This window comes from Coregonus lavaretus (assembly GCF_964263955.1).
Source record: "Coregonus lavaretus genome assembly, chromosome: 6".
Classification (NCBI taxonomy): domain Eukaryota; kingdom Metazoa; phylum Chordata; class Actinopteri; order Salmoniformes; family Salmonidae; genus Coregonus; species Coregonus lavaretus.
This window is the reverse complement of record NC_139993.1, coordinates 6496330-6640508: the sequence shown is the minus strand read 5'-3', so window position 1 is coordinate 6640508 and position 144179 is coordinate 6496330. Positions and strand designations below refer to the sequence as shown.

Here is a 144179-nt window from a genome sequence, read left to right as displayed (position 1 = left end):
TCTGGGTACAAAAATTAGCTTGCTGATATTTGAAGTGCTTTACAGTGGGTGTACTGTTTGCTCTACATAGTCCTCACCAATTCAGCTACAGAGACCTTCCTCCATCTCTTCCATGTCTCTGCCTCACGCCTTCATGTGAATATGGAAATGTATCAGACTGTGTCTGTCTACACTATCTATCAAACTATTGCTATCATCTAATATATTTTGATACATTCAGGTTATTATTTGGCCTTGTGTACTGATGTGATAAACTCAAGTTAACTAAATGAAGTATAAAGTTTCGTACTTCGTATTTGAAAATAGTCTGAGAACACTGCACTTACTCCAGGAAGACTCTTTTCCCTGCCAGGAGCCAGGCCTTCATTGGTCTCAGAGGGAGGTCCAGTGGGAGCCTTCCCTGGGCTTTCAGCATACAGAATTGCCTCTTGAGCATTTTCTGCAATAGAGTCTTCAATTAGTGACTTAACCAGTTAGAATGTGGCAATCAAAGAGTGATATGAATTGGTTCATGGCAAAAACGAACTGCTCCTCCATGGAGAGTGATGAGGCCTTATTGATTATAAATGTTTGTTGGCCAAAACCCTGCAGAAAGAGTGAGGGTTACTGAGCACAGTACCCAACACCAGATGTCTACAGCAGTACATCTATCTTTTATTAATTCATGCTGGAAAAAGTTATCTAAATGGGAAGAATATACATTATACCTTACATAGAACAAGACCATGCAATATAAACAATGAAAATGCAGATGAGATTAATGAGATCTTAATTATGATGAGGAAGCAAGTCATCTTAGATTGTCGATAAATTGGTTGTATATCTAATAGATTCGATATGATCCAAGTAACGTTATTTTTCTCAAATGTCGAATGCGTGCAATATCGGTCATTCTCATTATGGGAAGACCTACTTACTGAGAACAATAAAAAATATTGATTGACTTGAATGAAGAATGCGCGTTTGCTATAGATATACTGTAGGTTGGTTGTGATTGTGAATAACTTAACCTCTGAGTGATACACATAGAATTAGGAATTAGAATGTATGTTATTGGGCATTGTGACGCGTATAGAATTATATTCTAGATTCGATTTCTATGGTGACGCGTTCCTTACTGCGGACAGAGTGCGTAATTTCTGAGCACATTTATTTGTCCTGTTGTATCATTTGCCCCGGGCAAATCCTATTTCTCTCTAATGAATACAGATCCTATAACATTTTTACGCGATGTCACGGGAAAAAAACGTATTTTATGATGGTTTATTGGCATTGAAAGAAAAATACATAAAACATGCAATACAGTATTCAAATGTGTCGGTTAATACATCTCTTCAAAGTTGAAGACAATAGGCAATTTAAAGGTGGCTATATGAAAGAAATTACAGAATCAATCAATACAATTTACACTATGCCTAGATATCAACAAAATAAAATAAAATAAAATTGTATTTGTCACATGCGCGGAATACAACAGGTATAGACATTAGAGTGAAATGCTTACTTACAAGCCCTTAATCAACAACGCAGTTTTAACAAAAAATAAGTGTTAAGTAAAAAATAATCATAAATAAAATAATGAAAGAGCAGCAGTAAAATAACAGTAGCGAGGCTAAATACAGGGGATACCTGTACAGAGTCAATGTGTTGGCACAGGTTAGTCGAGGTAATTGAGGTAATATGTACATTAAAGTGACTATGCATTGATAATAAACAGAGAGTAGCAGCAGCGTAAAAGACGGGGACAATGCAAATAGTTCAGGTAGCCATTTGATTAGCTGTTCAGGAGTCTTATGGCTAGTGGTAGAAGCTATTAAGAAGCCTTTTGGACCTAGACTTGGCACTCCGGTACCGCTTGCCATGCGGTAGCAGAGAGAGCAGTCTATGACTAGGGTGGCTGAAGTCTTTGACAATTTTTAGGGCCTTCCTCTGACACCGCCTGGTATAAAGGTCCTGGATGGCAGGAAGCTTGGCCCAAGTGATGTACTGGGCCGTACGCACTACCCTCTGTAGTGCCTTGCGGTCGGAGGCCGAGCAGTTGCCATATCAGGCAGTGATGCAACCAGTCAGGATGCTCTCGATGGTGCAGCTGTAGAACAAATCTTTTCAGTCTCCTGAGGGGGAATAGGCTTTGTTGTGCCCTCTTCACGACTGTCTTGGTGTGTTTGGACCATGATCGTTTCTTGGTGATGTGGACACTAAGGAACTTGAAGCTCTCAACCTGCTCCACTACAGCCCTGTCGATGAGAATGGGGGCGTGCTCGGTCCTCTAATTTTTCCTGTAGTCCACAATCATCTCCTTTGTCTTGACCACTTTGTCTTGACCATACGGCCAGGTCTCTGACCTCCACCCAATAGGCTGTCTCATCGTTGTCGGTGATCAGGCCTACCGCTGTTGTGTCGTCGGCAAACTTAATGATGGTGTTGGAGTCATGCCTGGCCATGCAGTCATGGGTGAACAGGGAGTACAGGAGGGGACTGTGCACGCACCCCTGAGGGGCCCCCATGTTGAGGATCAGCATGGCAGATGTGTTGTTACCTAACCTTACCACCTGGTGGTGGCCCGTCAGGAAATCCAGGATCCAGTTGTAGAGAGGTGTTTAGTCCCAGGGTCCTTAGCTTAGTGATGAGCTTTGAGGGCACTATGGTGTTGAACGCTGAGCTGTAGTCAATGAATAGCATTCTCACGTAGGTTTTCCTTTTGTCCAGGTGGGAAAGGGCAGTGTGGAGTGCAATAGAGATTGCAACATCTGTGAATCTCTTGGGTTGGTATGCAAATTAGAGTAGGTCTAGGGTTTCTGGGATAATGGTGTTGATGTGAGCCATGACCAGACATGACCTTCAGGCTCTGATCAGACCCTACACCCAAACTAGGTCACTACATTCATCCATCTCTGGCCTGCTAGCCCCCCTACCTCTACGGAAGCACAGTTCCCGCTCAGCCCAGTCAAAGCTATTCGCTGCTCTGGCACCCCAATGGTGGAACAAGCTCCCCCACGACACCAGGACAGCGGAGTCACTGACCACCTTCCGGAGACACTTGAAACCCTACCTCTTTAAGGACTACCTGTGATATGATGTTTTTATGGTATAATGATGTCATGCCATAGTGTTGTGAGGACAGAGGAAGAGTTAAGAGATGAGTGGTTTGGGGCCATGAAGTCTACATTCCATTATGTCAAGGTAGATTAGTGATGTTTAGGATAGCATGAGTGATGTTTAGTATACTGACTTGGGGTAAAAAGTGATGAACATCAAAGACAGGGAGTGCCCATGGAGACTTGTCAAATGTATGTGAAAGGAATGAGAACCAAAAGGCTATATAAGATAGAGGGTCTTCTTTGTCTAGTTAGTTCAACTGACGAAGGGCAAAGCCATGTCCGTTTGTTAGATGAACCCACGAGCTCGTGATTCAATAAATACTTGGTATGAAATCTCCACAGAATGTCTAAGAATATCCTTGCATCCTTGATTCTTTGATACCTGAGAAACTCATCATAACAGATTGGCGTCTAAGCGAACAGGATGCAGTTCACAGCTCAACTAACAGGTAAGCAGACTTTCATTTTTTGAATTCTGTCAAAATCTGCTTATCTGTGGTAAAGCTGAGCTGTAACGAACTGTAAAAAGCAATATTTTTAAATAGGGACGATGAGTGATGTAAAGGGATGTAAGGAGAAATATTAAATTACACAATGACATGATGCTATGATTCAAAACAAGGTGTGTTAACAGTAATTAGCATACATTGGTAAAGAGAGACTCTGATGTGTAGTATCATCATAGGAGTAAATTAGGTTATGAGACTCTGATGTGTAGTATCATCATGGGAGTAAATTAGGTTATGAGACTCTGATGTGTAGCATCATCATGGGAGTAAATTAGGTTATGAGACTCTGATATGTAGTATCGTCATGGGAGTAAATTAGGTTATGAGACTCTGATGTGTAGTATCATCATAGGAGTAAAATAGATGAAGCTCTGATGTTGTCAGTAGGTGCTGTAGGTGGGTGTGGTGCAGGAATCAGGCGCAGGACACAGAAAATAAGTCCAAAAGACTTTAGTGAAAAGCACACTCAAATAACGAGCCAAACGCCCGGAGGCGAGAAAGTCCGCACACAGGCGAAAACCAAAAGGCGCACAAACAAGTGCGTAAATAACCTCCTAAGACAGAGGAGGAAAAATACGAACAGCAAAAGGCAACAGTAGCGCACAAACACGACAGCGAAACAATCACACACAACACTAGACTAACACAACGAGAACTTATAGGACACTAATTAGTGCTAAACGAAAACAGGTGTACATAATACAGACAAAACCAAACGAACATAGAAACATTCAACGGTGGCAGCTAGTACCCCGGAGACGACGACCGCCGAAGCCTGCCCGAACAAGGAAGAGAGGCAGCCTCGGCCGAAACCGTGACAGTACCCCCCCCTTGACGCGCGGCTCCAGACGTGCGCCGACTCCGGCCTCGGGGACGACCAGGAGGACGCGGAGCAGGGCGCGTAGGGTGACTACGGTGGAATTCTGTCAGGAGTTCTGTCAGGAATTCTGTCGGCACCCAGCACCGTTCCTCCGGGCCGTACCCCTCCCACTCCACCAGATATTGGAGACCCCCCATCCGACGTCTCGAATCCAAGATGGACCGCACAGAGTACGCCGGTCTCCCCTCGATGTCCAATGGGGGCGGAGGAGTCTCCCTGACTTCATTTTCCTGGAGTGGGCCAGCTACCACCGGCCTGAGAAGAGACACATGGAACGAGGGGTTAATATTTTTATACTCAATAGGCAGTTGTAATCTGTAACACACCTCGTTCAATCTTCTCAGGACTTTAAATGGCCCCACAAACCGCCGACCCAGTTTCCGACAGGGCAGGCGGAGGGGCAGGTTTCGGGTATAGAGCCAGACTCGATCACCAGGTGCGTACACCGGCCCCTCACTGCGGTGGAGATCGGCGCTCGCCTTCTGACGACGGAGGGCCCGCTGCAGGTGGACGTGTGCAGCGTTCCACGTCTCCTCCGAGCGCCGCACCCACTCATCCACCGCAGGAGCCTCGATCTGGCTCTGCTGCCAAGGTGCCACAACCGGCTGGTAACCTAATACACATTGGAAAGGGGTTAGGTTAGTTGAGGAATGGCGTAGGGAATTCTGGGCCATTTCTGCCCAGGGCACGTACCGTGCCCACTCCTCCGGCCGGTCCTGGCAGTATGATCTAAGAAACCTACCCACATCCTGGTTCACACGTTCCTCCTGCCCATTACTCTCAGGATGGTAACCCGAGGTGAGGCTCACCGAGACCCCCAAACGCTCCATAAAAGCTCTCCAGACTCTGGAGGTGAATTGGGGACCTCGATCAGACACAATATCCTCGGGTACCCCGTAGTGCCGGAAAACATGGGTGAATAGAGCTTCGGCGGTCTGTAGGGCATTAGGAAGGCCCGGCATAGGGAGCAAACGACAGGCCTTAGAGAACCGGTCCACAACGACCAGTATAGTAGTATTCCCCTGCGAGGAGGGAAGGTCAGTGATGAAGTCCACCGAGAGGTGAGACCATGGTCGTTGTGGAACGGGCAGGGGTTGTAACTTACCCCTAGGCAGATGTCTAGGCGCCTTACACTGGGTGCACACCGAGCAGGAGGAGACATAAACCCTCACATCCCTCGCCAACGTTGGCCACCAGTACTTAGCACTAAGGCAGTGCACTGTCCGGCCTATACCCGGATGTCCAGAGGAGGGTGACGTGTGAGCCCAATAGATCAATCGATCCCGAACCTCGAGCGGGTCGTACGTCCGACCCTCTGGGCATTGAGGAGGACTAGGGTCGGTGCGCAACGCCCGCTCGATTTCAGCATCGACCTCCCACACTACCGGTGCAACCAGACAAGACTCCGGCAGTATGGGAGTGGGCTCCACGGACCTCTCCTCCGTGTCATACCGCCGAGACAGTGCGTCTGCCTTACCGTTCTGTGACCCAGGGATGTACGTGATCTTAAATACGAACCGGGCCAAAAACATGTTCCACCGCGCCTGGCGAGGGTTCAGTCTCCTAGCTGCCCGGATGTACTCCAGGTTACGGTGGTCAGTCAAAATGAGGAAAGGGTGTTGAGCCCCCTCAAGCCAGTGCCTCCACACCTTTAGGGCCTGCACCATGGCTAACAGCTCCCTGTCCCCTACGTCATAATTTCGCTCCGCCGGACTGAGCTTTTTGGAATAAAAATCGCAGGGGCGGAGTTTAGGTGGCTTGCCGGACCGTTGCGAAAGCACGGCTCCTATACCGGCCTCAGATGCGTCCACCTCTACCTGAAATGGTAAAGAGGGATCCGGATGCGCCAGCACCGGAGCCGAAGTAAACAGGTCCTTCAGCCTCCCAAAAGCCCTGTCCGCCTCGGCTGACCACTGCAAACGCACCGGACCCCCCTTCAAAAGAGACGTTATGGGAGCTGCCACCTGTCCAAAACCCCGGATAAACCTCCGGTAGTAATTCGAAATCCCAAAAACTGCTGCACCTCTTTCACAGTTGTTGGAGTTTGCCAATTACGCACGGCTGACACCCGGTCAACCTCCATCTTCACCCCTGACGCAGACAACTGATAACCCAAAAAGGAGATCGACTCCTGGAAAAACAGACACTTCTCTGCCTTGACATACAGGTCGTGCTCTAACAGCCTCCTCAACACTCGGCGCACCAGGGCCACATGCTTGACTCGGGTAGACGAGTACACGAGAATGTCATCTATGTACACGACCACCCCCTGCCCCTGCATGTCCCTGAATACAGTGGGGAAAAAAAGTATTTAGTCAGCCACCAATTGTGCAAGTTCTCCCACTTAAAAAGATGAGAGAGGCCTGTAATTTTCAACATAGGTACACGTCAACTATGACAGACAAATTGAGAAAAAAAAATCCAGAAAATCCCATTGTAGGATTTTTAATGAATTTATTTGCAAATTATGGTGGAAAATAAGTATTTGGTCACCTACAAACAAGCAAGATTTCTGGCTCTCACAGACCTGTAACTTCTTCTTTAAGAGGCTCCTCTGTCCTCCACTCGTTACCTGTATTAATGGCACCTGTTTGAACTTGTTATCAGTATAAAAGACACCTGTCCACAACCTCAAACAGTCACACTCCAAACTCCACAATGGCCAAGACCAAAGAGCTGTCAAAGGACACCAGAAACAAAATTGTAGACTTGCACCAGGCTGGGAAGACTGAATCTGCAATAGGTAAGCAGCTTGGTTTGAAGAAATCAACTGTGGGAGCAATTATTAGGAAATGGAAGACATACAAGACCACTGATAATCTCCCTCAATCTGGGGCTCCACGCAAGATCTCACCCCGTGGGGTCAAAATGATCACAAGAACGGTGAGCAAAAATCCCAGAACCACACGGGGGGACCTAGTGAATGACCTGCAGAGAGCTGGGACTAAAGTAACAAAGCCTACCATCAGTAACACACTACGCCGCCAGGGACTCAAATCCTGCAGTGCGAGACGTGTCCCCCTGCTTAAGCCAGTACATGTCCAGGCCCGTCTGAAGTGCATTTGGATGATCCAGAAGAGGATTGGGAGAAAGTCATATGGTCAGATGAAACCAAAATATAACTTTTTGGTAAAAACTCAACTCGTCATGTTTGGAGGACAAAGAATGCTGAGTTGCATCCAAAGAACACCATACCTACTGTGAAGCATGGGGGTGGAAACATCATGCTTTTGGGCTGTTTTTCTGCAAAGGGACCAGGACGACTGATCCGTGTAAAGGAAAGAATGAATGGGGCCATGTATCGTGAGATTTTGAGTGAATACCTCCTTCCATCAGCAAGGGCATTGAAGATGAAACGTGGCTGGGTCTTTCAGCATGACAATGATCCCAAACACACCGCCCGGGCAACGAAGGAGTGGCTTCGTAAGAAGCATTTCAAGGTCCTGGAGTGGCCTAGCCAGTCTCCAGATCTCAACCCCATAGAAAATCTTTGGAGGGAGTTGAAAGTCTGTGTTGCCCAGCGACAGCCCCAAAACATCACTGCTCTAGAGGAGATCTGCATGGAGGAATGGGCCAAAATACAAGCAACAGTGTGTGAAAACCTTGTGAAGACTTACAGAAAACGTTTGACCTGTGTCATTGCCAACAAAGGGTATATAACAAAGTATTGAGAAACTTTTGTTATTGACCAAATACTTATTTTCCACCATCGTTTGCCAATAAATTCATTAAAAATCCTACAAAGTGATTTTCTGGATTTTTTTTTCTCATTTTGTCTGTCATAGTTGACGTGTACCTATGATGAAAATTACAGGCCTCTCTCATCTTTTTAAGTGGGAGAACTTGCACAATTGGTGGCTGACTAAATACTTTTTTTCCCCACTGTATCTCATCCACGAATGATTGGAAAACTGAAGGAGCGTTCATCAACCCGTATGGCATGACAAGATACTCGTAATGCCCCGAGGTGGTACTAAATGCTGTCTTCCATTCATCGCCCTCCCTAATGCGCACCAAGTTGTAAGCGCTCCTGAGATCTAATTTAGTGAAAAAATGCGCCCCGTGCAATGACTCCGTCATGGTCGCAATCAGAGGAAGTGGATAACTGTACTTCACCGTGATCTGATTGAGACTACGGTAATCAATGCACGGGCGTAACCCTCCATCCTTTTTCTTCACAAAAAAGAAACTCGAGGACGCAGGGGAAGTGGAAGGCCGTATGTATCCTTGTCTCAGAGATTCGTCTATGTAAGTCTACATAGCTCTCTTCTCCTCTTGAGACAGAGGATACACATGGCTCCGTGGGAGCACAGCTCCTGCCTGGAGGTCTATCGCACAATCTCCCTGCCTATGGGGAGGCAACTGCGTCGCCCTCGACTTACTGAACACAATAGCCAAATCCTCATACTCAGGGGGAATGTGCAATGCGGGCATCTGGTTTGGACTCTCCACCGAGGTAGCCCCCACGGAAACGCCTAAACATCGACCCACACACTGGGCAGACCACTCCATCAGAGCCCTCTCCTGCCACGATATAGACGGGTTATGGATACTCAACCAGGGCATGCCCAGCACCACCGGATACGCAGGCGAGTCGATCAGAAACAGCTGGATAATCTCCTCATGACCCCCCTGCGCACACATCCTAAGTGGCGCCGTGACCTCCCTGATCAAGCCCGATCCCAACGGACGGCTATCGAGGGCATGAACGGGGAATGGGACGTCAACAGGAAGAAGGGGAATCCCTAATTCTAAACAAAATGTTCTATCCACAAAATTCCCAGCCGCGCCTGAATCTACCAGCGCCTTATGCTGGGAATGAGGTGCTACCTGTGGAAAACGCACAGGTATACAGAAGTGCGCAACAGAGAGCTCTGGGTAAGTGGGGCGCCTACTCACCCGGAATGACTCCCCAGTGCGGAGCCTGTCGTCTTCTCCCCTAGGAGACCCTCCCCAGCACCTAGCCGCGGTGTGTCCTCCACGGCCACAGATGGTGCAGGAGACGGCCCCCCTCGTACTCCGACCCCTCCTCTCTCTAGCGCCGGCGCCCCCAAGCTCCATAGGGCTCGGCTCGGAGGCGCTGGAGGATGAAATGGACGGACCCCCCTCGGAACGTCCGCGGGTAGCCAGCAGGGTGTCCAACCTTATGGACATGTCCACTAACTGATCGAAAGAGAGGCTGGTATCCCTGTAGGCCAGCTCCCGACGGACGTCCTCTCGTAGACTACAGCGGTAGTGATCGATGAGGGCCCGCTCATTCCACCCTGCATCCGCCGCTAGAGTACGAAATTCTAAGGCGAACTCCTTGGCGCTCCTCCTCCCCTGCCGGAGGTAGAACAGACGCTCCCCCGCCGCTTTCCCCTCAGGTGGATGGTCAAACACAGCCCTGACGCGGCGGGAGAACTCAGAGTAGGTGATGGTGGTGGCGTCTATTCTCCTCCACTCGGCGTTGGCCCATTCCAACGCCTTGCCGGTAAGACAGGAGATGAGGGCGGACACGCTCTCGTGTCCAGAGGGCGCCGGGTGCACGGTGGCCAGGTATAGCTCCACCTGTAGAAGGAAGCCCTGACACCCGGCCGCGGTCCCATCATAGGCCCTCGGGAGCGAGAGTCGAATTCCCCTGGGTTCCGGAGCTTGAATGGACTGACTGGCTGATGGTGATGGCTGGGGAGGTGGAGTTGGGGGTGTCCCTCTGGTCTCCCAGCGTTGCAGGGTGTTAATAACGTCTTGCAGGGCGTTCCCGATACGAAGGATCTGGTCATTCTGTTCCCGGACCCGATCCTCCAGAGACTCCTGTGCTGCGGCGGCTCCTGCTGATTCCATCCTTCTGGTGTGTGATTCTGTCAGTAGGTGCTGTAGGTGGGTGTGGTACAGGATTCAGGCACAGGACGCAGAAAATAAGTCCAAAAGACTTTAGTGAAAAGCACACTCAAATAACGAGCCAAACGCCCGGAGGCGAGAAAGTCCGCACATAGGCGAAAACCAAAAGGCGCACAAACAAGTGCGTAAATAACCTCCTAAGACAGAGGAGGAAAAATATGAATAGCAAAAGGCAACAGTAGCGCACAAACACGACAGCGAAACAATCACACACAACACTAGACTAACACAACGAGAACTTATAGGACACTAATTAGTGCTAAACGAAAACAGGTGTACATAATACAGACAAAACCAAACGAACATAGAAACATTCAACGGTGGCAGCTAGTACTCCGGAGACGACGACCGCCGAAGCCTGCCCGAACAAGGAAGAGAGGCAGCCTCGGCCGAAACCGTGACAGATGTGATGTGTCATCATAGGAGTAAAATAGATGAAGCTCTGATGTGTAGTATCATCATAGGAGTAAAATAGATGAAGCTCTGATGTGATGTGTCATCATAGGAGTAAAATAGATGAAGCTCTGATGTGTAGTATCATCATAGGAGTAAAATAGATTAAGCTCTGATGTGTTGTATCATCATAGGAGTAAAATAGATGAAGCTCTGATGTGATGTGTCATCATAGGAGTAAAATAGATGAAGCTCTGATGTGTAGTATCATCATAGGAGTAAAATAGATTAAGCTCTGATGTGTTGTATCATCATAGGAGTAAAATAGATGAAGCTCTGATGTGTTGTATCATCATGGAAGAATTCATGAAATAGAGAGATGTGTATTATCATTATGAAAAGCGATAAACGTCTTTGGTAGACGAACGTAGAAAGATGCGAGGTTCGAGTCCTCAGGGATAAACGTCTTTGGTAGACGAACGTAGGAAGATGCGGGGTTCGAGTCCTCAACATGACGAGATTATAAAATAGAATCCTTGCTATAGGTTCGAGGCCTTTGATGTGAAAGATTCATCATAAAGTTCATAAAATAGGTTTAAGGCCTTTGATGTGAAAGATTCATCATAAAGTTCATAAAATAGGTTTGAGGCCTTTGATGTGAAATAATCACCATAAAGTTAATAAAATAGGTTTGATGTGAAAGAATCATCATAAAGTGTTAGTCGGGAAGAGGTTCAAGGCCTCAACCGTGTTATACAAGCCCTGTCACAATAAGTACTGTGGATGAATTACGCAAAAGGGCTAGGAGATGGAGCCAATGACAGGTAACATATTGAATAATAGCTCCAAAAATGGCATTTAAAGACGAACTACATTTAAAAAAAAACATTATCAGAAGTGGATTTGATGCAAGTATTTAAATTACTAACACTGAAAGTTACTAACATTGCATGGGTGATAAAGAATATCCTCAGAAGAGTATTTATAAGGGGTAATTTGAATAAGGTTTTGATAGATTAAATGAGTGAGAATGGTGGAATATGTCTATAAATAAATTGGATCGTGATAAATGGATGATTTCAATATATGATGGTAAACTACAGCAAGTGTTTGGTGTTACTTGTAGCCTACTTAGAAAGGATAGTTGACTAGATCTCATTCATTCTGTAAATGGCGGAGTGATGGTTTCATTGCGTGGCTATGATTTTAGTTGATAAACTGAACCAAACATGATGTTACTATGGCAATTTAGGATGGTTAATGTTGTTAAGTTCGTTTTTAAACCCTATGATAGAGGTAAATGCAGAACGTTGTTTGAAAGTGTGTTTTATTAGGACTGGTAGTAAAAATTGAAGAATTTCCATTTTTGTCTGCGGGTATTAACCATTGGGGCTTGCTGAAACGTGAGAGCGCTGAAATGGACATTATGGGTTACGTTAGGTGTACAAGGATCGCGTATTTTGTAGGAAGTCATAGGCGGTTGAATATTATCGGCAGGAAATGGCTAACTAGTTAGCGGTGAGAGCTAGTGCGGTTTTCATTGGGTGACGTCACTTGCTCTATGAACTGGAAGTAGTTGCTTTGCAAGGGCCGCGGCTTTTGTGGAGCGACGGGTAACGGTGCTTCGAGGATGACTGTTGTCGATGTGTGCAGAGGGTCCCTGATTCGAATCCAGTAAGGGATAGAAAGCAAATCTTTTACATTGATGCTATTGACGTGAATTACTGGTTTCATTGATAACATTATAGGAAAGATGTTGTCCTACCAATCCATGTCAGATAGGATAACATATTAATAAAAATTGCATATCGGTGAATGGATGTTTTATTGGTTTTGACTATAACTTTAAATTAATTTCTCATCTGTTGAGGTACCGTTATGAGGAAAATTAGCGGTAGAGTATGATAGATATTGTAGAGGGTTTAAAAAGTAAGTAAGTTAATTGGGTGATGAGACAGGTTGACTTGATGTTGAATGGGATTGTTTAATAGAAGTAATTCTTTCTATTTAGGAGAATGAGAATATGTTATTAAGTAGTATTGCTTTGTGGAGACGATTTACTAATGAAGAACATGTCTAGATAGTTGAATAAGGAACGATATTTGATAATTGATCATTTTATTATGACATTATATAGTTTGTTTAAACAGCCGTGAGTTATGCAAATGGTTCATTACTTCAGATAACGATAATCTGTTTATGGTACGTTGAATGATGGGAGAAAGTTGTTGTTGTTGGCATAATGGATTAAGTAGACATCTTTTTATGGGTTTTGGATTATGAAACAATAGGTTTATATTTTAATAACATCAATGCAACAGTTTGCAATGATTAAATTACTAAAAAGGGGTTATAGGTTTATAGTGGAAGGTGTAATTAACTTAATAAAACGTGTTATTATCTAGTGTCTTCTAAGTGGGAGTTTTTTTTCCTGGATTGTTGGAAGTCTGCTATAATATTATGTTAGGGGTAAAGTAGGACACAACGTATCAAATTTTTTTTTTCGATGCTGGGGATAAGATATCTAGTCTTACTTAAGAGGAGTACTGCTAAATGGCATATTATATATTATTATATTATTATATATATTATATATTATATTATATATAATATTATATTATTATATTATATACATGATTGTATTGGATAATGTATGAAATTGGACATTTAGAGGGAAGTTAGGAACATTAAAAGGGGTAGCTGATATTTCTTATGTTGTTGATACAGTAAATTATAATGGTTTGTTTGATGTGGGATCACAAGGAGCAGATGTAGGGGTTCAATAATCATGGTGAGATTTAAAGAGGATATGATCTGAAGGGTGATCAATTCAACAGAATCATTGTAAACTCAGAGGAATTTTGAGTGGTTTTAATTTTGTGAAAATGTGCCGAGTGGCGCAGTGGTCTAAGGCACTGCATCGCAGTGCTAGCTGTGCCACTAGAGATCCTGGTTCGAATCCAGGCTCTGTCGTAGCCGGCCACGACCGGGAGACCCATTGGGCGGCGCACAATTGGCCTAGCGTCGTCCAGGGTAGGGGAGGGGAGGGAATGGCCGGCAGGGATGTAGAGCATGGCGTTTGCAACGCCAGGGTTGTGGGTTCAATTCCCACGGGGGGACAGTATAAAAAAAAAAAAGATAATGTAAATCGCTCTGGATACAGTGAGGAAAAAAAGTATTTGATCCCCTGCTGATTTTATACGTTTGCCCACTGACAAAGAAATGATCAGTCTATAATTTTAATGGTAGGTTTATTTGAACAGTGAGAGACAGAATAACAACAAAAAAATCCAGAAAAATGCATTTCAAAAATGTTATAAATTGATTTGCATTTTAATGAGGGAAATAAGTATTTGACCCCCTCTCAATCAGAAAGATTTCTGGCTCCCAGGTGTCTTTTATACAGGTAACGAGCTGGGATTAGGAGCACACTCTTAAAGGGAGTGCTCCTAATCTCAGTTTGTTACCTGTATAAAAGACACCTGTCCACAGAAGCAACTCTCCACCATGGCCAAGACCAAAGAGCTCTCCAAGGATGTCAGGGACAAGATTGTAGACCTACACAAGGCTGGAATGGGCTACAAGACCATCGCCAAGCAGCTTGGTGAGAAGGTGACAACAGATGGTGCGATTATTCGCAAATGGAAGAAACACAAAAGAACTGTCAATCTCCCTCGGCCTGGGGCTCCATGCAAGATCTCACCTTGTGGAGTTGCAATGATCATGAGAACGGTGAGGAATCAGCCCAGAACTACACGGGAGGATCTTGTCAATGATTTCAAGGCAGCTGGGACCATAGTCACCAAGAAAACAATTGGTAACACACTACGCCGTGAAGGACTGAAATCCTGCAGTGCCCGCAAGGTCCCCCTGCTCAAGAAAGCACATATACAGGCCCGTCTGAAGTTTGCCAATGAACATCTGAATGATTCAGATGAGAACTGGGTGAAAGTGTTGTGGTCAGATGAGACCAAAATCGAGCTGTTTGGCATCAACTCAACTCGCCGTGTTTGGAGGAAGAGGAATGCTGCCTATGACCCCAAGAACACCATCCCCACCGTCAAACATGGAGGTGGAAACATTATGCTTTGGGGGTGTTTTTCTGCTAAGGGGACAGGACAACTTCACAGCATCAAAGGGACTATGGACGGGGCCATGTACCGTCAAATCTTGGGTGAGAACCTCCTTCCCTCAGCCAGGGCATTGAAAATGGGTCGTGGATGGGTATTCCAGCATGACAATGACCCAAAACACACATCCAAGGCAACAAAGGAGTGGCTTGAGAAGAAGCACATTAAGGTCCTGGAGTGGCCTAGCCAGTCTCCAGACCTTATTCCCATAGAAAATCTGTGGAGGGAGCTGAAGGTTCGAGTTGCCAAACGTCAGCCTCGAAACCTTAATGACTTGGAGAAGATCTGCAAAGAGGAGTGGAACAAAATCCCTCCTGAGATGTGTGCAAACCTGGTGGCCAACTACAAGAAACGTCTGGCCTCTGTGATTGCCAACAAGGGTTTTGCCACCAAGTACTAAGTCATGTTTTGCAGAGGGGTCAAATACTTATTTCCGTCATTAAAATGCAAATCAATTTATAACATTTTTGACATGCGTTTTTCTGGATTGTTTTGTTGTTATTCTGTCTCTCACTGCTCAAATAAACCTACCATTAAAATTATAGACTGATCATGTTTTTGTCAGTGGGCAAATGTACAAAATCAGCAGGGGATCAAAAATGTTTTCTCCCTCACTGTAAGAGCGTCTACTAAATGACTAAAATGTAAACGTTATATAATCTTTTTATGGAGTAGTTATGAGTAGTGAGATTGATACAAATTATTATTGATGAGATAGGACTGTGGATGTATGTATCATGTTTTGTGTGTAATTACTATCTTTGGATTGTTGATTATATGTTAACAACATGTATACTTTCTATTCCAGGAGAAAGGGCATTTCTTTATCTCATTGGAATATTGCCCAGAGCTAGGGTGGAACTAGTTAGTAAAATTAAGTAGTCTTGTTTTTAGGTTGTAATAGGGAGCTACCAAATTAAATAAAGCCTGGCCATGTTTGTTTTATTTGTTTTCCAAATGGGTTTTTCAAATAAACACACAACTCACCTAGGATGATGTTATAAAAGGTTGTTATTTTTATTTAAGGGGATTTTCAACAGGTCAAAGGTGATACGTCTTAAAGGAGCACACACAATGACTTTTTATTTTTATTTTTGACTGAGTTTTGGGTATACATGATTTCATATGAGAATAAATGTCATGAGGATTTTATGTACACTTGGGGTACATAACATTTATTAGATGTTTTGAATGTTGGTAATGATTAGTATACTATCAATTCGTTGAATGATTTCAATGACCTCTGAACTCTGTTCTGACTTGCTGGTGTGATCTGATCATCCACACTAGTAATCCGAGAAACAAGGGCTGAGAAAATTAAGATAGTTCATTTTACTGAGTTGAGGGTAATTTATTATAACTGATTGTGGTTTATAATTTGATTTTAATATATATGATTTGGGCTAGATAATAACAAGGGAGAGAGAGAGCTATCCTGAATGAGGGATAACTGTTGATAGTTATGTATAATAATCTTGGATTACTTTACAGGATAGAAGTAAATTGAGGTATTATCAGAGGTTGTCTTTTTAATTTCATTTTTTTAGGGTTTAATTAACAATGTTGGTGTTTTGTTTTCGAAAGCATGAATCACGTTGTGACTCATGTGTTCAAAAAAGGGGGTAGTATTGATGGTATGAGGATTTATTGGTATATTTGCATATTGTATTAAGAATAAGAGCGGTAGAAAGTAATGTGTTATGGGTTAGATTAAATGTTTTAGGGGAAAATGTATTTGTGGTATAAGGCAGAATTTAGAGGAGGCCTTTCTATGACATTAGTGACTATAACAAGATGCAAGAATGTGCACTTCCTAATCTAAAAGGCTTATCAGGAAGGATAAGAAGAAAGGTTGAAGTAGCATGCTGTGTCTCAACTAACAATGTTATCCAGACTTTCTTTAGAAAAGGTGATGGCTTCTCTGACAGACCTACCGGGAGAATCTGGACATTTCTTGCAACTTGGAGACTATGTGGTGGTAAAGGATTAATGAAGTCATTGATGGACAACACCCAAGTGGGAAGGTTAGTAATAGGTGTTGATGGCTACCTTGATGGAGGGGCAAGTAAGAAAGAGAGATTCCTAGATCTATATGTAACATTGTAGGACTTTTCTAACACAAAGGAGGTATGGATAGAGGGGAGATTGAACAGGTATCATGTCAACCAATGATACAGAAGGCTACGATGAAATTGACGATTAGAGATGAGGATACTGTTGATGACAATTATCAGGTGATAGAGGACGACGTTTGAGGAATGACAATGATGAGATGTGGGTTATGGCTGAGTACCTGAGTGGAGGAACAGAGTTATATACCTCCAATAATTTCAAGATTTTTCAGATTTTTCAGGAATCAACTGACTGTCATTCCATTTGGTTATATGTATTTAAAGGGTTTATATAATGGAAATTGGGAAGTATATTAGGAATTGGTATTAGGAATAATTGTTAAAGCATAATAATTTGTCATATGGTGAATGTTTATAGGGATTTATTGGTTTAGAAATGAAATTAATTAAACTGTTGTGTTTTTGTCTTCTAGTGAGGTAAATACAGATGGTATCTTAATGCATAATAAGGGATAATTTGGCATAGAATGGTGTGAACCTATAAATAAGTAAAAGTAAGAAGACTGAAGTTATTTCTATTTTTGATATATTCATTTGCATATATTGTAACATCCATGTAATTTCCAAAGTGTCACGGATCTTTGTATTTGTGGGGATGATGTCATGATGGTCACAATTTATTTCTATGTATGTTTTTTTTGATTGCATGTCTCAGAAATAGGGGTTATTTTAAAAGGAGGGATAATGATCTATGTGTGATTTTTCCTTATATATATAAAAATGGGGTTTTGACTACATAGATTATTATCATGAATATATAGTAGTTAATTATGTGTTTATCTTTTACTCAGACTGAGTTTATAGAGGTTTGAGAGGTTTGATATCGCATAATGACTGAGAATTTAGCTCCTGTAATTCGCTCTGGATAAGAGCGTCTGCTAAATGACTAAAATGTAAATGTAAATGTAAATTTATACCTTTGTTGATTACATATATGGATAATCGAGTTGGATTCAGGTATGAATGGTGGAAGCAATCAATTCTCAGTTATCTAGCATAGTTTAGGATCTAGTCAGAGATGTGTGTACTACTGATGGGAGAATATTGTATTTTATATAAAGTTATATGTGCATTGTTGGGGTTAAGTCATGTAACTTACCATTAAAAAAAAAAAAAAAAAAAAGAGTGGATTGATATGATGTTTTTATGGTATAATGAGGTCATGCCATAGTGTTGTGAAGACAGAGGAATAGTTAAGAGATGAGTGGTTTGGGGCCATAAAGTCTACATTCCATTATGTCAAGGTAGATTAGTGATGTTTAGGATAGCATGAGTGATGTTTAGTATACTGACTTGGGGTAAAAAGTGATGAACATCAAAGACAGGGAGTGCCCATGGAGACTTGCCAAATGTATGTGAAAGGAATGAGAACCAAAAGGCAATATAAGATAGAGGGTCTTCTTTGTCTAGTTAGTTCAACTGACGAAGGGCAAAGCCATGTCCGTTTGTTAGATGAACCCACGAGATCGTGATTCAATAAATACTTGGTATGAAATCTCCACAGAATGTCTAAGAATATCCTTGCATCCTTGATTCTTTGATACCTGAGAAACTCATCATAACAGATTGGCGTCTAAACGAACAGGATGTTGTTCACAGCTCAACTAACAGGTAAGCAGACTTTCATTTTTTGAAATATGTCAAAATCTGCTTATCTGTGGTAAAGCTGAGCTGTAACGAACTGTAAAAAGCAATATTTTTAAATGGGGACAATGAGTGGTGTTGAATGATGTAAAGGGATGTAAGGAGAAATATTAAATTACACAATGACATGATGCTATGATTCAAAACAAGGTGTGTTAACAGTAATTAGCATAAATTGGTAAAGAGAGACTCTGATGTGTAGTATCATCATAGGAGTAAATTAGGTTATGAGACTCTGATGTGTAGTATCATCATGGGAGTAAATTAGGTTATGAGACTCTGATGTGTAGCATCATCATGGGAGTAAATTAGGTTATGAGACTCTGATATGTAGTATCATCATGGGAGTAAATTAGGTTATGAGACTCTGATGTGTAGTATCATCATAGGAGTAAAATGTTGTCAGTAGGTGCTGTAGTTGGGTGTGGTGCAGGAATCAGGCGCAGGACGCAGAAAATAAGTCCAAAAGACTTTAGTGAAAAGCACACTCAAATAACGAGCCAAACGCCCGGAGGCGAGAAAGTCCGCACACAGGCGAAAACCAAAAGGCGCACAAACAAATGCGTAAATAACCTCCTAAGACAGAGGAGGAAAAATACGAACAGCAAAAGGCAACAGTAGCGCACAAACACGACAGCGAAACAATCACACACAACACTAGACTAACACAACGAGAACTTATAGGACACTAATTAGTGCTAAACGAAAACAGGTGTACATAATACAGACAAAACCAAACGAACATAGAAACATTCAACTGTGGCAGCTAGTACTCCGGAGACGACGACCGCCGAAGCCTGCCCGAACAAGGAAGAGAGGCAGCCTCGGCCGAAACCGTGACAGTACCCCCCCCTTGACGCGCGGCTCCAGACGTGCGCCGACTCCTGCCTCGGGGACAACCAGGAGGACGCGGAGCAGGGCGCGTAGGGTGACTACGGTGGAATTCTGTCAGGAGAGACGGGTCCAAAATGTCTCTCCTCGGCACCCAGCACCGTTCCTCCGGGCCGTACCCCTCCCACTCCACCAGATATTGGAGACCCCCCATCCGACGTCTCGAATCCAAGATGGACCGCACGGAGTACGCCGGTGCCCCCTCGATGTCCAATGGGGGCGGAGGAGTCTCCCTGACTTCATTTTCCTGGAGTGTGCCAGCTACCACCGGCCTGAGAAGAGACACATGGAACGAGGGGTTAATATTTTTATACTCAATAGGCAGTTGTAATCTGTAGCACACCTCGTTCAATCTTCTCAGGACTTTAAATGGCCCCACAAACCGCCGACCCAGTTTCCGACAGTGCAGGCGGAGGGGCAGGTTTCGGGTAGAGAGCCAGACTCGATCACCAGGTGCGTACACCAGCCCCTCACTGCGGTGGAGATCGGCGCTCGCCTTCTGACGACGGAGGGCCCGCTGCAGGTGGACGTGTGCAGCGATCCACGTCTCCTCCGAGCGCCGCACCCACTCATCCACCGCAGGAGCCTCGATCTGGCTCTGCTGCCAAGGTGCCAGAACCGGCTAGTAACCTAATACACATTGGAAAGGGGTTAGGTTAGTTGAGGAATGGCGTAGGTAATTCTGGGCCATTTCTGCCCAGGGCACGTACCGTGCCCACTCCTCCGGCCGGTCCTGGCAGTATGATCTAAGAAACCTACCCACATCCTGGTTCACACGTTCCACCTGCCCATTACTCTCAGGATGGTAACCCGAGGTGAGGCTCACTGAGACCCCCAAACGCTCCATAAAAGCTCTCCAGACTCTGGAGGTGAATTGGGGACCTCGATCAGACACAATATCCTCGGGTACCCCGTAGTGCCGGAAAACATGGGTGAATAGAGCTTCGGCGGTCTGTAGGGCAGTAGGAAGGCCCGGCATAGGGAGCAAACGACAGGCCTTAGAGAACCGGTCCACAACGACCAGTATAGTAGTATTCCCCTGCGAGGAGGGAAGGTCAGTGATGAAGTCCACCGAGAGGTGAGACCATGGTCGTTGTGGAACGGGCAGGGGTTGTAACTTACCCCTAGGCAGATGTCTAGGCGCCTTACACTGGGCGCACACCGAGCAGGAGGAGACATAAACCCTCACATCCCTCGCCAACGTGGGCCACCAGTACTTAGCACTAAGGCAGTGCACTGTCCGGCCTATACCCGGATGTCCAGAGGAGGGTGACGTGTGAGCCCAATAGATCAATCGATCCCGAACCTCGAGCGGGACGTACGTCCAACCCTCTGGGCATTGAGGAGGACTAGGGTCGGTGCGCAACGCCCGCTCGATTTCAGCATCGACCTCCCACACTACCGTTGCAACCAGACAAGACTCCGGCAGTATGGGAGTGGGCTCCACGGACCTCTCCTCCGTGTCATACCGCCGAGACAGTGCGTCTGCCTTACCGTTCTGTGACCCGGGGATGTACGTGATCTTAAATACGAACCGGGCCAAAAACATGTTCCACCGCGCCTGGCGAGGGTTCAGTCTCCTAGCTGCCCGGATGTACTCCAGGTTACGGTGGTCAGTCAAAATGAGGAAAATGTGTTGAGCCCCCTCAAGCCAGTGCCTCCACACCTTTAGGGCCTGCACCACGGCTAACAGCTCCCTGTCCCCTACGTCATAATTTCGCTCCGGGGACTGAGCTTTTTGGAATAAAAAGTGCAGGGGCGGAGTTTAGGTAGCTTGCCGGACCGTTGCGAAAGCACGGCTCCTATACCGGCCTCAGATGCGTCCACCTCTACCTGAAATGGTAAAGAGGGATCCGGATGCGCCAGCGCCGGAGCCGAAGTAAACAGGTCCTTCAGCCTCCCAAAAGCCCTGTCCGCCTCGGCTGACCACTGCAAACGCACCGGACCCCCCTTCAAAAGAGACGTTATGGGAGCTGCCACCTGTCCAAAACCCCGGATAAACCTCCGGTAGTAATTCGAAATCACAAAAACTGCTGCACCTCTTTCACAGTTGTTGGAGTTTGCCAATTACGCATGGCTGACACCCGGTCAACCTCCATCTTCACCCCTGACGCAGACAACTGATAACCCAAAAAGGAGATCGACTCCTGGAAAAACAGACACTTCTCTGCCTTGACATACAGGTCGTGCTCTAACAGCCTCCTCAACACTCGGCGCACCAGGGCCACATGCTCGACTCGGGTAGACGAGTACACGAGAATGTCATCTATGTACACGACCACCCCCTGCCCCTGCATGTCCCTGAATATCTCATCCACGAATGATTGGAAAACTGAAGGAGCGTTCATCAACCCGTATGGCATGACAAGATACTCGTAATGCCCCGAGGTGGTACTAAATGCTGTCTTCCATTCATCGCCCTCCCTAATGCGCACCAAGTTGTAAGCGCTCCTGAGATCTAATTTAGTGAAAAAACGCGCCCCGTGCAATGACTCCGTCATGGTCGCAATCAGAGGAAGTGGATAACTGTACTTCACCGTGATCTGATTGAGACTACGGTAATCAATGCACGGGCGTAACCCTCCATCCTTTTTCTTCACAAAAAAGAAACTCGAGGACGCAGGGGAAGTGGAACGCCGTATGTATCCTTGTCTCAGAGATTCGTCTATGTAAGTCTCCATAGCTCTCTTCTCCTCTTGAGACAGAGGATACACATGGCTCCGTGGGAGCGCAGCTCCTGCCTGGAGGTCTATCGCACAATCTCCCTGCCTATGGGGAGGCAACTGCGTCGCCCTCGACTTACTGAACACAATAGCCAAATCCTCATACTCAGGGGGAATGTGCAATGCGGGCACCTGGTTTGGACTCTCCACCGAGGTAGCCCCCACGGAAACGCCTAAACATCGACCCACACACTGGGCAGACCACTCCATCAGAGCCCTCTCCTGCCACGATATAGACGGGTTATGGATACTCAACCAGGGCATGCCCAGCACCACCGGATACGCAGGCGAGTCGATCAGAAACAGCTGGATAATCTCCTCATGACCCCCCTGCGCACACATCCTAAGTGGCGCCGTGACCTCCCTGATCAAGCCCGATCCCAACGGACGGCTATCGAGGGCATGAACGGGGAATGGGACGTCAACAGGAAGAAGGGGAATCCCTAATTCTAAACAAAATGTTCTACCAACAAAATTCCCAGCCGCGCCTGAATCTACCAGCGCCTTATGCTGGGAATGAGGTGCTACCTGTGGAAAACGCACAGGTATACAGAAGTGCGCAACAGAGAGCTCTGGGTAAGTGGGGCGCCTACTCACCCGGAATGACTCCCCAGTGCGGAGCCTGTCGTCTTCTCCCCTAGGAGACCCTCCCCAGCACCTAGCCGCGGTGTGTCCTCCACGGCCACAGATGGTGCAGGAGACGGCCCCCCTCGTACTCCGACCCCTCCTCTCTCTAGCGCCAGCGCCCCCAAGCTCCATAGGGCTCGGCTCGGAGGCGCTGGAGGATGAAATGGACGGACCCCCCTCGGAACGTCCGCGGGTAGCCAGCAGGTTGTCCAACCTGATGGACATGTCCACTAACTGATCGAAAGAGAGGCTGGTATCCCTGCAGGCCAGCTCCAGACGGAAGTCCTCTCATAGACTACAGCGGTAGTGATCGATGAGGGCCCGCTCATTCCACCCTGCATCCACCGCTAGAGTACGAAATTCTAAGGCGAACTCCTGGGCGCTCCTCCTCCCCTGCCGGAGGTAGAACAGACACAAACACAGCCCTGAAGCGGCGGGAAAACTCAGAGTAGGTGATGGTGGTGGCGTCTATTCTCCTCCACTCGGCGTTGCCCCATTCCAACGCCTTGCCGGTAAGACAGGAGATGAGGGCGGACACGCTCTCGTGTCCAGAGGCCGCCGGGTGCACGGTGGCCAGGTATAGCTCCACCTGTAGAAGGAAGCCCTGACACCCGGCCGCGGTCCCATCATAGGCCCTCGGGAGCGAGAGTCGAATTCCCCTGGGTTCCGGAGCTTGAATGGACTGAATGGACTGACTGGCTGATGGTGATGGCTGGGGAGGTGGAGTTGGGGGTGTCCCTCTGGTCTCCCAGCGTTGCAGGGTGTTAATAACGTCTTGCAGGGCGTTCCCGATACGAAGGATCTGGTCATTCTGTTCCCGGACCCGATCCTCCAGAGACTCCTGTGCTGCGGCGGCTCCTGCTGATTCCATCCTTCTGGTGTGTGATTCTGTCACTAGGTGCTGTAGGTGGGTGTGGTGCAGGAATCAGGCGCAGGACGCAGAAAATAAGTCCAAAAGACTTTAGTGAAAAGCACACTCAAATAACGAGCCAAACGCCCGGAGGCGAGAAAGTCCGCACACAGGCGAAAACCAAAAGGCGCACAAACAAGTGCGTAAATAACCTCCTAAGACAGAGGAGGAAAAATACGAATAGCAAAAGGCAACAGTAGCGCACAAACACGACAGCGAAACAATCACACACAACACTAGACTAACACAACGAGAACTTATTAGTGCTAAACGAAAACAGGTGTACATAATACAGACAAAACCAAACGAACATAGAAGCATTCAACGGTGGCAGCTAGTACTCCGGAGACGACGACCGCCGAAGCCTGCCCGAACAAGGAAGAGAGGCAGCCTCGGCCGAAACCGTGACAGATGTGATGTGTCATCATAGGAGTAAAATAGATGAAGCTCTGATGTGTAGTATCATCATAGGAGTAAAATAGATGGAGCTCTGATGTGTTGTATCATCATAGGAGTAAAATAGATGAAGCTCTGATGTGTTGTATCATCATAGGAGTAAAATAGATGAAGCTCTGATGTGTTGTATCATCATAGGAGTAAAATAGATGAATCTCTGATGTGTTGTATCATCATAGGAGTAAAATAGATTAAGCTCTGATGTGTTGTATCATCATAGGAGTAAAATAGATGAAGCTCTGATGTGTTGTATCATCATGGAAGAATTCATGAAATAGAGAGATGTGTAGTATCATTATGAAAAGCGATAAACGTCTTTGGTAGACGAACGTAGAAAGATGCGAGGTTCGAGTCCTCAGGGATAAACGTCTTTGGTAGACGAACGAAGGAAGATGCGGGGTTCGAGTCCTCAACATGACGAGATTATAAAATAGAATCCTTGCTATAGGTTCGAGGCCTTTGATGTGAAAGATTCATCATAAAGTTCATAAAATAGGTTTAAGGCCTTTGATGTGAAAGATTCATCATAAAGTTCATAAAATAGGTTTGAGGCCTTTGATGTGAAATAATCACCATAAAGTTCATAAAATAGGTTTAAAGCCTTTGATGTGAAAGAATCATCATAAAGTGTTAGTCGGGAAGAGGTTCAAGGCCTCAACCGTGTTATACAAGCCCTGTCACAATAAGTACTGTGGATGAATTACGCAAAAGGGCTAGGAGATGGAGCCAATGACAGGTAACATATTGAATCATAGCACCAAAAATGACATTTAAAGGCGAACTACATAAAAAAAAACATTATCAGAAGTGGATTTGATGCAAGTATTTAAATTACTAACACTGAAAGTTACTAACATTGCATGGGTGATAAAGAATATCCTCAGAAGAGTATTTATAAGGGGTAATTTGAATAAGGTTTTGATAGATTAAATGAGTGAGAATGGTGGAATATGTCTATAAATAAATTGGATCGTGATAAATGGATGATTTCAATATATGATGGTAAACTACAGCAAGTGTTTGGTGTTACTTGTAGCCTACTTAGAAAGGATAGTTGACTAGATCTCATTCATTCTGTAAATGGCGGAGTGATGGTTTCATTGCGTGGCTATGATTTTAGTTGATAAACTGAACCAAACATGACGTTACTATGGCAATTTAGGATGGTTAATGTTGTTAAGTTCGTTTTTAAACCCTATGATAGAGGTAAATGCAGAACGTTGTTTGAAAGTGTGTTTTATTAGGACTGGTAGTAAAAATTGAAGAATCTCAATTTTTGTCTGCGGGTATTAACCATTGGGGCTTGCTGAAACGTGAGAGCGCTGAAATGGACATTATGGGTTACGTTAGGTGTACAAGGATCGCGTATTTTGTAGGAAGTCATAGGAGGTTGAATATTATCGGCAGGAAATGGCTAACTAGTTAGCGGTGAGAGCTAGTGCGGTTTTCATTGGGTGACGTCACTTGCTCTATGAACTGGAAGTAGTTGCTTTGCAAGGGCCGCGGCTTTTGTGGAGCGACGGGTAACGGTGCTTCGAGGATGACTGTTGTCGATGTGTGCAGAGGGTCCCTGATTCGAATCCAGTAAGGGATAGAAAGCAAATCTTTTACATTGATGCTATTGACGTGAATTACTGGTTTCATTGATAACATTACAGGAAAGATGTTGTCCTACCAATCCATGTCAGATAGGATAACATATTAATTAAAATTGCATATCGGTGAATGGATGTTTTATTGGTTTTGACTATAACTTTAAATTAATTTCTCATCTGTTGAGGTACCGTTATGAGGAAAATTAGCGGTAGAGTATGATAGATATTGTAGAGTGTTTAAAAAGTAAGTAAGTTAATTGGGTGATGAGACAGGTTGACTTGATGTTGAATGTGATTGTTTAATAGAAGTAATTCTTTCTATTTAGGAGAATGAGAATATGTTATTAAGTAGTATTGCTTTGTGGAGACGATTTACTAATGAAGAACATGTCTAGATAATTTGATAATTGATCATTTTATTATGACATTATATAGTTTGTTTAAACAGCCGTGAGTTATGCAAATGGTTCATTACTTCAGATAACGATAATCTGTTTATGGTACGTTGAATGATGGGAGATAGTTGTTGTTGTTGGCATAATGGATTAAGTAGACATCTTTTTATGGGTTTTGGATTATGAAACAATAGGTTTATATTTTAATAACATCAATGCAACAGTTTGCAATGATTCAATTGCTAAAAAGGGGTTATAGGTTTATAGTGGAAGGTGTAATTAACTTAATAAAACGTGTTATTATCTAGTGTCTTCTAAGTGGGAGTTTTCTTTCCTGGATTGTTGGAATTCTGCTATAATATTATGTTAGGGGTAAAGTAGGACACAACGTATCAATTTTTTTTTATCGATGCTGGGGATAAGATATCTAGTCTTACTTAAGAGGAGTACTGCTAAATGGCATATTATATATTATTATATTATTATATATATTATATATTATATTATATATTATATTATATTATTATATTATATACATGATTGTATTGGATAATGTATGAAATTGGACATTTAGAGGGAAGTTAGGAACATTAAAAGGGGTAGCTGATATTTCTTATGTTGTTGATACAGTAAATGATAATGGTTTGTTTGATGTGGGATCACAAGGAGCAGATGTAGGGGTTCAATAATCATGTTGAGATTTAAAGAGGATATGATCTGAAGGGTGATCAATTCAACAGAATCATTGTAAACTCAGAGGAATTTTGAGTGGTTTTAATTTTGTGAAAATGTGCCGAGTGGCGCAGTGGTCTAAGGCACTGCATCGCAGTGCTAGCTGTGCCACTAGAGATCCTGGTTCGAATCCAGGCTCTGTCGTAGCTGGCCACGACCGGGAGACCCATTGGGTGGCGCACAATTGGCCTAGCGTCGTCCAGGGTAGTGGAGGGAATGGCCGGCAGGGATGTAGAGCAAAGCGTTTGCAACGCCAGGGTTGTGGGTTCAATTCCCACGGGGGGACAGTATAAAAAAAAAAAAGATCGCTCTGGATACAGTGAGGAAAAAAAGTATTTGATCCCCTGCTGATTTTATAAGTTTGCCCACTGACAAAGAAATGATCAGTCTATAATTTTAATGGTAGGTTTATTTGAACAGTGAGAGACAGAATAACAACAAAAAAATCCAGAAAAATGCATTTCAAAAATGTTATAAATAGATTTTCATTTTAATGAGGGAAATAAGTATTTGACCCCCTCTCAATCAGAAAGATTTCTGGCTCCCAGGTGTCTTTTATACAGGTAACGAGCTGAGATTAGGAGCACACTCTTAAAGGGAGTGCTCCTAATCTCAGTTTGTTACCTGTATAAAAGACACCTGTCCACAGAAGCAACTCTCCACCATGGCCAAGACCAAAGAGCTCCCCAAGGATGTCAGGGACAAGATTGTAGACCTACACAAGGCTGGAATGGGCTACAAGACCATCGCCAAGCAGCTTGGTGAGAAGGTGACAACAGATGGTGCGATTATTTGCAAATTGAAGAAACACAAAAGAACTGTCAATCTCCCTCGGCCTGGGGCTCCATGCAAGATCTCACCTTGTGGAGTTGCAATGATCATGAGAACGTTGAGGAATCAGCCCAGAACTACACAGGAGGATCTTGTCAATGATCTCAAGGCAGCTGGGACCATAGTCACCAAGAAAACAATTGGTAACACACTACACCGTGAAGGACTGAAATCCTGCAGCGCCCGCAAGGTCCCCCTGCTCAAGAAAGCACATATACAGGGCCGTCTGAAGTTTGCCAATGAACATCTGAATGATTCAGAGGAGAACTGGGTGAAAGTGTTGTGGTCAGATGAGACCAAAATCGAGCTGATTGGCATCAACTCAACTCGCCGTGTTTGGAGGAGGAGGAATGCTGCCTATGACCCCAAGAACACCATCCCCACCGTCAAACATGGAGGTGGAAACATTATGCTTTGGGGGTGTTTTTCTGCTAAGGGGACAGGACAACTTCACAGCATCAAAGGGACTATGGACGGGGCCATGTACCGTCAAATCTTGGGTGAGAACCTCCTTCCCTCAGCCAGGGCATTGAAAATGGGTCGTGGATGGGTATTCCAGCATGACAATGACCCAAAACACACATCCAAGGCAACAAAGGAGTGGCTTGAGAAGAAGCACATTAAGGTCCTGGAGTGGCCTAGCCAGTCTCCAGACCTTATTCCCATAGAAAATCTGTGGAGGGAGCTGAAGGTTCGAGTTGCCAAACGTCAGCCTCGAAACCTTAATGACTTGGAGAAGATCTGCAAAGAGGAGTGGAACAAAATCCCTCCTGAGATGTGTGCAAACCTGGTGGCCAACTACAAGAAACGTCTGGCCTCTGTGATTGCCATCAAGGGTTTTGCCACCAAGTACTAAGTCATGTTTTGCAGAGGGGTCAAATACGTATTTCCGTCATTAAAATGCAAATCAATTTATAACATTTTTGACATGCGTTTTTCTGGATTGTTTTGTTGTTATTCTGTCTCTCACTGTTCAAATAAACCTACCATTAAAATTATAGACTGATCATGTTTTTGTCAGTGGGCAAATGTACAAAATCAGCAGGGGATCAAATTGTTTTTTCCCTCACTATAAGAGCGTCTGCTAAATGACTAAAATGTAAATGTTATATAATCTTTTTATGGAGTAGTTATGAGGAGTGAGATTGATACAAATGATTATTGATGAGATAGGACTGTGGATGTATGTATCATGTTTTGTGTGTAATTACTATCTTTGGATTGTTGATTATATGTTATCAACATGTATACTTTCTATTCCAGGAGAAAGGGCATTTCTTTATCTCATTGGAATATTGCCCAGAGCTAGGGTGGAACTAGTTAGTAAAATTAAGTAGTCTTGTTTTTAGGTTGTAATAGGGAGCTACCAAATTAAATAAAGCCTGGCCATGTTTGTTTTATTTGTTTTCCAAATGGGTTTTTCAAATAAACACACAACTCACCTAGGATGATGTTATAAAAGGTTGTTATTTTTATTTAAGGGGATTTTCAACAGGTCAAAGGTGATACGTCTTAAAGGAGCACACACAATGACTTTTTATTTTTATTTTTGACTGAGTTTTGGGTATACATGATTTCTTATGAGAATAAATATCATGAGGATTTTATGTACACTTGGGGTACATAACATTTATTAGATGTTTTGAATGTTGGTAATGATTAGTATACTATCAATTCGTTGAATGATTTCAATGACCTCTGAACTCTGTTCTGACTTGCTGGTGTGATCTGATCATCCACACTAGTAATCCGAGAAACAACGGCTGAGAAATTTAAGATAGTTCATTTTACTGAGTTGAGGGTAATTTATTATAACTGATTGTGGTTTGTAATTTGTGTCACGATCGTCAGGAACAGATGAGGACCAAGGCGCAGCGTTGCAGGCAAACATACTCTTTATTACGAGACACGATCAAAACAACAAATGATACGTGACAGTTCACGGTCTACCATAAACAGACTAGAAACAAAAACCCACAAACACAAAGGGAAAGACACAGTTTAAATATGGCTCCCAATCAGAGACAACCAGCACCAGCTGACACTCGTTGCCTCTGATTGGGAGTCACTCAGGCCAACATAGAAATACAAACTAGAACTCCCAACATAGCAATAGAATACATAGAACTACACACCCTGGCTCAACATAACAGTGTCCCCAGAGCCAGGGCGTGACAATTTGATTTTAATATATATGATTTGGGCTAGATAATAACAAGGGAGAGCGAGAGCTATCCTGAATGAGGGATAACTGTTGATAGTTATGTATACTAATCTTGGATTACTTTACGGGATAGAAGTAAATTGAGGTATTATCAAAGGTTGTCTTTTTTATTTCATTTTTTTAGGGTTTAATTAACAATGTTGGTGTTTTGTTTTCGAAAGCATGAATCACGTTGTGACTCATGTGTTCAAAAAAGGGGGTAGTATTGATGGTATGAGAATTTATTGGTATATTTGAATATTGTATTAAGAATATGAGCAGTAGAAAGTCATGTGTTATGGGTTAGATTAAATGTTTTAGGGGAAAATGTATTTGTGGTATAAGGCAGAATTTAGAGGAGGCCTTTCTATGACATTAGTGACTATAACAAGATGCAAGAATGTGCACTTCCTAATCTAAAAGGCTTATCAGGAAGGATAAGAAGAAAGGTTGAAGTAGCATGCTGTGTCTCAACTAACAATGTTATCCAGACTTTCTTTAGAAAAGGTGATGGCTTCTCTGACAGACCTACCGGGAGAATCTGGACATTTTTTGCAACTTGGAGACTATGTGGTGGTAAAGGATTAATGAAGTCATTGATGGACAACACCCAAGTGGGAAGGTTAGTAATAGGTGTTGATGGCTACCTTGATGGAGGGGCAAGTAAGAAAGAGAGATTCCTAGATCTATATGTAACATTGTAGGACTTTTCTAACACAAAGGAGGTATGGATAGAGGGGAGATTGAACAGGTATCATGTCAACCAATGATACAGAAGGCTATGATGAAATTGACGATTAGAGATGAGGATACTGTTGATGACAATTATCAGGTGATAGAGGACGACGTTTGAGGAATGACAATGATGAGATGTGGGTTATGGCTGAGTACCTGAGTGGAGGAACAGAGTTATATACCTCCAATAATTTCAAGATTTTTCAGATTTTTCAGGAATCAACTGACTGTCATTCCATTCGGTTATATGTATTTAAAGGGTTTATATAATAGAAATTGGGAGGTATATTAGGAATTGGTATTAGGAATTATTGTTAAAGCATAATCATTTGTCATATGGTGAATGTTTATAGGGATTTATTGGTTTAGAAATGAAATTAATTAAACTGTTGTGTTTTTGTCTTCTAGTGAGGTAAATACAGATGGTATCTTAATGCATAATAAGGGATAATTTGGCATAGAATGGTGTGAACCTATAAATAAGTAAAAGTAAGAAGACTGAAGTTATTTCTATTTTTGATATATTCATTTGCATATATTGTAACATCCATGTAATTTACAAAGTGTCACGGATCTTTGTGTGGTCCTCCGTAGGTCAGCTGGTAGAGCACGGCGCTTGTAACGCCAAGGTAGTGGGTTCGATCCCCGGGACCACCCATACAAAAAAAATAAAAAAATAAAAATGTATGCACGCATGACTGTAAGTCGCTTTGGATAAAAGCGTCTGCTAAATGGCATATTATTGTTATTATTATTATTCAGGTGCAGGGCCACGTAGTACTTTAAAAATCAATACAGCTATTTTAAAATAAATTATAAAACTACAGGCAACATTTACATTTACATTTACATCATTTAGCAGACGCTCTTATCCAGAGCGATTTACAAATTGGTGCATTCAATTTAGGATAGCAAGTGGGACAACCACTTTTTATTTTTATTTTTATGGGGTGGGGAGGGGGAGGGGGGGGTAGAAGGATTAATGTTATACTATTCCAGGTTGTTATGATGAGTTTCTCAGGTATCAAAGAATCAAGGATGCAAGGATATTCTTAGACATTCTGTGGAGATTTCATACCAAGTATTTATTGAATCACGAGCGTCTGCTAAATGGCATATTATTATTATTATATTTGTATTTGTGGGGATGATGTCATGATGGTCACAATTTATTTCTATGTATGTTTTTTTTGATTGCAAGTCTCAGAAATAGGGGTTATTTTAAAAGGGGGGATAATGATCTATGTGGGATTTTTCCTTATATATATAAAAATGGGGTTTTGACTACATAGATTATTATCATGAATATATAGTAGTTAATTATGTGTTTATCTTTTACTCAGACTGAGTTTATAGAGGTTTGAGAGGTTTGATATCGCATAATGACTGAGAATTTATACCTTTGTTGATTACATATATGGAGAATGGAGTTGGATTCAGGTATGAATGGTGGAAGCAATCAATTCTCAGTTATCTAGCATAGTTTAGGATCTAGTCAGAGATGTGTGTACTACTGATGGGAGAATATTGTATTTTATATAAAGTTATATGTGCATTGTTGGGGTTAAGTCATGTCACTTACCACAAAAAAATTAAATAAAAAAAAGAGTGGATTGATATGATGTTTTTATGGTATAATGATGTCATGCCATAGTGTTGTGAGGACAGAGGAAGAGTTAAGAGATGAGTGGTTTGGGGCCACAAAGTCTACATTCCATTATGTCAAGGTAGATTAGTGATGTTTAGGATAGCATGAGTGATGTTTAGTATACTGACTTGGGGTAAAAAGTGATGAACTTCAAAGACAGGGAGTGCCCATGGAGACTTGCCAAATGTATGTGAAAGGAATGAGAACCAAAAGGCTATATAAGATAGAGGGTCTTCTTTGTCTAGTTAGTTCAACTGACGAAGGGCAAAGCCATGTCCGTTTGTTAGATGAACCCACGAGCTCGTGATTCAATAAATACTTGGTATGAAATCTCCACAGAATGTCTAAGAATATCCTTGCATCCTTGATTCTTTGATACCTGAGAAACTCATCATAACAACCTGGAATAGTATAACATTAATCCTTCTACCCCCTCCTCCCCCTCCCCACCCCATAAAAATAAAAATAAAAAGTGGTTGTCCCACTTGCTATCCTAAATTGAATGCACCAATTTGTAAATCGCTCTGGATAAGAGCGTCTGCTAAATGATGTAAATGTAAATGTAAATGTTGCCTGTAGTTTTATAATTTATTTTAAAATAGCTGTATTGATTTTTAAAGTACTACGTGGCCCTGCACCTGAATAATAATAATAACAATAATAATAATATGCCATTTAGCAGACGCTTTTATCCAAAGCGACTTACAGTCATGCGTGCATACATTTTTATTTTATTTTTTGTGTATGGGTGGTCCCGGGGATCGAACCCACTACCTTGGCGTTGCAAGCGCCGTGCTCTACCAGCTGAGCTGACATGCTTTTAAGATACTGTATGTGCCCGGTTGGTCCCTCAGATCCTCTTTTAGTTGTTCCAAAGGTGAGAACCAAAACGTTTGGTGAGGCTGCCTTCAGCCACTATGGTCCTGGCCTTTGGAACAGCCTACCGGAGGATCTGAGGGCCTCAGAAACTGTAGACAGTTTGAAGAGCTTAAGACATACCTTTTTAGCCATGCTTCTGCTTAGTTATACTATCTATTGTATATATCTTATTTATTTTCATTTATTTTAATGCATTAGTCTCTCATGTCCACTGTTATTGTTTTACTATTTTAATTTGTCTCATTTATAAAACCTATTTGTGTCTTTCTAACCTTTTATTTTATTTGCTAAGCACTTTGAAATGCATAATCTGTAAGAAATGTGCTCTGAAAATAAAGTTTGATTTGGTTTTGATCAGGAAAATATCCCTCAGTAGAGCCATTCAACCACAAACTTACATTAATATGCAAAGTGTCTCAAATGATTTCGTACATATTTACTAGTGTGTAATGCAGTAATACTGTGATTAATAAGTACTTAATAAGTACTTCTCAAACAGCTTAATAGTCTGGATAATTAATTAATAAAAATGTTATTTCAAGCATTATGAATTTCAAGTTATATGAAGAACACTAATGAAAACAGTTTTTTTGTTGGGGTTCAGATCCCCTTTATTTTTATTATTAAAAATAGGCAGTTCAAAGGAAAGGTGGTGATGGTGGAGAAATTCAGATGCAGAGTGTGGCCCAGAGTTGTGTGTGTGTGTGTTTGTGCTTGAGTCACTCCTCTTTGGGGAGGCTGATGGTGCATGTGAAGAACTTCCACACACGTCGGAAGAATCGCAGAACGCCATTTTTCGTCCGCTTCTTTGTTTCGCTGGACACCTTTGCCACTGAGTTCAACGCCTCGGTCACTCCGCTGCTCACCTCAGGACAGCTCTCAGTAGATAGCTGCATCACCTTGCTGAGGCCATTTCCAGTGTTCAGAAGGTTTTCAGCAGCCGCTGTCTTCTTTTTGTCACTGGACACCTCTTCCACTGCGTTTGGTGCCTCAGGCACCTCACTGAACACCTCAGGACTTCCCCTGCACACCTCAGGACCTACATTGAACACTTCAGGCACTCCACTGCACATGTCAGGCACTCCACTGCATACCTCGGGTCCTCCACTGAACACCTCAGGCACTCTGATGCACACCTCAGGACTGCTGCACACCTCAGGACGGTTCTCAGTGGATAGCTGCACAACCCTGCATAGGCCATTTCCCGTTTTCAGAAGGTTTACAGTAGCCTCTGTCTTCTTTGTGTCACTGCACACCTCTTCCACTGTGTTTGAGGCCTCAGGACCTCTGCTGCACACCTCAGGAAGGCTCTCGGTGGATCCGAAATAGGACTAAACAGACAATGCAGCGTAATGAAAGAGCAAGAACAACACATCTGTCGTTTTTCAAAAAACATACCACAGACATCCAAAGTCAAAGATTATAGTAGCTAATTTGAAATATTGTCCAGATTGAGACAACCCTGATACACCCAATTTACAAAGATGCTTGACCTTTCATTTACAAAACAGGCTTCTTGTTCATTACCTTTGGGAGTTTTGCAATCATATTATTGAAGTCTCGGTGCAGCTGATCTTCCCAGCCCTCCTTCAGCCACCCTTTGGGCTTCACCACCTTGCTAAGGACATTTTCAGTGTTCAGAAGGTTTTCAGCAGCCGCTGTCTTCTTTTTGTCACTGGACATTTCTTCCACTGCGTTTGGTGCCTCAGGCACCTCACGGAACACCTCAGGACCTCCATTGAACACTTCAGGCACTCCACTGCACATGTCAGGCACTCCACTGCATACCTCGGGACCTCCACTGAACACCTCAGGGACTCTAATGCACACCTCAGGACTGCTGCACACCTCAGGACGGCTCTCAGTGGATAGCTGCACCACCTTGCTTAGGCCATTTCCCGTTTTCAGATGGTTTCCAGTAGACTCTGTCTTCTTTGTGTCACTGCACACCTCTTCCACTGCGTTTGAGGCCTCAGGACCTCTGCTGCACACCTCAGGAAGGCTCTCGGTGGATCCGAAATAGGACTAAACAGACAATGCAGCGTAATGAAAGAGCAAGAACAACACATCTGTCGTTTTTCAAAAAACATACCACAGACATCCAAAGTCTAAGATTATAGTAGCTAATTTAAAATATTGTCCAGATTGAGACAACCCTGATACACCCAATTTACAAAGATGCTTGACCTTTCATTTACAAAACAGGCTTCTTGTTCATTACCTTTGGGAGTTTTGCAATCATATTAGTGAAGTCTCGGTGCAGCTGATCTTCCCAGCCCTCCTTCAGCCACCCTTTGGGGTTCACCACCTTGCTAAAGACATTTTCAGTGTCCAGAAGGTTTTCAGCAGCCGCTGTCTTCTTTTTGTCACTGGACACTTCTTCCACTGCGTTTGGTGCCTCAGGCACCTCACTGAACACCTCAGGACCTCCATTGAACACTTCAGGCACTCCACTGCACATGTCAGGCACTCCACTGCTTACCTCGGGACCTCCACTGAACACCTCAGGCACTCCGATGCACACCTCAGGACTGCTGCACACCTCAGGACGGTTCTCAGTGGATAGCTGCACAACCTTGCATAGGCCATTTCCCGTTTTCAGAAGGTTTACAGTAGCCTCTGTCTTCTTTGTGTCACTGCACACCTCTTCCACTGTGTTTGAGGCCTTGGGACCTCCACTGAACACCTCAGGCACTCTAATGCACACCTCAGGACTGCTGCACACTTCAGGACGGCTCTCAGTGGATAGCTGCACCACCTTGCTTAGGCCATTTCCTGTTTTCAGATGGTTTCCAGTAGACTCTGTCTTCTTTGTGTCACTGCACACCTCTTCCACTGCGTTTGAGGCCTCAGGACCTCTGCTGCACACCTCAGGAAGGCTCTCGGTGGATCCGAAATAGGACTAAACAGACAATGCAGCGTAATGAAAGAGCAAGAACAACACATCTGTCGTTTTTCAAAAAACATACCACAGACATCCAAAGTCAAAGATTATAGTAGCTAATTTAAAATATTGTCCAGATTGAGACAACCCTGATACACCCAATTTACAAAGATGCTTGACCTTTCATTTACAAAACAGGCTTCTTGTTCATTACCTTTGGGAGTTTTGCAATCATATTATTGAAGTCTCGGTGCAGCTGATCTTCCCAGCCCTCCTTCAGCCACCCTTTGGGCTTCACCACCTTGCTAAGGACATTTTCAGTGTCCAGAAGGTTTTCAGCAGCCGCTGTCTTCTTTTTGTCACTGGACATTTCTTCCACTGCGTTTGGTGCCTCAGGCACCTCACTGAACACCTCAGGACCTCCATTGAACACTTCAGGCACTCCACTGCACATGTCAGGCACTCCACTGCATACCTCGGGACCTCCACTGAACACCTCAGGCACTCTAATGCACACCTCAGGACTGCTGCACACTTCAGGACGGCTCTCAGTGGATAGCTGCACCACCTTGCTTAGGCCATTTCCCGTTTTCAAATGGTTTCCAGTAGACTCTGTCTTCTTTGTGTCACTGCACACCTCTTCCACTGCGTTTGAGGCCTCAGGACCTCTGCTGCACACCTCAGGAAGGCTCTCGGTGGATCCGAAATAGGACTAAACAGACAATGCAGCGTAATGAAAGAGCAAGAACAACACATCTGTCGTTTTTCAAAAAACATACCACAGACATCCAAAGTCTAAGATTATAGTAGCTAATTTAAAATATTGTCCAGATTGAGACAACCCTGATACACCCAACTTACAAAGATGCTTGACCTTTCATTTACAAAACAGGCTTCTTGTTCATTACCTTTGGGAGTTTTGCAATCATATTAGTGAAGTCTCGGTGCAGCTGATCTTCCCAGCCCTCCTTCAGCCACCCTTTGGGGTTCACCACCTTGCTAAGGACATTTTCAGTGTCCAGAAGGTTTTCAGCAGCCGCTGTCTTCTTTTTGTCACTGGACACTTCTTCCACTGCGTTTGGTGCCTCAGGCACCTCACTGAACACCTCAGGACCTCCATTGAACACTTCAGGCACTCCACTGCACATGTCAGGCACTCCACTGCTTACCTCGGGACCTCCACTGAACACCTCAGGCACTCCGATGCACACCTCAGGATTGCTGCACACCTCAGGACGGTTCTCAGTGGATAGCTGCACAACCTTGCATAGGCCATTTCCCGTTTTCAGAAGGTTTACAGTAGCCACTGTCTTCTTTGTGTCACTGCACACCTCTTCCACTGTGTTTGAGGCCTTGGGACCTCCACTGAACACCTCAGGCACTCTAATGCACACCTCAGGACTGCTGCACACTTGAGGACGGCTCTCAGTGGATAGCTGCACCACCTTGCTTAGGCCATTTCCTGTTTTCAGATGGTTTCCAGTAGACTCTGTCTTCTTTGTGTCACTGCACACCTCTTCCACTGCGTTTGAGGCCTCAGGACCTCTGCTGCACACCTCAGGAAGGCTCTCGGTGGATCCGAAATAGGACTAAACAGACAATGCAGCGTAATGAAAGAGCAAGAACAACACATCTGTCGTTTTTCAAAAAACATACCACAGACATCCAAAGTCAAAGATTATAGTAGCTAATTTAAAATATTGTCCAGATTGAGACAACCCTGATACACCCAATTTACAAAGATGCTTGACCTTTCATTTACAAAACAGGCTTCTTGTTCATTACCTTTGGGAGTTTTGCAATCATATTATTGAAGTCTCGGTGCAGCTGATCTTCCCAGCCCTCCTTCAGCCACCCTTTGGGCTTCACCACCTTGCTAAGGACATTTTCAGTGTCCAGAATGTTTTCAGCAGCCGCTGTCTTCTTTTTGTCACTGGACACCTCTTCCACTGCGTTTGGTGCCTCAGACACCTCACTGAACACCTCAGGACTTCCCCTGCACACCTCAGGACCTCCATTGAACAATTCAGGCACTCCACTGCACATGTTAGGCACTCCACTGCATACCTCGGGACCTCCACTGAACACCTCAGTCACTCTGATGCACACCTCAGGATTGCTGCACACCTCAGGACGGTTCTCAGTGGATAGCTGCACAACCTTGCATAGGCCATTTCCCGTTTTCAGAAGGTTTACAGTAGCCTCTGTCTTCTTTGTGTCACTGCGAACCTCTTCCACTGTGTTTGAGGCCTCGGGACCTCCACTGAACACCTCAGGCACTCTGATGCACACCTCAGGACTGCTGCACACCTCAGGACGGCTCTCATTGGATAGCTGCACCACCTTTCTCAGGCCATTTCCAGTGTTCAGAAGGGCTCCAGTAGCCTCTGTCTTCTTTGTGTCACTTGACAACTCTCCCACTGCATTTGACAGCTCAGGCACTCCACTGCACACCTCAGGACCTGTGCTGCACACATGTGAACTTCTGCTGCACACCTCAGGACCTCTGCTGCTCACCTCAGGACCTCTGCTGCTCACCTCAGGACCTCCGCTTCTCACCTCAGGACCTCTGCACCTCACCTCAGGACCTCCGCTTCTCACCTCAGGCACTCTTCTGCACACTTCAGGACCTCTTCTGCACACCTCAGGACCTCTGCTGCACACCTCAGGCACTCTGCTACACACCTCAGGAACGCTGCCACACATCTCAGGAAGGCTCTCAGTGGATCCGAAATAGGACTAAATAGACAATGCAGAGCAATGAAAGAGTAAGAACAAAACAATATCTGTCCTTTTTCACAAAACATACCACAGACATCTAAAGTCAAAATGTATAGAAGCTAATTTGTAATATTGTCCAGTTTGAGACAACTCTGATACACCCAACTTGGAAAGACACTTACGAAACAGGCTTCTTGTTCCTTACCTTTGGTAGTTCCGCAATCATATCATAGAATTTTCTGGTTAGCTGATCTTTACAACCCTCCTTCAGCCACACTTTGGGCTTCACCACCTTGCTGAGGACCTTTCCATCTCCAGCAGCCTCTTTCTCCACACCGACCAGGGCCAGCGGTTCAGCCTGGACATCCACCACATTGTTATTCGGAGACTCCACTGAAGCCTCCTCGTTGGTGTTGTCAATGTCAGCAGCCCCAGCGACACTGGCCGGGCACTTGGTCTTTGGTCTTTTCTCTTCAATTAGAGTTTCCTTTGAAGAGGTCTCAGAATGTCCATAAAGCTCAGAGAGCTGTAAATGGACAGAGACATACATAACTATCTGTATAGCACTTTGTGACATCTGCTGATGTAAAAAGGGCTTTATAAATAAATGTGATTGATTGATATCCTATAGCTGTTTCACAAATAAAACAAACCAAAGACATCCAACGTTGATAGTAACTCCTATGTAATATTGACCAACTTTTACCACCATATTATACACAGAAATGACAAAGATGCTTGACATTTTATTCAAAGAAACAATATTGGCATTGTAGATGGCTCTTATGTCTTACCTCAGTGGCCAGGCATGTCTCATCCTTTAGGTGCAAGAAGTTCAACTTCCAACGCTCCTCTTTCAGAAGCTGGATGTCTCCGTCGGGCGCAGTGTCCACGATGACATTTGGTATCCTTAATTCATCCTGTACTCTCTGGCCACTGAGCAGGATAACTATCTCTGTCTCTGTTTCCTGTAATTCCAGGCCCCTCTTTGCATCCCAAGTCTATGTAACAACATAATATGTCATTAAAAGACCGTTGATGTACCAGGTGAGACTGGACACTGGTCCATCATTGAAATGATGGGGGAAATTATGAATTTGAACTGATAGCTATTGTTTTTCTCTGGGTACAAAAATGAGCTTGCTGATATTTGAAGTGCTTTACAGTGGGTGTACTGTTTGCTCTACATAGTCCTCACCAATTCAGCTACAGAGACCTTCCTCCATCTCTTCCATGTCTCTGCCTCACGCCTTCATGTGAATATGGAAATGTATCAGACTGTGTCTGTCTACACTATCTATCAAACTATTGCTATCATCTAATATATTTTGATACATTCAGGTTATTATTTGGCCTTGTGTACTGATGTGATAAACTCAAGTTACCTAAATGAAGTATAAAGTTTCGTACTTCGTATTTAAAAATAGTCTGAGAACACTGCACTTACTCCAGGAAGACTCTTTTCCCTGCCAGGAGCCAGGCCTTCATTGGTCTCAGAGGGAGGTCCAGTGGGAGCCTTCCCTGGGCTTTCAGCATACAGAATTGCCTCTTGAGCATTTTCTGCAATAGAGTCTTCAATTAGTGACTAAACCAGTTAGAATGTGGCAATCAGAGAGTGATATGAATTGGTTCATGGCAAAAACTTACTGCTCCTCCATGGAGAGTGATGAGGCCTTATTGATTATAAATGTTTGTTGGCCAAAACCCTGCAGAAAGAGTGAGGGTTACTGAGCACAGTACCCAACACCAGATGTCTACAGCAGTACATCTATCTTTTATTAATTCATGCTGGAAAAAGTTATCTAAATGGGAAGAATATACATTATACCTTACATAGAACAAGACCATGCAATATAAACAATGAAAATGCAGATGAGATTAATGAGATCTTAATTATGATGAGGAAGCAAGTCATCTTAGATTGTCGATAAATTGGTTGTATATCTAATAGATTCGATATGATCCAAGTAACGTTATTTTTCTCAAATGTCGAATGCGTGCAATATCGGTCATTCTCATTATGGGAAGACATACTTACCTTACTGAGAACAATAAAAAATATTGATTGACTTGAATGAAGAATGCGCGTTTGCTATAGATATACTGTAGGTTGGTTGTGATTGTGAATAACTTAACCTCTGAGTGATACACATAGAATTAGGAATTAGAATGTATGTTATTGGGCATTGTGACGCGTATAGAATTATAATCTAGATTCGATTTCTATGGTGACGCGTTCCTTACTGCGGACAGAGTGCGTAATTTCTGAGCACATTTATTTGTCCTGTTGTATCATTTGCCCCGGGCAAATCCTATTTCTCCCTAATGAATACAGATCCTATAACATTTTTACGCGATGTCACGGGAAAAAAACGTATTTTATGATGGTTTATTGGCATTGAAAGAAAAATACATAAAACATGCAATACAGTATTCAAATGTGTTGGTTAATACATCTCTTCAAAGTTGAAGACAATAGGCAATTTAAAGGTGGCTATATGAAAGAAATTACAGAATCAATCAATACAATTTACACTATGCCTAGATATAAACTAAAATCAAATAAAATCAAATTGTATTTGTCACATGCGCGGAATACAACAGGTGTAGACATTACAGTGAAATGCTTACTTACAAGACCTTAACCAACAACGCAGTTTTAACAAAAAATAAGTGTTAAGTAAAAAATTATAATAAATAAAATAATGAAAGAGCAGCAGTAAAATAACAGTAGCGAGGCTATATACAGGGAATACCTGAACAGAGTCAATGTGTTGGCACAGGGTATTCGAGGTAATTGAGGTAATATGTACATTAAAGTGACTATGCATAGATAATAAACAGAGAGTAGCAGCAGCGTAAAAGAGGGGGACAATGCAAATAGTTCAGGTAGCCATTTGATTAGCTGTTCAGGAGTCTTATGGCTAGGGGTAGAAGCTATTAAGAAGCCTTTTGGACCTAGACTTGGCACTCCGGTACCGCTTGCCATGCGGTAGCAGAGAGAGCAGTCTATGACTAGGGTGGCTGAAGTCTTTGACAATTTTTAGGGCCTTCCTCTGACACCGCCTGGTATAAAGGTCCTGGATGGCAGGAAGCTTGGCCCCAGTGATGTACTGGGCCGTACGCACTACCCTCTGTAGTGCCTTGCGGTCGGAGGCCGAGCAGTTGCCATATCAGGCAGTGATGCAACCAGTCAGGATGCTCTCGATGGTGCAGCTGTAGAACAAATCTTTTCAGTCTCCTGAGGGGGAATAGGCTTTGTTGTGCCCTCTTCACGACTGTCTTGGTGTGTTTGGACCATGATCGTTTCTTGGTGATGTGGACACTAAGGAACTTGAAGCTCTCAACCTGCTCCACTACAGCCCCGTCGATGAGAATGGGGGCGTGCTCGGTCCTCTTCTTTTTCCTGTAGTCCACAATCATCTCCTTTGTCTTGACCACTTTGTCTTGACCATACGGCCAGGTCTCTGACCTCCTCCCAATAGGCTGTCTCATCGTTGTCGGTGATCAGGCCTACCGCTGTTGTGTCGTCTGCAAACTTAATGATGGTGTTGGAGTCATGCCTGGCCATGCAGTCATGGGTGAACAGGGAGTACAGGAGGGGACTGTGCACGCACCCCTGAGGGGCCCCCGTGTTGAGGATCAGCATGGCAGATGTGTTGTTACCTAACCTTACCACCTGGTGGTGGCCCGTCAGGAAGTCCAGGATCCAGTTGTAGAGAGAGGTGTTTAGTCCCAGGGTCCTTAGCTTAGTGATGAGCTTTGAGGGCATTATGGTGTTGAACGCTGAGCTGTAGTCAATGAATAGCATTCTCACGTAGGTGTTCCTTTTGTCCAGGTGGGAAAGGGCAGTGTGGAGTGCAATAGAGATTGCAACATCTGTGGATCTCTTGGGGTGGTATGCAAATTAGAGTAGGTCTAGGGTTTCTGGGATAATGGTGTTGATGTGAGCCATGACCAGCCATGACCTTCAGGCTCTGATCAGACCCTACACCCAAACGAGGGCACTACATTCATCCATCTCTGGCCTGCTAGACCCCCTACCTCTACGGAAGCACAGTTCCCGCTCAGCCCAGTCAAAGCTATTCGCTGCTCTGGCACCCCAATGGTGGAACAAGCTCCCCCACGACGCCAGGACAGCGGAGTCACTGACAACCTTCCGGAGACACTTGAAACCCTACCTCTTTAAGGAATACCTGTGATATGATGTTTTTATGGTATAATGATGTCATGCCACAGTGTTGTGAGGACAGAGGAAGAGTTAAGAGATGAGTGGTTTGGGGCCATGAAGTCTACATTCCATTATGTCAAGGTAGATTAGTGATGTTTAGGATAGCATGAGTGATGTTTAGTATACTGACTTGGGGTAAAAAGTGATGAACTTCAAAGACAGGGAGTGCCCATGGAGACTTGCCAAATGTATGTGAAAGGAATGAGAACCAAAAGGCTATATAAGATAGAGGGTCTTCTTTGTCTAGTTAGTTCAACTGACGAAGGGCAAAGCCATGTCCGTTTGTTAGATGAACCCACGAGCTCGTGATTCAATAAATACTTGGTATGAAATCTCCACAGAATGACTAAGAATATCCTTGCATCCTTGATTCTTTGATACCTGAGAAACTCATCATAACAGATTGGCGTCTAAATGAACAGGATGCAGTTCACAGCTCAACTAACAGGTAAGCAGACTTTCATTTTTTGAATTATGTCAAAATCTGCTTATCTGTGGTAAAGCTGAGCTGTAACGAAGTGTAAAAAGCAATATTTTTAAATGGGGACGATGAGTGGTGTTGAATGATGTAAAGGGATGTAAGGAGAATATTAAATTACACAATGACATGATGCTATGATTCAAAACAAGGTGTGTTTACAGTAATTAGCATAAATTGGTAAAGAGAGACTCTGATGTGTAGTATCATCATAGGAGTAAATTAAGTTATGAGACTATGATGTGTAGTATCATCATGGGAGTAAATTAGGTTATGAGACTCTGATGTGTAGCATCATCATGGGAGTAAATTAGGTTATGAGACTCTGATATGTAGTATCATCATGGGAGTAAATTAGGTTATGAGACTCTGATGTGTAGTATCATCATAGGAGTAAAATAGATGAAGCTCTGATGTGATGTGTCATCATAGGAGTAAAATAGATGAAGCTCTGATGTGTAGTATCATCATAGGAGTAAAATAGATGGAGCTCTGATGTGTTGTATCATCATAGGAGTAAAATAGATGAAGCTCTGATGTGTTGTATCATCATAGGAGTAAAATAGATGAAGCTCTGATATGATGTGTCATCATAGGAGTAAAATAGATGAAGCTCTGATGTGTAGTATCATCATAGGAGTAAAATAGATGGAGCTCTGATGTGTTGTATCATCATAGGAGTAAAATAGATGAAGCTCTGATGTGTTGTATCATCATAGGAGTAAAATAGATGAAGCTCTGATGTGTTGTATCATCATGGAAGAATTCATGAAATAGAGAGATGTGTAGTATCATTATGAAAAGCAATAAACGTCTTTGGTAGACGAACGTAGAAAGATGCGAGGTTCGAGTCCTCAGGGATAAACGTCTTTGGTAGACGAACGTAGGAAGATGCGGGGTTCGAGTCCTCAACATGACGAGATTATAAAATAGAATCCTTGCTATAGGTTCGAGGCCTTTGATGTGAAAGATTCATCATAAAGTTCATAAAATAGGTTTGAGGCCTTTGATGTTGTCACGGTTTACTAAGCCAGAACCCAGAAGCAGACCAGGACAAGGTGAGTTGAAACGAAGGTGAGTATTTATTTAACAGATTCAAAAAAACGATGCAGAATAATCCAGGGGACAGAGCGGGCGGCGGAGATGAGTTGGTGGAGGTGCAGTGGCAGATCCAATAATGGCTCGGCAGCCGCCGACAACCAGGCAGGGGTTGGGTGAAGGTTCCGGGAGATTGACTGTAGATAGAAACAAAACGGAGGTATGAACACGGCAAGCCAACAAGGTGCAAAACAACAAAACTAACGTTAGAAACTCAAAGGCTGATACGCTGACAAACATACTGTTCATGGCTAACGATCCGGCAGGGAATGGATGTCAGGTCAGAGCTTATGAAGGGTGATGATCAGGACCAGGTGTGCAGATCGCTGATGAGATGCAGGTGCGGGTAATCGGGAGATCTCCCGCCTAGCAACGTCGCCCGGCAACCAGACAGGGAGCGTTCAAGAACCTTCAGGAACAGGAGATTTAGAGCAGAAAAAATGGCAACATAGGCAGGAACCGACTCAGGACGCAGGGTTCATGACAGTATCCCCCCCTCCGACGAACGCCACCGGGCGGACTACCCGGAGCGCCAGGATGGAGGCGGTAGAAGTCACGAAGGAGGTCAGCATCAAGGATCTGACGCCGAGGAATCCAACTCCTCTCTTCAGGCCCATACCCCTCCCAGTCCACGAGATACTGGAAACCCCGGCCCCGCCGTCTGGAATCCATAATGCGGCGCAGCGTGTAGGCAGGACCACCTCCGATCATCCGAGGGGGAGGAGGAGGAGGAGGAGGCGGAGGGGGCAACAGAGGACTGAGGAGAACAGGCTTGAGGCAGGAGACATGAAAGGTGGGATGGACTCTGAGCGTTCTACGTAACTTGAGTCGAACCGCAACAGGATTGATCACTTTCTCCACCACAAACGGACCAATGAACTTCGGTGACAGTTTCTTAGACTCAGTCCGCAGAGGAAGATCCCGTGTGGCCAACCAGACCCTATCTCCGATGGTATACGTGGGGGCGGGAATCCGGCGACGATTTTCCTGGAGCTGATACCGGTCAGAAACTCTAAGGAGGGCCTTTCTGGCCCGATGCCAGGTCCGGTGGCAACGACGAATGTGGGCCTGAACAGAGGGCACTGAGAGATCCCTCTCCTGAGAAGGAAACAAGGGAGGTTGGTAGCCATACAGGCACTGGAAGGGAGACATCCCAGTGGCAGATGTTGGGTGAGTATTGTGGGTATACTCAACCCAAGGCAACTGAGAGACCCAGGAGGTGGGGTTGGAGGAGACAAGGCAGCGTAGCGTGGATTCCATCTTCTGGTTGGCTCTCTCCGCCTGACCATTAGATTGGGGGTGAAAACCAGATGTGAGACTGACTGTAGCTCCAATGGCCAAACAGAAGGACTTCCAGACAGCAGAGGTAAACTGAGGACCACGGTCGGAAACTATGTCAATGGGCAACCCGTGGACCCTGAAAACCTCCCTAACCAGGATCTTGGACGTCTCAGAGGCAGAGGGAAGCTTGGAAATGGGCACAAAGTGGGCGAACTTGCTGAATCTGTCCACGATAGTCAGAATGACCGTGTTCCCCTCAGAAGAGGGCAACCCAGTGACAAAGTCCAGGGCCAGATGCGACCATGGTCGCCGGGGAATAGGGAGGGGGTGAAGTAGTCCAGAGCTGGGCCGATTGGCACTCTTATTCTGCGCACACACTGGACAGGCAGCAACAAACCTCCGAGTATCTTCTCCCATGGCAGGCCACCAAAATCGTCTGTGAAGTAACGCCATCGTCCAAGCCACGCCAGGGTGACAAGCCATCTTGCTGGCGTGGGACCATTGGAGGACAGCAGAACGAACCGACTCAGGCACAAACAACCGACCGGGTGGACCGTTACCGGGACCGGGCTGCGTCCGAAGGGCCGCCATAACCTCCTCCTCAATCCTCCACATAACTGCTCCCACAACACAGTTCCGGGGAAGAATCGTCTCGGTCTTGGCCCCACTCTCCTCCGTCTTGGAGAACCTCCGGGACAAGGCGTCCGCCTTGCCGTTCTTAGACCCAGGTCGGAACGTCAGGGGAAAATTAAAGCGTCCGAAAAACAAAGCCCACCTGGCCTGACGGGAGTTGAGACGTCTAGCCGATTGCAGGTAAGCAAGATTCTTGTGGTCAGTCCAGACAATAAACGGTTGCTCCGCCCCTCCAACCAGTGGCGCCACTCCTCCAAGGCAAGCTTCACCGCGAGAAGCTCCCGGTTACCCACATCGTAGTTCCTCTCCGCAGACGAAAGACGACGAGAGTAGTAGGCGCAGGGATGGAGTTTACCGTCAGTGGAGCATCGCTGGGACAGGATGGCGCCAACCCCCACATCAGACGCATCCACTTCAACGACGAACTGACGGGCCGTGTCAGGTTGAGAGAGAATTGGTGCGTTGGTGAATCGCCTCTTCAAATCCAGGAACGCTCGGTCCGCCTCAGGATTCCAACTGAAGGTCCTGGTACTGGAAGTCAGGGCAGTTAAAGGAGCGGCCACACGGCTGTAATCCCGGATGAATCTGCGATAGAAATTTGCAAACCCCAGAAACCTCTGGAGCTGCAATCTCGTACCGGGCTGGGCCCTATCCAGAACCGCCCTAACCTTCTCTTGGTCCATCCTAATCTCTCCCCTGGAGATGATGAACCCGAGGAAGGATGTAGTGTGGGCGTGAAATTCACACTTCTCGGCCTTCACGAACAGGCGATTCTCCAACAATCGCTGCAGAACCTGCCTGACATGCTGGACGTGGCTGGAAGGTTCCTTCGAGAAGATAAGAATGTCATCCAGGTAAACAAACACAAAGAGACCGATCATATCTCTCAGGACGTCATTCACCATACTCTGGAACACTGCTGGAGCATTGGTCAGTCCAAACGGCATCACCTGATACTCGAAGTGACCCATCGGTGTATTGAAACCCGTCAACCACTCGTCCCCCTCTCTGATCCGGACCAGGTGATACGCATTGCGTAGGTCTAGCTTGGTGAACACAGTAGCACCCTGTAAGGAGTCGAAAGCAGAGCTCATCAAGGGCAGGGGATACTTGTTCTTGACCGTGATATAATTCAACCCCCGATAATCAATACACGGTCGAAGAGAGCCATCCTTCTTACCCACAAAGAAGAATCCTGCCCCCAGGGGTGATGACGAGGGACGAATGAGACCAGCAGCTAGGGACTCCTTGATGTAGGTCTCCAAAGCCTCACGTTCAGGTCGGGAGATGCTGTATAACCGTCCCTTGGGATAGACAGCTCCAGGGAACAGGTTTATGGCACAATCATATGGTCGGTGGGGAGGTAGTGACAGAGCCCTCTGCTTACTGAACACTTCCCCCAAATTGTGATATGTCTCGGGAACCAGGGACAAATCTGGGGGTTTAGCCTCAATCACCTGACTGGGAACAGATTGGGAACAGGCAGTCTTGAGGCAGTTAGCATGACAATCAATGCTCCAACTAGTTACCTTGCCAGTCACCCAATCGAATGTGGGATTGTGTTCTTTCAGCCAGGGGTATCCAAGGACCAGAGGAACATGGGAAGAAGGCAGAATGAAGAATGAGATAACCTCAGAATGATTCCCTGACAACAGCATCTTAACCGGTTCAGTCCTCATCGTGATACGTGCCAGACTACTGCCGTTCAGAGTGGTAGCTTCAATGGCTTCCGGTAATCACTCCTTGGAAAGCCCCAGCTGTTCCACCACGTCGGCATCAATAAAGCTTCCATCGGCACCTGAATCGTCGAAAGCGTTAATCGCTAAACTCTGATTCCTGTTCATGAGGGTAGCCGGGAAACGGGGTCTGACAGAGGTATTGAGAGGTTGAAACTGGCTAGCTAAAAGTCCTCCCAACTTTAGCGAGCCGAGCAGTTTGACGACCGCCGGGAACAAGTGGAGATGTAATGTCCCGAACTACCACAGTAGAGGCAGCAGTTGGTCTTACGTCTATGTTGGCGCTCCTCCTTGGTTAACCCGTGCCGCCCCACTTGCATGGGTTCAGAATCTGGAGGCAGGACCTCTCCACTAATCCTGTGTGGTGGACAATGATCGACGCATTCTGGTCCACCCCCTGACCCGACTGGAAACTGAGAAGCTGATTGATTGGACGGGCCCCATTGCTTCTCCCTCCTTCTCTCTCGAACTCTGTTATCCACCCGAATAGACAAGGCTACCAAGCTGTCCAGGTCACTAGGCTCCGGATAGGAGATCAACTCATCCTTGAGTTGCTCCGACAGCCCCTGGTAAAAGGCCGCTTGCAGTGACTCCTCATTCCACCCACTCTCCACAGCCAATGTCCTGAATTCGATAACGAAGTCGGCAACGCTGCGAGTTCCTTGGCGAAGAGAAAACAGGCGCTTAGCTGCGTCCATACCTCGGACGGGATGGTCAAACAGCTTCCTCATCTCGGCCGTGAACTCCTGGTATGAAGCCATGCAGGTGTCCTGTCGTTCCCATACGGCTGAAGCCCACTCCAGAGCTCTACCACGCAGCAATTCAATGACAAAGGCTATCCTAGCCTTGTCTGTGGCATAAGAGTGGGGCTGTAGATAGAACACTAATCCAAACTGCATAAGAAAAGAATGGCATCTTCCCAACTCCCCCTCATATTTATCAGGCGTCGGAACCTTGGGCTCACGGAAGGGCACAGCTCCAGAAGCGGCAGGCGAGATGGGTGAAACCGGTAGTGGATTCTCCACCGGCAAACTGAGCTGAGCCTGGATCTTCATCAGACTGGTAGAAAAGTTCCGAACTGACAACGCTATCTCCTGTAGTGCCGTGCTATGTTGTCCCAACATCTTCTCCTGATGGGTAATGGCATGGCGAACAAAGTCCAGGTCCGCTGGGTTCATTTCTGTCCGGATCGTTCTGTCACGGTTTACTAAGCCAGAACCCAGAAGCAGACCAGGACAAGGTGAGTTGAAACGAAGGTGAGTATTTATTTAACAGATTCAAAAAAACGATGCAGAATAATCCAGGGGACAGAGCGGGCGGCGGAGATGAGTTGGTGGAGGTGCAGTGGCAGATCCAATAATGGCTCGGCAGCCGCCGACAACCAGGCAGGGGTTGGGTGAAGGTTCCGGGAGATTGACTGTAGATAGAAACAAAACGGAGGTAAGTACACGGCAAGCCAACAAGGTGCAAAACAACAAAACTAACACTAGAAACTCAAAGGCTGATACGCTGACAAACATACTGTTCATGGCTAACGATCCGGCAGGGAATGGATGTCAGGTCAGAGCTTATGAAGGGTGACGATCAGGACCAGGTGTGCAGATCGCTGATGAGATGCAGGTGCGGGTAAACGGGAGATCTCCCGCCTAGCAACGTCGCCTGGCAACCAGGCAGGGAGCGTTCAAGAACCTTCAGGAACAGGAGATTTAGAGCAGAAAAAATGGCAACATAGGCAGGAACCGACTCAGGACGCAAGGTTCATGACAGATGTGAAAGATTCATCATTAAGTTCATAAAATAGGTTCGAGGCCTTTGATGTGAAATATTCTTCATGAAGTTCATAAAATAGGTTTGAGGCCTTTGATGTGAAATAATCATCAAAAAGTTCATAAAATAGGTTTAAAGCCTTTGATGTGAAAGAATCATCATAAAGTTCATAAAATAGGTTTAAGGCCTTTGATGTGAAAAAATCACCATAAAGTTCATAAAATAGGTTTAAGGCCTTTGATGTGAAAGATTCATCATAAAGTGTTAGTCGGGAAGAGGTTCAAGGCCTCAACCGTGTTATACAAGCCCTGTCACAATAAGTACTGTGGATGAATTACGCAAAAGGGCTAGGAGATGGAGCCAATGACAGGTAACATATTGAATCATAGCACCAAAAATGACATTTAAAGGCGAACTACATAAAAAAAAACATTATCAGAAGTGGATTTGATGCAAGTATTTAAATTACTAACACTGAAAGTTACTAACATTGCATGGGTGATAAAGAATATCCTCAGAAGAGTATTTATAAGGGGTAATTTGAATAAGGTTTTGATAGATTAAATGAGTGAGAATGGTGGAATATGTCTATAAATAAATTGGATCGAGATAAATGGATGATTTCAATATATGATGGTAAACTACAGCAAGTGTTTGGTGTTACTTGTAGCCTACTTAGAAAGGATAGTTGACTAGATCTCATTCATTCTGTAAATGGCAGAGTGATGGTTTCATTGCGTGGCTATGATTTTAGTTGATAAACTGAACCAAACATGATGTTACTATGGCAATTTAGGATGGTTAATGTTGTTAAGTTCGTTTTTAAACCCTATGATAGAGGTAAATGCAGAACGTTGTTTGAAAGTGTGTTTTATTAGGACTGGTAGTAAAAATTGAAGAATTTCCATTTTTGTCTGCGGGTATTAACCATTGGGGCTTGCTGAAACGTGAGAGCGCTGAAATGGACATTATGGGTTACGTTAGGTGTACAAGGATCGCGTATTTTGTAGGAAGTCATAGGAGGTTGAATATTATCGGCAGGAAATGGCTAACTAGTTAGCGGTGAGAGCTAGTGTGGTTTTCATTGGGTGACGTCACTTGCTCTATGAACTGGAAGTAGTTGCTTTGCAAGGGCCGCGGCTTTTGTGGAGCGACGGGTAACGGTGCTTCGAGGGTGACTGTTGTCGATGTGTGCAGAGGGTCCCTGATTCGAATCCAGTAAGGGATAGAAAGCAAATCTTTTACATTGATGCTATTGACGTGAATTACTGGTTTCATTGATAACATAATAGGAAAGATGTTGTCCTACCAATCCATGTCGGATAGGATAACATAGTAATTAAAATTGCATATCGGTGAATGGATGTTTTATTGGTTTTGACTATAACTTTAAATTAATTTCTCATCTGTTGAGGTACTGTTATGAGGAAAATTAGCGGTAGAGTATGATATATATTGTAGAGGGTTTAAAAAGTAAGTAATTTAATTGGGTGATGAGACAGGTTGACTTGATGTTGAATGGGATTGTTTAATAGAAGTAATTATTTCTATTTAGGAGAATGAGAATATGTTATTAAGTAGTATTGCTTTGTGGAGACGATTTACTAATGAAGAACATGTCTAGATAGTTGAATAAGGAACGATATTTGATAATTGATCATTTTTTTTTTTTTTTTTTTTTTTTTTTTCACCTTTATTTAACCAGGTAAACCAGTTGAGAACAAGTTCTCATTTACAACTGCGACCTGGCCAAGATAAAGCAAAGCAGTGCGATAAAAACAACAACACAGAGTTACATATGGGGTAAAACAAAACAAAGTCAAAAATACAACAGAAATACATATAATATACAGTGTGTGCAAATTTAGCAAGTTATGGAGGTAAGGCAATAAAATAGGCTATAGTGCAAAATAATTACAATTAGTATTAACACTGGAATGATAGATGTGCAAGAGATGATGTGCAAATAGAGATACTGGGGTACAAATGAGCAAAATAAATAACAATATAGGGATGAGGTAGTTGGGCAGGCTAATTTCATGATAATTTTTATGACATTATATAGTTTGTTTAAACAGCCGTGAGTTATGCAAATGGTTCATTACTTCAGATAACGATAATCTGTTTATGGTACGTTGAATGATGGGAGATAGTTGTTGTTGTTGGCATAATGGATTAAGTAGACATCTTTTTATGGGTTTTGGATTATGAAACAATAGGTTTATATTTTAATAACATCAATGCAACAGTTTGCAATGATTAAATTACTAAAAAGGGGTTATAGGTTTATAGTGGAAGGTGTACTTAACTTAATAAAACGTGTTATTATCTAGTGTCTTCTAAGTGGGAGTTTTTTTTCCTGGATTGATGGAAGTGTCCTATAATATTATGTTAGGGGTAAAGTAGGACACAACGTATCAATTTTTTTTAATCGATGCTGGGGATAAGATATCTAGTCTTACTTAAGAGGAGTACTGCTAAATGGCATATTATATATTATTATATTATTATATATATTATATATTATATTATATATAATATTATATTATTATATTATATACATGATTGTATTGGATAATGTATGAAATTGGACATTTAGAGGGAAGTTAGGAACATTAAAAGGGGTAGCTGATATTTCCTATGTTGTTGATACAGTAAATGATAATGGTTTGTTTGATGTGGGATCACAAGGAGCAGATGTAGGGGTTCAATAATCATGGTGAGATTTAAAGAGGATATGATCTGAAGGGTGATCAATTCAACAGAATCATTGTAAACTCAGAGGAATTTTGAGTGGTTTTAATTTTGTGAAAGGTTTTATATAATCTTTTTATGGAGTAGTTATGAGGAGTGAGATTGATACAAATGATTATTGATGAGATAGGACTGTGGATGTATGTATCATGTTTTGTGTGTAATTACTATCTTTGGATTGTTGATTATATGTTAACAACATGTATACTTTCTATTCCAGGAGAAAGGGCATTTCTTTATCTCATTGGAATATTGCCCTGAGCTAGTGTGGAACTAGTTAGTAAAATTAAGTAGTCTTGTTTTTAGGTTGTAATAGGGAGCTACCAAATTAAATAAAGCCTGGCCATGTTTGTTTTATTTGTTTTCCAAATGGGTTTTTCAAATAAACACACAACTCACCTAGGATGATGTTATAAAAGGTTGTTATTTTTATTTGAGGGGATTTTCAACAGGTCAAAGGTGATACGTCTTAAAGGAGCACACACAATGACTTTTTATTTTTATTTTTGACTGAGTTTTGGGTATACATGATTTCTTATGAGAATAAATGTCATGAGGATTTTATGTACACTTGGGGTACATAACATTTATTAGATGTTTTGAATGTTGGTAATGATTAGGATACTATCAATTCGTTGAATGATTTCAATGACCTCTGAACTCTGTTCTGACTTGCTGGTGTGATCTGATCATCCACACTAGTAATCCGAGAAACAAGGGCTGAGAAATTTAAGATAGTTCATTTTACTGAGTTGAGGGTAATTTATTATAACTGATTGTGGTTTATAATTTGATTTTAATATATATGATTTGGGCTATATAATAACAAGGGAGAGAGAGAGCTATCCTGAATGAGGGATAACTGTTGATAGTTATGTATACTAATCTTGGATTACTTTACGAGATAGAAGTAAATGGAGGTATTATCAAAGGTTGTCTTTTTAATTTCATTTTTTTAGGGTTTAATTAACAATGTTGGTGTTTTGTTTTCGAAAGCATGAATCACGTTGTGACTCATGTGTTCAAAAAAGGGGGTAGTATTGATGGTATGAGGATTTATTGGTATATATGCATATTGTATTAAGAATATCAGCAGTAGAAAGTCATGTGTTATGGGTTAGATTAAATGTTTTAGGGGAAAATGTATTTGTGGTATAAGGCAGAATTTAGAGGAGGCCTTTCTATGACATTAGTGACTATAACAAGATGCAAGAATGTGCACTTCCTAATCTAAAAGGCTTATCAGGAAGGATAAGAAGAAAGGTTGAAGTAGCATGCTGTGTCTCAACTAACAATGTTATCCAGACTTTCTTTAGAAAAGGTGATGGCTTCTCTGACAGACCTACCGGGAGAATCTGGAAATTTTTTGCAACTTGGAGACTATGTGGTGGTAAAGGATTAATGAAGTCATTGATGGACAACACCCAAGTGGGAAGGTTAGTAATAGGTGTTGATGGCTACCTTGATGGAGGGGCAAGTAAGAAAGAGAGATTCCTAGATCTATATGTAACATTGTAGGACTTTTCTAACACAAAGGAGGTATGGATAGAGGGGAGATTGAACAGGTATCATGTCAACCAATGATACAGAAGGCTATGATGAAATTGACGATTAGAGATGAGGATACTGTTGATGACAATTATCAGGTGATAGAGGACGACGTTTGAGGAATGACAATGATGAGATGTGGGTTATGGCTGAGTACCTGAGTGGAGGAACAGAGTTATATACCTCCAATAATTTCAAGATTTTTCAGATTTTTCAGGAATCAACTGACTGTCATTCCATTCGGTTATATGTATTTAAAGGGTTTATATAATAGAAATTGGGAGGTATATTAGGAATTGGTATTAGGAATAATTGTTAAAGCATGATAATTTGTCATATGGTGAATGTTTATAGGGATTTATTGGTTTAGAAATGAAATTAATTAAACTGTTGTGTTTTTGTCTTCTAGTGAGGTAAATACAGATGGTATCTTAATGCATAATAAGGGGTAATTTGGCATAGAATGGTGTGAACCTATAAATAAGTAAAAGTAAGAAGACTGAAGTTATTTCTATTTTTGATATATTCATTTGCATATATTGTAACATCCATGTAATTTACAAAGTGTCACGGATCTTTGTATTTGTGGGGATGATGTCATGATGGTCACAATTTATTTCTATGTATGTTTTTTTTGATTGCATGTCTCAGAAATAGGGGTTATTTTAAAAGGGGGGATAATGATCTATGTGGGATTTTTCCTTATATATATAAAAATGGGGTTTTGACTACATAGATTATTATCATGAATATATAGTAGTTAATTATGTGTTTATCTTCTACTCAGACTGAGTTTATAGAGGTTTGAGAGGTTTGATATCGCATAAGATAGATGACTGAGAATTTATACCTTTGTTGATTAAATATATGGAGAATGGAGTTGGATTCAGGTATGAATGGTGGAAGCAATCAATTCTCAGTTATCTAGCATAGTTTAGGATCTAGTCAGAGATGTGTGTACTACTGATGGGAGAATATTGTATTTTATATAAAGTTATATGTGCATTGTTGGGGTTAAGTCATGTCACTTACATAAAAAAATTAAATAAAAAAAAGAGTGGATTGATATGATGTTTTTATGGTATAATGATGTCATGCCATAGTGTTGTGAGGACAGAGGAAGAGTTAAAAGATGAGTGGTTTGGGGCCACAAAGTCTACATTCTATTATGTCAAGGTAGATTAGTGATGTTTAGGATAGCATGAGTGATGTTTAGTATACTGACTTGGGGTAAAAAGTGATGAACTTCAAAGACAGGGAGTGCCCATGGAGACTTGCCAGATGTATGTGAAAGGAATGAGAACCAAAAGGCTATATAAGACAGAGGGTCTTCTTTGTCTAGTTAGTTCAACTGACGAAGGGCAAAGCCATGTCCGTTTGTTAGATGAACCCACAAGCTCATGATTCTATAAATGCTTGGTATGAAATCTCCACAGAATGTCTAAGAATATCCTTGCATCTTTGATTCTTTGATACCTGAGAAACTCATCATAACAACCTGGAATAGTATAAAAGTAATCCTTCTACCCCCCCTCCCCCACCCACCCCATAAAAATAAAAATAAAAAGTGGTTGTCCCACTTGCTATCCTAAGTTGAATGCACCAATTTGTAAATCGCTCTGGATAAGAGTGTCTGCTAAATGACGTAAATGTAAATGTAAATGTTGCCTGTAGTTTTATAATTTATTTTAAAATAGCTGTATGGGATTTTTAAAGTACTACGTGGCCCTGCACCTGAATACATGTCTGACATGCTTTTAAGATACTGTATGTGCCCGGTCGGTCCCTCAGATCCTCTTTTAGTTGTTCCAAAGGTGAGAACCAAAACGTTTGGTGAGGCTGCCTTCAGCCACTATGGTCCTGGCCTTTGGAACAGCCTGCCGGAGGATCTGAGGGCCTCAGAAACTGTAGACAGTTTGAAGAGCTTAAGACATACCTTTTTAGCAATGCTTCTGCTTAGTCATACTATCTATTGTATATATCTTATTTATTTTCATTTATTTTAATGCATTAGTCTCTCATGTCCACTGTTATTGTTTTACTATTTTAATTTGTCTCATTTATAAAACCTATTTGTGTCTTTCTAACCTTTTATTTTATTTGCTAAGCACTTTGAAATGTATAATCTGTAAGAAATGTGCTCTGAAAATAAAGTTTGATTTGGTTTGATCAGGTAAATATCCCACAGTAGAGCCATTCAACCACAAACTTACATTAATATGCAAAGTGTCTCAAATGATTTCGTACATATTTACTAGTGTGTAATGCAGTAATACTGTGATTAATAAGTACTTAATAAGTACTTCTCAAACAGCTTAATAGTCTGGATAATTAATTAATAAAAATGTTATTTCAAGCATTATGAATTTCAAGTTATATGAAAAACACTAATGAAAACAGTTTTTTTGTTGGGGTTCAGATCCCCTTTATTTTTATTATTAAAAATAGGCAGTTCAAAGGAAAGGTGGAGATGGTGGAGAAATTCAGATGCAGAGTGTGGCCCAGAGTTGTGTGTGTGTGTGTTTGTGCTTGAGTCACTCCTCTTTGGGGAGGCTGATGGTGCATGTGAAGAACTTCCACACACGTCGGAAGAATCGCAGAACGCCATTTTTCTTCCGCTTCTTTGTTTCGCTGGACACCTTTGCCACTGAGTTCAACGCCTCGGTCACTCCGCTGCTCACCTCAGGACAGCTCTCAGTAGATAGCTGCATCACCTTGCTGAGGCCATTTCCAGTGTTCAGAAGGTTTTCAGCAGCCTCTGTCTTCTTTGTGTCACTGCACACCTCTTCCACTGTGTTTGAGGCCTCGGGACCTCCACTGAACACCTCAGGCACTCTGATGCACACCTCAGGACTGATGCACACTTCAGGACGGCTCTCAGTGGATAGCTGCACCACCTTGCTTAGGCCATTTCCCGTTTTCAGATGGTTTCCAGTAGACTCTGTCTTCTTTGTGTCACTGCACACCTCTTCCACTGCGTTTGAGGCCTCAGGACCTCTGCTGCACACATCAGGAAGGCTCTCGGTGGATCTGAAATAGGACTAAACAGACAATGCAGCGTAATGAAAGAGCAAGAACAACACATCTGTCGTTTTTCAAAAAACATACCACAGACATCCAAAGTCTAAGATTATAGTAGCTAATTTATAATATTGTCCAGATTGAGACAACCCTGATACACCCAACTTTCAAAGATGCTTGACCTTTCATTTACAAAACAGGCTTCTTGTTCATTACCTTTGGGAGTTTTGCAATCACATTAGTGAAGTCTCGGTGCAGCTGATCTTCCCAGCCCTCCTTCAGCCACCCTTTGGGGTTCACCACCTTGCTAAGGACATTTTCAGTTTCCAGAAGGTTTTCAGCAGCCGCTGTCTTCTTTTTGTCACTGGACACTTCTTCCACTGCGTTTGGTGCCTCAGGCACCTCACTGAACACCTCAGGACTTCCCCTGCACACCACAGGACCTCCATTGAACACTTCAGGCACTCCACTGCACATGTCAGGCACTCCACTGCATACCTCGGGACCTCCACTGAACACCTCAGGCACTCCGATGCACACCTCAGGACTGCTGCACACCTCAGGACGGTTCTCAGTGGATAGCTGCACAACCTTGCATAGGCCATGTCCCGTTTTCAGAAGGTTTACAGTAGCCTCTGTCTTCTTTGTGTCACTGCACACCTCTTCCACTGTGTTTGAGGCCTCGGGACCTCCACTGAACACCTCAGGCACTCTAATGCACACCTCAGGACTGCTGCACACTTCAGGACGGCTCTCAGTGGATAGCTGCACCACCTTGCTTAGGCCATTTCCCGTTTTCAGATGGTTTCCAGTAGACTCTGTCTTCTTTGTGTCACTGCACACCTCTTCCACTGCGTTTGAGGCCTCAGGACCTCTGCTGCACACCTCAGGAAGGCTCTCGGTGGATCCGAAATAGGACTAAACAGACAATGCAGCGTAATGAAAGAGCAAGAACAATACATCTGTCGTTTTTCAAAAAACATACCACAGACATCCAAAGTCTAAGATTATAGTAGCTAATTTAAAATATTGTCCAGATTGAGACAACCCTGATACACCCAATTTACAAAGATGCTTGACCTTTCATTTACAAAACAGGCTTCTTGTTCATTACCTTTGGGAGTTTTGCAATCATATTAGTGAAGTCTCGGTGCAGCTGATCTTCCCAGCCCTCCTTCAGCCACCCTTTGGGGTTCACCACCTTGCTAAAGACATTTTCATGGTCCAGAAGGTTTTCAGCAGCCGCTGTCTTCTTTTTGTCAATGGACACTTCTTCCACTGCGTTTGGTGCCTCAGGCACCTCACTGAACACCTCAGGACCTCCATTGAACACTTCAGGCACTCCACTGCACATGTCAGGCACTCCACTGCTTACCTCGGGACCTCCACTGAACACCTCAGGCACTCCGATGCACATCTCAGGACTGCTGCACACCTCAGGACGGTTCTCAGTGGATAGCTGCACAACCTTGCATGGGCCATTTCCAATTTTCAGAAGGTTTACAGTAGCCTCTGTCTTCTTTGTGTCACTGCAACCCTCTTCCACTGTGTTTGAGGCCTTGGGACCTCCACTGAACACCTCAGGCACTCTGATGCACACCTCAGGACTGCTGCACACCTCAGGACGGTTCTCAGTGGATAGCTGCACAACCTTGCATAGGCCATTTCCAGTTTTCAGAAGGTTTACAGTAGCCTCTGTCTTCTTTGTGTCACTGCACACCTCTTCCACTGTGTTTGAGGCCTCGGGACCTCCACTGAACACCTCAGGCACTCTAATGCACACCTCAGGACTGATGCACACTTCACGACGGCTCTCAGTGGATAGCTGTACCACCTTGCTTAGGCCATTTCCCGTTTTCAGATGGTTTCCAGTAGACTCTGTCTTCTTTGTGTCACTGCACACCTCTTCCACTGCGTTTGAGGCCTCAGGACCTCTGCTGCACACCTCAGGAAGGCTCTCGGTGGATCCGAAATAGGACTAAACAGACAATGCAGCGTAATGAAAGAGCAAGAACAACACATCTGTCGTTTTTCAAAAAACATACCACAGACATCCAAAGTCAAAGATTATAGTAGCTAATTTAAAACATTGTCCAGATTGAGACAACCCTGATACACCCAATTTACAAAGATGCTTGACCTTTCATTTACAAAACAGGCTTCTTGTTCATTACCTTTGGGAGTTTTGCAATCATATTATTGAAGTCTCGGTGCAGCTGATCTTCCCAGCCCTCCTTCAGCCACCCTTTGGGCTTCACCACCTTGCTAAGGACATTTTCAGTGTCCAGAAGGTTTTCAGCAGCCGCTGTCTTCTTTTTGTCACTGGACATTTCTTCCACTGCGTTTGGTGCCTCAGGCACCTCACTGAACACCTCAGGACCTCCATTGAACACTTCAGGCACTCCACTGCACATGTCAGGCACTCCACTGCATACCTCGGGACCTCCACTGAACACCTCAGGCACTCTAATGCACACCTCAGGACTGCTGCACACTTCAGGACGGCTCTCAGTGGATAGCTGCACCACCTTGCTTAGGCCATTTCCCGTTTTCAGATGGTTTCCAGTAGACTCTGTCTTCTTTGTGTCACTGCACACCTCTTCCACTGCGTTTGAGGCCTCAGGACCTCTGCTGCACACCTCAGGAAGGCTCTCGGTGGATCCGAAATAGGACTAAACAGACAATGCAGCGTAATGAAAGAGCAAGAACAACACATCTGTCGTTTTTCAAAAAACATACCACAGACATCCAAAGTCTAAGATTATAGTAGCTAATTTAAAATATTGTCCAGATTGAGACAACCCTGATATACCCAACTTACAAAGATGCTTGACCTTTCATTTACAAAACAGGCTTCTTGTTCATTACCTTTGGGAGTTTTGCAATCATATTAGTGAAGTCTCGGTGCAGCTGATCTTCCCAGCCCTCCTTCAGCCACCCTTTGGGGTTCACCACCTTGCTAAGGACATTTTCAGTGTCCAGAAGGTTTTCAGCAGCCGCTGTCTTCTTTTTGTCACTGGACACTTCTTCCACTGCGTTTGGTGCCTCAGGCACCTCACTGAACACCTCAGGACCTCCATTGAACACTTCAGGCACTCCACTGCACATGTCAGGCACTCCACTGCTTACCTCGGGACCTCCACTGAACACCTCAGGCACTCCGAAGCACACCTCAGGACTGCTGCACACCTCTGGACGGTTCTCAGTGGATAGCTGCACAACCTTGCATAGGCCATTTCCCGTTTTCAGAAGGTTTACAGTAGCCTCTGTCTTCTTTGTGTCACTGCACACCTCTTCCACTGTGTTTGAGGCCTTGGGACCTCCACTGAACACCTCAGGCACTCTAATGCACACCTCAGGACTGCTGCACACTTCAGGACGGCTCTCAGTGGATAGCTGCACCACCTTGCTTAGGCCATTTCCCGTTTTCAGATGGTTTCCAGTAGACTCTGTCTTCTTTGTGTCACTGCACACCTCTTCCACTGCGTTTGAGGCCTCAGGACCTCTGCTGCACACCTCAGGAAGGCTCTCGGTGGATCCGAAATAGGACTAAACAGACAATGCAGCGTAATGAAAGAGCAAGAACAACACATCTGTCGTTTTTCAAAAAACATACCACAGACATCCAAAGTCAAAGATTATAGTAGCTAATTTAAAATATTGTCCAGATTGAGACAACCCTGATACACCCAATTTACAAAGATGCTTGACCTTTCATTTACAAAACAGGCTTCTTGTTCATTACCTTTGGGAGTTTTGCAATCATATTATTGAAGTCTCTGTGCAGCTGATCTTCCCAGCCCTCCTTCAGCCACCCTTTGGGCTTCACCACCTTGCTAAGGACATTTTCAGTGTCCAGAATGTTTTCAGCAGCCGCTGTCTTCTTTTTGTCACTGGACACCTCTTCCACTGCGTTTGGTGCCTCAGACACCTCACTGAACACCTCAGGACTTCCCCTGCACACCTCAGGACCTCCATTGAACACTTCAGGCACTCCACTGCACATGTTAGGCACTCCACTGCATACCTCGGGACCTCCACTGAACACCTCAGTCACTCTGATGCACACCTCAGGATTGCTGCACACCTCAGGACGGTTCTCAGTGGATAGCTGCACAACCTTGCATAGGCCATGTCCCGTTTTCAGAAGGTTTACAGTAGCCTCTGTCTTCTTTGTGTCACTGCGAACCTCTTCCACTGTGTTTGAGGCCTCGGGACCTCCACTGAACACCTCAGGCACTCTGATGCACACCTCAGGACTGCTGCTCACCTCAGGACGGCTCTCATTGGATAGCTGCACCACCTTTCTCAGGCCATTTCCAGTGTTCAGAAGGGCTCCAGTAGCCTCTGTCTTCTTTGTGTCACTTGACAACTCTCCCACTGCATTTGACAGCTCAGGCACTCCACTGCACACCTCAGGACCTGTGCTGCACACATGTGAACTTATGCTGCACACCTCAGGACCTCTGCTGCTCACCTCAGGACCTCTGCTGCTCACCTCAGGACCTCTGCTGCTCACCTCAGGACCTCTGCTGCTCACCTCAGGACCTCTGCACCTCACCTCAGGACCTCTGCACCTCACCTCAGGACCTCCGCTTCTCACCTCAGGCACTCTTCTGCACACTTCAGGACCTCTTCTGCACACCTCAGGACCTCTGCTGCACACCTCAGGCACTCTGCTACACACCTCAGGAACGCTGCCACACATCTCAGGAAGGCTCTCAGTGGATCCGAAATAGGACTAAATAGACAATGCAGAGCAATGAAAGAGTAAGAACAAAACAATATCTGTCCTTTTTCACAAAACATACCACAGACATCTAAAGTCAAAATGTATAGAAGCTAATTTGTAATATTGTCCAGTTTGAGACAACTCTGATACACCCAACTTGGAAAGACACTTACGAAACAGGCTTCTTGTTCCTTACCTTTGGTAGTTCCGCAATCATATCATAGAATTTTCGGGTTAGCTGATCTTTACAACCCTCCTTCAGCCACACTTTGGGCTTCACCACCTTGCTGAGGACCTTTCCATCTCCAGCAGCCTCTTTCTCCACACCGACCAGGGCCAGCGGTTCAGCCTGGACATCCACCACATTGTTATTCGGAGACTCCACTGAAGCCTCCTCGTTGGTGTTGTCAATGTCAGCAGCCCCAGCGATACTGGCCGGGCACTTGGTCTTTGGTCTTTTCTCTTCAATTAGAGTTTCCTTTGAAGAGGTCTCAGAATGTCCATAAAGCTCAGAGAGCTGTAAATGGACAGAGACATACATAACTATCTGTATAGCACTTTGTGACATCTGCTGATGTAAAAAGGGCTTTATAAATAAATGTGATTGATTGATATCCTATAGCTGTTTCACAAATAAAACAAACCAAAGACATCCAACGTTGATAGTAACTCCTATGTAATATTGACCAACTTTTACCACCATATTATACACAGAAACGACAAAGATGCTTGACATTTTATTCAAAGAAACAATATTGGCATTGTAGATGGCTCTTATGTCTTACCTCAGTGGCCAGGCATGTCTCATCCTTTAGGTGCAAGAAGTTCAACTTCCAACGCTCCTCTTTCAGAAGCTGGATGTCTCCGTCGGTAGCAGTGTCCACGATGACATTTGGTATCCTTAATTCATCCTGAACTCTCTGGCCACTGAGCAGGATAACTATCTCTGTCTCTGTTTCCTGTAATTCCAGGCCCCTCTTTGCATCCCAAGTCTATGTAACAACATAATATGTCATTAAAAGACCGTTGATGTACCAGGTGAGACTGGACACTGGTCCATCATTGAAATGATGGGGGAAATTATGAATTTGAACTGATAGCTATTGTTTTTCTCTGGGTACAAAAATGAGCTTGCTGATATTTGAAGTGCTTTACAGTGGGTGTACTGTTTGCTCTACATAGTCCTCACCAATTCAGCTACAGAGACCTTCCTCCATCTCTTCCATGTCTCTGCCTCACGCCTTCATGTGAATATGGAAATGTATCAGACTGTGTCTGTCTACACTATCTATCAAACTATTGCTATCATCTAATATATTTTGATACATTCAGGTTATTATTTGGCCTTGTGTACTGATGTGATAAACTCAAGTTACCTAAATGAAGTATAAAGTTTCGTACTTCGTATTTAAAAATAGTCTGAGAACACTGCACTTACTCCAGGAAGACTCTTTTCCCTGCCAGGAGCCAGGCCTTCATTGGTCTCAGAGGGAGGTCCAGTGGGAGCCTTCCCTGGGCTTTCAGCATACAGAATTGCCTCTTGAGCATTTTCTGCAATAGAGTCTTCAATTAGTGACTTAACCAGTTAGAATGTGGCAATCAGAGAGTGATATGAATTGGTTCATGGCAGAAACGAACTGCTCCTCCATGGAGAGTGATGAGGCCTTATTGATTATTAATTGTTGTTGGCCAAAACCCTGCAGAAAGAGCGAGGGTTACTGAGCACAGTACCCAACACCAGATGTCTACAGCAGTACATCTATCTTTTATTAATTCATGCTGGAAAAAGTTATCTAAATGGGAAGAATATACATTATACCTTACATAGAACAAGACCATGCAATATAAACAATGAAAATGCAGATGAGATTAATGAGATCTTAATTATGATGAGGAAGCAAGTCATCTTAGATTGTCGATAAATTGGTTGTATATCTAATAGATTCGATATGATCCAAGTAACGTTATTTTTCTCAAATGTCGAATGCGTGCAATATCGGTCATTCTCATTATGGGAAGACCTACTTACCTTACTGAGAACAATAAAAAATATATGATTTTTTTGATTGTCTTGAATGAAGAATGCGCGTTTGCTATAGATAAACTGTAGGTTGGTTGTGAATGTGAATAACTTAACCTCTGAGTGATACACATAGAATTAGGAATTAGAATATATGTTACTGGGCATTGTGACGCGTATAGAATTATAATCTAGATTCGATTTCTATGGTGACGCGTTCCTTATTGCGGACAGAGTGCGTAATTTCTGAGCACATTTATTTGTCCTGTTGTATCATTTGCCCCGGGCAAATCTTATTTCTCCCTAATGAATACAGATCCTATAACATTTTTAGGCGATGTCACGGGAACAAAACGTATTTTATGATGGTTTATTGGCATTGAAAGAAAAATACATAAAACATGCAATACAGTATTAAAATGTGTTGGTTAAAAAATCTCTTAAAAGTTGAAGACAATAGGCTATTTAAAGGTGGCTATATGAAAGAAATTACAGAATCAATCAATACAATTTACACTGTGCCTAGATATCAACTAAATCAAATCAAATCAAATTGTATTTGTCACATGTGCGGAATACAACAGGTGTAGACATTACAGTGAAATGCTTACTTACAAGCCCTTAACCAACAATGCAGTTTTAACAAAAAATAAGTGTTAAGTAAAAAATATAAATAATTAAAGAGCAGCAGTAAAATAACAGTAGCGAGGCTATATACAGGGGATACCTGTACAGAGTCAGTGCGGGGCACAGGTTAGTCGAGGTAATTGAGGTAATATGTACATGTAGGTAGAATTAAAGTGACTATGCATAGATAATAAACAGAGAGTAGCAGCAGCGTAAAAGAGGGGGTGGGGGGGACAATGCAAATAGTTCGGGTAGCCATTTGATTAGCTGTTCAGGAGTCTTAAGGCTAGGGGTAGAAGCTATTAAGAAGCCTTTTGGACCTAGACTTGGCACTCCGGTACCGCTTGCCATGGGGTAGCAGAGATAAAAGTCCATGACTAGGGTGGCTGAAGTCTCTGACACCGCCTGGTATAGAGGTCCTGGATGGCAGGAAGCTTGGCCCCTCCCTATAGGCTGTCTCATCGTTGTCGGTGATCAGGCCTACCGCTGTTGTTAATGATGGTGTTGGAGTCGTGCCTGGCCATGCAGTCATGGGTGAACAGGGAGTACAGGAGGGGACAGAGCACGCACCCCTGAGCGGCCCCCGTGTTGAGGATCAGCATGGCAGATGTGTTGTTACCTAACCTTACCACCTGGGGGTGGCCCGTCAGGAAGTCCAGGATCCAGTTGCAGTGGTGTTGAACGCTGAGCTGTAGTCAATGAATAGCATTCTCACGTAGGTTTTCCTTTTGTCCAGGTGGGAAAGGGCAGTGTGGAGTGCAATAGAGATTGCATCATCTGTGGATCTCTTTGGGCGGTATGCAAATTAGAGTGGGTCTAGGGTTTCTGGGATAATGGTGTTGATGTGAGCCATGACCAGCCTTTCAAAGCACTTCATGGCTTAGTGCCATGTGGTGGTAAATAGACAGCTATGAGAAATATAGATGAAAATTCCCTTGGTAAGTAGTGTGGTCTACAGCTTATCATGAGATACTCTACCTCAGGTGAGAAAAACCTTGAGACTTCCTTAATATTAGATGTTATGCACCACCTGTTGTTAAAAATATACACAGTCCGCCACCCCTTGTCTTACCGGAGGCAGCTGTTCTATCTTGCTGATGCAGCGTATATCCCGCCAGCTGTATGTTATCCATGTCATCGTTCAGCCACGACTCGTGAAACATAAGATATTACAGTTTTTAATGTACCATTGGCAGGATATCCGTGATCGTAGTTTGTCTACGTTCCCGATATCTCCTTCTCTTTCTCATGCGAATGACGGAGATTTGGGCCTTGTCGGGTGTCTGAAGAAAATCCTTTGCGTCCGACTCGTTAAAGAAAAAAGATTTGTCCAGTACGAGGTGAGTAATCACTGTCCTGACATCCAGAAGCTATTTTCGGTCATAAGAGACGGTGGCATAATCATTATGTACAAAATAAGTAACAAATATGGCAAGAAAACACACACAATAGCACAATTGGTGAGGAACCCGTAAAACGGCAGACATCTCCTCCAGCACTATTTCCAGTGTTATTGGATATTTAACATTTTACTGTACTGTTAATATATTGAAAGTGTGTGAAAATAGCTAAATCATTGTTGTCATTTAGAAATTGAACAAATATGCCATTGTCAATCCATGCTGATAAAGCAAATAATTATAATTTCAAAATATTTATTATTACAATAATGAAATTAATAATAACATTCAAAATAATGTTCACTGCCTTGAGTTTACAATCATTTGATTGAAATCGAGGCTTTAGGCCTATTTAATAAATGTTTTATTAATTTTAATTTACACACCTGTTAAACATTGCACTCTCACAACCTGGTCAATATGTGTTTCATGAATTGGACAGATAGCCAAGTTGTATAATTCATTAGCCAAAACAGTTTTCACTAATGCCAGATCAGTGCCAGATTATGCTAGATCAGAGATTACCCCATGTAAGGGAGGAAGGATGCAAAGGTCCTTTCAAAGTATTCCAACAGGGCCATTTGTCTCCCTACGCCCGCTAAAACTGATGTTTTTTTGTTTTTTAAAGGCGATGTTTACAGTAATATAATTGTAAGTAACTATTTTAATGAATTAACATTTAGTTTAACATTTTGATATAATAATAATATGCCATTTAGCAGACGCTTTTATCAAAAAAATATAATATTATACAGTCATGCGTGCATACATTTTTTTTTTGTGTATGGGTGGTCCCGGGGATCGAACCCACTACCTTATCGTTACAAGTGCCGTGCTCTACCAGCTGAGCTACAGAGGACTAAGAGGATATAGGCTAAGAGGAGTGGAACCCAGTCATTGAGTGGAACACATCCATGCTGGATCCTCTGGTAGCCATTCCTATACCAATGGGTATCCCTCTCTCTCTCTCTTTCTCTCTCTCGCGACAGATGCAGCTATATCAAAAATATAAATGCAACATGCTACAATTTCAACGATTTTACAGTTCATATAAGGAAATTAGTCAATTCAAATAAATTAATTAGGCCCTAATCTATGGATTTCACATGACTGGGCATAGGCCCACCCACTGGGGAGCCAGGCCCAGCAAATCAGAATGAGTCTTCCCCCACAAAAGGGCTTTATTACAGATGGAAATACTCCTCAGTTTCATCAGCTGTCCGGATGGCTGGTCTCAGACGATCCCACAGGTGAAGAAGCCGGATGTGGAGGTTATTTTTATTATCCCCAGCACAGGGTGCACCTGTGTAATGATCATGCTGTTTAATCAGCTTCTTGATATGCCACACCTGTCAGGTGGATGGATTATCTCTGCAAATGAGAAATGCTCACTAACAGGGATGTAAACACATTTCTGCACAAAATTGGAGAGAAATAAGCTTTTTGTGCATGTGGAACATTTCTTTTATTTCAGCTCATCAAACAAGGGACCAACACTTTACATGTGGCTTTACTATTTTTGTTCAGTATACATGTCTCTCTGTTGTGTTACAATACTGTAATGTGAAGCAGTGACAACCAAGAGGGTGAGCGTTATACAACGTTATAACTCTAAAACACACTATTATCATGGACATAACAAATTGATACCCCCATACAATCCAATGAGACATTTTGACAAAATTGGTTTTATTCCACACTGCTTTTTACATGCTTGTCTTCTTCATTGGTCCTTTTTCGATGAGCTGGTTTCCTGTAAAAGATTGCTATAATGAGTGATCAAGATAACACAGGATCAAAATGTGTCAGCAGCATCAATATCAACAGTGCACAAACAGCTCAATGTTGGTGTTTATCACTAATGTCTAATGTATGAAAAAGGGCACAATTGTATTATGACTGAATAGTGTTCCGGTGTTCTGGCGCAACTGTGATGCCCTTTTGATCGTATATGTATTAAAATGATACATTTTACATTGACTAACAGTATAGTAGCCTATAATACTGAACAGTCTCTCACCCCAAAGTGCTCCCAGCCCCTGATCTCTGAGTAGAGTGCATCTCCTGGACAGGAGGTGTCCACCAACTGCTGGTGCCCGTGGAGGGTGAAGTTGGCCTGCAGGCGCCCGCCGTCCACTGCACACTTGGCCAGGTGTTGGCGCACCAGATCCAGGGTGTGGCGCGAGGGCAGAGAGGAGGAGTAGTTGCCGATGAAGGCCATGCCATAACCGTAAGAGTTCTGCCCCCTGGTGTGGGTGCCAAGGTGACGCCAGCCGCGCCCCTCGTAGATGTACCCGTCAGAACCCACCACAAAGCTGAGGGGAACATACATTTAGGAGTTGGAGTGATAAAACAAATTGCATTATCTCACAACCCTGATTCCTGTTATAGCATCTTGTCATTATATATTGCTTCAAGTTATACTGTGTAATATCATGTCAAGATTTGCTATGATATGACTGCTTCAGCAATTTTTGTCTGACACAGTACACTTGTCTCTATCTATGAAGCTTAGTGTAAAGGGTTTGTTAAAATCTGCTAATGGATGAGGGGATCAAAGGTCACCTATATCCAATGTCGGCCCAGCCGCGGTCTTCTTGGTGGAAGCGCTGCATGGCCCTCATGTTCCTGGAGCATTGCCGGAAGGAGCAACAGGGCCTGTCTGGCTGGTAGGTGTGGTGGATGTACAGGAAGGGGAGGGGCAGGGCAAGAGGGAAGGGAGACCCTGGGTAGGGTGCCGCCCCCCACTGACACCGTGGGATGATGGGAGGGCAGTCTGGAGAGGAGAGGTTGAACCAGAGTAGAATAGGTTCAATTACTCTTCATATCTACAGACCAATTTTCTGTAGACTTCAAATTAATAGCCATTCATCACCTACAATTTCATAATTACAGGGGTAAATTATTCCCTCTTCCCCATCTCGAGACTCACCCCAGTATCTGTGGACAAATTCCAGCATTCCGTCTCTCACTGCTTTTTCCACCCCTGTATCATTGGCTATCCACTGAGTGTCCTCCAGCCTCCACACCAAGTATAGGGTCTCCATCACCTGCCTCTGGGTGTCCAGGGTGCCCAGCAGGGCTTGGGCAATCTCCCTGCGCTTGGGGCTGATGTGGCTGTATACAACCCCCAGGTCCTGCCCCTCCAGGACATGGTTGTAGTAACCCTTCAGCACCTCGCTGAGATAAACAGGCTGTTCAGAGGGGGCCAGGGTGGCAAGGTCCATGCCCAAAATGGACCCATCCATTCCCCCGTTGATGAGGGCATCAGTGGCCAGGGTGGGCACCCGCGATAGCTGGAACACCCTGGGGTGGGTCACGTTGTCCCAGCAGCCGTCCAGCCCCAGACGCTGAGCGGGTGGAAAGTCCTGGAGGCTAAGGAACGACAACCCTAGGTTTTTGGCCAAGGTGAGGGGAAACATGCCCAGAGGAGGGGTGCCTTCCAGCTTAGCTTTCAGCCCCACCTCGATGCCTAGAAGCATGGGAGCGATGGCCACTGTGGTGCCATCTTGGGTCAGAACGACCCCTCTCTCTGCACCACGGTCCGTCACAAAATGGTGGATGGCTTTGTCGAAGAAGCCAAAGAGAGTGGCGTTGAACACAGAGTTGTGGGTGTGGCTGATGTTGTTGGAGGCCCCCAGGAAGTGCAGGGTGAGTGGATCCTCGTGTCCAGCCGTCCTTCGGAGGCTCCTCACCAGGGCTAGTGGTGACAGGTCTGGGTTAGAGTCCTCAGCCTGCTCAACGGCACTGATAAAACTGTCCATGTCCCGCAGGTGGTTCTCTGAAACCAAAAAAAATGTTTTTCGTTCATGCTACAACAAACTCAGTGCAAACAGTCACCTGGGGCTTCATTCATACTCATACTATCTTGGGGTATTTAATGTATCGTACACCAGCTAATTACTAGTGAATTTTTGTGTTAAATTGAGCTCTCAGTTTAATGATAGAAGCATATGTTGCCAATGTAGATGTGTACAGACAATGCAGTATGGCAGCCAAACTTTCAGACATATGAACCCAAATAAACGTATAATATCAGTCCATTAACACAACTTACCAGAACAGAGAACGCTGTAGCACGTTCCAGCCACAATGAAGAGCCATACAACCACTATAGTCATTCTGAGTGCAGCTGTATTACACCGGATCCAGACGCTAAACTATACCCACTAACGATCCCCAGACAAGGTCAACTCAGGCAGCCGATGACAGTTTTAATATTCTTATCTCTTACAATCCAGCACTCTGTTATGACAAACCACAACCACTCATGACAAACCACAAGCAGAATGTCCAGGTGCTCAATAAGGTTTTGTTTCAAGTACCTAAAGCTGGTTTCACTTCCCACTTCGGGGAATCAATGTGTTTGTAATGTGGTGTCCCAATAGATGAAATAACTCGTTATACACAGATGCCTCCAAATATTGATTGGTTCTTACCCAAAGTCAAAGTTTGTAATCGGAAAACAAATAAGGCCCTTTCAAGCTTGTGACGAGATCAGGCTTAAAGGGACTAGAGAAGTGCTGAAGATATGGTGGTTTCTGTTAGTCATCACAGTATTACATACATCTATTACATCCACCTTCCACACATACACAGAGATGGTGAAGTCTGGTAAATGTGTTCCACGATGCATAGAGGAGAGGGGCGGTCTGTTTACCGTCAATGTCAAGGAAGCCCAGTAACCTTACTGGAAATGACACAAAACTAATTCCCAAAAAACAACCCAATGTAGTAGGCATATACTATAATCAGTGGATGTATGCTTTGTCAGATGACAACAACGTTCCTGACTTATGACATTAGTGTCCCATGGCAGGTGGTGTTCATTGGCTTATGGGAGTAAAGGGGAACAAAGTTTATCACCCTTGAGCGACTGCTACTTTGAGAATTGCAGCCAGTGTCTGTTTGTTTTTGTGGGTTTTGCTATCCCCAAACCTCTTGTTCTCAATGAATGAGGTGAATTTTGGCCCCTATGTTTATTTTCTCTTTGTGTCTTTAGGGAAAATAGCCATTATCAGTGGATAAATGGGACAATAGTGGCCTCTATTGGATGACAATTAGCTATTTTTATTATTATTAGTATAGGTTTTTAAAAATCCGTTTAAAATAGTGATTTATGAAAACTGTATTATTTTAAATCATTTTTAGATATTTCAACATCGTGACGTCTCACCCGGAACAGGAAGTACAATTTGTTTGCAAATTGTACTGCTAAGAACAACAACTGAAATTGGTGAGAAAGATTAATTTAAATCATTTTATGAGAATATTTGCTATGTTTATTTCTTCGTGCATGTATTATTGTCAACTTTCCACAATGTGTGCTCATTGAACGAGTTAATCCTTGTTTTTATTCATATTCTGTTAAAGAGTATCTAGCTAGCTAACGTTACATTTTAGTCATTTAGCAGACGCTCTTATCCAGAGCGACTTACAGTTAGTGAGTGCATACATTTTCATACTGGCCCCCGTGGGAATCGAACCCACAACCCTGGCGTTGCAAACGCCATGCTCTACCAACTGCGCTACAGAGGGCCTAGCTAGCTTAACATCACTTAGAGACAACTAGTAGCAGTGCACGTTTTCTGATGTGTTGAAATGGATGGATGGTTGTCAGAACAGTCATTGAGTGATGATTGGTACAAATGCCGCGTTCACAATAACTAGGAACTCGGGATTCTCCGACTTCCGACTATAGTGCGTTCAAGACAACTGGGAACTCGGAAAAAACTAGCTGGGAAAAATCGTTTTGAACGGTCAACCAACTCGGAATTCCAAGTCGGCAACTAAGAGGGCATCCTTCTAGAGTTCTGACCTGAAGATCACCAAAGTCATAATTTGACCTCGTTTTTTTTCCAGAGTTCCCAGTTGTCTTGAAAGCACCAACAGTCATGCGCTGCTATTTTATTTTACACCAACATGCTGCTGTTGTTGACAGTCACTCACTCTCCTCACCTTCCCCTCCCCGTGTAGAAAATGGAGACTCACTTCACCATGGGCAAGTCTGCGATTCTAGAGCGCTCGCTCACCCGACCCAAGACTGAGGTCAGCGTGAGCGCATTCGCTCTGCTCTTCTCTGAGATGGTGCGGTACTGCCAGAGTCGGGTGTACTCTGTGTCCGAGCTGCAGGCACGCTTGGCAGACTTGGGTCAAGGCGTGGGGGCCAGCCTGCTGGACGTGCTGGTGTTGAGAGAGAAGAATGGAAAAAGGGAAACCAAAGTGTTGAACATACTGCTCTTCATCAAGGTATGACCAAGAGAACATTGCACATTGTGTGTTTCACATACTCTACTTCTTCATTAGTGTAATAACAACAAATGTATAACATTATACTAACATTCACATAACATTAGGCTATAATGTAATACAAATAAAGCCTAGGTATACATGGCTCTTGGCTGTAGCAGCAACTTGTCCTCCACTTCAACAAACCTGGCCTCTGACATAAGCATAAACACAAACAAACCTTTACCTTTCTCTGCCTTCCGTTCCCCCTCGATTCCTCAGGTGTCGGTTTGGAGGGCCCTGTTCGGCAAGGAGGCAGACAAGCTGGAGCAGGCCAACGACGACGACAAGACCTACTATATCATTGAGAAGGAGCCCCTGATCAATGCCTTCATCTCGGTGCCCAAGGAGAACAGCACGCTCAACTGTGCCGCTTTCACCGGGGGCGTGGTGGAGGCCATTCTCACACACAGTGGCTTCCCCGCCAAGGTCACGGTGCACTGGCACAAGGGCACCACGCTCATGATCAAGTTTGACGAGGCCGTCATCGCCCGAGACAAGGCACTGGAGGGCAGATAGGATATACAGTTTTCTATGGGATTAAGGTCTGGAGACTGGCTAGTCCACTCCAGGACCTTAAGGTGCTTCTTCTTGAGCCACTCCTTTGTTGCCTTGGCCGTGTGTTTTGGGTCATTGTCATGCTGGAATACCCATCCACGACCCATTTTCAATGCCCTGGCTGAGGGAAGGAGGTTCTCACCCAAGATTTGACGGTACATGGCCCCGTCCAAAGCATAATGTTTCCAACTCCATGTTTGACGGTGTGGATGGTCTTCTTGGGGTCATAGGCAGCATTCCTCCTCCTCCAAACACGGCGAGTTGAGTTGATGCCAAAGTGCTCGATTTTGGTCTCATCTGACCACAACACTTTCACCCAGTTCTCCTCTGAATCATTCAGATGTTCATTGGCAAACTTCAGACGGGCATGTATATGTGCTTTCTTGAGCAGGGGGACCTTGCGGGCGCTGCAGGATTTCAGTCCTTCACGGCGTAGTGTGTTACCAATTGTTTTCTTGGTGACTATGGTCCCAGCTGCCTTGAGATCATTGACAAGATCCTCCCGTGTAGTTCTGGGCTGATTCCTCACCGTTCTCATGATCATTGCAACTCCACGAGGTGAGATCTTGCATGGAGCCCCAGGCCGAGGGAGATTGACAGTTATTTTGTGTTTCTTCCATTTGCAAATAATCGCACCAACTGTTGTCACCTTCTCACCAAGCTGCTTGGCGATGGTCTTGTAGCCCATTCCAGCCTTGTGTAGGTCTACAATCTTGTCCCTAACATCCTTGGAGAGCTCTTTGGTCTTGGCCATGGTGGGGAGTTTGGAATCTGATTGATTGCTTCTGTGGACAGGTGTCTTTTATACAGGTAACAAGCTGAGATTAGGAGCACTCCCTTTAAGAGTGTGCTGCTAATCTCAGCTCGTTACCTGTATAAAAGACACCTGGGAGCCAGAAATCTTTCTGATTGAGAGGGGGTCAAATACTTATTTCCCTCATTAAAATGCAAATCAATTTATTACATTTTTGACATGCGTTTTTCTGGATTTTGTTGTTGTTATTCTGTCTCTCACTGTTCAAATAAACCTACCATTAAAATTATAGACTGATCATGTCTTTGTCAGTGGGCAAACATACAAAATCAGCAGGGGATCAAATACTTTTTTCCCTCACTGTATAGAGTTGAGAGGTAGTAGGAAGTGTGGATTGAGATGTAAAAGGGATGTACTGTATACCGAATTGGCTGTATAATGTATAGTGCTTCCTTTCCTATGTCCTATTCATTTAATTGTCCTGACAGATGTGGGAGATGGGAGAAAGTACTCACTTTAACTTCCCTATCTGTTGGCAAGGTCAATGTACGTACTTGAATATTGCTACGTGGGTGCAGCCAGTTTTTACAACAATGCATCAATTTGTGTACATAGTTACAGAACTTCCCTACTATGACTAACCCACTATAACTACGACATTATACTTCTTCCACTGCCGTAAATGAACTTTATGGCAGTTGCAGAAAGTACACAGATTTTATTCAGAAACGTTAGCTTTAATCGTTATTTTACCTATTCGGTGCATTTGAATCAGTGAGGACAATGACATAGAACAAGGAAAGGAAGCTAGTTGAAAGTACAGTATTCATTCATTCAAAGGACCTACTCTAGAGGCAGATGAAAGGGAGGAGTAACAGTATGGAAAGAGGAGTGTGGATTGGGCAGCTCAGTGATGTGCTAGTAGTTCACTGATGAAAAAACAGAAATGGTCACAATTGAATGGGCTTTATTCTGGACTGATTGTTCAGCAAGATGTAGGTTTTGTAAAATGGAATCCTCTGATTGAACAGAATTAGCTAGCACTGTACAATGATATGCACTTCAGTCTTATTTGTAATATCTTATGGGTGGGAAATGTTACAATGCTCCCCATTTAGACATGACACATCATTGTGTCATTGTAAATATATGTGTGGCTGCTTTAATGTCCACAACTTATTTGGTGCTTGTATATTGCTTTGTCAAAATGAAATAAATACTTTAATACCTGAAATAATGCCTTTGTATTTCATTGAAATGACCAAGAAATGTAATGTTTAAATTTACCATATGGACCAGAAATTCCAATGAGAATAAATACATTGTGTCAATAACATAGGTCTCAAGTTATACATAATTAGATGTTGTGCTTGGTATGTGTTTTACTATTGTCTGCAATGAAATGTTGGCAGGAGGCTGCAAAGAGACGGTAAAGTTGAAGTGGGAGAAAGAGCTGAGAACAAGCGCCACCTTGTGCAGTCACATGATGGCACATGAGTCACGTGATCTCGTCTGAGGAAGTGACTCATGTTTTGTCCTGATGCTGAATTTAAGCAGTTATTGCAGAACACAGAAAAACGTCGTCCTCATGGCTATTTTCTCGGACAGTTAACTTTACGCCAACAATATACTCGCGTTTTATAACAGCTTTTATTTGCCCTATTTATTCTGAGACAGTTCAGATTTTATGTCGCATATTTATTCATAGTTTCAAAACGTTAACATGGCTACAGCAAGCGGCAATTGCAACCACGGCGGCGCCGGTTCAGGTATGTTGAGTTGTTTACAAGTCATTTTCAAGAATTTTCTGACAACATGTTACTTTGTAACTTTGTGTGTTTTAAGTGGTTTGTTACATTGTTGCATGCCTTCCATTGAAAGGAGGGCCCTGAGTATATTCTGCTTGTGTAACGTAGCTCTACAGTGGGCTGTCTTGTCTTGCCAATCATCTCCATAAAACAGACATCTCATTTTAGGGACAAAATTAGTGGTGATTAATCGTGAATAAATGCATTAGTAACATTGTATAACACAGTAATATTGTATAACAGAGTAACATTGTATGAGGTTGACGCAGCAGTATCAACAATGTTTTGTTACAATGTTTCCAAACACTGACTGGAAGAAGCGTTATTGCAGAAATGTGTACCATCCACCCTCTTTAGTCAGTTATCCCCAAAATGTATTGTTTTTAATCATGTGATCGCTGTTGCTGGACAAGTCATGCAGCTTTGATGTGTTCAATATGAGTCTTTGTGTGTGTGCTATTCCTGAATCATGAATGATGCAGTATTTCCCATAGAAACTAGTAGCCTATCCATTCAAAGAACCAAGATGCTGATAGTCACAATGGCACAATTATTATTTTATTTTTTACATTTAATAGATAGGGGAGAGTGGGGTAAGTTTTATAAAAAATATATTTTTTTACATTCAGCATCACTCCAAGGTAAATATTCATTCTAGCAAATATATCTACATATAATTTATTTCTGGATGTTGTGTATCCCTGTAAATAATCAGAATTCATGTAAATATTAGTTTTGAAAACATAGCTTGTCCAAAAAAAGTGGTCTCTTGGCACAGCTTACCACCCATATACTACCCACCACTGTGACCTGTACGCTCTTGTTGGCTGGTCCTCACTACATATTCGTTGCCAAACCCACTGGCTCCAGGTCATCTATAAATCACTGCTAGGCAAATCCCCGCCTTATCTTAGCTCATTGGTCACCATAGCAACACCCACCCGTAGTATGCGCTCCAGCAGGTATATCTCACTGGTCATCTCCAAAGCCAACACCTCCTTTGGCCGCCATTCCTTCCAGTTCTCTGCTGCCAATGACTGGAACTAACTGCAAAAATCTCTGAAGCTGGAGACACTTATCTCCCTCACTAACTTTAAGCATCAGTTGTCAGAGCACCTTACCGATCACTGCACCTGTACACAGCCCATCTGAAATTAGCCCACCCAACTACCTCATCCCCATATTGTTATTTATTTTGCTCATTTGCACCCCAGTATCTCTTATTTGCACATCATCTCTTGCACATCTATCATTCCAGTGTTAATACTAATTATTTTGCACTATGGCCTATTTATTGCCTTACCTCCATAACTTGCTACATTTGCACACACTGTATATATATTTTCTGTTGTATTTTTGACTTTATGTTTTGTTTACCCCATATGTAACTCTGTTGTTGTTTTTTTATTGCACTGCTTTGCTTTATCTTGGCCAGGTCGCAGTTGTAAATGAGAACTTGTTCTCAACTGGTTTACCTGGTTAAATAAAGGTGAAATTGGCTTTTTCCACATTTTGTTACGTTACAGCCTTATGCTAAAATTTATTAAATCATTTTTTCCCCTCATCAATCTACACACATTACCCCATAATGACAAAGCGAAAATGGGTTTTCAGAAATTTTTGCAAATGTATTAAAAATACAAAACTGAAATACCTCAATTACATAAGTATTCAGAACCTTTGCAATGAGACTTGACATTGAGCTCAAGTGCATCCTGTTTCCATTGATCATCCTTGAGATGTTTCTACAACTTGATTGGAGTCCACCTGTGGTAAATTCAATTGATTAGACATGATTTGGAAAGGCACACACCTGTCTATATAAGGTCCCACAGTTGACAGTGCATGTCAGAGCACAAACCAAGCCATGAGGTCGAAGGAATTGTCCGTAGAGCTCCGAGACAGGATTGTGTCGAGGCACAGATCTGGGGAAGGGTACCAAAAAATGTCTGCAGCATTGAAGGTCCCCAAGAACACAGTGGCCTCCATCATTCTTAAATGGAAAAAGTTTGGAACCACCAAGACTCTTCCTAGAGCTGGCCACCCGGCCAAACTGAGCAATCGGGGGAGAAGGGCCTTGGTCAGGAAGGTGACCAAGAACCTGATGGTCACTCTGACAGAGCTCCAGAGTTCCTCTGTGGAGATGGGAGCACCTTCCAGAAGGTCAACCATCTCTGCAGAACTCCACCAATCAGGCCTTTATGGTAGAGTGGCCAGATGGAAGGCACTCCTCAGTAAAAGGCACATGACAGCCTGCTTGGAGTTTGCCAAAAGGTACCTCCAGACCATGAGAAACAAAATTCTCTGGTCTGATAAAACCAAGATTGAACTCTTTGACCTGAATGCCAAGCGTCACATCTGGAGGAAACCTGGCACCATCCCTACGTTGAAGCATGGTGGTGGCAGCATCATGCTGTGGGGATGTTTTTCAGCGGTAGGGACTGGGAGACTAGTCAGGATCGAGGGAAAGATTAACAGAGCAAAGTAGAGAGAAATCCTTGATGAAAACCTGCTCCAGAGCGCTCAGGACCTCAGACTGGGGTGAAGGTTCACCTTCCAACAGGACAATGACCCTAAGCACACAGCGAAGACAACACAGGAGTGGCTTCAGGACAAGTCTCTGAATGTTCTTGAGTGGCCCAGCCAGAGCCCGGCCTTGAACCCGATCGAACATCTCTGGAGAGACCTGAAAATAGCTGTGCAGCGACACTCCCCATCCAAACTGACAGAGGTTGAGAGGATCTGCAGAGAAGAATGGGAGAAACTCCCCAAATACAGGTGTGCCAGGCTTGTAGTGTCATACCCAAGAAGACTTGAGGTTGTAATCGCTGCCAAAGGTGCTTCAACAAAGTACTGAGTAAAGGGTCTGAATACTTATGTAAATGTAATATTTCAGTTATTGTTGTATTTTTTTTATTTTTCTAAAATCTAAAAACCTGCTTTTGCTTTGTCATTATGGGGTATTGTGTGTAGATTTATGAGGGGGGAAAAAACAATGTAATCAATTTTAGAATAAGGCTGTAACCTAACAAAGTGGAAAAAGTCAAGGGGTCTGAATACTTTCCGAATGTACTGTAGTTTAACGTTACTGATAGATCAAAAACACCACTTAATTTCTTATGTTGACTACACTTACATGTACAACATTTTCTATGCATTACTATGAGGGCTGACCCCATTTAGTCGACTGGTTTGGTCGACCGTGATTATTTTTATTTTTTTTGAGCAGTGGCAAATATATTAAAACAAATTATGGCACAAGAGACACGTCTGATTCAAGCTGGTCTGAGTGGACTAATCCAATGTGGAGATGGTACACCAGGATCACCAGTAGTACATTTACCGTTAATTACCATCATTTATAATCTACAATGTTTGTTTGGTTTGGTCATTTTTGTTAATGCATTCAATATATTATTATTATTATTATTATTATTATTACAATCTTACCGTCATTGTAGGAGTGGACACGTTGTTTGCAGAGCGCACATGCTAGGCTACACTTGTGAGAAAAAAGTGTTGGTCTATTTCATTCCATTTACGAGTTGTCAATTCTGATTGAGAAGCTCCACAGTGATGATGAGTTAAGACAAAGTAATTTTTCTTTGCCTCAAACAGCAAGGAAACAAAGTCTGTTTTTACATCCATTGAGAATGACAATAGTAGCCTATTTGAAAAATCTTTCCAGCTCTCTTCCTTTCGATTAGCCTACCACTCAGCATGAAAGGGGGGGGGGGGGGAATGTAATGCTCTGATCCGGTGGAAACGTCATAAAATAGGCCTAATGATTACTTCTTATACCTTGCGCAAAATAGCCTACAGCTGTGTCTGTCTGTCCGGAGCTCACTGACAGGAAACTCTGATGACCCAGAATATTTTATGTGATTTATAGGATATTTACTTTCACCAGGATATTTTCTACCTGCTACAATGTTTTAATTGTTTGCTTTATGTAGACTATTTTCACATATTGGCAATGGCAATAGAAGTTACTTTTAGATTTGTATCATTTTCATTTAGAATTTTGATTAACCACATGACATTGATTTTGAGATATGAAGACATTATTATAAATTAAATTAAACTGTTCCACCAAAATGTGCATATGGAAATCATAACTGGCACAAAGATTATTAGAAATGGCAGGATAACTTGGCACTCCATATGGAAAAGGTTACCGGCCGCTGGTGTAGCCTATTACCGGCAACTTCAGGAGCGTCATAGTAGAATCTGCGAGGGCCAGCAGCAGCGGGAGGAGGAGGGTCAGAACAGGTTTTTCTTCTTCTGGTTAGGACATATTGATCTCTGGCTCCCTCTTTAGTAATTTGTGTGTCTTCATTTTTAATTGCAGTGTTTAAATATTAGACAAGCTCAGTAGCCTACATAGTAGATTTTATTCAAACATGGAAAAATACACGTTTTAAAATTTTGACCAATATATTTGTCGAAAGAACAGACAACTCTCGGTTGCCCAATATTTTTTTTAATTGGTGACAGCCCTAATTATTATAATCATCCACTTCGTCACATATGCGTTTTGAATCAAGCATGAAGGACTTTTTTTTTTCCTCAACAAAAAAGCTTGATGCGAGGGGGGCTCGAACCCATGGTTAAAGTGCACTATTGATTTCGTGTCAACCGCTTTAGCAGTGTGTGACTCATAGAAGCAATGGTAATAATGGTACATGACTTGTTTTTTTCACGATGTACGATAAACGTACATTGCAAGGACCTCATTTATCTTTTTAACATGAACGCATATACAGTGGGGGAAAAAAGTATTTAGTCAGCCACCAATTGTGCAAGTTCTCCCACTTAAAAAGATGAGAGAGGCCTGTAATTTTCATCATAGGTACACGTCAACTATGACAGACAAATTGAGGGAAAAAAATCCAGAGAATCACATTGTAGGATTTTTAATGAATTTATTTGCAAATTATGGTGGAAAATAAGTATTTGGACACCTACAAACAAGCAAGATTTCTGGCTCTCACAGACCTGTAACTTCTTCTTTAAGAGGCTCCTCTGTCCTCCACTCGTTACCTGTATTAATGGCACCTGTTTGAACTTGTTATCAGTATAAAAGACACCTGTCCACAACCTCAAACAGTCACACTCCAAACTCCACTATGGCCAAGACCAAAGAGCTGTCAAAGGACACCAGAAACAAAATTGTAGACCTGCACCAGGCTGGGAAGACTGAATCTGCAATAGGTAAGCAGCTTGGTTTGAAGAAATCAACTGTGGGAGCAATTATTAGGAAATGGAAGATATACAAGACCACTGATAATCTCCCTCTTTCTGGGGCTCCACGCTTGATCTCACCCCATGCGGTCAAAATGATCACAAGAACGGTGAGCAAAAATCCCAGAACCACATGGGGGGACCTAGTGAATGACCTGCAGAGAGCTGGGACCAAAGTAACAAAGCCTACCATCAGTAACACACTACGCCGCCAGGGACTCAAATCCTGCAGTGCCAGACATGTCCACCTGCTTAAGCCAGTACATGTCCAGGCCCGTCTGAAGTTTGCTAGAGTGCATTTGGATGATCCAGAAGAGGATTGGGAGAATGTCATATGGTCAGATGAAACCAAAATATAACTTTTTGGTAAAAACTCAACTCGTCGTGTTTGGAGGACAAAGAATGCTGAGTTGCATCCAAAGAACACCATACCTACTGTGAAGCATGGGGGTGGAAACATCTGTTTTTCTGCAAAGGGACCAGGACGACTGATCCGTGTGAAGGAAAGAATGAATGGGGCCATGTATCGTGAGATTTTGAGTGAAAACCTCCTTCCATCAGCAAGGGCATTGAAGATGAAACGTGGCTGGGTCTTTTCAGCATGACAATGATCCCAAACACACCGCCCGGGCAACGAAGGAGTGGCTTCGTAAGAAGCATTTCAAGGTCCTGGAGTGGCCTAGCCCGTCTCCAGATCTCAACCCCATAGAAAATCTTTGGAGGGAGTTGAAAGTCCGTGTTGCACAGCGACAGCCCCAAAACATCACTGCTCTAGAGGAGATCTGCATGGAGGAATGGGCCAAAATACCAGCAACAGTGTGTGAAAACCTTGTGAAGACTTACAGAAAACGTTTGACCTGTGTAATTGCCAACAAAGGGTATATAACAAAGTATTGAGAAACTTTTGTTATTGACCAAATACTTATTTTCCACCATAATTTGCAAATCAATTCATTAAAAATCCTACAATGTGATTTTCTGGATTTTCTTTTCTCATTTTGTCTGTCATAGTTGACGTGTACCTATGATGAAAATTACAGGCCTCTCATCTTTTTAAGTGGGAGAACTTGCACAATTGGTGGCTGACTAAATACTTTTTTTCCCCACTGTAGATGTGTGTGAAACAGATGAGGGAAAAACGTTAACATTTTGTCTAATGTTAGTATTAGTAGCTAGTAGCCTAGTCAAAGGTGCATCAATGCAATATTGGCAAACGACATTGTTACACACCAACGGAACAAAAGTAAACTTTGAATTTATAGGTTTAAAATATCCCTCTGGTGTCCAGGGTTGACCTATTTTAACAAATGCCATTGGTTGGTGGATATAAAGTCTAAGATATTTTATAGGCTGATGCAGAATTTGTTACAGGAAATAATCACTGTCAGCTGGTGAGGCTAGCATAGGGCTAACGTGTGCCCGGTTATCTGATGGGACCAGCTACAATGTAGCGTTCTATCACGTGCAAGTAAATCAACAATTTTAATTAGCTGATGCGCATTTTGAGACTGAGAAACAGTTTTTTAAGTTAAATAATAACAATAACAAAAAGTCCACCTCATAACCATGTCCTCTCGCCACAGGAGAAAATGGAAACAGGAAATGGAGATCAATGGAGTTAAGAGTTGACAGAGAGGTCGAGCAGCTTTGCTTGTTTACTGGTTCCAGTGAGGTTGCGAAGTGTAGCCTACTCTCCCTGTATGGCCCAGTGCAGACTGATAGCTGCTGATCCATTGTAGTGATACAGAGATACTGGCAGACTGATGGTCACAGTGCTGACTATGACTGACGGACAAGATGCAGAGTTGTCTATTAAACCTTCTCTACCACACCATCGACTGCCCTGAACCGGAAGAGCAGGATTTTTCAGCGGATTTATTCAGTTTGATTGACTCTATCTCTTAGTGCGGCTCAGCAACAAGCCCTCATCTGCTATTTTGTTTTGACAATTGCTGTCGGCCTTGATGGCCGAAATGCCCCATCAAGATCTGTCAATTTCTTGGCTCAGGCTCCTATTGCTGGCACGAAATGTTACAAAGTGAAATTCTTTCAGCACAGGTCTGAATTGTTTTTGACAGGGAGAGTCACGCAACTGCTGTCATGTCTGTGAGTGTTTGTGACCTTGCAAGGCTCTGTGTGTGCAAGTTGATATACTGTAGGTAGGTCTTCCACCCCTAGATAGGCTTCTCTCATTCACTTGGCTGAACTAAAGATCATTAGATATGCAGGTGATTATTGTGGATGGCTTACAATAGGTCAATATTCCTAGACAGTCATGCACAGTAAACATTGAGATATCAACCTTGCCTCACACAATCCTACACACACATCACAGTGATTCTCTCTTCTGCGTCCGTCAGACCAGATTTTGTGTCTTCTGTCTGGTCTGCGAGTTCTGGTAAACTTACATCCTGGTGACCCAGTTCATAACAGCAGTTCATTTCCAAGTTCCACTTCCTTTTTCTCCTTTACTGCTGAACTAGCTCTTTTACCCACTAACTAAACTCAGCAAAAAAAGAAACGTCCTCTCACTGTCAACTGCATTTATTTTCAGCAAACTTAACATGTGTAAATATTTGTATGAACATAAGATTCAACAACTGAGACATAAACTGAACAAGTTCAACATACGTATGACTAACAGAAATTGAATAATGTGTCCCTGAACAAAGGGGGGGTCAAAATCAAAAGTAACAGTCAGTATCTGGTGTGGCCACCAGCTGCATTAAGTACTGCAGTGCATCTCCTCCTCATGGACTGCACCAGATTTGCCAGTTCTTGCTGTGAGATGTTACCGCACTCTTCCACCAAGGCACCTGCAAGTTCCCGGACATTTCTGGGGGGAATGGCCCTAGCCCTCACCCTCCGATCCAATAGGTCCCAGACGTGCTCAATGGGATTGAGATCCGGGCTCTTCGCTGGCCATGGCAGAACACTGACATTCCTGTCTTGCAGGAAATCACGCACAGAACGAGCAGTATGGCTGGTGGCATTGTCATGCTGGAGGGTCATGTCAGGATGAGCCTGCAGGAAGGGAACCACATGAGGGAGGAGGATGTCTTCCCTGTAACGCACAGCATTGAGATTGCCTGCAATGACAACAAGCTCAGTCCAATGATGCTGTGACACACCGCCCCAGACCATGACGGACCCTCCACCTCCAAATTGATCCCATTCCAGAGTACAAGCCTCGGTGTAACACTCATTCCTTCGACAATAAACGCGAATCCGACCATCACCCCTGGTGAGACAAAACTGCGACTCGTCAGTGAAGAGCACTTTTTGCCAGTCCTGTCTGGTCCAGCGACAGTGGATTTGTGCCCATAGGCGATGTTGTTGCCGGTGATGTCTGGTGAAGACCTGCCTTACAACGGGCCTACAAGCCCTCAGTCCAGCCTCTCTCAGCCTATTGCGGACAGTCTGAGCACTGATGGAGGGATTGTGCGTTCCTGGTGTAACTCGGGCAGTTGTTGTTGCCATCCTATACCTGTCCCGCAGGTGTGATGTACCGATCCTGTGCAGGTGTTGTTACACGTGGTCTGCCACTGCGAGGACGATCAGCTATCCGTCCTGTCTCCCTGTAGCGCTGTCTTAGGCGTTTCACAGTATGGACATTGCAATTGATTGCCCTGGCCACATCTGCAGTCCTCATGTCTCCTTGCAGCATGCCTAAGGCACGTTTACACAGATGAGCAGGGACCCTGGGCATCTTTCTTTTGGTGTTTTTCAGAGTCAATACAAAGGCCTCTTTAGTGTCGTAAGTTTTCATAACTGTGACCTTAATTGCCTACCGTCTGTAAGCTGTTAGTGTCTTAACGACCATTCCACAGGTGCATGTTCATTAATTGTTTATGGTTCATTGAACAAGCATGGGAAACAGTGTTTAAAGCCTTTACAATGAAGATCTGTACAATTATTTTGGTCCTGAAAAAGGGAGGTTTCTTTTTTTGCTGAGTTTATATGGTCCACATTTCCCTTCTAAGTCTGTTATTATTATGTGTTCGTTTGGGTGACTCAGGTTGAATTCAGCTTTCACCAGCAGTCTCTCCACTGAAGGTGCAAATATTTTAGGTTTTTATTACACGTTTATGGTTTATGTTATCGACGACAACAATCGAAATGTGTAGCATCGCACCTTGAACCTCTGCTCCTTTGACAAATGACTACCTAGTCAGACGGGTGTAGTAGCATAGCAGTAGCCCAACCATCCCTGGAGTCTTTTTGCATCTTCCAGCCATCTCCAGTGGTGTGTTTCTGTCATCCTTGAGTGGCAGAGCTGCCAGCCATAGCACACCAGTCACCCGCTTCTCTTCCTCCAGGGAGGCTGTCTGTCTCGCCCGGCCCAGCCCAGAGCCTCTGATCTGGGTGTTTTCTTAGTAAGCTGGCCTGTGTCACCTCCAGGGTTTTACTAGATAGAGACGTGATGAAGGATGATTATATGAGGTGAGGGAGATTAGGAAATGTAATGAATGAAAGCTGCCAAAACTAGTACAAGAGCTGTCACAAAAAGAAAGAGACGTGTGTAACATTACAACACAGCCTATTTATCATTATACACTGGGTGGTTCGAGCCCTGAATGCTGATTGGCTTACAGCCGTGGTATATCAGACCGTAAACCATGGGTATGACAAAACATGTATTTTTACTGCTCTAATTACGTTGGTAACCAGTTTATAATAGCAATAAGGCACCTCTGGGGTTTGTGGTAAATGGCCAATATACCACGGCTAAGGGCTGTATCCAGGCACTCCACGTTGCGTCGTACAAGAGAACAGCCCTTAGTCGTGGTATATTGGCCATATACCACACCTCCTCGTGCATTATTGCTTAAGTACCCAATTGTGTCAACGGTTCAAAGTCACAACACTGGTTAAACAGTGTTCGTGCTCACAGAGGAAATAGCACTAATATGGAGTGCCGTTGCGGTGCGCTATTGCAGATTACATTGGTGTTTTGCTCAGTTATCCACTGACTGTTCATATTAGTCAGACTCACTATCCTTCTGTCATTGCTAACATGTTTTTTCTTTCTTTTTCTTCCCTGGCTCTTTATGTCTCCGTCTCTCAGAGAAGGACAGGTTGGTTTCCTCTGTTTCACCTCACGGCTACGGCTCCAGCGACAGCAGCGACAAGCATGTTCACCACAGACCCAGCCATGGCAACCCCCGGTTGCCCACGGCGAATGCGGGGGGCTGGCTGGGGGTGGAGCAGGAAGAAGAGGCCCTGCGCAGGAAGCTCAAGTACTTCTTCATGAGCCCCTGTGACAAGTTCCACGCCAAGGGCCGCAAGCCCTTCAAACTGGGCCTGCAGCTGCTCAAGATTGTCATTGTCACCGTGCAGGTAACTACACACATCGACTCCCCCATGACAGCCGCCATTCTGCTTCATATGTACTTTGAGTGTATGAACAATAAATGTTAAACGCCCTCATGGCAAAGCTCAGGTTTTATGGCGGGACCAACAATCCTGAAGTCCCGGGTGGCGTAGTGGTCTAAGGCACTGCATCGCAGTGCTAGCTGTGCCACTAGAGATCTTGGTTCGAATCCAGGCTCTGTCGTAGCCGGCCCATGACCGGGAGAGCCATGGGGCGGTGCACAATTGGCCCAGCGTCGTCCGGGGTAGGGGAGGGAATGGCCGGCAGGGATGTAGCTCAGTTGGTAGAGCATGGCGTTTGCAATGCCAGGGTTGTGGGTTCGAATCCCACGGGGGGCCAGTATGAAAAATATAAAAATAATGTATGCACTCACTAACTGTAAGTCGCTCTGGATAAGAGCGTCTGCTAAATGACGTAAATGTAAATGTAAACTGACAATTTGTTTCATATGGGTTATGTTATAGTTGTAGAACAGTCACTTTCCTTCAATAAAACACCTCTCTGACTCCCTCCCTCTCTCCATCAGCTGGTGTTGTTTGGCCTCAGCAACCAGATGGTGGTGACGTTCAAGGAGGAGAACACATTGACCTTTAAGCACATCTTCCTGAAGGACTATGACGAGGGCTCCGACGACACGTTCGCAGTGTACACACAGAGTGATGTCTATGAACACATCTTATATGCCTTAGACCAGGTAACAGTCACTAATGACACCTGGGTCATGTTCATTAGGGCATGCAACGGAAAATGTTTTTAAAAGGAAAATGTTAATGAGAGTTTCAGGAAATCTCTCCGTTTGGTGCCTGATGAACAAGACCCGGCATACAGGCTGATATGTAAACATGTCCATGCAGTGCAAAGAAGGACCACATCTCGTCCCCTTCATGATTTCATCCTCAACTTTCAACTAAAAGTCTCCAACTCTTAGGCCCTGTTTGAATATTTAGAATGTATCCTTTCCTGCCTGCATCATTTTAAGTAATCACAGATCTGAGCGAGTTTGATTGGTGAAAGCGGTAGTGTGGAAACGTTCACTAGTTACGTTCACTAATCGTCCACTAATCCGCATACAGATCAGTGCTTACCTCAAATTATGGAGGAAAGAGGGAGGAGTTCTTTTCAAATATTAGAGCAGGGCCTTATTCTCCATCCTTGTACCCTTCCTCCTCCCTCACAGTATTTGGTGCTACCCGAGAAGACGGTGGGACGCTATGCGTATGTCTATGGGGTCGGGGTGAACGGGAGTGCCCTCTCTCTCTGCCAGCAGTACTACAAGAAGGGCAGTATCGATCCCGCCAATGATACCTTCAACATTGACCCTCATGTTATCACAGGTACATGGATATAATTTCTTGCATTATGCCAGCAGTCTCCAACCCTGGTACTAGAGCTACAGAGTGTATGTGTCCCAAATGGTACCCTATTCCCTATGGAGTGCACTACGTTTGACCAGGGCCCAAGGGCTTTGGTCAAAAGTAGTGCACTTCATAGGGAATATGGTGCCATTTGGGACTGTACCTAAATGTAGTTCTGTTCCAGCATTAAAACGCCTGATTCAGCTTATCATTCTTTTGATGATTAGTTGACTGGTTGAAAAAGGTTGAGTTTTGTGCCAGATTTGAACAAAAGCCTGCACGCCTTGTAGCTTTTCAGGGCCAAGTTTGGTGATTGACCATTGTTTTATGCCCTAGCCTTGTCTAGCCCAAAGTTAAGTTCTTTCATTTACTGTAACAATGGGGACAACCCAAAGAGTTGCTAAGCTGCTTATTTCCAGTACCACGTCATCTTTTCAGTAACAATTCATCGTAACTGTATAATTTTTTATTGACTAAACATGTGTGTAAGTACTGTATTGTTCCCCAATCATGTGAATGTAGTAGAAAGCCCCACTTCCTTATATGAGCTGACACTTGAGGCAATACTACTGACTAAAGGGGAAACACATTGAACAATAAAAATCACCTGGTATTGAAATGGCCTGCCCTTTGACTCTTGACATGATCACCAGAACAGAATAACCATAGACATATAATTACTAGAACAGACGTTTATTTCAGTGTAATGGGAATTATATTTAAATGTAATTCTATTTCTATAAGGAAAAACATTGACAGACCCTGAAATAACTAACTTCTCTCTGTCCCTCTGTCCTGTTACTAGACTGTGTGGGGGTTAACCCTCTGTCAGTCCCTCGGGCGCCTTTAAGCAGTGACTATAAGAACTTTACCCTCAAGTTCCACAAGTAAGGCTTCATTTTTCAATTGTTTTCTGTCTGTCTACAACTAAGATAGATGGGACATCCATCTTTGTAGTATCTGACTTTTGACAAGTGATTTTGTGACACACACATCCACAAACTGTTTACACACTACCTATAGCCCTGGGTTATGTTCATTAGACGCCAAACAGAAACTAACAAAAACAGGGAGGGTCTACCTTGACTTGTCCAATAAGAAACATACGTTTTTGTTTTGTGTTTGAAAATGTTTCTCTCTGCTTTCACTTTGACACAACCCTGGTATCCCTCTTCATTTTTTATTTTCACTCTTTATTGTCTAGACTCATAAACGTGACGATACAGTTCCAACTAAAGGCCATCAACATTCAGACCATCATCAACAACGAGATTCCTGACTGTTACACGTTCTTCATAACGGTGATTCCCTCCCCCACCACTTCCTGCTAATGGTCCTACCCAGTCTGTGACTCGTTGTAACCTTTTTAGTGTGTAGTAGTTGCTGTGGAAACCTGTATATTAGAGGTAACCTATAACCTGTTTCTTTTATTATCCCTTGAAGAGTCCACCACTGTTTTTTCTATGTTTAATTTTACAGCAAGTGCTAGTACCTGTATCCAAAGTCTGATCTGTTGTTCTTTCCATCTGTTTCTACAGATAGTCCTGGACAACAAGGCTCACAGTGGTAAAGTGAGGATCAGTCTGGAAAACCAGGCTTTTATAAAGGAGTGTAAAGACCCCAGTGTGTCTGGCCACGGTGAGATAGAGATGTTTTTTTTTATTAAACATTTATTTCACCAGGGTAATATTAATTAGACACCAAACAGGAGAAAATGACTGAAATGTAGGGACTACCTGAACGTCTTCCGTTGCAAAATATTTTTCTACGGTGTGCCCTAATTATTATGACCCAAGAGAATCTCTTGAGGGTGAAAAACTTTTTTTTTCGAGAGAGACCTGGTAAGAGAGTCAAAAATAAATAAATAAAAATCAGCGTGCGCAAAGGTCAATACAGAACTACACACATATTGACCAAACAGAAGTTAACCGGTACAGCTTGTACCACAAGACAAACACTATGTAAACACTAAGCAATTTCCCCTATTGCCATCTTCATTTGACCTCCTAAGACATTTCTAAACGTTGCGTAAGAATTTTCACTTAGTCATGCATTGATGTCAACGTGAAATGTTGACTTAAGTGGAAGTAAGTATTCGCCCCTATGCTTCTACTTGATTAAAGCCACTGAATTCTCTCTCTTTCCTTCCCTCCCTTCCTCTCAGCGGAGAACTACACGCGGCTAACGTTTGACGTGGTGGTGGCGATCGTTTGTATGCTGTCCCTGGTGCTGTGTGGCCGCTCCATACTCCGAGGCATCATACTACAGGCCGTAAGTCACTGGGAGGTAGAGGGTAGGAAGAGACAAAGTGGTTAGAAGGAGGAACATCCAATCTGGTGGTCCTCTTTTGCTCAGTTTGTATAGCATGGCTCTTGCAACGCCAGGATAGAAGGTTCGATTCCCGGGACCACCCATACGTAAAATGTATGCAGGCATGACTGTAAGTCACTTTGGATAAAAGCGTCTGCTAAATGGTTTATATTATCTGAGAACATACTGTAGATACATTTGTTTGCTTGTTATAGGGTTGGGGAGTGGGGTGGAAGAAATATATATATTTTTTGTTGTTGTTGTTGATGGGAGTGGATTGGTATTCTTTGAAGTGATTCCACTTTTGGAGTAATGTTCTGCAACATGAAAACCGAGAATGTGTGAATACTGGTCTTTCCAGTAGGGCCACCCAACTCCTCTCTGTCTCTGGGTAACAGGAGTTTGTCGAGTTCTTCAAGACTAACCTGGGCCGGAATGTAAGCTGGGATGAAAGGATGGAATTCATCAATGGCTGGTACATCCTGCTCATCATCAGTGACGTCCTCACCATCATCGGCAGCTTCATCAAGATCAGCATCGAGTCCAAGGTCAGTCCCCCTCTAGGGGACTTTTTCTGTACTGCTCAGAGTAGAATAGAATAGCTTTATTTTTCCCAGAGAAAAATGCTAAAGAATTATTTGAAATCGCCAGCCAAAAAAATCTTCTCAGTTTGGGTAATGACAAAGACAGTTGTGCTAAGCTCATGAGGCATTTATGAGTTGTATATCTCCCTACAGAATTTCTCGTCGTATGACGAGTGTGGCATCCTGTTGGGGACCTCCACCTTGTTGGTGTGGGTCGGAGTCATTCGCTACCTCAGCTTCTTCCAGAAGTACAATGTAAGTTGCCTACAGTATATACATACACACACACACACACTAACGATGACAGGGATTCACCCACAGTCCTGGCTCTCTCCCTCTTAGATCCTGATCGTGACCTTGCGAGCTGCGTTCCCCAACGTGATCCGGTTCTCCTGCTGTGTAGCTGTGATCTACCTGGGCTACTGCTTCTGTGGCTGGATCGTGCTGGGGCCCTATCACGTCAAGGTACAGACTGCCACCATTTTGAAGCACAGACAGAAATGCTAACAGAAGAAGATCTAGGCCAATAGCAGAGTGGGCCGGCAAATTGATTGAAAAGGAGAAAGTGAATCTGGAGGGGGACACCCCATATGGTTCAGTGATGATTGCACAATTGTGCATTGTGGGATTTTACACAATAATGATGTACTGTGATAATAATATGTGATTTGTGTATTATTATAATTCAATATTTACTGGCCCTTGCCAGTAAGATGGCCATAATGGATTATTTATTTATTTTAATGTTTGTGTGTGTACTGAATCCTCAATCATTTTGAACCAATTCACTGTTTATATCATAGTGAGAAAGGTCATGTTAAGTCATATGGTTGTCTGTTTAATTTAGGTCTCTCTCCTTATCGTATTCAATACATTAAGCTGTATTGCTATGAAATACATGAAACGTAATTGAACTGTTTCCCTATCTCTCTCCCCCTCTCTCTCCCTCCGTCAGTTCCGCTCTCTCTCCATGGTGTCGGAGTGCCTGTTCTCGCTGATCAACGGCGATGACATGTTTGTGACCTTCTCGGAGATGCAGGAGAGCAGCACGCTGGTGTGGGTGTTCAGCCAGGTCTACCTCTACACCTTCATCTCCCTCTTCATCTACATGGTGCTCTCGCTCTTCATCGCCCTCATCACCGGCGCCTACGAAACCATCAAGGTAACAACAAAGGGCAACATTTTCGTCAGGCAAAAGAGCACAGATCTGTGTAAAAACAAAAATAGTAAAACTCATAATCTGCTGTGTGATTTAATTAGAAAATGTTCTTCATTGATGTACGTTTATAGAGACCAAGGTACAGCCAAGAGTCATGAGACTTTAAAGCCCTTTATCTATTAAGGAAGTTAGAGGTAATTTCTGAAGCCATTGCTAACTAGCGTTACGGCAGTGACTGGAAGACTATAATATCTACTAGCATGCTTGCAGTTACCCTGGACTTCCAGTCATTGCTCTAATGCTAGTTAGCAATGGCTTCAGAAATTACCTCTAACTTCCTTCATAGATAAAGGGCTTTAAAGTCTCATGACTAGTTAGCAACTTCCTTCAAACTGCACACAGAGACATATAAATGGTATCCACTAGTTCATCTGACTCTGGGGAAGTAGATAAATGGCCTCATTGCTAAAATCCCTAACTATCCCTTTAAACGGACTCTAATCCAAATGAATGTAAAAGATAAGCACTTTATAATTTCTTATTTGGTGCTTGTCTTTTACATTCATTTGGAGTTGAGGCGTATTGCTGGGTTTACACAATAACTTCTGTGGGATGTGGATTCATATTTAGAGTTGCATTCCTCATAAAGAACAGTCAATGTTCACTGCTCATAGCGGTACAAACAGAAGCTAATTACAAACAACAACACCTAGTGAAAGCCAACCGATCATGATACACACAGTGGCTGCGTCCCAAATGGCTCCCTATTCACTATATAGTGCACTACTGCCCTGGTCAAAAGTAGTGCACTACATAGGGAATAGGGTGCCATTTGAGATGCAGAGAGTGAGTAACCTAAACATGGATGCCTGTTTCCTCTCCTGTCCCTCCAGCACCAAACCCAGGAGCCCTACCACATTACGGACCTGCACGCCTTCATCGCAGAGTGCACTGACACGCCCAGCTCGGGGAAGTTCCAGGGCCTTGAGACCTCGCCCTGCTCCTTCTTCTGCTGCTGTGACAGGTGGGTCAGAGGGCACAGGTCAAGACTGAAGTTAGCGGTCAAGGCCGGGTTCAGAAACCACCCTCCAGCGCCTAACCTCTTCAGTGTTTGCAGTCCGATGGGTGTAAGATGATGGTGATGGCTCCACCTAGCCTTGATGGGGATGGATTTGAGTCTGTAGAAATGAACAGCAGTAGATGCCACTTGAATAACCAGACAATAACAGATGCATTCACTGTTATCCTTTCTATCATGGTTGAGAGACTGTGTATGTGTATGTGCTATCTACATGTGTATGTGCTATCGTGTAAACAATGTTTGTTTCTTCCCTCAGAACGACAACATACGAGGATGTCCTTTTGGTGAACTGACTGGGCTGGGGTGTCTGGACCTACAGCGCTTTGTGCTGGCCGGAGTGCCACACTGCATCCAGATTTTAATTGTCGTTACCATCAAATCTGGGTCAGACATGAGCACTTACTTGAATGAGGAGCCTCAGTTCAACCATGTACAAACAGAGGACTATGAGCTGAAAGCCTAGTCTTTTTTGAGTGGATTCATTGAAGAGACCGCCTGCGTTTTGTGAATGTTGTAGGGATGTTGCCTGGATGTTGCACAGTAACATACAACTCAACACAGCATTCCCCACACAGAAAGAGAACAGTATTTTGCCAAAATCTGGATATACGCACACAGTGCTAGCACAGCACTGTCTTCAAAATCCATACTTGCTGAGGGCCATAGTGCAATGTGGACTGTCTTGTTAGCACTAATGCTAACGTTTAGCTGTTTTTAATTGTTTTACATGGGTTTTTAGGTGTTAAGCTGCACAAGAACTGGAACTGGACAAAGCATGTTTTTATTATATATATATATAATGTCAGAAGTTCTGGTTATATATGAAGGGGATGACAATTACATGCATACTTCCTACTAGGCCAGAGACTGCTCTGGGGGAGCACTTCCACTGTCCCTAAGGAGAGAGCATTTAAGCCCAATTCACATGACTCACGCAAGAACGTCATTGCCCTGTCATGAGGCGCAAGCCCAGCAAGAACTGCTGAGAGCAAGGCTGGCTTCGTCGCAGCGCTTTGGGTTACCACCGTTGCACTCAGAGTTCAAGTAAATGGAACTTAAACCCTGCACTGCGCCTGGACCCAATGGTTCACTCAGTGGCCTTTAATCTTTGCTCAGATGTACATCTCCTGCCCAATGGGCTGTGTTTAGACAGGCAGCCCAATTCTGATATTTTTCCCACTAATTGGTCTTTAATCACACTTTTTCAGAGCTGATCTGATTGGTAAAAAATACCAATGAGTGAAAATAAGATCAGAATTGAGCTGCCTGTCTAAACGCAGCCATAGTATTTCAGCGTTTAAGACCGATCAATTTAAAAAACAGTACTCACACCCAGGTGCTGGTGCTGGTCTCCAGGAACAGTATCCATAGAATTGTTCTATAGTTTGTTGGACATAGAGATGCAGTGCATCATCTCAAGCCCACCTACAGTACCAGTAGTTACAGTAGGTGTTAATCCGATGACACAGCACACAGGGTAAATGTCAGGACTATTGTTGATTTGTACGTGTTAAGTTGTCCTGTTCACGATGCACAAATGATGCTTTTTATCGCTACATGCTGAACACCGCTTCATCAGAGTTCATTTGAAAGGGGACCAGCAGTGAAGTAGTCAAATCCTCTCTGAATCTCAGAAATCCACTAACGCACTACCCATCATGGCACAACATTCCGGTCGCAATGGAAATGTGAATTTCCAATTTTGCCTGACCTAAATGTAACTTCCTTAAATGAGGAAACTAATGATGGGAAAATGGAGAGTTCATCTATTTTTTGTGAATTTTAAAAGGCCTAAGCTCCAGCCATGGACAATATGGATGGAGAAGTGCAGATATTTGCGAGCACTGCAGTAATGCCTGTGATGTTGACCCAGAAGAATGCTCTTACATATGTTTTGTTCCCATTCTGTTTTATGTCTCATAATGATGTCTAGTTTAAAACAAACGATTGCTTTGTCCTAGTGAAAGTTAAAATTATTTAGTTTTTTTTTAATGTTGGATTGTTTCTGTATCTAGAGAAAAACGCACAAGGGGAGTGTGGTCTTCAAGTTCAGGCTCCAGAAAGTGGTCATGCATTGAGCTTTGTACTCCAATCGATATTGAAGGAAAAAAACAAAATGTTTTTAATATGTTATAGGCCTGCTTCCATTTCGGTCCCTAGCTCCTTCTAAACGTGAACATTTTAGCGTTGATAGATTCCAAAGAACCTCACAATGTGTAGGCAAAGTTGTATGGGAATGGCGCCACCTAGCCTCCCAAATAGGCTAAAAGCAGAGCTTTCACCATATAACTTTCACTTACCCAGTTCTTTAGGATCTGAGAACACCAAAGGGCTGGAGGCTACGAGAAGTGGCTAGGGGCCGAAATGGTACTGGTCCATAGCCTGTCTGTCGGTTAGTGAAGAGTCATGTAGCTCTTATTTTAATGGTCATATAGTACATTTAAATTAAATGTATGTTCTTAACTAAGCAGTACACACATAGGATTTGTTTTTGGCCTTGCGTTTGTATATTGTAGTATTAGACACTTAGATGTCCTGTTCGAGCAGTCTGTAGACATGTATACAGTTCATTGTGTAAACTTTTCTATGTTGATCTTACTTGAACATTGTTTTGAGTATGTTGGATCTCTGTGCCAGACTCAGTATGATGCCAAACCACTGATGATTAAATGCCTGTCTGTTTTGTTCATGTTTGAGTTACAGTGCCTTGCAAAAGTATTCGTCCCCCTTGGTGTTTTTCCTATTTTGTTGCATTACAACCTGTAATTTAAATTGATTTTATTTGGATTTCATGGACATACACAAAATAGTCCAAGTTGGTGAAGTGAAATTTAAAAAATAAAAAGCGGTGGTGCATATGTATTCTCTCCCTTTGCTATGAAGCCCCTAAATAAGATCTGGTGCAACCTATTACCTTCAGAAGACACATAATTAGTTAAATAAAGTCCACCTGTGTGCAATCTAAGTGTCACATGATCTGTCACATGATCTCAGTATATATACACCTGTTCTGAAAGGCCCCAGTCTGCAACACCACTAAGCAAGCGGCACCATGAAGACCAAGGAGCTCTCCAAACAGGTCAGGGACAAAGTTGTGGAGAAGTACAGATCAGGGTTGGGTTATAAAAAAATATCAGAAACTATGAACATCCCACGAAGCACCCTTAAATCCATTATTAAAAAATGGAAAGAATATGGCACCACAACAAGAGAGGGCCGCCCACCAAAACTCACAGACCAGGCAAGGAGGGCATTAATCAGAGAGGCAACAAAGAGACCAAAGATAACCCTGAAGGAGCTGCAAAGCACCACAGCGGAGATTGGAGTATCTGTCCATAGGACCACTTTAAGCCGTACACTTACGTGCATTTTAATGAGGGAAATAAGTATTTGACTCCTTTGCAAAACATGACTTAGTACTTGGTGGCAAAACCTGTGTTGGCAATCACAGAGATCAGACGTTTCTTGTAGTTGGCCACCAGGTTTGCACACATCTCAGGAGGGATTTTGTCCCACTCCAGATCTTCTCCAAGTCATTAAGGTTTCGAGGCTGACGTTTGGCAACTCGAACCTTCAGCTCCCACCACAGATTTTCTATGGGATTAAGGTCTGGAGACTGACTAGGCCACTCCAGGACCTTAATGTGCTTCTTCTTGAGCCACTCCTTTGTTGCCTTGGCCGTGTGTTTTGGGTCATTGTCATGCTGGAATACCCATCCACAACCCATTTTCAATGCCCTGGCTGAGGGAAGGAGGTTCTCACCCAAGATTTGACGGTACATGGCCCTGTCCATCGTCCCTTTGATGTGGTGTTGTCCTGTCCCCTTAGCAGAAAAACACCCCCAAAGCATAATGTTTCCACCTCCATGTTTGACGGTGGGGATGGTGTTCTTGGGTTCATAGGCATAATTCCTCCTCCTCCAAACACAGCGAGTTGAGTTAATGCCAAAGAGCTCCATTTTGGTCTCATCTGACCAGAACACTTTCACCCAGTTCTCCTCTGAATCATTCAGATGTTCACTGGCAAACTTCAGACGGGCATGTATATGTGCTTTCTTGAGCAGGGGGACCTTGCGGGCGTTGCAGGATTTCAGTCCTTCACGGCGTAGTGTGTTACCAATTGTTTTCTTGGTGACTATGGTCCCAGCTGCCTTGAGATCATTGACAAGATCCTCCCGTGTTGTTCTGGGCTGATTCCTCACCTTTCTCATGATCATTGCAACTCCACAGGTGAGATCTTGCATGGAGCCCCAGGCCGAGGGAGATTGACAGTTATTTTGCGTATAATTGCACCAACTGTTGTCACCTTCTCACCAAGCTGCTTGGCGATGGTCTTGTAGTCCACTCCAGCCTTGTGTAGGTCTACAATCATGTCCCTGACATCATTGGAGAGCTCTTTGGTCTTGGCCATGGTGGAGAGTTTGGAATCTGATTGATTGATTGCTTCTGTGGACAGGTGTCTTTATACAGGTAACAAACTGAGATTAGGAGCACTCCCTTTAAGAGTGTGCTCCTAATCTCAGCTCGTTACCTGTATAAAAGACACCTGGGAGCCAGAAATCTTTCTGATTGAGAGAGGGTTAAATACTTATTTCCCTCATTAAAATGCAAATCAATTTATAACATTTTTGACATGCGATGTGTGCAAACCTGGTGGCCAACTACAAGAAACGTCTGACCTCTGTGATTGCCAACACAGGTTTTGCCACCAAGTACTAAGTCATGTTTTGCAAAGGAGTCAAATACTTATTTCCCTCATTAAAATGCAAATCAATTTAAAACATTTTTGACATGCGTTTTTTCTGGATTTTTGTTGTTGTTATTCTGTCTCTCACTGTTCAAATAAACCTACCATTAAAATTATAGACTGATCATTTATTTGTCAGTGGGTAAACGTACAAAATCAGCAGGGGATCAAATACTTTTTTCCCTCACTGTACCCCAAGAGACTTGCAGCTGTAATTGCTGCAAAAGGTGGCTCTACAAAGTATTGACTTTGGGGGGGGTGCATAGTTATGCATGCTCAAGTTTTCTGTTTTTTTGTCTTATTTCTTGTTTGTTTCACACAAAAAAATATTTTGCATCTTCAAAGTGGTAGGCGTGTTGTGTAAAACAAATGATACAAACCCCCCAAAAAATCAATTTTCATTCCAGGTTGTAATGCAACAAAATAGGAAAAATACCAAGGGTGGTGAATACTTTCGCAAGCCACTGTATATATTATTTGCATGAAGCTCAACTCTAGGCCCACTAACTGTAAGTCGCTCTGGATAAGAGCGTCTGCTAAATGACTAAAATGTAAATGTAAATGTAGTCAGGTTTACAGTATAAAGCGTGTGAAGGAAAATCATGAGTTTACCTCAGGATGTAATTACCTGAAGTTACCAGAAGGGGGAATAATGGCTTTTGCATCCTTCATGTCTGACCCCTCAGACTCCGACAATAAGATCCTACAGGAGGAGGATAGACAACCTTACACCCAACATCTGTTTATTAGACAGAGACAATAGGGATATAATACAACAGAAGACTAAATGTATTACAGTACAACAAATACCATAGATACATTTACACAATTCATGTAACATTCAAAATGCACAAATTCGGCACAGTCCAGATATGGAAACGGCGATGGTAGATCTCCTTAAATAGAACACTTGAACCCATATCCTGGTACCACAGGAGGTTGGTGGCACCTTAATGGGGGAGGACGGGCTCATGGTAATGTCTGGAGCGGAATCAGTGGAATGGTATCAAATGCAAGCGTTTGATGCCATTCCATTCGCTCTGTTCCAGCCATTATTATGAGCCGTCCTCCCCTCAGCAGCCTCCACTGCCTGGTAATGTACCTTTCCTAAGCAGCCTTTGGCGGCTGATGCAGCACATCATTCCTTCCAGTCCACTAAACCTAATATCATCATCCATTATGTACTGTCCTGGCTGCCCATCCTTTAGCTGGGCTCTTGGCCCATGCCCATATCAGTGACTCACTCTTTGTTTTTGCACTCTAGTAGTCTACTGGGTGTGTCCACTGTGTGTAAGTGCACACCACTTGATACTAATGATGTGTTTTTATTGTTTTTATTTTCTTCCACACCAAATACAAACATACACTTACGAACAACAACTTACAGACGCACACAAACAACTACATACATTTACATTTTTACATTTTCGTCATTTAGCAGACGCTCTTATCCAGAGCGACTTACAAATTGGTGCATTCACCTTATGATAGCCACTTTTTTTAAAATGTTTGGGGTGGGGTAAGGGGAGGTAGAAGGATTACTTTATCCTATCCCAGGTATTCCTTAAAGAGATGGGGTTTCAAGTGTCTCCGGAAGGTGGTGAGTGACTCCGCTGTCCTGGCGTCGTGAGGGAGCTTGTTCCACCATTGGGGTGCCAGAGCAGCGAACAGCTTTGACTGTTGGCTGAGCGGGAACTGTGCTTCCGCAGAGGTAGAGGGGCCAGCAGGCCAGAGGTGGATGAACGCAATGCCCTCGTTTGGGTGTAGGGACTGATCAGAGACTGAAGGTACGGAGGTGCCGTTCCCCTCACAGCTCCGTAGGCAAGCACCATGGTCTTGTAGCAGATGCGAGCTTCAACTGGAAGCCAGTGGAGTGTGCGGAGGAGCGGGGTGACGTGAGAGAACTTGGGAAGGTTGAACACCAGACGGGCTGTGGCGTTCTGGATGAGTTGTAGGGGTTTAATGACACAGGCAGGGAGCCCAGCCAACAGCGAGTTGCAGTAATCCAGACGGGAGATGACAAGTGCCTGGATTAGGACCTGTGCCGCTTCCTGTGTAAAGCAGGGTCGTACTCTGCGAATGTTGTAGAGCATGAACCTACAGGATCGGGTCACCGCCTTGATGTTAGCGGAGAACGACAGGGTGTTGTCCACGGTCACGCCAAGGCTCTTTGTACTCTGGGAGGAGGACACAACGGAGTTGTCAACCGTGATGGCGAGATCATGGAACGGGCAGTCCTTCCCCGGGAGGAAGAGCAGCTCCGTCTTGCCGAGGTTCAGCTTGAGGTGGTGATCCGTCATCCACACTGATATGTCTGCCAGACATGCAGAGATGCGATTCGCCACCTGGTTATCAGAAGGGGGAAAGGAGAATATTAATTGTGTGTCGTCTGCGTAGCAATGATAGGACAGGCCATGTGAGGATATGACAGAGCCAAGTGACTTGGTGTATAGCGAGAATAGGAGTACATCTCCTCTGACAAGACCCGCATGCTCACACCCCCGTCCCTAGTGCCTGCATTATTATTTGCCACATGGCCTTAAATTGTACCAATTTGTTTTTTTCGGTCGCCCATGCTAACTCAATATTTCAATAATAAATTATTAGATTTTTCTATTGTGTTAATGATGGTGGATTGATTGATTTCCACGTTTTTAAGTACATGTTTTTTCAAGATGAGTGCTGAGAAGAGAATCATCCAGGCTATTGGGTATCTCACTACACCTCCATATTGTTTTTCATTTAACCTTTATTCATACAGGTTATTTTCATTAACATATGTATTTTGTAGTAGATACCTGTTATGACCTGTGGGTATGCTTGTGGTTGTTACATGGTGCCCTCAATACACAATGACTACTCTGAGGTAATGGTCTATAAGGTGTGGTCTTTGGTGTTTGTGGCATTGTTATTTCTATAGTATTTAATTTGCCGTTTGATAATGTGTTCCAGTGTGTCAAAGGTGGCCTCACGTTTCCAGACTGCCAAACAATGATGACCTAGAGAGGCTACTGGAGTAAAGTGGTGACGCACTAGACTTCCATAATATTTTGAGATGAGGTTCACTCTAATTGTTGTCTTTGTGGACCAAATACTTCGTACCCAGGCCAGAAATGTACCACCATGACCCTTTTCTTCAGCATGAGTGTACGTGTGTGTGCTGGTCTGTCTGTCTGTATATCTGCCGGTCTCTCTGTCTGTCTGTTAGCGTCTCTGGATGTGTGTGGGCTTGCATGGTTGTTTTCTCTGTGCCGTGGGCAGTGTTTGCAGCTGTACCTGGAGCTGCACACACAAAGTATGGCCAGGGTTAGTGTTGTTTTGGCAGATGGGTGAAACAACAAGACCACACTGAAAGACTGTGAGCCAACAAGACAAACGGTGATGAAAGAAACCCCTTTGGTTTAACAATTAATCCCAGTTCCCATAGAGACCAATACTGAGCCACACCCTTATAGGACAACATTACAGAGCATTGAGGTGGGTGGGCAGAACCAGGAAGTGACTGGATTTTATGGTTTTACTAACAACCCAATTAAGGATATTGGATTGCGGCCGAATACACACACACACAAACATAATATAAAAGCTATGGCGTCAGGGAGAGGCTCTCGGTTCCCTAGTCTCAGCAATAGGCCCTAGAAGATAGGAAAGGCTGACAGGCTGCAGATGTAACAACTGCCAGAGCCCTGTGAATAGCTGAGACAGACAGAGGGGTCAGACAGACGGACCGTATGAGTCACCCGCTTCCACACACACTATAATGAGGTGAGGTCAACACACACACACTGTAAGAAAGGCAGTTTGAAAGGTGAGGATCCCTATGTCTACATCTTTCACATCACTCTAGTCCAGAGTGAATGCATTATGTCGGTTTCCAGTCTAACCCTCTCTTCTCCTGGCACTGTGAGTTGGGACTTTTCTTTGCCCAAAGCCTCCTCCTTCATTGTGCCCCTCCTTCGTTCTTCCTCTTTGTCGTCTTGCTGTATAACAAACTAGTTGTCAGATTTCTTGGCCCGATGCAGTCTCTTTCAATCTCTTTCTGTCAATCTCATAGTCTTTGTATATTCCCCCTCTTTTCATTGATTCCTATTGTAAAGCCAGCAGCTGCAACTGAGGGAACAGAAACAAGCTGCCACTCCCATTGTAGGCAGTCATGCTGAGGCTCTTTATCTTCATAAGCACCATAAACAGATGCACCTTATTGTCGCTGTCTGATGAAAACCTAATCTCCAGAAAATAACATTTTAAGGAAATTTAAAAAATGACAATATTTTCCCATTAACAAACATACAATTATGACACTTCAGAAGCTATTTTGAATAAATGTTGTTGGTCCTAGAGTCATGAAATGCTCAGAGTACACCGAGTTACTGCTTTCCAAAAACTGAGTTACAAGGTTTTCATCAGACAGTGACATTATGCTAATAAATAAGACCTAACCAGGACCGTGAACAATGCCTTTCTCAGTTGAATAAATATGCCTATTCTTCATTGATATCAAGAAACTATCAATTGCATTCAAATCGATTTTTGAACAAACTGAAGCCTTTACAGACTAGTGTATACATACTTATGTAGCCTAGCCTATTTGTTTGGCCTTAAAGGCATCCGGTGTAGGCCTACAGTAGTTTAAATATTAACCATGCAGATGGATTTTGGAACTTCATACACAGAGAATGAGGGAGGGGGTGAGGGATGGGGGCATTGGGGCAAGGCCCTCTAGCGCACAGAAAATAAAAGGAGGGGCGGTGGTTTAGCATATGACATCATCCCTATTTTAAATTAACCTCAGGCCATGTTCTTGATTGGTTCCTAGCTGGAGAAATCGATTTTTTTGGGCATGCTTCTCCTTCAATTTGACGCCCGCGCGACTTTGTGGTAACTCCCCTCATTCGATTCCTCATCTCTATATGTAGCTTCTGCCGTCCTAAGAACGTTACTAAAGGAGGGATAAACGCCGTTTGACAAGTCAATTTACATTTTAGTCATTTTTGAATCCACAGCTTCATTGTGGAGCTAGGCAGTATAGGGAGGCAGCTGCACGTTTGATTGTTTGTCCTCTAAATTTATAACCTCCGCGTTGACATATTTGGTCTGTTTTTGTCCAGCCAGCGAGGAAGCAGCCTAAAAAAGGAGTAACGTTAGCCTACGACTGTCCCTGCAAGAATTTGGGGGAAACGCTGCGAAGCGTGCCTCGACATTCTTACGGTGAGTGGGATTTGATGCATTGTAACACGAGCCAGCACACGTCTCGCAATAACCAATTTGTTGGATACATTGTTGCCATTTCGGCTTTTAAAAAAAATTATTCTGCTAATTCATGCTGGTTTGTCGCGTTTAGCGTTACGCAATGGCTACTACATCATCCAAACAAAGCTCATGAAATGACAGATCAAACGTTCGTTGTTAAAAGCCCATGTTTTCCAACTGGATTGATGTGATGCCTACAACGTCGGTGGTGTTTGGGCGGTGGTTTCAACAAGTATGTGGTGGTTTGTTTTCACGAAAACAGCGGTGTCAAGGCGCATGAGGTGACTGGACACACAATCGTATATGTAGCCTACATGTTCATTTAATCAATCATTTATTGACTAACCTCCGCACCAAACTTCCCCAATTATGCCCCAGCTCAGACGCCCATTGTTCTGAGAACGAGAGGGCCCCAAATGAATCCTGCAAAACCGGGGTTAATTTACCGTTCATGATTGTGTCCTGAGATTTGGCCTCAGCTAAATTCTCCGTGGATCACCAGTAAGCGCTCCTATGAAACTGCGTTTTCTAATGGAGAGCAGGTGGAGCGCGAGCCCATTATCGATTGATAGCCCAATCGAAAGAGCATCCTTTAATGTTCTTTCATCGATATATAGCCACATGTAGTCTAGATAATGTATTTGTTGATTACATTGCTGAATCAATATCACATTATACAAACCATTAACATCCAACTGCAAATCTAATGTGAGCATGTGATGGGGAAATTATGTGAAAGGGAAACTGTGATGGGCAGGCCTATATGCTTCTCTATCACAGAGATTTTGAGTGACTTTTTACACCAACAGCACTTCAGTGAAAACAGGAGTGTGTCTGGCTCACACGCCTCCAGGTCTGGAGATGTCTGCTAGATTATAATGCTCACCAAGATTTACAGCGCTGTCTGTTTTCATACTCACACCTACACATCCAGAGATATCACTTATGACAACAGATTGAGACTGGGCAGAGGGAGAGTTCAGAAGCATGTCAGATCCCAGTGATACTCTGTCATCTTGGTTTGGGCTCCAGATATGTCTTGCTAGCTACTATTTTATATTTTATTCAAGTGGATAAAGTAGTGATGTCAAATCAAATCAAATCAAATTTTATTGGTCACATGCGCCGAATACAACAGGTGCAGACATTACAGTGAAATGCTTACTTACAGCCCTTAACCAACAGTGCATTTATTTTAAACAAAAAAGTAAGAATAAAACAACAACAAAAAAAGTGTTGAGAAAAAAAGAGCAGAAGTAAAATAAAGTGACAGTAGGGAGGCTATATATACAGTAAAATAAAGTGACAGTAGGGAGGCTATATATACAGGGGGGTACCGTTGCATAGTCAATGTGCGGGGGCACCGGCTAGTTGAGGTAGTTGAGGTAATATGTACATGTGGGTAGAGTTAAAGTGACTATGCATAAATACTTAACAGAGTAGCAGCAGCGTAAAAAAGGGTGGGGTGGGGGGGCAGTGCAAATAGTCCGGGTAGCCATGATTAGCTGTTCAGGAGTCTTATGGCTTGGGGGTAGAAGCTGTTGAGAAGTCTTTTGGACCTAGACTTGGCACTCCGGTACCGCTTGCCGTGCGGTAGCAGAGAGAACAGTCTATGACTAGGGTGGCTGGAGTCTTTGACAATTTTGAGGGCCTTCCTCTGACACCGCCTGGTATAGAGGTCCTGGATGGCAGGGAGCTTTGCCCCAGTGATGTACTGGGCCGTACGCACTACCCTCTGTAGTGCCTTGCGGTCAGAGGCCAAGCAGTTGCCATACCAGGCGGTGATGCAACCAGTCAGGATGCTCTCGATGGTGCAGCTGTAGAATTTTTTGAGGATCTGAGGACCCATGCCAAATCTTTTTAGTCTCCTGAGGGGGAATAGGCTTTGTCGTGCCCTCTTCACGACTGTCTTGGTGTGTTTGGACCATGATAGTTCGTTGGTGATGTGGACACCAAGGAACTTGAAGCTCTCAACCTGTTCCACTACAGCCCCGTCGATGAGAATGGGGGCGTGCTCAGTCCTCTTTTTTTTCCTGTAGTCCACAATCATCTCCTTTGTCTTGGTCACGTTGAGGGAGAGGTTGTTGTCCTGGCACCACACGGCCAGATCTCTGACCTCCTCCCTATAGGCTGTCTCATCGTTGTCGGTGATCAGGCCTACCACTGTTGTGTCGTCGGCAAACTTAATGATGGTGTTGGAGTCGTGCCTGGCCATGCAGTCATGGGTGAACAGAGAGTACAGGAGGGGACTGAGCACGCACCCCTGAGGGGCCCCCGTGTTGAGGATCAGTGTGGCAGATGTGTTGTTACCTACCCTTACCACCTGGGGGCGGCCCGTCAGGAAGTCCAGGATCCAGTTGCAGAGGGAGGTGTTTAGTCCCAGGATCCTTAGCTTAGTGATGAGCTTAGAGGGCACTATGGTGTTGAATGCTGAGCTGTAGTCAATGAATAGCATTCTCACGTAGGTGTTCCTCTTGTCCAGGTGGGAAAGGGCAGTGTGGAGTGCGATAGAGATTGCATCATCTGTGGATCTGTTGGGGCGGTATGCAAATTGGAGTGGGTCTAGGGTTTCTGGGATTATGCTGTTGATGTGAGCCATGACCAGTCTTTCAAAGCACTTCATGGCTACAGACGTCAGTGCTACGGGTCGGTAGTCATTTAGGCAGGTTATCTTAGAGTTCTTGGGCACGGGGACTATGGTGGTCTGCTTGAAACATGTTGGTATTACAGACTCAGTCAGGGACATGTTGAAAATGTCAGTGAAGACACTTGCCAGTTGGTCAGCACATGCTCGGAGTACACGTCCTGGTAATCCGTCTGGCCCTGCGGCCTTGTGAATGTTGACCTGCTTAAAAGTCTTACTCACATCGGCTACGGAGAGCGTGATCACATAGTCGTCCGGAACAGCTGGTGCTCTCATGCATGCTTCAGTGTTGCTTGCCTCGAAGCGAGCATAGAAGTGGTTTAGCTCGTCTGGTAGGCTTGTGTCATGTAGACAGTGAGGTAGTTCGTCTATGCCGAAAATGTCCATCATTGAAACCAGATCCTAGTCACTGCTTTTGCCTAGGTTGGGTTGACGAGACTACCCTAAGTGCAGGTTTAGAATCAGTATTACCAACCCTAAAATCATCCTTATCTCTGTAGTTATTGAAAGAAAAACGGACCTTAGATCAGCCTCTGTGACTCTCGTAGAACTAACGTTCTCTCTACATGAGTCATGTAACATGATTGGCACTCAACTAGTCTTGGAATGTAAATGCACTGGTTCCTCTCCTGTAGTGTAGACTCCCTTGTTAGTCAGCATGGCGCCCTATGGGGCAGCTGCAGTTGTCTATTTTAGGTAAGACTCTCACAGAAATACAGGTGGTTGGCATTGCATTGTTAACGATCGTGTGACCGGACCACTGCTTAAATTGGATACAGCCGTAAAACTCTGCAGGTCATTATCTCAGGTATTTCGTTGGATGCCTTCAACAAATTCACTTAAATAAAGGCCTTGGGAGTGTGGTTGTCACAAAGGTGTGCTGTTAACTCAAATGGCTTTCCACTTGTATGGTTGCTAATGCTCCCTTATTTGCTCTGGTTATTGTTGGGGCCATGTGAAAGCATCAATGCAACAGCTGCTGAGATATTACGCATTGGATGGCAAGGTCACTGGGTTCAAATCCATTTTCTTCGCCCTGCATAGTGAGCAGATTATATACTACCCAATTACACACACCACACACACACCCTGACGAGACTAGCTATTATCTACCCTATCAACAGCCATAAAATCTCTCCATTTGCTGGATTACATACGGCATACATCTGCTGTGAATACAATTACGGTATGTTTCCTCATACATTCTCTCACTGGTTTCTATGGTGTCTCACTGTGTCCTTCCCAAATGGCACCCTATGCGCTATATAGGGAGTAGGGTGGCATTTGGGACGCAGACACTGTCTCCAGTCTGGAAGGGCTGCTGCTGTCCTATGGGAAGCTGTGGTTGATTGTCCTGCTGTAGAGCTTGTCACTGTGGTGGTCTGTGCCTTGGCATTCAGCATTTGCTCATTTAGCCATGAAGCAATGGACACACACTGCTTTTAGACTCTGTGGCTGCCTGTTATTGTGAAATGTGGCTCTGTGCTCTGCTATGATCCAAAGTGTTGTTCAGCACATTCAGGAATCTGGTTTGGTCAGATCCTGTTTGTTCTGGTCTGACCTTGAGATGCCTGCTCAAAGAACTATTAAGTCTTATTTTATATTTTTCCTATGAGGCTTCACTTAAATCTATTCACGTAGTATCTGGTTTGTTTTAATGGTGTGCTTTGGGACAAGGTTTGATTGTGGTTAGGCATTGACCCCAAGGTTTGAAGTGTGTGTGAGACGGCACTTGCTGTGTGTGTGTTGTGGCTGGTTACGCATATCCTGTTTTCCTCTGGTCTGCCTCTCGACCCATGAGTAACCCAGGTCTGTGTGTTCAGTAATAGAGCAATGATGTGTCTGCCCCCAGAGGCATGGCAGCCAGGCAGGCGCGATGGGATCAGTCCATCTGGCCTGGGCTCACCCTGGTTGCTCAAAGCCCTGGTAACTGATCTGGCCCTGAGGCAGCAGCACCACAGAGCACAGCTACTTTCCAGTATTGACTTTCTTCCTGATCCCCAGAGAGGAGCGGCCCTGTTGCCATCAACACTGTCAGCCTCTCCATCCCTCCAAAGCCTTGTGTCCCTGGTCTGTCATGGCTTCATCTCAATTAGTCTTTCAGTGATTCCCCGCAACCTATCCCCTTGCCTCCTTCTCAAACCCCTCAAACCTTCTCCAATGGGTTTTGAGAAGATGCGAGGAATCAAGGAATTATGAATTTAGAGCCCTGGTGTCCCAGGTCTGGTTGTTCTCGTGGGATTTTGGCCAAAGCCAAGTGTGCCAGCTGCTACCCCTGTCCCCCTGCCCTGGCTGGGCTAATCCATACCCCCCTCTATGCCCCAGGCCAAAGGGTGCTCAGTGGGCACAGGGGTGGACAATGGGACCTGTCTGTTACCTCTTAATCCTCAGATTACCCACTGACAACCAGCACACACACACCTCCCCTCTGCCATCTCCCACCCTGCGGGAACATTCGGCCCCATTTGTGCATTGTCCTGAAGAGACCCCCAGACCAAACCTGTCTCAGAGCTGCTTTGAACCTGGTCCAGCTCAACCAGATTGTGCTGACTGCCTGCAGCATGTAGGCTAGTGGCTAGGCTAGCTGCTAGTCCATTCCCTTCTTATTCCCCCATGCTAACTGACTAGGTTACACCATTCTCTAATGATTCCCCTAACACTAACTTGTTAGGCTAGGCTAACCCATCCCATCTGATTCCCCCAAGGCTAATTGGCTACGCTAACTATCCACTTAGCCTGTAGCATGACTCGCCACAGTCTTACCCTCCTCATTCCCCCTATGGAATTAATTAGCATTAGCATGTGGTTTAAGTACACAATCCAGCTAATTAATTGTTTAGCATGGCAAAGCCTATGCTTAGTGTCCATCCTATATGTCAGGGACAGCAGCTCTAATCCTGGAGGGCTGCAGTGCTTGCAGGATTTTGTTCCAATGCAGGACACATACTTCAGCCAAGCAATCAACTAATTATGGTCTTTCATTAGACCAGGATAGGGTTTATTCACAGGAGCTGGACTGGAACAAAAGCCTGCACACACTGCAGCCCTCCATGACTAGGAGATGTCCACCACTGATCTATAGAATATCTTAGAAGCATCTTTGTTTTCTCCGTACATCTATGGTCTACCCAAGTTGGCAAAGGGGCTTTGTGCCCTGCTGTCTCCAAAGGGGTCTACCCCAGCCTCATCAGTCATCCAGGAAGTGGGACTGTGCAGGCACATCATACAGGTCTTCGTCTAGCGATAACAAGCTCTGTGGTGCGCTAACTCTATATGGGGCGGGGCTTCCAGAAGACTCTCAACCAACCCCAGTGCAGGGGACACCCAGTGAGGGGTGGGGTGATGCAGGACATGGGCGCTGGGTGGGGTAGGGGGTAGAGCTCTGCAACCCGACCTGAGCCCGATGGACCCTGACATTATACATCGGGTTAGATCCTGTTTTTTCATCAATAACTAGGGTACGGACAGGGCTCAGGTGTCACTAAATTGACCACTAACATTTTGAAGCTGAGCCATTTGCTCGTGCTCTGCTGCGCAGTACAGTCATATCTGACTAAGATCATAACAATGTTCCTTGAGTTTTGTCGGGATTTACAGCTAACTGCTCTCATGTCTCATCATTGAGCAGAGCAGCCCGTGGAGCCCTTGCTATGGTTACTCACTGACTCAGAAAGCCGGGAGCTTGTGACAGATGGAGCGGAGTAGCTAAAGGATTTACTAATGGAGGAAGTCATTTCTGATTTCGGGCCGGGCCTTACATTTGTCAGAAGCAATTGGGCCTGAATGTCGCAGGCATGGGTAGGGTTCGGGCTTATAATTCATGCCCGTGTAGGGCTCTAGTAGGGGATCCCATGTTGTTTTGGATTATACCCTAAGCCATTTAATGCTGGCTGGCTTGGGTAGGGGGATCCTGTGTCATTTTTGATATTCGATTTGTCATTGATATCAAAGGTTTTATGCTTAAATTCTGTCTCTAACTGTAATGAGAGCTACCTCTTCAGTGTACTGCCAGATGAGATGCCATGGGCTTTAGTTAGTTAGTAGCGATGGCTTTTCAGGTCGGCATGAGCTCATATTCCCACTGAGTAATTCCATTCCATTGTGCCAGTGGTTCTGGTTAAACAGAAGGGTAAAGGTCAGTAAGCTATCCTCTATGGGAGAGTTGCTCCTGTTGAGATGCCCCATAGGAGATCAGCACCCTGCCCTCACCCTCAGGTCACTGTGAAAAGCCTGCCACCATAGGGTGTGCATGGGAAGGCAGCGGTGCATAGCTTCACTGGGAGAGCCCACAGTAGTGTGTTTGTGTTGTCCACCATGGCCTGCGTTTGTTACGGAGTGGCTGTGGATCTGGCTTTTTCGGGATCTTTAGTCTGTAGCACTAAAATATTCTGTGCATGTATATATTCTCTATGATCAGAGAACAGGCTATTCAGGCGAATGCATACAGTCATTGGGCAAATGGTCATGGTGCTCATTTAATAAAGTTGGATCAAAGCTGAATCGATGTCTGCAAGATCATATAATCAGTGTTCTACGTAACAGAACCGAATATAATAGCATTGTAGTATAACGTTACTGTCAACAGCGCACGCCACTAGGCAAAATACACAGGTAGGCTATGCTACAGTTTAACTCAATCTGCTCTAAAATTAGTTCACGCCATCATTAAAAACAACACTGTATGCTACTTCGAAACAACACTTTATAACTCAAGAAGATCTAAATGCATATCCCCATTTTCTTTTTTTAAAAACTGATTGAGATCAAATGCTGAATGATGCTGCGTGGATGTTTCACCGGAAAAACGTATCCTGTTGAATGCGATGGTGTTTTTGTCTTACAGTAGCGTTATTCTATGCTATTATGTTCGGTAATGTAGAATACAGGGATCCTTATGTGATCTTGCAGACACTGATTCAGCTTTGATCTAACTTTATTAAATGAGCACCATTCGCCTGACCAGCCTGTTCTCTGCGCCTAAAGTACAGAATATACCCGTATGCAGAAACATTGGATCTTTGAGTGCAGCAGAATAAAGAGCCTGAAAAAGTCGGATCTGCCACCACAGCCTTTTTGTTATTATCAGACACCAGCAGGGACTGAGAAAGAATGCTAGCGCCTCTCCCTCCCTCACTGTGTCCCAGAATGAATTCTTTGGAGAGGAGCTGTGTTTTGTGTGTGGTTTCCTGCCTCTTGTGCAGTGTGTGGAAGAATGCGGTTAGAGCGAGTGTTGTGATGTGAACAACCCGCCCCCCAGTTGGGTCTGCCGAGGACATCACACACACACACATGCCTAGCCACTTAAGGCCCCTACCCGTCTTATACCCTGCCTACTAGCCAATATAGAGCCTCATAGAACCACTCACCCGCTGCAGCCTCCATATAGAATCTTATCATAATCTCATGCTGCACTTGGCACAAGTTTGCCCAAGATATTGTAGGCCTATTAAAGGTCCAATGCAGCCATTTCTATCTCAATTTCAAATCCTTTCTGGGTAACAATTAGGTACCTTATTGTGATGGTTTTCAATAAAACTGGTCAAAAAGAAACACGAATTGCTTCTTAGCAAAAGCTATTGGTCTATTAACTAATTTTCTGATGTCACCAGGCAGGCCAAAACTCCATCCCACCACAACAGGCTGAAATTTCAGGCAATCTTTTCAAACAGCTCTTACTCTAAAAGGGTATGATCATAATTTTCACAGTATTATTCCAACCTAATAGTGTGGAAATATATAAAACACAGGAAAATCATGTTGTTGACTGCACTGGGCCTTTAAATACATACATATTCAAAGATGTTGTTTTTTATTTTGTTTTATTTAACCTTTATTTAACCAGGTAAGCCAGTTGAGAACAAGTTCTCATTTACAACTGCGACCTGGCCAAGATAAAGAATATAAAAAATATATATACAGTGTGTGCGAATGTAGTAAATGATGGAGGTAAGGCAATAAATAGGCCATAGTGCAAAATAGTTAAAATTCCGTATTAACACTGGAATGATAGATGTGCAAAAGATGGTGTGCAAATAGAGATACTGGGGTGCAAATTAGCAAAATAAATAACAATATGGGGATGAGGTAGTTGGATGGGCTAATTACAGATGGGCTGTGTACAGGTGCAGTGATCGGTAAGCTGCTCTGACAACTGACGCCTAAAGTTAGTGAGGGAGATGAGTGTCTCCAGCTTCAGAGATTTTTGCAGTTTGTTCCAGTCATTGGCAGCAGAGAACTGGAAGGAATGGCGGCCAAAGGAGGTGTTTGCTTTGGGGATGACCAGTGAGAGATACCTGCTGGAGCGCAGACTACGGGTGGGTGTTGCTATGGTGACCAGTGAGCTAAGATAAGACTGGGATTTGCCTAGCAGTGATTTATAGATGACCTGGAGCCAGTGGGTTTGGCGACGAATATGTAGTGAGGACCAGCCAACAAGAGCGTACAGGTCATAGTGGTGGGTAGGATATGGGGCTTTGGTGACAAAACGGATGGCACTGTGATAGACTACATCCAATTTGCTGAGTAGAGTGTTGGAGGCTATTTTGTAAATGACATCGCCGAAGTCAAGGATCGGTAGGATAGTCAGTTTTACGAGGGCATGTTTGGCAGCATGAGTGAAGGAGGCTTTGTTGCGAAATAGGAAGCCGATTCTAGATGTAACATTGGATTGGAGATGCTTAATGTGAGTCTGGAAGGAGAGTTTACAGTCTAACCAGACACCTAGGTATTTGTAGTTGTCCACATACTCTAGGTCAGACCCGCCGAGAGTAGTGATTCTAGTCGGGTGGGCGGGTGCAAGCAGCATTCGGTTGAAAAGCATGCGTTTAGTTTTACTAGTGTTTAAGAGCAGTTGGAGGCTACGGAAGGAGTGTTGTATGGCGTTGAAGCTCGTTTGGAGGTTTGTTAACACAGTGTCCAATGAAGGGCCAGATGTATACAAAATGGTGTCGTCCGCATAGAGGTGGATCCGAGCGTCACCAGCAGCAAGAGCAACATCATTGATATACACAGAGAATAGAGTCGGCCCAAGAATTGAACCCTGTGGCACCCCCATAGAGACTGCCAAAGGTCCAGACAACAGGCCCTCCGATTTGACACATTGAACTCTATCTGAGAAGTAGTTGGTGAACCAGGCGAGGCAGTCATTAGAGAAACCAAGGCTATTTAGTCTGCCAATAAGAATGCGGTGGTTGACAGAGTCGAAAGCCTTGGCCAGGTCGATGAAGACTGCTGCGCAGTACTGTCTTTTATCGATCGCGGTTATAATATCGTTTAGGACCTTGAGCGTGGCTGAGGTGCACCCATGACCAGCTCGGAAACCGGATTGCATAGCGGAGAAGGTACGGTGGGATTCGAAATGGTCGGTGATCTGTTTAACTTGGCTTTCAAAAACTTTCGAAGGGCAGGGCAAGATGGATATAGGTCTGTAACAGTTTGGATCTAGAGTGTCACCTCCTTTTGAAGAGGGGGATGACCGCAGCAGCGTTCCAATCTCTGGGGATCTCAGACGTTACGAAAGAGAGGTTGAACAGGCTAGTAATAGGGGTTGCGACAATTTCGGCGGCTAATTTTAGAAAGAAAGTGTCCAGATTGTCTAGCCCAGCTGATTTGTAGGGGTCCAGATTTTTCAGCTCTTTCAGAACATCAGCTGTCTGAATTTGTGTGAAGGAGAAGCGGCGGGGGGGGGGCATGGGCAAGTTGCAGCGGAGGGTGCAGAGCTGGTGGCCGGTATAGTGGTAGCCAGGTGGAAAGCATGGCTAGCCGTAGCAAAATGCTTGTTGAAATGCTCGAGTATTGTAGATTTATCGGTGGTGACAGTGTTTCCTAGCCTCAGTGCAGTGGGCAGTTGGGAGGAGGTGCTCGTATTCTCCATGGACTTTAGTGTCCCAAAACTTTTTGGAGTTAGTGCTACAGGATGTGCTACAGGATGTTTTTGTGCTGGTCAAGGGCAGTCAAGTCTGAGGAGAACCAGGGGCTATATCTGTTCTTAGTTCTGCATTTTTTGAATTGGGCATGCTTATTTTAAGATTGAGAGGAAAGCACTTTTAAAGAACAACCAGGCATCCTCTACTGACGGAATGATGTCAATATCCATCCAGGATACCCGGGCCAGGTCAATTAGAAAGGCCTGCTCGCTAAAGTGTTTTAGGGAGCGTTTGACAGTGATGAGGGGTGGTTGTTTGACCGCGGACCCATTACGGACGCAGGCAATAAGGCAGTGATCGCTGAGATCCTGGTTGAAGACAGCGGAGGTGTTGCTAAGGGGCAATGGTCCATGGACTTTAGGGTCCCAAAACTTGTTGGAGTTAGTGCTACAGGATGCAAATTTCTGTTTGAAAAAGCCAGCCTTTGCTTTCCTAACTGATTGTGTATATTGGTTACTGACTTCCTTGAAAAGTTGCATATCGCGGGGGCTGTTCGATGCTAATGCAGTACGCCACAGGATGTTTTTCTGCTGGTCAAGGGCCAGGCATCCTCTACTGACGGAATGATGTCAATATCCATCCAGGATACCCGGGCCAGGTCAAGTAGAAAGGCCTGCTCGCTAAAGTGTTTTAGGGAGCGTTTGACAGTGATGAGGGGTGGTCGTTTGACCGCAGACCCATTACGGACGCAGGCAATAAGGCAGTGATCGCTGAGATCCTGGTTGAAGACAGCGGAGGTGTTGCTAAGGGGCAATGGTAATTAGCCAACGACAACAGCCATTTGGTTGCAGCTAGCTGGTTGCGATGATCCGGCGCAAGGGTCCAGTGATTCCGGCAGAAAGTCCGATATGCTCTGGGTCGATAGCACGCTGTGCAGACTGGCCGACAAATTGTCCAGGCTAGAGCTAGAGCTGGCTGGTGGGTAGTGCAGGCCATGGACAATGGTGAAGACGCTAACGGTGGCTAATAGCAAGTAGCCATTCGGTTGCAGCTAGACTAGTTTCAGCTTAAGGTTCTTGATAAAAGTTATAAAGATAATGTATTAAATACATATCCAACATGCTGGGCTGGCTTGAAATGGAACCCCTCTCCCATAACTGAAATAGGAGAATATTGGGGCTTGATCATACAGTTTGCCTCACATCAGAATTAGACATTCATCCATGTTTCTCAAATTTCTAAGTGTTTAAGGCAAAGCTTAGGCATTAACTCCGAATGGTTAAGGTTTGGGATAGGCTTAACAAATAGCTCAAAAACAACTTTCTATTGTTGGATGCGAACATGCAACCTTTAGAACCAGAGGCAGATGCTTACACCCATCTGCCATCCCTGTCCACAACCAAAGCCTACTTGAAGGTGGACGGTTTCCACGTCATCTCCCGACGTCCTCAGACATGGATGGACGTCGAATACCGACTTGTATCACTAGTGACCTGCCTGGTTTGCCTTTGCTGATTCGCTGGATTTTCACATTTGAGCGCAGGCGACTCATATGTCTATGGCAACAGCAGTGAGTGAGAGAACATCTTTCATTTAGTCCAGACAGACTGAGACAGCCATTCAACTGGGTTGAGAACAGAGCTGGGCTCATATGCTCAGTAGAGCCTCTCCTGTCATCATGCTGTGAGTAATGACTATCTTGTGTGTGTCAGTGGATTTCATCAGGAGATTGGATCTCTTTGCGTGCCGTGTTTTCTGAGTGTTCTGTGGTGATGCAGCAGAACTCGGCAACACTGCCTTATATGGGCAGACGGAGCAACAGTCTTACGCTCTCTCCACACCCCACACACACTTCACCCCATCTTCCACTCTTCCACCACCGATACTAAGAGTTCATTCAACTTCCCCCTCTTACTAAATATATTGACTCCCTCTTTGGACAGGCTGGCAGTCTAGATAGGCCAGTTGTTCTGGCTTTCCTGCTCAACTATTTTCCCCCCTCAGTGGATAGGAAGTATTTAGGAGGCTGTGTTATATCTCATGCAGTTGGTAGGTTAATGACTGCCTTGGGTCGTGTTCATTAGGCACTCAATGGAAGAAAATTGACAAATGGGAAGGGATTACCTGAACTTGACCAATAAGAAACACTAGTTTTCGTTTTCCAGTGCAAAATGCTTTGCTACGATTTTCCCTAATGAATACGACCCTGGTGTATGTGGATCTGCCTTGGTCAAAATGCATTGTTGTAACTTCTAGTGAACTTGGTCAGTTGTTGAATTTGACTAGTGAATGCCGCTTTCCTGTCTGCAGGGAACTGGTCCAATAATGAATTCCTAGTTCTGTATAGGAAACCCCCTTCCTTCCCTAATAAACCCATCCTTCTCCAATACTTGTTTGTCCTCGTAAACTCCTGTCTTCCTAAAGCCTCTCTCCCTCATTATCCACCCTCCTTTCCTGTCATACCCCTTTTATACACACACACACACACACACACACACACACACACACACACACACACACACACTGTGAATGAGGCCTGTGTTTCCTCTGGCCAGAGCCCCAGTACTTTGGAGGCCTCCACATAGCAAGGCCTCACTCAGTCAGACAGCAGTCCATTAATGAATAGCCAGAGACTGAGGCCCCCGTTTGTCAAACACCCATGGCGCTATACAGCTCGGTTACACCATAGTCTCTACCATCCAGGCCCAGTTTAGTCTTGCTAGCACACACTGTTAAATGCTCAATTGGGTTGTCTCTGTCAGGCACAGGGTTTGCTTTGGTAGTGCAGTCTAAAATGGAGGTCTATCTTGTAGTCCAAGATGATGCAAGTACACTCTGTACAGCACAGTGGAATCAGAAGAATTCACAATCTGGTAGAACGGCCCCTGCTCTCTCTCGCACGCACACACACACACAGTATATACTGAACAAAAATATAAATGCAACAATTTCAACAATTTTACCGAGTTACAGTTCATAGAAGGAAGTCAGTCAATTGAAATAAATGAATAATGCCCTAATCTATGGATTTCACATGACTGGGAATACAGATATGCATCTGTTGGTCACATATACCTTTTTTAAAAATTAAAAAGTAGGGCCGTGAATCAGAAAACCAGTCAGTATCTGGTGTGACCACCATTTGCCTCATGCAGCACGACACCTCTCCTTCGCATAGTTGATCAGGCTGTTGATTGTGTCCTGTGGAATGTTGTCCCACTCCTCTTCAGTGGCTGTGCAAAGTTGCTGGATATTGGTGGGAACTGGAATACTCTGTCGATCCAAAGCATCCCAAACAAAACTCTGGTAACAGCTCTGGTGGACATTCCTGCAGTCAGCATGCCAATTGCACACTCCCTAAAAACTTGAGACATCTGTGGCGTTGTGTAACACAACTGTACATTTTAGTGGCCTTTTATTGTCCCCAGCACAAGGTGCACCTGTGTAATGATCATGCTGTTTAATCAGCTTCTTTATATGCCACACCTGTCAGGTGGATGGATTATCTTGGCAAAGGAGAAATGCTCACTAACAGGGATATAAACAAATTTGTGCACAACATTTGAGAGAAAAGCTTTTTGTGCAAATGGAAAATGTCTGGGTTCTTTTATTTCAGCACATTAAACATGGGTCCAACACTTCAGTGTATATATTCGTACACACCCTTCCTCTGACAGCTGTTTAGAGGCTGCTACCCCGAGGAGTCTGATCGGCAGAGCTGGAATGTGGACGAGGTGGCTCGGCTCACTGACAGACGCCCTGTCCCGAGCCCTCCCCAGGCATTCCAGCACATGTGCACACGACACTGGGCCTCAACCTCAAACCTTTATGGCAAATGTACCCCTCATATTTCCCCTCAGCACTCTCCCCGTTCACCGCCCTCTGTGAGCTAGCAGAGAGAATAATCTATTTTTCACCCGTGGTTAAGACTGTTATGACACTAAGCTGACATCAGTAACCCCCCCCCCCCCCCCACACACACACACACACACACACACACACACACACACACACACCTCCTCTATCCCCAACCCTTCTTGCTCTTTTTTTTCTCTTTCGCTCTCCCTGTAGTCCGACTGCATTTCCAACCCACTCAACGCAGCTAAATCCCCCTCTTTGTATTAAAAGTGACCCATTTTGCTGCGCATCACTGTCTGATGTGATGCGTGGCTAAAACATGGCTGGCACTGTAGGATGATTGCAGACAGCTGTAATTAAACTGCTAGGAAAAAAAGGAGAGAAAGCAGGGGTGAAAAAGAGCGGGGGAGTTAGAAGATGCAACGCAGCGAAGATGAGACTGAGGGGCAGCGACTTTCTTCCGTCTAGACAACCCACCCCAACAGGCTTACGATGGCAGCGTTAACCACACACCCAGAGAGAGGAACAGACAACCTGATGAGTACACTGGCTAGTCGGTTAGTACCCAGCCACTGTTGTCAGACTGCAGCCGGGGAGCAATTTCCAACCGGCTTATGAATTTGCATACTTCCAACACATGGTAATTGTTGCCAGGGGTATTGAGCTAATTTTGATATTAGCTGCAGCGCTAGCTGGAAAGTAAGCATGCTGTGTCCTGAATATGGTATTAGCCCTTTTTATTTTACTGTTATTTGTTATGCAAATGATTGGAGGGGAGCACAATGGCTCTTTATTTCATCAAAATGCATGAAGCCTTTCATATCTATCGGCCATGCAATCTATTCTATCGTTTTTTGGGGGGTGTTGCCCTTTGAATAATTCCAATTGCAAGTCTATGCTAAGACTGCCAGGGATGGAAAGCCGCTCCGAAATTCCCAGAGAATTTGTGTCATAAGGACATTTTGGTGATGAGTGGTTTTAAGAACGATGCCATGCAATAGTTTCAAATAGGAAATACTACAGCTAGCTGCTTTGAAGCAGAGGAGTCTCTAATACCCTCCCTAATCGCCTCGCTACAGTTCAACAAAGCTCTTGATATGCGTGTAGGGTTTTAGTGATGCCGTCATGCCGCCTCCCACTACCCAGAGGTCGGCTCAGCTCGTGGTAGGGAATGCGATACAGGCAGCACTTTGGTAAGACCCTGACGTTAGCGGTTAGGTCAGCAGCCCCTGGCGTTCGCTGGGCCAGAGATGGGCATAAGTAAAGCCAGGCCAGTGCCCGTTCTGCCCACGGCCAAAACATCCCCCTTTTATCCTGCTCCTGCCCACCGAACGCGGGTAGAGCGATGGCGCGTTAATCTGACTCCTGCCCTGCCCACTGGATTTACTTAGCTGGCAGTCGTCCCTCGCTGTGATGTCCCACATCCCGCTATCTCCCTAATGCATCATTACCACGCTACATTGGTGTCAGAAGCACATCCAAATGTATTGGTAGCACTAGCCGGGTTGTTTAAAACACGGAGTATTGAGTTGAACTTGTGATATTGTGAAGAGATGATGACCAATTTAGTAAATGGAGTTTAGCCTTGTTTCCTTCCCAAATTAGATTTGATAATGAATTTCATTTAGGATAGAGCTTTTCCAAGTGCTCAATGTTCTAGCTGATTGATTGAAACTCTACTGGCTTGTAACTCATCTGCAATAATCCAAACTTGATTCAGCCATGTCATTGATGACAAATTCTGTTTCACAAAAACATCTTGGGTCATCAAGAGTTGAAGTATGTATATATATATATATATATATATATATATATCTCATTGAATAATGTAGAGATCTGTAAGAATAGTTAGCAGCTCTGGCGTAGCCCTGCTCAGTTGACTGAAGGCTACAAGCTTGGCCCCTCTCTCCTCTTGGCCCCCCTCTCCTCTTGGCCCCTCTCTCCTCACTGGCCCCTCTCTGTGCTGGAGATATGTAATAGGAGCGCAGAAAAGTGAGGAGGAGGCGGCGAACATCCTGTCTGCCTGCAGTATGAAAAATGTATGCACTCACTAACTGTAAGTCGCTCTGGATAAGAGTGTCTGCTAAATGACTAAAATGTAATGTAAATGACTAAAATGTAAATGTAAAATGTTGGAGCCAGAAGGACGAGGAGAGGAAAATAAATCATGGATAACTGCAGTGACGGCATTTTGTTTGTACTCTCTGGTTTAAATAGAGGTCAGACCATTGGTTTGGAGGGAGAGAGATTGGGGGAATTTGAGAGAGGGGTGCATGTGTTTTGGGGGAGGGGTGTTGGTATTAGTTCTATTGTCTGTCTGCTATCAAACCGACCCAACTAGTTCCACAGGATCTCCACAAGTGGTCTCTTTTGTTCATTTGCCTTGCCAATAGACTGGGCTAATGTGTGGTTAGGCCTCATATGTCGCTCACAAACAGGCCAAGGCCAAACTGTCTTGAAGGAAAGAAATTCCTCTGTAAACATTCAAATGAGTGAATAAGTAGCAAACTGAGGTTTGTGTGGAGAGTTGGGAACAAGGTGTTCCACTCTATGGTATGTGTCAACGTTAATAAGTAACTGAATAGAGCCCTGGGGGAGTCTAGTTGCTGCTTGGCCTCTATAGGTTTCTCTATCTGCTCCACTGAAAAGCCCCTCTATGGAAAGTTGTCTTGATGGAAGTTTGTCAAACTATTAACGATGACCTCAGTCAGATGGCTTCTGCATAAGTCTCTCTGTCTGTCACTGTGCTCTCCCAGTCCCTTCCTCTTCCATCTCTTGCACACTTCCCCCCCATCTCGCTCTCTCTCCTGCGTGTGGTCCTCTCTCGCTCTCTTCCTCCTCTCTTGCCAAGCCTGTTTGTTGAGCTCCAAACAAAGATTTCTGCCCAGACCATCTGTTGACCGAGAACCGATCATGTAGAGTAGCTGAAAGAGGAACAAGTGGCTAAGAAAAAATAAAGGAGTGAGGGAAGAGGGGGGTGGGGGTATACTGAAGAAAAATCAACTATTGTTGTTGGTAGAGGGGCAGTTGGACAGGGGGAGCTAGAGGAGTGGGTGGGAGGGCTTGTAATAGAAAGGGAAGGAGGGGGTTGTGGAAAGTAGAAGAGTAGATGAGGAAAAGCAGCAGCAGTGGAGAGAGGCCACGTTGGCAGGGGAAGGCAGCCTGCCAGGGTTCGAGGGGCTGCAGTAAGGCTAATGAGCCCCAGAGCCTACTCATCCAGCCCCCCCCCCCCCCCCCAACATCCAGCCACGCTCTGTATTTGTCTGTTTCCATTCGTACAGTATTGTCCATTTGAGGCCTCCAATAACCAGCGTTTGACTCTTAGTAATCGCTGGCTGTCATCGTGGTCAGCATCTGGGCTGGCAGCACCGAACAGAATCATTAACAAATGGGACATGTGGTCCTGGTTTTCCAGTCTCTCTCTCTCACTCTCTCTCTCCTGTGGACTGTCAGGAGATTGCAAGGCCTTGCGGTCTTTCAGCACTCCATCCACAACTCTCTCTCTCCCTCACTCTCCATATATGCTGGAGGACATTTTGGTTTCTGTACACTAGTTATTGCATGTCAAACTTGTTATAGTACTCTGACAATGCCAGTTTTTAATCATGGATCGTACATTTCTCTGTTCTCAGTCTGTGATCCTCACATTGTATTGGTATCAGACAGTGAGTGACTGTGCACTTTAGAAACAAATCATAATGTTGGCTTCTCTCTTCCTGTTTTTCCAATAGTTTCAAATTCCTCGGCGAGACCATGTGCCTCATGGCATTTCCGTTGGTTTTTTAAATGCTACAAGTCTACGAATGCATGGTTTCATGTGTGGCTATTCTGATAATATACATGAGGGGTTATTTGTAGTTCTATGATTAAACATGTTTTTTTTCCCACACCAATTTGAACATCAACATTTATGAATCTCTCTTCTCTTTTCCACTCCAGAACCGTGAGGTTGGTGAGATAGGACGTTGGTTCCACTCCGGGTTCAGTGTGTTTGTGAGCCGCTGGATCCGGTAAGTGAGACCGTTGCCAGGCCTACAGGGGGATGAAACCGGATGGGGTTGCCATGGAGCCCACAGAAGCCATAGGAGCTGAGCCCTCTGCCCAGGGGATGGCCACCGACGAGATGGCCCCCCAGCCAGCCCCTGCAACTTCCCCGTCCCCTCCATCACAGCCCGAAGACAGCCAAAACACCACAGCTCAGCCTGAAAACCCCACAGCATCCCCTGCGTCCAAGGAGGTCAATGGGGCCAATGGCAAGGCAGCAACTGACCCTAAACCCAAGGCTAAGACCGTGGGCTTGGCTAAACCAGGGCACAGCACAGCTGGTATCAAGACCACAACAGGTCCGGCGTCAGGACCCAGCACCTCTCGTCCAGGCACAGCCCCAAGCCACATGGCCAACGGATTAAAGCCCTCAGCCAGTGACCTGGCCAAGAAAACAGCTCTGGACAAAAAGAAAAACACCACCACAGCTGGAGCACCGGCGTCAGCTGCAGCCACAAAGAGGTCTGTGGGGCCGTCTGCCGCGTCCACTGTCAGGACCCAAACGAAGGTGGCTGACAGGAAGGCTGTCGGAGCCCCCAGGTCCACCTCTGCTACCAGGCCAACCAAAGCTACATGGACTGCGGCGACGGGGACTGGCACTCCAACGAGGAGACCTCCCCCAACTGGGCCCATTAATGGGGCCGGGGCCAGACCCAAAACCACAGGTGAGGAGGCGAACCAAAGACTATACACACACACACACAAACATACTACTGAGTATTTAGTCTTGTTAATCATGCTTTGGTTAGACACACAGCTTTTGTTTTCCTTTGTCCCATGTTGAGTTTTTAGTTACTGTCCTACATTTTAGAGCTCACCCAAACCCACCTGTGCTTGGCTGCAGAAACATTTGCTCTCCTCAACTCCTACTAGACCAGTCCTTCATCCCAGTCCTCTGTCCTCGTCTTCATTCCACTTTCCTTTTTCTCTCTCTCTCTGTCTCTCTCTGTGTGTGTGTCCTCTAGCTCCCAGACTTGCTGCCCCCAAGCCTTCCAGCACTTCAGCCGTGGCCAAACCCGATAGGACGGTGGTTTCCAAGACAACCAGGTAAGGCAGCCTATTCCGTGACAGCACCACCACCGGGCATGCAAAGTGATTTACAGGCCAGTGACATTTTGTGACCAGCACCGGGCATGCAAAGTGATTTACCGGGCAGTGACATTTGTGACTGGCAAGTGCGCATTTGAATGAACTCAAAGAGGGGGGAAAAAACCCAGGCACTGTTTATAGTTCAAAAACAACTTCTCCCCTCACATACACAACACCTAATACAATCACCCAAGATCTGAGGAGCTGCTTCGCACAAAAGGCATCACTCGACAAATCGGATCAGTGAACGACTTGTTTTGCGAGGAGCTGAAATGGCGTGTCGATGAAAAGTGGCCATTGTGAGGCCGGCCGGTCTGTTATTGGGTTAGGTTTCCGACTGTGTCTCAAATGGCACCCTATATTATCTAGTGCACTACTTTTGACCAGGGCCAATAGGGAATAAGGTGCCATTTGGGACGCACCCCTAGTCTACTCTGAGTCACACTAACAGAAATAAACCTGAGACAGTGCTCTTCTATCTCACACTGCCCCAGTCAGCACCACAGTGTTACTGAATAACATGGGTTATTCCCCCCAAGGCGGTGGTTATTCACTGGGGCTCTGGCCTCTCTCACACTCACTGGGATGTTCCAGCAACACTACGGGTCTGTCTCAATAATTGTAATGGTCTAAAGTGGCTACCTCATCTCTTGATGGAGAGGAGGTTGCATTAGACTTTTGAGATACACCCACTATATGGCTCCACACCTAATCTCTAGTGGACAGACTGTGAACATAAATGGTAGCATAGATCTGTCACGTGGTCCTCTGTAGCTCAATTGGTAGAGCACGGCGCTTGTAACGCCAGGGTAGTGGGTTCGATCCCCGGGACCACCCATATGTAAAAATGTATGCACACATGACTGTAAGTCGCTTTGGATAAAAGCGTCTGCTAAATGGCATGTTATATGATACAACGGAGCGTGAGATAACGAGCAGCATTAGTTCATGCTTAGGACAAATCACGATTTCGCAGGTGTTAGCATCTTTCGTATTTCAGGAGGGGACATTTGGCCCATAGACTTGCCCGTAACTTGCAAAGAGAGAACACGGCTTCACCCGCTATCTTCTCTTAACGCGCATGGACCCAGAACTTAATCGAGCATCTGACCAATTACGCAAGACTTTGGTTCTGGGTTAATCGAGATTACTCCACACTCAGGTCTCCACAGGACATACTGTTCAGCTCTTAGCTTCAATTTGATTTCTCTTCTCCCACTTCTTCCCTAATGCGCTGCTTTTATTATATGAGACGAAATGGTGAACTGACTCAAACCAGTTTAATCTGTTCTTTCTGAATCCGGGAACACACCTTACCACTCACCACCACCCCATCTTTTGTTAGACTAAGGACAAGTACGAGTTGTCTCTTTCAGCTGGTGTTTTGACAGGTCTACGTGTTGGACTTGAAACTGGCACCACTTAAACTTGTGTAGAGTAGAGATCTATTTTTGCCTCGGTTGGCACTTAATCTGAGCCTATCTTATTAATGCATGTGTCCCAGTGTCCTTATCCTTTGAATGATGCAGTTGTGGGATAGTTTCAGCTGCAGGATTGTGGTTACAATAGTTTCCCTGAGTGAATGACACTTGTTTTGGAACATTATGACATCAGGCATTTTTCTGTGTGTGATCACTGGTCAGGCATGTGGGGGGTGGATGGGGGGTGATTTTCTTGGATTTGTTGAACGACATGGAGAAGCAGCAGGTCACTGTGTGTGTGTGAACATACAGTGTGTGTTTGACAACAGTAGTAGTAGTGTGCTTGACGACCGTAGAAGCAGGTTGTGTGTGTGTGTGTGATCATGCTGCTTGTGTTTGACGTCAGGAGCAGTGGCAGCCAGACTGTCTCTCCATCCATGCAGGGCCCTGTTCCTGCCTCCCTGGGTGAGCCAGGGCTAGTGAACAGGCCTCTCCCAGCCAGAGCTGTGACTGCTGCTCTCTTCCATTAGTCATGAGTCTATGAGCAGGGCAGACGGCCCGGGGCTCATATATAAAATGAATGAATATAACGTAACATTACTGTTCCGTTTCACTACCTGCAATAAACCGTCAGACGGCCCATAAGGCAAAACGAGATTAAAGAATGTTCTATAGAACGTTGCCATAGTTACACATTGGCAGAGAAATAGGGTTTTCTTAACTATTCATCTTAATTGCCCTAAGGGGTGAAATAAATTGTACTGGATAAGAAGCCGAAATCAATGTATTAGAGACGAACGGGTCACAACAAGGGTGAGTGAGATTGGATGGGAGCCTCAGAACAAGGGGATTGTCTACAGTTGACAAAAGCAAGGGGATTGAAGAGTGTGGCAACTGACAAGGTGAGTTATGATAATGGATTAAAGAGAAAAGGGCTGTTGTCGACTGTAAATTAGCAGATGTGCTGGAACCTTGAGGCATCGCAGACCTGTTTTAACACCTGGCCTCGTGTGCCACGCTTCTGGCACACACTGCTGGGTTGTGTTCAGTAGGGCAAAAACATTTTGAAACTGTGAAAGGGGGATGTTCTACCTGATCTTGTCCAGTAACAAACACTCATTTTCTTTCTGTTGCAAAATGTTTTGCTACTGTGTGCCCTACTGAACATACCCCAGGTGAATGAGTCCACCAATCCCCTAATGCATCTCATCAGAAGTGATCAAGATTGATTGCCACACAACCAGTCAGACAGACAGCTGGATGGCTTGATTATCTGTCTGGGCACAGTAGGGGGTGCCATGGCGACGAAGGGGGGATTCTAATTGTATTCTCTCCTCCCTCCTTTTCTCTCTTCTATCCGGAGCCGGTGTCCTTGTCCTGTTTGAGCAGTCTGTTTTTGTCCGCCCCATCTCTCCTCCTTTACGCCTCCCAACTGCCTTCTGTTTATGTACACTGCCAGGAATTTAGCCAGCACCCCTTCCAAACCCTCCCGCTGCTCCCCTCCCTCCCCCTTGAGCGCATCTGTCATTTTGGTGGGCCTTAAGACTCTCTCTGAGAATTGGAGGAATCCAGGGTGTTTTGTAAGATGGGATAATTTGTGTTGAGAGCCATCCATATGGGAATGCTGTCAAAATGGTCACAGTATTGAAATGGCAGTTACACCTCATGATCTACACTGAACAAAAATATAAGCGCAACATGTAAAGTGTTGGTTCCATGAGCTGAAATAAAAGATCCCATACATTTTCCATATGCACAAAAAGCTTATTTCTCTCAAATTGTGTGCACAAATTTGTTTATATCCCTGTTAGTGAGCATTTCTCCTTTGCCAAGATAATCCATCCACCTGACAGGTGTGGCATATCAAGAAGCTGATTAAACAGCATGATCATTACACAGGCACACCTTGTGCTGGGGACAAAAGGCCACTTTAAAATATGCATTTTTGTTGTACAACACAATGCCACAATGTCTCAAATTTTGAGGAAGAGTGCAATTGTCATGCTGACTGCAGGAATGTCCACCAGAGCTGTTGCCAGAGAATTGAATGTTAATGTCTCTACCATAAGCTGACTCCAACCAGTGGTGGAAAAAGTACCCAAGTGTCATTCTTGAGTCAAGTAAAGATACCTTAATAGAAAATGACTCAAGTAAAAGTCACCAAGTGAAATCCTACTTGAGTAAAAGTCTAAAATTATTTGGTTTTAAATATACCCAAGTATCAAAAGTAAAAGTATAAATCATTTCAAATCCCTTACATTAAGCAAACCAGACGGCACCATTTTCTTATTTTTTTTACATTTACGGATAGCCATAATTTACAAACGAAGCATGTGTTTAGTGAGTCTGCCAGATCAGAGGCAGTAGGGATCACTAGGGACGTTCTCTTGATAAGTGTGTGAATTAGACCATTTTCCTGTCCTGCTAAGCATTCAAAATTAAACTAGTACTTTTGAGTGTCAGGGAAAATGTATGGGCCTATGCCCTCCCAGGCCCACGCATGACTGCACCCCTGCCCAGTCATGTGAAATCCATAGATTAGGGCCTAATTAATGTATTACAATTGACTGATTTCCTTATATGAACTGTAACTCAGTAAAATATTTGAAATGGTTGTATGTTGCATTTTTATATTTTTGTTCAGTATATTGGATGGCAGTCTATGCGGGTCAGATACCTTTTGACTTGCAGTCTGACTCAAACATGCATTATAACAAAGAGGGTTGTTGAATAACTAAAAGTAGAGAATTGACTGTCACTCTAGCTCTTGTGCAATGCAGTCACAATTTTCCTGTCCCAGCCTCCCTCTTTCCTTTGGGGATGAAACCATGCGATTGGGGCGGCAGGTAGCTTAGTGGTTAAGAGTGTTGTGCCAGTAACCGAAAGGTCGCTGGTTCTAATCCTCGAGCCGACTAGGTGAAAAATCTCTCTGTGCCCTTGAGCAAGGCACTTAACCCTAATTGCTCTTGTAAGTTGCTCTGGATAAGAGTGTCTGCTAAATGACTAAAATGTAATGTAAAAATGTAGTTTCGGCCCCAGTCTTGGCAGGGCATAGAGTTACTAAACACATCCAGCATTATGATAGTATAGTAGCTAAGGCCTCAGTAAATGGGCTGTCTGGATCAGTTGCTAGAGGTTTCCACAGCAGCAGAGGCACTTCATTTAAGGCCCATCTCTGGATCTGTTGCTAGGGGTTACCACAGCAGAGGCAATTAATTAAAAACCTAGACAAAGCTGATTTTAGGTCTTCTTGTTCTTTGCGGTGATGGGATGCTTCATTGCCACTGGGACAACACAAGCCCCAGGAATGCCTCCTGTCTCAATAAGCAGCACAAGAGGGGGCTGTTTTTGGACGGCTCACAAGCCAAACAGGGCACTGTCAGAGGCATCGTTCCATCAGCTAGAAGGTGGCCCTGGAGAGAAGAGAGGGAGAGGAGAAACTCTGACAGGGAAGATGGTCGTCCTCCAACAGGGATAGAGCCCCGGAGGTACACTTTATCTCGCTCTGCTTGATTAAAACTGCATTTTTAATCTGTCAATTTGCGGTGCCAAGGGAATCTGGCTTCCTGGCTGTGTTTGACAGTGAAAGAAGGGAGGAGGGGGGAGAGGGGGAGACTCAAATGAAACTCTCCTGGCAACACTTTCGCTCTTACCCAACAGATGTTACACAGCCTATTGTATTATTGATGCTGTCGTCACACAAAATTGATAAATATTGTTAATTGCCATTGAATTCCTAAGCTGACATTTTATTGTAGAAAAAGGCTTGAGTGTTGTGCATGAATAATACTTTCTAAGCTTTGAAATGAAGCCTCTGTTTTTATGGCAAAGCTTTAATAGGTTGGCGACGTCTTGAATACACCTGGTCAGTTATTGTATCCTCAAACCGGCTGTGAATCTATTGCACCACTAAGGTGTATCAACCAAGTATATGCTTTGAATCCCTTGTTGACACTAACCAATCCCGTGTAGCCACAACAAATATACCAAAGCAGCTGAACTACTGTGCCACCCAAGCAATTAATACTGTATGGACTCCACTGAGCTTTGACTCCCTCCCTGAGGATCAGGCAGTTCTGAGTCTCTCTGTGAAGACGAGATGGTTATGTGAGGTTAACGCTGTAAGCACAGATGACTGACCTCGCCTCACCCCCCTCCACTCCATCTCTCCCTCCTTCCTTTCAGAAGCAATCGCTCTCTCTCCCCATTTCCCCCACCTTAATTTAGTGCTCCTGTCGTTTCACGTTCCCTACGCGGAACTCACCCAGATACGAAGGCAATCTGCCTCCCATGTGCTTTTCGTGATCTGTCCGTTCTCTCCCTCTTTCTTCCATCATGTTGTTCGTTCTCTCCATCTGTCGCTCGCTCGCTCATCACTGCGTACCTCCGAGTTTGTCGTTTCTTTCCCTCAACCTCTTATTGCCTTCCTTTTCCTCCCTCGTTTAATGGCCTCTCGTCTAACGCGGCTCACCCCGCCCGCCTGTCTTCAACTAATGCCCCATGTCATCTGAAGGTACAGCATGACAGTTGTCTCTTGTTTCGCTGCACTTTACCATACAATCAAGGTTCTGCTCCCTCTGTCCCATCGACGGCCTCTATTACTGTATAATAACGGCAATACTTAAAGGCCTTTGAGTCTCCAGCCTTTATTTGATCCTGCTAACAAATGGAAACAAATGGCATTTTGTTGGGAAGAGTCAGTGGGAGAGACATTTGTGCACGGCCAGACCACTTCAGGCCCCTCGTACGTCCATAAGTTTGTCATTGTGAATTAATCTATGTTGTCGGCTGTGTCATACCATGGCGAACCAATCAAAAGAACTGCAAAACAGCAATACGGATATTGGGGTAATTGACGACGAATCGCAAACACTGCCTTAAAACGGTCAGATCCTTTGTTTTTTAAATCCTTTTTGTTTTAGATGCTGTGTATGTATGAATCGGTTCTGTAGTCATAGAAATGATATGGAAAGCATTGATTTGCACAAATACAGTGCTGCCATTGTTTCATTACACCTGGTTCTTGTGTGTGCAGAAAAACTAGCTAATCATATGAATTGCCCATATAAGCAACTGTTTTGAATGTAGGTTACTGTAGCGCTTTGTAGCATGGGCTACAACTCATCGCACAAGCCTGTCAATGTGAATGCCTCACACCAGTCTGTACATGTAGATTGCACACACCAGTATCACACATGTATCCAAGCATAGCTCTGTATATGTATGTATGGCACCTGTTAATGTGAACGAGCTGTTACAAATGGCAGATCTAGGATCAGCTTACCCTCTCCAAATCCATAACCTCAGCCAGGAGAGGGGTCATTTAGAAACTGACCGACACTGTTAGGGGCTGATTAAGCATATGCTATAGAGTCACCTGCCACAACAAGACCACTTGGTTCTTCAGGTCAGGAGGTCAAACAGTAGACTAGAGGGATAAGGGAAGTGGAGGGCAGTAGGAGGCTTGGGGAGGTCAAGCTCCAAAATATTAAGTATTGCCCAGGGTCATGTTCATTACATGTTCGCAATGGAAAAGGTTTTGCAACAAAAGGAACATTTGTGTATTATTAGACAAGTTGTTATTAGACAAGTACATTACCTACTGTTCAGTTTTGTGCCTACTGAACACGACCCAGGAGTCTTGGGAAGGTTGAGCTCCACGGTTAAGAGGGAGCGTTTTAATGGATCAGTGGCTCATGTCCACCTCCTCTAACCCCCTTAGATTTGAGGGGTAGACTGGGAGCTTAATAGCCCATCGATTACAGTCTCCTCTCTGTCCTTGGAAAAGTACTACTCTCAACCCTCAGCGAGTGCGACCCTCCCCCACATCCTGTTATTTTTCCACAATCTCTCTTTCCCACTCCATCATTACCTGCATCCTTTCCTCTTCCCCCACTAGGCTGGGATTAGAAAATGACTATGCGATGCGTTGCAGGCAGACAATGAATGGCCCTTGTTAATGGTTTTCTGTTACCTCTTGAAATTGCTTTTATGTAGTGAAGGACAGGTTGTCTGACAACCCTTTAGTCTTTTAGCTTACTGTATGGTGAGCAGGTGAACAACCAGTGCTGACTTTGTCAGGTTTAGAGTGAATTGATCATAGAAAAGTCCCAAGCCTATTAGCGTACATTAGGCAGCTGATTGTATGGTACTGAACCAAAGTCATACACTGAGTGTACAAAACATTAAGAACACCTGCTCTTTCCATGACAGACTGACCAGGTGAAAGCTATGATCCCTTATTGATGTCACTTGTTAAATCAACTTCAATCAGTGTAGATGAAGGGGAGGAGACAGGTTAAAGAAGGATTTTTAAGCCTTGAGACAATTGAGGCATGGATTGTGTATGTGTGCCATTCAGAGGGTGAATGGGCAAGACCAAAGATTTAAGTGCCTTTTGAACGGGGTATGGTAGTAGGTGCGAGGCGCACCAGTTTGAGTGTGTCAAGAACTGTAACACTGCTGGGTTTTTCACACTCAACAGTTTCCCGTGTGTATCAAGAATGGTCCACTACCCAAAGGACATCCAGCCAACTTGACACAACTGTGGGAAACATTGGAGTCAACATGGGCCAGCATCCCTGTGAAAAGCTTTCGGTACCTTGTAGAGTCGATGCCCCTACGAATTGAGGCTGAGGGCAAAAGCGAGTGCACCTCAATATTGTTTTGTACAATCAGTCAGTAGGTATTCAGTGGTATTAATTATTGTGAACAGCAGATGGTGTCCATTTAGCCCTTGAGGGTCTTCTCTGAACTCATTTTTTATTAAAGCAAACGGGGTCTGTTTTTATTGTTATGTGTTTAGTCTTGCCATACAACATACTCTTAAATCCCATGTCTGCTATTGTCCGCTAACATTACGTCTGCTATTGTCCGCTAACATTACGTCTGCTATTGTCCGCTAACATTACGTCTGCTATTGTCCGCTAACATTACGTCTGCTATTGTCCGCTAACATTACGTCTGCTATTGTCCGCTAACATTACGTCTGCTATTGTCCGCTAACATTACGTCTGCTATTGTCCGCTAACATTACGTCTGCTATTGTCCGCTAACATTACGTCTGCTATTGTCCGCTAACATTACGTCTGCTATTGTCCGCTAACATTACGTCTGCTATTGTCCGCTAACATTACGTCTGCTATTGTGAAATTCAAATCAAATTTGATTGGTCGCGTACACATTTTGCAGAGATGCGGGTGTAGCGAAATGCTTGTTTCTGGCTCCAACAGTGCAGTAATACCTAACAATACATGCAAATCCCCCAAATAAAATGAAAGGAACGAAGAAATATAGAGACATTAGAACCGCGATGTCACTGTCCGTAATGTATATGATGGTGTGTATAGACAGTATGAATAGAAAAGGTTTGTACAGCAGTAGTTATATAGGATGATCCTTGACTAGAATACAGTATATACACATGAAGTGGGTGAAACGGTATGTAAACATTATTAAAGTGACCAGTGTTCAATGACTATGTACATGGGGCAGCAGTCTCCAAGGTGCAGGGTTGAGTACTGGGTGGTAGCCGGCTAGTAACAGTGACTAAAGTTCAGGGCAGGGTACTGGGCGGAGGCCAGCTAGTGGTGACGATTTTAAGTCTGATGGCCTGGAGATAGAAGCAGTTTTTCAGTCTCTCTGTCCCAGCTTTGATGCACTTGCACTGTCTCCGCCTTCTAGATGGTAGCGGGGTGAACAGGCTGTGGCTCGGGTGGCTGAGGTCCTTAATGTGATCTTCTTGGCCTTGCTGTGACACCAGGTGCTGTAGATGTCCTGGAGAGTAGGCAGTGTGCCCCCGGTGACGCGTTGGGTGGATCGCACTACCCTCTGGAGAGCCCTGCGGTTGCGGACGGTGCAGTTGCTGTACCAGGCGGTGATACAGCCTGACAGGATGCTCTCAATGGTGCATCTGTAGAGGTTCGTGAGGGTCTTAGGGGCCAAGCCGAATTTCTGTTGCGCCTTCAACACTGTCTGTGTGGATGGACCATTTCAGGTTGTCAGTGATGTACACGCCGAGGAACTTGAAGCTTTTCACCCTCCACTGCGCTCCCGTCGATGTGGATGGGTGCGTGCGCCCTCTGTCTCATGAAGTCGACAATCCGCTCCTTTGTTTTGTTGACGTTGAGGGAGAGGTTATTTTCCTGGCACCGTTCCGCCCTGTACGCTATCTCATCGTTGTTGGTAATCAGGCCTACAACTGTTGTCGTCTGCAAACTTGATGATTGTGTTTGAGACGTGTGTGGCCACGCAGTCATGGGTGAACAAGGGAGTACAGGAGGGGGATGAGCACGCACCCTTGTGGGGCCCCCATTTTGAGGATCAGGGTGGCGAAGGTGGTGTTGCCTACCTTCACCACCTGGGGTTGACCTGTCAGGAAGTCCAGGACCCAATTGCACAGGGCTTGGTTCAGACCCAGGGCCCCAAACTTAGTGATGAGCTTGGAGGGTACTATGGTGTTGAAGGCTGAGCTGTAGTCAGTGAACAGCATTCTTCCATAGGTATTCCTCTAGTCCAGATGGGATAGGGCAGTGTGCAGTGCAATGACGATTGCATTATCCATGGATCTGTTTGGGGCGGTATGCAAATTGTAGTGGGTCTAATGTGTCTGGTAAGGTGAAAGTGATATGATCCTTAGCTAGCCTCTAAAGCACTTCATGATGACAGAAGTGAGTGCTACGGGGCGATAGTGATTTAGTTCAGTTACCTTCGCTTTCTTGGGTACAGGAACAATGGTGGACAGCCTTGAAGCAAGTGGGGACAACAGACTGGGATAGGGAGAGATTGAATGTGTCCGCTAACATTACATGTCTGCTATTGCTGTACTGTATCATTGCGCCCTCTTGGTCAGGTTATTGTAGACGTGAATGTGTTCTCAATAACCTACCTGGTTAAATAAATGAATTAAAATGTTGTTCTTCCCCAGGCCTGCCACTGGTCACACTGGCCTGTTAATTGGCACATCCAAGCCAGCCGCTGCTGGCTCCAGCAGACCTGCAGCTTCCAGAGTCGGCACCACAGCCCCCTCTACTGGCAGGACTACCACAGCGCAGGCACCCAAACCTTCAGGCCCTGCCAAGAAAGGTGCACATGCCTTACAAGTTGTTTTGTAACATGAATGAAACCCACTTGAATCTAGTTGTATTGAATAATATATTAGACATGGTATCAATTGGTGCCGAAATCAACTAGAGAAGGTACCATTTATATTTTTAGTTGTAGTCTTTTAATTATTTCTGCTCTGTTACAGATGTCAGCAGACCAGCAACCACTGCCGCAGCCAGAAAGCCGGCAACATCCGCCACTACCAAAAGGACCAAACCTGACCCCCCTAAAGCGGCTGCAGCCTCCAGACCCGAGGCCACCTCCAAAAGGCCCCTTCCCACCAAGGTGGCAGACACCAAGCCAGCCCGCCTTAAACCACAGGACCCCAAGCCCCTGCCCACACGTAAAGCACCTCCCACCACGCGGCCCCCTGCCACCCGACAGCCCCAGGGCAAGACCCCCCCTGTCTCCCCCAGCAACAAGCCTGTGGGCAGCACCACCCCCAAGTTGGTCAAACGAGGCTCCAAACCCACCCAGTCTGTCCTGCCTTTCATTGCCAGACCTGGAGCTCCCAAGTCTGCAGCAGTGGCTGCTACAGCAGTGGCTGCTACGGCAACAGTCACAGTGACAGACGCAGCAGAGCCAGAAGTGGCAGCTTCAGAAGTCCCAGCTCCAGCGTCTTCGCCAGCAGTGGCCCTGGAGTTCCAAGAAGAGGTTTCAGCCCCAACTCCTCAGGATACTACTTTTCCATCTCCACCACAGAGCCCACTCAGGCTGGCTCCTGCTGCACCACAGAGCCCACTCAGGCTGGCTCCTGCTGCACCACAGGGCTCACTCAGGCTGGCTCCTGCTGCACCACAGGGCTCACTAGTCACTGTTGCCCAGGAGGAGAGGTCTGAACGACCAGAGACTTCCCCAGCAGCCCCGACACAGCCAGCACCAGACCAGACCTTACCCCAGGACATCCCCACAGCAGTGGCTATGGCTATACCCAGCCCTCCGGATGCCTCCGAGAAAGCCCAGCTCAACATGGACGAAGAGGAGGATGAGGAGCGGGAGGCCAGCCAGCAGGTGTCCGTGTCAGAAATGAGCGGAACCCAGCCCACAGAAGAGTCCAGGGCTGGCTCGGCCGGCCCTGCGGGCTCGGGGTGGCGTGCAGGCGGCGCACTGCTATCGGAGCTGGACTCTGAGGAGGTGAGCTGCAGCCAGCAGGGGGCGTCGGAGCTGAGCGCCCCGGGCGTCCTGGAGGGCACAGAGAGCATGGATGACCTAGGAGACGCCAGTCTGAAGGGCGCCATCGACATGGAGGGCATGTCTGCCTCGGCCGGCTCGCCTGACTTCGAGAAGGTGCCCGACATCCCGACCAATGATTTTGATGACTACGATGAAGATGGAGACCGGGTGTGTGACATGGAGGTGGGTTCAGAACGGGCGGATGACCCGAGAAGAGTAAGGCATGACGAGGATGAGGATGATGAAGATGTGGAGATGGCCAGTGAGGGGGTGACTGAGAGCGGACTGGAGAGTTACGGGAATGCAGACGAAGATGACTTTGCGGAGGATGAGAGACTGGACAACCTGAACCGAGCCCCGCCTGCCCCACTGCTGCCCTCTGCCCTGGCTGCCCAGTGGGACCAACCCAACCCCAACTCCTTTTGTGCCCAGCCGCACCCCCAGGCTGCCTCAGCCGCCCCCCTGCAGACCCCTACCAGCCCCTCAGACCCCTGGCAGGCCGATATGGAGACACCCACCCGGCACTCTTCTCAGCCCTGGCTGCAGCTGGCTGCCACACCATTTTTTCCAGCCCTGCAAGAGCCCTCACCCCAGCCTGCCCCTGCATCTCCACTTGAGAAAGACACCCTAGCCCCGATGCAGTCCCTGTCCCCCACAGCTGCCTCCGGCCGTGGCATGTCACACTCCAGCACCCTAAGCGCTACAGAGCTGGCTGTCCACAGCAGCAGCGAGACCAGCACCCCAGAGGAGCTCTGCGACTACAACAGCAGCTCCGGGGTGGAGTCCCGCTCTGAGGGGGGGAAGCTCCACACCCCGCCTGCCGCCCTGGCCCCCGTGCTCTCCCTCCAGCCTGACCTGGAGGACCAGGACCTGGGCATCCACCTGGAGAGAGGGGACGGAGAGGGGGAGGAGGCAGAAGCCCAGCCAGCCGACCAGGTCCCAGGGGACCCCGCCACAGCACCCACGTCCAACCCCTCGTCGTCCTCCACCACGGAGGATGAGGCCAGTGACACGGAGGGCGAGGCCCAGCTGGACGAGCTGTGCCAGGGCATCCATAACGCCACCTTCGACAGCAAGCCCGGCGCCCAGCGCTACCTGTCCGCCCTGGAGGAAGGGGAGGAGACCAGCGGAGGCGCAGAAGAGGGCGGAGACACCCCCCAGTCTGCCAACTCGGCGGCATCCTACGCCTACGACATGACTGCGTCCAACTCCAATGCCCACTCCACGGCTGAGAGCTGCACTAAGAGCCCCGGCGTCTTCTCCCTGGAGGAGCTTCCTGAGGAAGCCAAGGACCCGTCGCTCATCCAGGAGCTGACCCTGCCGCTGCCCCAGCAACAGGCTGCCTTGGCAGACTCCCTTCTAGTCTCCAACCCAGAGGAGCAGCAGTACATGTTGTGTGGGAAGCTTGAGGCAGAGCTGGGGGACACGGGGGATCTGAAACCCCTGGACCCCGCGCTGTTCGCGGCCCCCCAGCAGCCCGGGGAGGGCCCCCGTGTCACCCAACCACCCTACTACTCCACTATATGTGAAAACACTGAGAACTCTCTCACAGGTAACGTATAGTCCCGCCCCCACCACACCTCCCTACATACCCAGTAACGCACCTTTATCGCACCTTCATCGTTGTTTGTCTCCAACCTCTCCGACTGGGGTGGATGTGATCAAAATGTAGAAGAAGGGAAGGGAAGAAAGAAAGACTTTAAATACAGCAGTGCCACTTCCCTCGTATGATATTACCTTATGAGTATATGGCTTAAAACCCCTGTATGTGCAATAGCTACTACTATTACTATTATAATGTGTGGTTTTCTTTTCTTTTTTAAATTAACATATCCTTAAACATGAACTGGCATGGTTTGATTTGGATTGACTGGGTTGTTGTGAAGCAGCTCTTAAGAAACGTAACAAAAGAAAATGTGGGATGAAATGTTAAACTTTGTATTTATCCAACACTTTTTACTGAACAAGAAAATGCTAGTGAATGTTGATTGTATTTTGTCGCTCTTTTCCATCATTAAGAAACTGACATCTGTCCTCCTTCCCCTCCCCCGAGCACTCCCCTTTCCTTCTGCACTTTAAGGTTAGACTGCCCCCCCCCCCCCCCCTCTTTCTTACGTTTGTCCTTTTGGAGGATTTACCATTACCAAGCTTTAAATAAAGATTAGATATTTAACATGACTCCTCTCTCCCGGACAGTTTTATTCAAGTGGGGATTGGGGAGTTGGATGGCACATTTGTACTTATCAGAGATATTAAGTCGTATAACATTAGTCAAGCTTGTGTCAAAACCTTATGTGGGAGACATTATGTACAGTGAGGGAAAAAAGTATTTGATCCCTTGCTGATTTTGTACGTTTGCCCACTGATAAAGACATGATCAGTCTATAATTTTAATGGTATGTTTATTTGAACAGTGAGAGACAGAATAACAACAAAAAAATCCAGAAAAACACATGTCAAAAATGTTATAAATTGATTTGTATTTTAATGAGGGAAATAAGTATTTGACCCCTCTGCAAAACATGACTTAGTACTTGGTGACAAAACCCTTGTTGGCAATCAGAGGTCAGACGTTTCTTGTAGTTGGCCACCAGGTTTGCACACATCTCAGGAGGGATTTTGTCCCACTCCTCTTTGCAGATCTTCTCCAAGTCATTAAGGTTTTGAGGCTGACGTTTGGCAACTCGAACTCAGCTCCCTACACAGATTTTCTATGGGATTAAGGTCTGGAGACTGGCTAGACCACTCCAGGACCTTAATGTGCTTCTTCTTGAGCCACTCCTTTTGTTGCCTTGGCCGTGTGTTTTGGGTCATTGTCATGCTGGAATACCCATCCACGACCCATTTTCAATGCCCTGGCTGAGGGAAGGAGGTTCTCACCCAAGAATTGACGGTACATGGCCCTGTCCATCGTCCCTTTGATGCGGTGAAGTTGTCCTGTCCCCTTAGCAGAAAAACACTCCCAAAGCATAATGTTTCCACCTCCATGTTTGACGGTGGGGATGGTGTTCTTGGGGTCATAGGCAGCATTCCTCCTCCAAACACGGCGAGTTGAGTTGATGCCAAAGAGCTCCATTTTGGTCTCATCTGACCACAACACTTTCACCCAGTTTTCCACTGAATCATTCAGATGTTCATTGGCAAATGTCAGACGGGCATGTATATGTGCTTTCTTGAGCAGGGGGACCTTGCGGGCGCTGCAGGATTTCAGTCCTTCACGGCGTAGTGTGTTACCAATTGTTTTCTTGGTGACTATGGTCCCAGCTGCCTTGAGATCATTGACAAGATCCTCCCGTGTAGTTCTGGGCTGATTCCTCACCGTTCTCATGATCATTGCAACTCCACGAGGTGAGATCTTGCATGGCGCCCTAGGCCGATGGAGATTGACAGTCTTTTGTGTTTCTTCCATTTGCGAATAATCGCACCAACTGTTGTCACCTTCTCCACCAGCCTTGTGTAGGTCTACAATCTTGTCCCTGACATCCTTGGAGAGCTCATAACATTTTTGACAAGCGTTTTTCTGGATTTTTTTGTTGTTATTCTGTCTCATTGTTCAAATAAACCTACCATTTAAAATTATAGACTGATCATTTCTTTGTCAGTGGGCAAACGTACAAAATCAGCAGGGGATCAAATACCTTTTTCCCCTCACTGTACCTGTGGGGCATATGGATTCAAAAGCACTAATGGTCTCCCAGCAAGGAAGCATTCATACCTACATCCTCACATGCCTATAAACACATACAATCCTCACCCTACTCCCACCATCCAGAATAGGACTCAACAGAGACATGGAGGATGTCAAACTCCCCACCTCCCCTCTGCTCCTTCTCCCCCTACCTTCTGTACTGTGTGACCCCCCCCCCCCTCCCACCCCCGCTATGTAAGACCTGGTGGAGTGACCCTTCCTTGGTCAGCTGGATCCCTCCATCACCAAACAAACTGAGAAACAACATCAAGAAGGTTCACCATCATCCAAACAGAAGAGAGGATATCCACCAGTGTTTTTTCTTTTCCTCTAGTAATGTGTGTTTTGACTTTTTGTTTCCGTTCTGCCTGGCCTCTGCATTGTTTGAGAGATCGCTGTTATATCTACAAGTGCATGTCCACCGCACACCATTTAACCGCACTGTTGAACTACTTTACACTTGGGACGCCTTGTTTGCATGTCACTGACTGACTGACACTCATTGGCTTTGGTTTGTTGAGGGCTTGGTCCCAAATGGCACCCTAAATAATGCATGGGCCCTGGTCAAATATGGTGCCATTTGGGACGCAGTCCAGTTCACATGTGGTGCTGCTGTCTTTATGTACTGATGCATGGTGAAAGGTCTTGTCTTGCATGTGTTTCACTTACTCACCAGCTCCCCACGGGGACTGAAGGAAATGGTTGTTTGCTCACAAGCTTTTCTTTATTTTTATATTACAAGACTATAGTTGGTAGTTACTGCATATACAGGAAGTTGGGCTGCTTTATTGCACAAAACTTTTGCACAAAAAAAATACTATCAGCATATTTTGTTTGGGAAGTCATATTTTTGAAAAGGTTAATGAAATAGATGGCTATATTTGCTCTCTGCTTCAACATCCCCAACCAATGCCCCACCCCTCCCACCTCTCCCCGCTGTCACCATTTCTCCTGTGCACCCATTGCTTCACTTCACCCCTGTCCCCACCTCTTTTTACACGCTTTGCTTTTCAGGCTCTCAATGTTGCACATCTTGCCCATGATATCATGTGAGTGAGGAGGTAGTTCCTGGGTTCAGTAGTAATATATTGACACACCTTGGCTCTCCTAAACCATTAAGCCCAGCTACAATTGTCAATTTAGCGTTCAAACAGCCCCTATGCCAGAAATGTATGTATATCTACAGGTAACTGCCCAAATAATGGAAAAACAAGTAAATGAGGGTTGCAAAGTATATTGTAGCAGGTGCTTCCACACAGGTGTGGTTCCTGAGTTAAACAATTAACATCCCATCATGCTTAGGCCATGTATAAGTATACTGGGTTAGCTATTATTTTGGCTACCATGGCTATGCCCCTATAGGATGACAATACCTCCCACAGGGCACGAGTGGTCACTGAATGGTTTGATGAGCATGAAAACGATGTCAACCATATACCATGGCCGTCTGTCACCAGATCTCAACCCAATTGAACATTTATGGGAGATTCTGGAGCGGTGCCAGAGATTTTCCACCACCATCATCAAAAATGTAATTTCTCGTGGAAGAATGGTGTCGCATTCCTCCAATAGAGTTCCAGACACTTGTAGAATCTATGCCAAGTTGCATTGAAGCTGTTCTGGCTCGTGTTGGCCCAACACCCTATTAAGACATTGGTGTTTCCTTTATTTTGGCAGTTACCTGTACAATATATTAGTTGTAAGTTGCCTGTGATGATACACAATACATCACTTTTCAAGCCACAAACACACCAAAATTACAATCTCTCAAAGCAACATATTTACTGTGTAGAATACCAGGACACTACATCAGTCTTAAACTCCTTCCACTAACGTCTCCTTGGTAGACTACAATACCCACAGTCTCTGTTCTCTGCTCTCACCCACACTGCACCGCTCTCTCTCACTTGTCTGTCTTTCCCTCTTTCTAACACGCCGCCTGCCGGGTGATCTCCACTTCCTCCTCGCAGGGCTCAACGCACTCCCCCAGCCACACTACCGCCGCGACCACCACCCCGACCCCAAGCCCCACTGTGACCTCTTGACCCCACCCAGGCTGACCTGTGCTGACCTGCCCCCCCGGAGCCCTCGCCTGCAGGCCAGCCCCCAGCTCCGCAGACTGGAACGGCACCAGCAACAACTACTAGAGATGCAGCAACGCAGAGAACAGCAGGGCAAACCCAAAGAAGAAAAGGACGAAGAGTCGAGGAAGAAGAGAGAGGAGATGAAGAAAAAGGAGGCGGAGCAGCAGGAGGAGAATCTGAGGAGGGAGGAGCTGGAGAGGCAGCAGCGGGACCTCCTCCAGCTTCAGCTGCAGCAGCAGCAGGAGGAGCTGAAGCAGAGACAGCAGATCATGCAGTGGCAGCAGGAGCTGGAGGAGCAGACGCAGCAGACGTCACCGCAACAACAACAGCCCCAAAAAGGTCAGGCAACAGTGCTGCTTTCGCCCTCCTCTGGTCTCCATACCATTTATGAAGCCTTGGAGAGTGATGAAGAAGAGGGGAAGGAAATCGAGGTTCATGTCCAGCTTGAGCAACAGGAAGAAGCACCGCTGGAGAAAGAGGTTGACAGTAACAGCGACCGTCGAGAGGTATTGGACGAGGACGGAGCCGATAGCAAGTCCACCTCTACTCTCAGTCCCTCTCCAGACTCCCCCGAGCAAGGAGAGTCCCGGGATGCCGCCTCAGCCCCCGTTTCCCCAGAATGCCCACCTCCCCTGGACCTGGATTGGGGGAAGAAAATTGATATTGTCCAGCAGCTGATCAACCAAACCCTGCTGCTGACGGGCAACGGCTGCTCCTCCCTGGTCCTGCTTCCTGGGGGCAGAGGGGGCACCCTGAGCCCCCTGGAGGCCAGCCTGTGGCCCAACCTGCTGCCCCCCCTCACCCCTCCCTCAGCCACGGTCACGTCGGTCAGCAGCTTCTCCCCGGAGGCCCCCGGCCAGTCCCCCCAGGGCGAGTGGACAGTGGTGGAACTGGAGACACACCACTGAGGGATGTAGAGAGACACACACACACAGTGAAGACTAATGGTCACACACACTGCTCCACAATGTTATTCAAGGTCTGTCAGTCACATCACTGCTGTACACAACACTACAACACAACACTACTTTAACCTTTACACTGTAACACAACGCCTCTATTTGCCATTCAACACCACTGCAAATACAACACTACTGTTTGATACACTGGACTGATACCACTGAATCCTCAAACATGATACCTTTTGAATGGGTGGCAAAGGAGACTGACACCACAGTCATATCAATCACAGACTGACTCGCACTGGAATTGTACACCTCTCTCTCTCATGCCAAAACAATGTGCCATGTTAGGTTACACATCAACAGTCCCAGAAGGCCACTACCTTGATTAGGCTGGTTCACTGAAGCCTCTGGACCAGCTATTTGGGTAGAATGAACAGTGACAACTTGTTAGCCATGGTCCATTTTACTGAAACCAAAACTACTGTATTCATTGCACACTCGCAATATTTTCAGATGGGGACCTAGCTGATTCAGTTTACACTGGAGATGTTCCACTACAGACTCGGTTTATGATTAGTATAGATCAGGGGTCCCCAACCCTGTTCCTGGAGAGCTGCCCTGTTGCAGGTTATTGCTCCAATCCCAGTTCTAACTAACCTGGTTCAGTTTATCAACCAGCGAATTATTAGAATCAGGTGTGCTAGATTAGGGTTGGAGTGAACCTACAGGACAGTAGTTCTCCAGGAACAGGGTTGGAGAGCCCTGGTATAGATGTTTAACTGACTGATATTCCCCTTGACTAATATTGGTCTGAATTACTGATGACGAACTGCACTTGACTAGACCAGTATCCTATAATGATGAACATGTCACTCACTCAATGCCTGCTTTGCTTTGTGCTTCAAACAGTTCGATTTACTGTAGAGAGCAAAACATCTTAGAATCCCTAGAAGGCCCTCAAATTGCTGAGGGCCTTCATCCTTTCTAAGAATTATATTTCTATGGGCCAAGTTCCGGTGTTTCTCTGACATCAAACCAGAGGCCTGCCACCAGCTGAGGTAAAACACTGGTTGGCCGTATGTGTTCAGGGTGGTATTTCACTAAGCAGGAACTATTTTGTGATCCAGCTTTGTGAAATACGCCTGGGTGCTAATGAAATGAAGGATATTTGTTTCTATTGCATGCCACTGCTGACTCCGATGAAGGCCACCAGAAATATAGGTTTATTTATTTTCAGAAGCACTGTCTCATGTCTTTGTTCTGGAGACTTGGCCCCATATCCTGGGTGATTTTCATCATGTTTGGTCTCGTTTCTGTGGTTATGGATGATGTCATAATGGGGAGCGGGTGTGGGGGGTGGGAGCGGTCATGACATTGATACGAGGTAATAATAATAATATGCCATTTAGCAGACGCTTTTATCCAAAGCGACTTACAGTCATGCGTGCATACATTTTTGTGTATGGGTGGTCCCGGGGATCGAACCCAATACCTTGGCGTTACAAGCGCCGTGCTCTACCAGTTGAGCTACAGAGGACCACAGGTAATGGAGAAATGAACAGGGAATTGAAGAGTGTCCGACAACACAAAGACTAGATTACTCTGGGGATATAACCGGTTCTTCTGTGAGGCTGCTGGGTCCTAGCCTGGTCCCAGATCTGTTTGTGCTGCCCATCTGCCCAACTCCTATGATAGCTTGGAGTGACAGAGGCCATAGGCGTTGCCAAGATGACGCGACCAGTCTAGATGGGTCCAGACCAGTCATGGGTTTTTGGGGGAAATATTGGGGTTAGTCATTAACTATATTTGATGGATGATGGTACAGACTTGTCCTTGTGGATGTGTGTACATGTATGTTATGTGTGTGTCTGGATGGAAAGGAACTGCATATGAAGAAAACAATTTGAAGTACCTCAGTGGATTGTGAATATGGATGGATTATAGAGCCTTTGAAAATAGATGATTTATTGCTCCATGTCAGATCAGGTTTCAAACTGAAGGTACATGAGTCAAACACTTGTCTTTACTATAAGGGTACTTGTGTTCAAATGTGAACTTGCGTTGAGCCTCACTGAAGTTGACTTTCCAACAGGAGTGTCATCTATTCAGCAGAAACATGGATCTTTAATTGTGGTTGAACTTTGAGCCCTAAGGACAGTCCACTGTGTGTGGGGCAACGACCTTGGATGGACAGAAACAGTTGGTTGTCCCAACAGGGTTTGGGATGAAGATCTGTGAACGCTGAGACCGACACTCCTTCACATACCATAGGGATGGACTCAACAGTCGATACAACCACACTCTGCTGTGAGGCCAGGGCTAGCAGATACTATACAGTGGGGAAAAAAAGTATTTAGTCAGCCACCAATTGTGCAAGTTCTCCCACTTAAAAAGATGAGAGAGGCCTGTAATTTTCATCATAGGTACACGTCAACTATGACAGACAAATTGAGGAAAAGAAAATCCAGAAAATCACATTGTAGGATTTTTAATGAATTTATTTGCAAATTATGGTGGAAAATAAGTATTTGGTCACCTACAAACAAGCAATTTCTGGCTCTCACAGACCTGTAACTTCTTCTTTAAGAGGCTCCTCTGTCCTCCACTCGTTACCTGTATTAATGGCACCTGTTTGAACTTGTTATCAGTATAAAAGACACCTGTCCACAACCTCAAACAGTCACACTCCAAACTCCACTATGGCCAAGACCAAAGAGCTGTCAAAGGACACCAGAAACAAAATTGTAGACCTGCACCAGGCTGGGAAGACTGAATCTGCAATAGGTAAGCAGCTTGGTTTGAAGAAATCAACTGTGGGAGCAATTACTAGGAAATGGAAGACATACAAGACCACTGATAATCTCCCTCGATCTGGGGCTCCACGCAAGATCTCACCCCGTGGGGTCAAAATGATCACAAGAACGGTGAGCAAAAATCCCAGAACCACACAGGGGGACCTAGTGAATGACCTGCAGAGAGCTGGGACCAAAGTAACAAAGCCTACCATCAGTAACACACTACGCCGCCAGGGACTCAAATCCTGCAGTGCCAGACGTGTCCCCCTGCTTAAGCCAGTACATGTCCAGGCCCGTCTGAAGTTTGCTAGAGTGCATTTGGATGATCCAGAAGAGGATTGGGAGAATGTCATATGGTCAGATGAAACCAAAATAGAACTTTTTGGTAAAAACTCAACTCGTCGTGTTTGGAGGACAAAGAATGCTGAGTTGCATCCAAAGAACACCATACCTACTGTGAAGCATGGGGGTGGAAACATCATGCTTTGGGGCTGTTTTTCTGCAAAGGGACCAGGACGACTGATCCGTGTAAAGGAAAGAATGAATGGGGCCATGTATCGTGAGATTTTGAGTGAAAACCTCCTTCCATCAGCAAGGGCATTGAAGATGAAACGTGGCTGGGTCTTTCAGCATGACAATGATCCCAAACACACCGCCCGGGCAACGAAGGAGTGGCTTCGTAAGAAGCATTTCAAGGTCCTGGAGTGGCCTAGCCAGTCTCCAGATCTCAACCCCATAGAAAATCTTTGGAGGGAGTTGAAAGTCTGTGTTG

General features: G+C 44.8%; 4 protein-coding genes across 4 annotated transcripts; 3 read left to right on the top strand and 1 right to left on the bottom strand.

Moving 5' to 3' along the window:
* Positions 1 to 67750: 67750 nt before the first annotated feature.
* Positions 67751 to 70495, bottom strand: LOC311131374 (N-acetylmuramoyl-L-alanine amidase-like). The gene is made up of 5 exons (XM_084164335.1): positions 70283 to 70495; positions 69158 to 70006; positions 68791 to 69001; positions 68246 to 68540; positions 67751 to 67978 (listed from the first exon to the last, which is right to left on the bottom strand). Exons 1-5 carry the CDS (start codon positions 70344 to 70346, stop codon positions 67949 to 67951), a joined length of 1449 nt encoding a protein of 482 aa, XP_084020461.1. The 5' UTR covers positions 70347 to 70495; the 3' UTR covers positions 67751 to 67948.
* An 894-nt stretch (positions 70496 to 71389) lies between these two features.
* LOC311131482 (trafficking protein particle complex subunit 5-like) lies at positions 71390 to 73147 on the top strand. Its single transcript, XM_084164503.1, has 3 exons — positions 71390 to 71461; positions 72202 to 72474; positions 72736 to 73147. Exons 2-3 carry the CDS (start codon positions 72205 to 72207, stop codon positions 73030 to 73032), a joined length of 567 nt encoding a protein of 188 aa, XP_084020629.1. The 5' UTR covers positions 71390 to 71461; positions 72202 to 72204; the 3' UTR covers positions 73033 to 73147.
* A 2219-nt stretch (positions 73148 to 75366) lies between these two features.
* LOC311131399 (mucolipin-1-like) lies at positions 75367 to 95602 on the top strand. The gene is made up of 14 exons (XM_084164361.1): positions 75367 to 75594; positions 85946 to 86217; positions 86778 to 86945; positions 87429 to 87585; positions 88412 to 88493; positions 88811 to 88907; positions 89145 to 89244; positions 89771 to 89877; positions 90315 to 90464; positions 90654 to 90755; positions 90843 to 90965; positions 91456 to 91662; positions 92553 to 92683; positions 92997 to 95602. Exons 1-14 carry the CDS (start codon positions 75549 to 75551, stop codon positions 93031 to 93033), a joined length of 1779 nt encoding a protein of 592 aa, XP_084020487.1. The 5' UTR covers positions 75367 to 75548; the 3' UTR covers positions 93034 to 95602.
* A 6789-nt stretch (positions 95603 to 102391) lies between these two features.
* Positions 102392 to 142988, top strand: LOC311131398 (uncharacterized protein). The gene is made up of 6 exons (XM_084164360.1): positions 102392 to 102694; positions 121043 to 121812; positions 122113 to 122194; positions 132584 to 132741; positions 132908 to 135487; positions 139594 to 142988. Exons 2-6 carry the CDS (start codon positions 121146 to 121148, stop codon positions 140613 to 140615), a joined length of 4509 nt encoding a protein of 1502 aa, XP_084020486.1. The 5' UTR covers positions 102392 to 102694; positions 121043 to 121145; the 3' UTR covers positions 140616 to 142988.
* Positions 142989 to 144179: the final 1191 nt, after the last annotated feature.

Bases quoted from the DNA above. Each gene is read 5' to 3' on its own strand.
- LOC311131374 (XM_084164335.1), bottom strand. From the start codon at position 70,346: ATGACTATAGTGGTTGTATGGCTCTTCATTGTGGCTGGAACGTGCTAC. The intron at 69,002-69,157 runs GTGAGTCTCGAG...TCTCCTCTCCAG, and splicing joins ATTTGTCCACAGATACTGGG to ACTGCCCTCCCATCATCCCA. The intron at 68,541-68,790 runs GTGACCTTTGAT...TGTTCCCCTCAG, and splicing joins TGGGCCGACATTGGATATAG to CTTTGTGGTGGGTTCTGACG.
- LOC311131399 (XM_084164361.1), top strand. From the start codon at position 75,549: ATGGCTACAGCAAGCGGCAATTGCAACCACGGCGGCGCCGGTTCAG. The intron at 86,218-86,777 runs GTAACTACACAC...TCTCTCCATCAG, and splicing joins TTGTCATTGTCACCGTGCAG to CTGGTGTTGTTTGGCCTCAG. The intron at 86,946-87,428 runs GTAACAGTCACT...CCTCCCTCACAG, and splicing joins TCTTATATGCCTTAGACCAG to TATTTGGTGCTACCCGAGAA.
- LOC311131482 (XM_084164503.1), top strand. From the start codon at position 72,205: ATGGAGACTCACTTCACCATGGGCAAGTCTGCGATTCTAGAGCGCTCG. The intron at 72,475-72,735 runs GTATGACCAAGA...TCGATTCCTCAG, and splicing joins ACATACTGCTCTTCATCAAG to GTGTCGGTTTGGAGGGCCCT.
- LOC311131398 (XM_084164360.1), top strand. From the start codon at position 121,146: ATGAAACCGGATGGGGTTGCCATGGAGCCCACAGAAGCCATAGGAGCT. The intron at 121,813-122,112 runs GTGAGGAGGCGA...TGTGTCCTCTAG, and splicing joins GGCCAGACCCAAAACCACAG to CTCCCAGACTTGCTGCCCCC. The intron at 122,195-132,583 runs GTAAGGCAGCCT...GTTCTTCCCCAG, and splicing joins GTGGTTTCCAAGACAACCAG to GCCTGCCACTGGTCACACTG.